Below are 127,382 nucleotides of genomic sequence, written 5' to 3'. Positions count from 1 at the left end.
CACAACGGTTAAGCTCGTCCTGTAGCTTGGCAACTGTCTCAAGCAGACTAGCTTGCTCCTGTGCTCCCTGCAAGTCTCGCTCCTGGTACTCCCATAGAAGGGCCTAGTCCTGATGTCTCCTCTGCTCCAGCTGGGTCACGTACCTGTCCTGCTCCAGTAGGTGGATAGCCGAGATGCGAATGCATCTATCCTCCTCGGCAAGGATAACTCTGCCGGTTGCGAAACTCTGCTCACTAGGGGTAAGGCTAAGGTTGAGGGCCTAGGGAAGTAGATGGAACTCTGTCGTCTTCAGGTGCTCATAGTGGTCCCTCATCACTCTGCGAAGTGCCTTGTGTGAGATAGCTTGCAGTCCCTCCTCGACTGTGTCCTCTATAGTTAACTCGGTGAAAGCTGGGACAAAAGGTAAGGTAGTGCTAGCTGGGAACTCGACTGAGGTGACAATCGGTCCTTCGATTCCTCCTTCCTGAGCTGGCTTCCCAGTGCAGGTGACCTTGACAAGCTTGTCGGGGACTCCTAATGTGATGAGAACTCAGCAGAGGGTTTGTGCAAAACCCCCGTGCTCACGTAGGTTGAAGGTAAGCTTGGCGTGGTCTAGAGGTAGCGGTCCTAGAGGCGGCCAGTCGACGTTCGTTGCCATCTGCATGTTTTAAGGAACAGGTGTTAGCAGGTCAATAATAGATAAGCCTTGCATAAAAGTAAATGCAAGGTCGGTATATAACCGAAAGAAGGGTTGTTCTCGTCCTATTCTATCGTCCATTTCTGAGGGTTTCGTCCTATGGTCAAGTATGGCTCTGATACCAACTGAAATGACCTGATTTCCGTGAAGGGAAATCCATAGAGTCAAAATGTAATAAGACCGTTGTAGATCATATTACCCAAATTCCAGTCAAATATCACATCCATACAACGTAATTTCAGAGTACAAATAGTGCGGAATTACATAAATTATTACATCGCCGCATTGGTGGAATCAAAAGTAGCATTCATTCAGAACAGCTTGAAGATAAGATCGCCAAACTCGAGCATAGGAACGAACCCCTCAACTATCAAACTCCTCGGAGCTATACTCCTCAGCAGAACCTGTGTGCCAAAATTTATTAGTACGATTTGTACTGGCCACTCCCACCCTATGAGCATTGCTTTGTGGAAATTGGATGCAAGTTGGATATATTCAAAAGGAACCTATAAGGCTGGGGTTTCCTATGTTTTAGCATATCAAGTATATAATAATAGTTGGTCAAGTTTTAACACCATTCCCACACACATTCCACCCCCTTTCCGTCTAGAGCCAGGTTTCGATCCTGGGATCGAAATACCACCATCTCCACACCATCACTATACCATCACTCAGTCGATAGGCTAACTCCCTCTCGGCACTGTCTCAAGGCCCGTAGCCCCTGGCTACGATCGACACTCTCTCACGGGGGAAGAAGAGAAGGACTCATCTCACTATCTAGTTTAAGCGAAACCCAGAAAAGGTCCATAGCCGACAGGTCGGCTCATGTATCGATCGATCAACCATACACTCTACAGAGATTTTACATAACCACAAGATCTGCCTTCTTCGCTGACCATCGTCAACTGGGCTGATTCCGGCCGCTTGCTAGCCTAGGATAATGCCACTCTACCATTCAGCCCTGGTACACCCCAAGTCTAGTCTGGGGTGGCTAAAACTGTGAGTCATGGGCCGGGTCCACAAGGTCTCCATGAAGTCTCGGAAGGGTGTGGGGGAATCCTCTGAGCCCCATACCTCCTTACACTGTCCGCTATCAACCTAGCAGTAGTGGCAATATCCTACCAAGTAGTCCAGCCGTCCCACACCATATAGGGCGAGTGGTACGTAAGGCTTCCCGGTGAATCTGAGTACTAGTAAGTCCTTAAGGATGACCAAGCCAGAATGTCTTCATCAGGGTTTCCATTTACCGTGCCACCACAGCACCTCCACCCCGGGCTCCTCCCATCATAGGTTCACACCTAGGGCCACCTCATATACCATTTACCCACCACAGGTATCCATTCTAGGGGTGCCCAGGTAGCACCCCATGGCAAGACTTGCCCTAGGCTCATTGTATACTCCAACTTGGTCGACACAACCCTCACCCTCCACATACCCAAGTCACACACGTAGCACTCTCTCCATAGTCCAGATAACACCAGTTTCCACCACGCATTAATATAGTATAAGCATAGAAGTATAAGCAATGAAATATAGCAGTAAGCGTGTGTCTAGCCTAATAGCAGGGTATGCAGGGGTAAGGTTGCGTCAAGGTAAAGGCCACCAAGTAAGCATACTACCATGCAAGTCCTATCATATTATGATTATAACAGAAAAGTAAAGCAATAGCAGTTCTATATTAGCCATGCGTAATAGGTGCTACAAAATTGGGTGGAATGTGGCACCTTCAGTGTAGTTGTCTCCGTACTCCTCACGGTACTCATGATCCTCGTCCGTCTGGTTCTCCTCTGAGTCTGCATACGATCGAATTATAGTTACATTAGCGACGTCTATAGAATAGCACAAAGAAGCAATAAAAATTCAAAAGAGCCAAATGCACTCAAACATGGGTTCATTGCATAAAGCTCGATTTTAGATGAATTTTGGTCCTGGTTTCATATTTTTCTGAGGTCGTATGAATTAGTTATGAATTTCTAAAGTTTTAATCATTTCTGAAATTGGGGAAAAGACTGATTAATTCAGGGCTGACACGTGTCACGCTGTGACTGGTCCACATGGCATGCTAACGTTAGCATGACATCAGCATGACATCATCATCTCAGCTCCGAGCTGACAAGTGGGGGGTCCTGCTGACGTCAGCATGACATCATCAACGTCATCGTTTCCGACATGTGGGGCCAGAGGCTCTTGGGTCACTGACTTGTGGGTCCGGTCAAAGTCAACGCCAAGTCAACGTGTGAGTCAACAGTCAACGGATCATAGTCACTGATAGGTGGGGCCAGGGTTGCTGACGTCAGCAGCTGACGTCACCGTGACGTCATCATGACATCACCTCGGCTGTGTTTGTTACTGATAGGTGGGACCCGCGTGACGTCGTGGTGACATCAGCATGACGTCACCTACTGACAAGTGGGTCTAGAGTCTCTGTGTCACTGACATGTGGGGCCAGTCTATCGGTCAACGTTGACCGGTCAACGGTCAACACGGATTGGGTCAAACTGGGCCAGTTAGGCCTGGATATGGGCTGGGCTTTGGCCCACCATGTGGCATGCTGTGGCGCTACCATGTCATAGCCAAGGGCCTCCACTGGGCTTCATCCATAGCTCGGCCCACACTGCGTGGTTCACGGTGGACTCGTGTTCACGGTCCATGGACCGTAGGCTAGGTCTTCGGTGGACCAAGTCCACCCTTCTTCCCACTGGCCTAGTCCATGTGCACCGGGTGCAGGCGTGTGTGGCCAGCGAGGAAGGATTCCTCTGCTTCCTCCCCCGGCATGCTCCCGCCGGTGGTGAGCTCATCGGTGAGCTCCCACAGCGGCGCTGGCGTTCAATTGAGGTGGGGAAAAACTTCACCAGGCCTCGGTGTGTATGGTGGTGGGGTCAAGGTGGTGGCCAGGGCTTCCCAGGGCATTGGACACGGTGGTCGGCGGCTCGGTCGTGGCGGTGCTCGCCGGTGGGGCATCTCGGGGCTGTTCCAGGGGCCCTGGTGCCCCGTTTCCTTTTAGACGGCTAGCGGGGGATAGGGTATAGCATCGACGATGACCATAGGGTGCACGGCGGAGCTTCGGCCGGTGGTCTAGTGCTCGTGGCCAAGGTGCTGCGGCCGGCTAACGGGGTCTCGGTCTACGTGGCTATCCTCCGGGCGTCATGGTGGTGCTACGGCTACTTCCTAGTCTGGTGAGGTGGCCGAGTGCACAAGTGGTGGCTGCACCATGACAGCGGTGTCGTGAGCGCGGCGTGCGCGTGCTCTGCTACGACGTCTAAGGGCTAGGAGGAGGTCTCAGCAAAAGGACTCACCATGTGGTGCTGGCGGCGTTCAGTGGTGGTGCGGTGGCGAGGCGCATCGTCAGGGTAGGCGCTTAGGGCGGCGCCAGGGCTCCGTTGATCGTCGTCTCAGAGCTCCCTGCTCGCCTCCCTCTTCTGAACTTCCTTCTCGGCCCTCTTCTCTCGGTGCGGTGCGGGCAGTTGGGCCACCGAGCGGCGGCGTCGTGGGCTAAGGAATCCCTAGGGTGCTCTGGCGTTGCTTTATAGCCCCGAGGTCTGAGCTCCACCCATGGCAGACGGGGTGGATGGCTGACGATGCGTCGAGGGCATCGGACGGTATCACGGGCGTGGGTGGTTAGCGCGGAGGTTGCGTGGGCGTGGCGCCAAGGGAGCAGGGCCAGGTGATTCGCATGACCCCGGGCCCGTGCCTGTCACCTTGGTCGGGATTCGGTCGGGAGGGGATGCCGGCGTGGGGAGGAAGAAGGTACTGTGGCGAGGGGTGGCTGACACGTGGGGTCAGGTTGGTAGCGACAGCAGGCGAAGCAGGAAGACGTGCGGGCATGAGCAGCGTGCTGGGCTAGCTTGTTGGGCCAGCCGTTCGGTCGCGTGTGTTGGGCCGGCCTGCATGCGAAGCAGGGCTGGCTTGCGGGCCGAGCAGGCCGAGCCGCTGCGAGGCCCTCTTCTTTTCTTTCTTTTTTTTTGTTTTATTTTTCCTTCTTCTTTATTTAGAGTTTGAATTCAAATTTGGTTTAGAATTTGAATTCAAAATTGGTGTACCTTATTCATTGGAGTTTTAGATATGAGGCCCACAACACTCTTTTATATATATATTAGGAACTTTTATTTAGCTATTTTGTATAACAAAAATAGGTGTAGTTTTGTTATATAAAAATAGAAATAGTTTTCTCTTTAAGCATTTATTCTTTGGTTTGATTAATAATTACTTTATGGTTTATTTCTTTAAAGAAGTTGTTAAGCATTACATAAAGCAAATGGAAATCCAAATCACCATTTGGAATTAACAATGTATGCTACATTTTATTTGTCAGTATTTAAATAAACATAATTAACAAATGACATGCCATGCCCATGAAATTGTTTAGTTGGGTTACAACTAATGCAACACCTATGGTTGGCTCCTACAGATGTCACTCAATATTGCATGGGGTAACAACAAAAATTTTTGTAGTTGTGATTTTTGGTGTGTGGATTTTTGGGTTGTTACAGAAATAGATGTAAGAAATGGGGTAAGCTCCCAAAAACCATGCGATTAAGACACTTACTCGGATAATTCTATGTCAAAGGGATCTCATAAGGAGGGTCTGCCATAGAAACATGAGTCTGACAACCATTTCCAACTACCGCATTAGGGGCAGATTGAGCATCGGGAACCATAGGTGCACTCTGCACATGCAGATAAGGTTCCAGAATGGGAGGGTCAATGTGTGCCTAATGATCCATTGCTGGGGTAAACCCATGGGGGATGAGATCAACTAATACCCGTCACACAACCACGTCCAAACATTACAGCTGGCTCTTCATAGCCGATCTCACATAGTTCTCCCACTGATCCGCGCAACCAATTAAGATCATTTGCCTGAACACGTTGGGAGGATAACCTAGGTGCAGTACACCATCAACTGCAATGCCATCATCTCTAAGGCAATGTAGCTCCTCCTGAGCCCTTGCAACCATCTCACTAAATGAAGGCCTATTATTGAATAGCATAGGCACGCTTTGCATGTCAACAAACTCAACATATCTATATCGATCGCTTTCAACGGTGCCTCCATGATATATGGTAACTAGGTTGTCCATCTAGTTCAAACACGTAACGAAACACATGTTATTTAGTCTAAATTAGACGATAGATAGTACCTAACAAGTACTTTCTAACTACAAACTAAGTAAATAAGATAATAACTACGTATATATATATACAATATACTCACTAAATAGCTAGATCATACGTAGTTAACTAAATATGTAACTACATATCTAAGTAGCTATCTAACTATATCTATGTACCTATGTATCTATATTTTTATCTATCGACATATATATCTCACTAGATCACTAACTAAATCAACTACCTGAGTCATCACATTAACTAGTAAATAACAAATGTCAACTAAGTAGGTACATTGCATATTCATAATTTTTACCTTTCCAATGACTGATCTGCGGACGTCGACGGAGTCACAGCGGACGAAGGGCGTGGGTCAGGCCGACGATCCGGGCCGGCGGTGGCACGGCCGGTCGCTGCAGGTGGTGGGGTCGGCGGTGGCACGGCCAACGACAGCGGTGGCGCGCGGCAGGCGCGGGATGTTCGGGGCTCCGCGAGGCGAGTCCGACTCGACGGGTGCGGGAGGCACGGCGACCATGGCCGAGGGCGGTGGTGGAGGGCGGCAAGGCGGGGCGAGGCCGGCGGTGGAGGGCGGCAAGGCGAGCCGCGGCCGAGGCCAGCGGTGGAGGCCAAGGCGAGGCTAAGGCCTACAACGGCGGTGTGGGGCGGAGGAGGGCCGCTGGCCACAGCGCGGCACGAGGGGAGGGGTGCGGCGCGGGGCGGGGCGGCCGTGGGGCTCGAGGCGCGCAAGCGGGGGTGGTGGCGTGGCGCGGCGCAGACACGGCGCGAGCGAGGGCGGCCGGTGGAGGCAAGGGCGCGGGCGGCGGTGGCGGTGGAGCTTGGCTATGCTAGGGCGAGAGAGGGAGAGGGAGAGGGAGAGAGGAAGTGAGGCGTGGGGCCCATAGGTATTAAAGGCTCGGCGCTAGTCACTCTGGCACCGAGCTCGGCACCAAGATCTACGGCGCCGAGCTCGACGCCAAGATCTACGGCGCCGAGCTCAACGCCAAGATCTGCGGCACCGAGCTCGGCGCCAGAGTGACTGACGCCAAGCTCACTGCCATGTCATCTGCCGTGCCCAGGAGCTCAGCGCTAGAGACGCTGGCGCCGAGACGTGTTAGCTCGGCACCATCACCAATGGCGCCGAGATAAGGGTCAATTTTCTGAATTCTTTCCGCCAGGGGTCTATTTGTGAGAAACTTTCAAAAAAGGGTTAAAATGTAAAAAAATTGGTCCTATCGGTCAGTTGCTCCTTCCTACGCGTGTAGTCTAGACGATCATGTTTGGAGAGGGGCGGGCGATGTGTGATGTGTTAACGGTGGGGCGATCGATGCTCTTAGAAAAAAAAACAAGACTGATAAAGAACATGGACCTAGATTGCTTAGTGACATGTTAAACTTTTACGGATTGAGATATATAGGGGAATTGTATTTTTTTAGAGAATTGTTTTTTTAGGGGAGCACTGATTTTATTTATTCAGTAGGATAAGAATTAAGAGAGAAACATTTAACAGGGATAAAAATCTAGATTTATTTAGGTGTATGCTTGTTAAAAAGTATTATTTAGGTGTATGCTTGTTAAAAAATATTTATAAATTTATAACTAAGTTATACATGATCTAATGAGTATGAAACTTTTACTACAGTTCAAGCATACAATAATTAGCCTACCATAAAAATTTCACCACAATTGAACTATAGAAACTGCAGCTATGAATTAATTACAGAAAAGCATAGATCTAAAGCTACAACAAAAAAAGTGTACTAAAATATATCATATTATATATTCACTGTGTAGATCTACTCATGTGGAGTCCAACAAAATTAGATTTTTCATTTTATGAATTTTTCGTGATTTACTATGATTTTTTAAAGATTCAGCCGAAATAAATAAAAATGAAAAGGATAAAACCGTCTTTAAAAACCGCTTATAACTGGTCTGGAGGTAAAACGAATGGTTTTAAAAGTTCAGGAGGTGGTTTATTCGGTTTTAAAGTTCAGGGAGGAAAAATATATTTTCGCAAAAATTGAGGGATTGTAACGTGGACTTATTCCAAGACAGAAGACAAGAGTACTAGAGGCCCAAGCCATAATGTCGATTGGGTCAGACTAGAATAGAACTGGGCCCAAATCTATAATAAAACAGAGGACGAACGGGCAAATTCAGAAAAGCCTTGCTGCAAAAGACACACACTCCATCGCACCGAAGCACTTTGTGTCTGCCTTCATTATTCAGAGATTTGGTACACACATATATCGTGTTGCGTTGTGCTCAAACAAGTGCAGTAAACAAGCGCCGGATCCAAGAACAGCATCTGGAATCTTTCTTTACCTTTCGAATCCCGAGTTCAAGCTCGCGCACCCGATTGTGCCACGTAACCTGCTAACGCGCTAACCGTTCGATCAGCCATCCGTGCAAGATGGACCGTCCGATGTGGGTTCGTCTAGCCTGTCGCCCATCAACCCGCAAGCCGGACACTCGCGAACCCTGGACGAGTTCCTCTTCCCCCGACCTCGCAAGCCGCCGTCGGGCTTTGCCTTCTGCGTCGCTTGGGGAGGAGAAGCAGCGGCCCCAGCCGACCCTCGATCTCCAGCACACTCCTCTCCAAGTCCAGCTAACCGTAGCGCGGCGGTTATTGGCGTCGGACCTGGCCCCTGACGACGCGGCCTTGGCGATAATGGCCACGACCGGGACAGAGGCCATGGCAACGGCTACAGTTGTCCCCGGCGAAGCGCCCCCGGGCGGTATCGGCGGTCGAGATCCGCGCCAAGTTTGCACAACACGCCGCCGCCGTTGTGCGCATCAACAAATTCAGCTTCAGCTGCTGCCCGGCCTCAGTCCTCGCGATTGGCAGGGCCTCAGTCCTCGCGATTGGCAGGGCCTCATCCTCACACAGCCCGACGCCTTCTACTTCCACGGCCTCCAGCAGGGCTTCCTCCACTCGTGCGTCGCCGTCGCTGAGGGCCCGAGGCTTGCGGTGGTGGCCCATAGCCCATACTCGGCTACAACAACCGCAAAGGCTCAGCTTGAGCCAAGCTTGTCTTTCTTCGTCAGATTCGCTTGCCTTGTGGAATGGCATGGTCGTGGCCACTCTTGCATGCTGACGGTGTCAATGTCTAGGCCGCATAAAAAGTCAAGACTTGCAGATGAATTGGTGTCAATAAATAGTCCAGACAAGATAAATCACGGGACAACATCAAGGTAACCACCATTGCTACATGCCTGTATATGTATTCATGCACACAATCTACTCGATTGAATGCTTCAGAGGTTCATTTTCTAAAATATGGCAATTTATAATTCATCAAACTTCTCTGTTCCATGTCTTATGATTAATTTGATATTCTTCTGTTAAGAAACCACTTTCAATTCTATAGATTTCCACGTGACTTTTATGCTTCATTTACAAGTGCTAACATGTTGTTCATAACTTGCATCCTTCCCTTTCCTTGGTTATGTTGACTTTGGTGTAGTGTACATGCAAGAACTCTATTACTGTGTAAGTAGACAGTGAATTGATAGGTTTCATATGTATAACTACAATCTTACCTGTGTTATGATATTCTAAGCTCTAACAAGAATAAGAAGTGGACAATTTCTCAAAAGCGCATGCTGTGCAAATTTAAAATGGGTTCTCTACTACTTTACCATCCAGTATTAAGTTCAACTGATCTCTAAACTTATTTTCCTTTCCAAAGATTTAATTTCTATTTCGAAAAATTTGAAAAACTGTAATCTAAACCCCCCTACGCACAAGTGTGACACACAGCTGTTCTGTCACACACAGCTGTTCTGTCACTTTTACATTCTTCAAAATTACTATGTTATCGCAATACAATATGGTGCAAAGGCTGATCTAATTTCTAAAAATGTTACCTTACATTTTAAATTCCTATTCTTAAAAATTTATAGTAACATAATCTTTGCTTTTAAAAAATTCTGAAATATAGAATGAGGCTAATCTAATTTGTGAAAATGTTATCTTGCACTTTAAATTTTATTCCAAAAAAATTATAGTACCATAATCTTAGCTTTCCAAAATTTGAAATTCTGTTATTCTTTTTTGGACTACCATATCTTTATTTTCATACAGCCGGCAGCCGTGATGTCCTGATTTCATAATAATAAGATAGTGGATAAATCTGATATAGCAGGGTGAACTGGTTTACCAAGTATCAAATTAAACCAAAGTTCCGCTAGGCGCTCGCCTAGGCGCGCCTAGGCGCGATTAAGCGCGAATCGACGGCCCTCCGCGTAGACTAGGGTGTAGTCGCAGTCCTAGGCGGGAGCAACGACTAGGCGGCGTAAATCGGCGCCTCGGCGGCGATTCCGCGGCGCGCAGGCGCGCAAGGCGGCGCGTAGGCGGACGACCTGCTCACGGGCGAAATTTTTGGCCGCCGCGGAAGCGCGCGCTCGCTTATGGCGTCTGGCGCGGGAAAGGATGCGCGCGGGAAGGAGAAGAGGGAAAAGGTCCGCTCCCGCTCGATTCTTGCCTTCCAGGTCGCAGATAGCCGCTCGGCCACTCCCGCTCGTCCTCTCCTCCTGCGACGGCGCGCCGGAGGGAAGCTCCACCCGCCGGCCCCGTCGGTCGCCCTGCTCCCCGCGACCCTGCCTGGAGGCTTGTCCCGGCCGGCCTTTTCTGCCCCGCCTGGAACCTGCTGCCCCGCCTGGAAGCTGCCGCCGGTCTCCTCACCCAGCCGACAGCCTCATCCCTAAGCGGCGCAGCGCAGCACCAAGGTCAGGCCCCTCCCCTGCTCCTCTCCTCCATGTCCTCTGTTTTGAATGCATCCCCTGCTTCTCTCCTCTGATTTGAATGCCTGTGATTCTGTGAATGTGAATGGATGAGTTGATCTGATTTTGCCTGCTGTGAATGCCCATTGTCTAAATGTAACAGAGGGTGCACTAGGTGAGGGAGAAAATAGTGAGTCAGCGAATCTCCTGAAAAGGAATTCGGATGATGTTGGATGGGAGTATGGTGTTCTTGTTGATCCTAACAACAAGGACAAGGTGAAGTGCAAGCTTTGTAAGAAGGAGATGAGGGGAGGGATTTATAGGTTGAAGCAGCATTTGGCTCATGAGGGAAAGAATGTGAAGAAATGCACGGCTACAACAGTGCAGGCCATGGAGGCTAAACAGAAGTGCAAGAAAGCACTAGATGAGGCAAAAAGGAAGAGGGAGGAGAAGACTGTTCGTGAGCTAGAACTTAGAGAGGAAGTTAATGTATCTAGGGTTGGAGAGTCAGATGAAGTCACTTGTGTTGGAAGTTCAGAGCCTCACAAATTAGGACCCATGGACAAATGGACACGTGCTATTGATCCTAAAGCTACCAAGACCGATTCTTTGAAGCAACATCAGCTGAACAAGGAACTTTGGAAAGAAAGAACACATGAGGTGCATAAGTATATTGCAAGATGGGCCTATACACATGGTAAATTGCTAGTATACTATTCTGTACTTACATTACATGATCACTAATTCATTAGATGTTATTCCTGATCACTAATTAGGCTTTTTTTAACATTGGCAGCAATACCTTTCAATGCATGTGACAATGATGAGTTTAAGCAAATGTGTGAAGCAATTGGTCAGTTTGGTCCAGGACTTGTACCTCCATGTCAAGATTCACTTCGAGAGAGATTGTTGGAAGAAGAATATGAAAGAACCAAGAGTCTGCTGCAGGAACGTGAAGCCGAGAAGATCAAAAATGGATGCTCTATTATGACCGATGCTTGGTCAGATAGGAAGAGGAGAAGCATAATGAATCTGTGCACCAATTGTGCTGATGGAACCACCTTCATCAGCTCTAAAGAGATGTCAGATGTGTCACACACAAGTGAGGTCATCTTTGAACTTGTGGACAAAGCAATTGAAGAGATTGGTCCAGAAAATGTGGTGCAAGTAGTGACTGACAATGCCTCTAACAACATGGGAGCAAAGAAGCTATTGCTTGAGAAGAGACCACACATATTTTGGACCTCTTGTGCAACTCACACAATCAACCTTATGCTCCAAGGAATTGGCAACATGGCTCGGTTCAAGAAAGTGATTGACTAAGCAAAGGCATTTACCATATTTGTCTATGGCCACACAAGGACATTGGAGTGCTTGAGATACTTCACAGAGGGGAAAGAGGTAGTGAGGCCAGGAGTGACTAGGTTTGCTTCAAACTTTCTCACTTTGAACAGCATGCAAGAGAAGAAGGATCAGTTAAGGAAGATGGTGGTTCATAGTAGGTGGGACTCATTGAAGGATGTGAAATCAAAGAAAGGAAAAGAGGCCACAGCAACTATATTGAGTCCAACCTTTTGGAAGGATGTGAAGCTAACATTGACTATTTTTGAGCCATTGGTCAAAGTTCTCCGTTTGGTTGATGGGGATGTGAGGCCATCCATGGGTTTCGTTTATGGAGAACTACTAAAGGCAAAGAAAGAGATCAAAGAGGCCTTTGGAAATTTTGAGGCTCGGTTCAAGGATGTACTAGCTGTTATTGACAAGAAGATGAATAGAAGACTTGATTCTCCATTGCATTTGACAACTTATTTGCTGAATCCACACTATAGCTATAGTAATCCATCAATCTTTGATCAGCCCAAAATATCAGAAGGGTTTATAGCTTGTGTTGAGAAATTTTATTATCATGATGAGGACATGCAACATCAGGCTGCCAACATTGAACTAAAGAAGTTTCAGAATAGAGAAGGACCATTTAACAAGAAGCTTGCAAGGACTTTTGAGAACTTTGATTACAACCCAGGTAGAGGTACTTCCTATCATTCTATTACATGGTTGTTTGTTGTGTGCTGTTTTCTAAACTAACAGAGGTGTTTTTCAATTATTTCAGCATCATGGTGGCGGCTGTATGGATATGAAACACCGGCTTTACAGAAGATGGCTACAAGGATCTTATCTTTGACATCAAGCTCTTCTGGTTGTGAAAGAAATTGGAGTGGGTTTGAAGGGGTTAGTACCTATCTATTATGAACATTTCAGCAGCCTTATAATTAAATTGCACAGCTGAGAATGCTCTTATTTTTAATTTGTAGATCCACACTAAGAAGAGAAATAGGCTTACTACAACCCGCCTTAACAAGTTGGTCTATATTCAATTCAATTCCAAGCTGCTTAATAAGAGAGAAAAGATCAAGTCAAAGAAAACCACTGATGTTCTCCTGTCTAGTGATACAACTGAAGCTCAAGGTTTTCTCCAAGAGGATGGAGATGATTGTGCATTAGTTCACTTTAGAGATGAGGAGGATGAAGACGAGATGGAAGGTACAGGGATACCTTGGTCTGTTATTGGAGAGGCAGTGGGAGCAGAAGAACAACTTGAGCGGCGTAGAAGTGCAAGAGTGAGGCAGCTGTATGAAGGAGAAGATTTTGAGTCTGAAGAAGAAGAAGAGTTTGATGAAGATGAGGATGATTATGTGCTATCTGATTGAAGAAGAAATATGATCTAGTAGTGAAGCCTTTTGTGATTTGTGGTCTTATGAACTGTAGTTGTGTGACTGTCTGTGTGTGTCTCTGTCTTCTTTTGTGATCTGTGAGAACTGAACTAAGAACTATGTGCTTATGTTGTCCTTTATTTATAAATTGTGTTGTGCACTTGTATTGCTGTCCTATCCACTTGTATTGTAATTACCAGCTACTGATATGGTGTGCTTATGGATGGGAGGTTGCTGAAATCAATCAGATAAGTGACAACTTAGTGTTTTCTATTTTTTTTATGAACAACTTGCTGTCTATTGACTACTTAATACTGACCGGCTGTCAAAATGTGTTATAGGAGCTTGGAACATGCAAGAATAAGTCACCGAGGAATCAGGTATGTCTACTGGCCCTCTTCTTATATTTACTGTAACCTATGTATTCAGCATTATTGCTATATATAGTTATATACATAATACATATATAAGTTATGGCTATATTGCCAAAACGCCTAGGAAAACGCCTAGGAACGCCTAGGCGCGATTAATCCCGAGTAGGCTCTAGGCTGAGGGTCAGCGCCTAGATTCCGCCCAGCGCCTAGCGAAACTTTGAATTAAACTTAAGAAATAAGATTAATTTCCGACTTAGCTCTTGGTAGTTTGCTTTGCGGGGCTACTGATGCCTTTTAATGATGAAAATCCTCACTGATCGTTTTATCAGAAGCAACAAGAAGAAGATGAACAGATCCTATCTTCATTAGAGAGGCATCTTTCCATCACATAATTTATACAAAATTAATTTCTTTTATATATCATTGATAAATCACCTTTTTTTTAAGAAAGTACCAACAAGTCATGCTATGAAAACACATGATAGAAACTATCCCTAAAGTGCACATACACCTGCACCTTTATGGGAAATTTTGGATCTTCCTTAAGTACTATTGCTCAGATTTGTTTCTCAAATGTTTTTTTCTGCTGGAAATTCAACACCTCATCACAACATGTAGCTCTCAACTCTCTACTCATGACAATCATTTTAGGTGCCAATCTGAGCAGATGCTCCAACTCCCTTGGAGTGAGATAAGTCATATATCATTGTTTTATCAGAAATATAAGGATTTAGAACCAACATGGGACATATGTACAAATTTTTACATTTTATTTAATGATGCAGTTCTGTAGTTTCAAATCTCATTATATTTTTGAATTTATTGATCCGATCCTTTGTCAAAGATATTAGCCCAAAGCATTACATTTACCAAAGTAAAGCATAAGCAACTGAGCCAATAATTTAGGTTGCTCTGTTTCTTGGACTTGCCATGGTTTTAGTTTATAATTATAACTTTATACTATGCTTACAATGCAGGTTACAACTCATTTCACCTATATTCTAAGGCAGTACTTAACAACTCCTCTGGCGTGCCAAGGCCATGTGCGCAGCTCGTGGGTTGCATGACCAAGGCTCCCCCTTGCAGCATGACCATCGTAGCTAGCTCTCCTTGCAAAGCTCTTGCGAGATATGCTGCTCTACAAGCAATAAAGCTTTTCTAACCACACCAGGAGTTCCACGGGTCCAGCCTTGCAATTGTATAGGTTGATGGTCCTGTAAGACAATGAAGGGAACATATTCTGACCCTGAAATTAATTCACTTCAAGAAGAAGCGCTTCTTGTGTTTTTTTTTTTCTATAGATTTCAGTTGGCTTATTTTTATTTTAATAAAGTTGAGCAACACTAATAGAAGAAAAACCTAAAGGTTTGTGTTGATTATATAAAAAAAATTCTATCGTACGTACATGCTACAATGCTCCTTGGCTTTTAGATAAAAAATCTTGATAGATGAATTACACAGTATTGTCTTTGTCCTCTATAACCTTATATGTAGCTCAAATTCACTTGGTCATCTCAGAATTTTTTTCAATTCCAATTCCAATAGTGGAATAACAATAATACAAAAGTATGTTTAACCTTTCTTTGTTATGTTATATACTTGCTTAGTTTACATTGGAATTGGGCATTGCTACATCATTTTTTAAGTTTATTAAGAAGCTGAAAGTCAAAACTCTGATATGAATGATATTTTGGACAACCGTAAATATTACAAAGAAGAACTTGCCTTCTGCATATCAATTTTAGACATTCCTTTGCATTACACAAAATTAGTGTTTTGCCCCTGAGTCTGGATACTACCTATGCTTCAATATTGATACTATTTACGATGAGCATGATAGCTTCAGATGCATAACATGGTACTGAAATCATTTCCACTAAAGAGAGATTGTATTGATACATGGCAGTGACTAGGACGTCGGTTGCTGAATTTTCTGTAACATGTTGTGTGTTCATCTCTGAACCTGCACTGTACGAGCATCTTTCTATTCATGTCTTGGAGCTCCAAGTCTCTCAGTTTCCTACAAAATCGTTCTCATATAGAAATACGAAACTATTATACGTTTAGATTACTGATCATTAGTGATATACCCACGCCAGGTGCATAAATGTGCAAATACCAAATAGTGGTATACATTGCAACATCTTTAGTGGTATACCTATGCCAGGTACATAAATGTGCAAATGCCAAATAGTGGTATATATTACAACTTCTAGATGGTGCGGCAAAGTCGCGCCTTCGTTTCTAGTTCTGGATCGGACCATGCATATGAGTCCATCTCCCTGACCTCGATCGAGACCTGAACTAAACGGACAACTCGCTGCTTGAACTATATGTAGGCTGAAAACATCATCACCACAAAGGTGCGAATGCGAAGTGCGAACACACGTACATGTACATATATACATATATGATATGTATGCAATATAATCTCTGGACTGGGACGACGACGGCGGCATGTTGTGGTCGGATCGGATCAGCTCACAAATATGACCGACGGGTCGCAGCAGCACTCGTCTATGAGGCAGCAGCAGCACAGAGCAGCGAGACTGCATGTGTCCAAGAGAAAAATGAAAGAAAGCAATCTTAGTACAGAATTATTCAGATTTATTTTTCTTCAGCTCGTTATATTACTGATGATGGTTTCGTTTTTACGAAAAAAAATACCCTTTCCCTTCACTACTTCTAAAATTTCCTAGTACTATCGTCGAGCTGATGAGGAGCTTGTCTAACGGTAGTAGCTAACTAGGCCAGCAAGTAGATCGTGTCCATGCATGCATGGCTGCTTACCATCCTTCAAGGAAGCTCGGCTCCCTCCTCGGCGGCGGAGCTGCGTACTGGTACTGCGGCGGCGCCATCACCGGCGGTCCATTGTTGTAGTACCCTCCTGCGTTCCGAGGAGCAGGAGCATAGCGAAGCAATTAATAAGTCCAACAACAACAAGATACGTGTGCATGTAAATGGGTAGTATACTAGTCTAATCCGTTGTCTTCTTCATCCCTACGACACTTACCCTGGGGCGGTGGGTACGAGTACCCGTACCTGCGGTCGCTCATGCTGACGGGCGACGGCCTCCTGCTCAGAGTTGAGAGCTTCCGACGATGGCTGTGTGATGTACCGGTGGAAGAGAAGAGCAGGGGTCCGGGAATATAAATACCGCAACAATAATGAAGTGCACAATTTCTTGCATTGGGAGCATCTGGTACTATATGCTGCGAATTGCATCTCGAGGCACTTGAAGAGTCCAAAGCATTCTCAGTGCGTGCGCCGGTGTCAGCAGATCGACCGCCGAACAACACACACGCAAGGGTTAAGAATAAAGCTTCGTCAGAGCTTTTAATCCGTTGTCCTTTTGTCTGAAATCTCCTTTAGCCCGTTTTGCGCCTTTTTCTGCTACAACCTTTTCTTTTCTTCGTAGATAGAGATTCCTGTCTTTAACATTCAAGTTCTCTTTGTGTCGTCTGTTGCAGTTATCACTCACATACTAGTTTGCAGCACAAGTGTGGTTGTGTGAACGCTTCTCGGTCCTCTTTGTGTCTTCTTGAGGGAAGATATGCGGTAGCACCATTCGCCGGGACCAGGCCGGGCGGTTACCGAACGAGACAAGAATAACCTGGGCGCCGGTGATGGGTGGGGACCAGCGCGCAGAATCTGCACCATCGCGTGATCCCGCGAACACGAGCGTTGCCGTCACCGGTTTGACCTCGTCTTCCGAATGGAGCATCGATCAGCTGGAGATGGATGGATTCTTATTTCTTTCACACACGGCAGGTCCATCATATATACCAGATCACCATTCTCGAGAGCTTTCGGCGGCTTAGCTGCCCATTTGTCCTGCTTTTCGGTGAGCAGCAAGCAAACGTGGTTAACTCGGAGAACACCATGGCAATATTTGGAGAGAAAGAGAACATATAGCAGCGGTTACTATGGATGTTAACATGCAAGAAGAGGCTGGCACCTTCAGGCAAGTGTCCAATACTGCCTCTCTCAGCCTTGGTGGTGCCTGTTTCAGGAATTATGTGCAGCGGTTACAAGGATGCCAGCAGAGGAGGGACGACACTTTGGATTGTCATCTAGAAGGTCGGCCCTTTTTCGGTCCTGTTTAGCGTACATAGCTACACATGGATTTTATGGAGCCGTGTGTTGTTACTTTAAAACATATGGAGCTCGAGGCATGTTAAAACATTTAGACAAGAGAGTAAATAACACTCACCTTATATAACAACTATATATACATATGGGTACAGATTGATCCAACAATTTATAATCTATTGAAATTGGTGCAACAAATTGACAAATTCATGTGTGTATAGTCCAATACTGCCATGTATTTATCCATATTGGACAACCATGCAACATCTACCGCTCTGCTAAAAGTGCAAACCATGCAATGCATCTATTTGATTCACACTACGGGAACATGGTCTTTGCCTAGTGTAACTTTCTTTGCCGAGGGCTAAAAATCGGGCACTCGGCAAAGAGCTATTTTGACGAATGCCGCACTCGGCAAAGATATACACTCGATAAATAAGGCTTTGCCGAGTGTCAGGCACTCGGCAAAGCCAGACACTCGTCAAAGGCCCTTTTTGCCGAGTGTCAGGCACTCGGCAAACTTTGGCGCTCGGCAAAAAACGGCGTCAGGTAACGGCCGCCGCCTGTCGTCCAGGTTTGCCGAGTGCCAGCGGGTAGGCACTCGGCAAACCACTTCTTTGCCGAGTGCCAGACCCTGACACTCGGCAAAGGAGGCCAGTTTGCCGAGTGCCAGATCGGGGCACTCGGCAAAGATTTTTTCTTTTTTTAAAAAATCTAAACCCTAAACCGCACTCCATCGTATTTAAAAAAAAAACAAAATTACCACTTTGCCGAGTGCCGGGCAGAGAGGCACTCGGCAAACATTTTTTTAAAAAAATTGGCACGCTCTTTGCCGAGTGTCCCCACGAACACTCGGCAAAGGGAACACTTTGCCGAGTGCCTACCATCTGGCACTCGGCAAAGAGCATATTTGCCGAGTGTCAAAAGATGACACTCGGCAAACCATTTTTTTTGTATTTTGACCTATAAACTTTTTCTGTAGTCCTCTTACAGTACTTAGTACTCCATGTCGAAATTTGGTACATTTCTCGAACTGTTTACTATATTTATTTAATTTATTTTATTTACTTGAAATTTTTTGGAAAATGCACATTTGAACTGCACGTGCATCGAATAATGGAATTTAATGATTCAAAAAATGATATTCATGGTATTGAGTGTAGTGTGAGGCCGTATCCAGGAACGGACCCAAAATTTTGAACATCTTGTTCACGAAACATGACCACAAACTTGCGGACGAATTGTTTTTAAATTCTATAAAATGCAAACGAAGTCCGGAAATCATGAAACTTGTCGAGATGTCATGATATCGTATGTGGAGGATGTGATAAAAATTTGAGAAGGTTTGATGCAAGTTATCATGTACGATGCTTACAAACCAGGACATCTCCACATGTGAACCAGGACACCATATCTGATATCACATGTGGAGATGTCCTGGTTTGTAAGCATCGTACATGATAACTTGCATCAAACCTTTTCAAATTTTTATCACATCCTCCACATACGATATCATGACATCTCGACAAGTTTCATGATTTTTGGACTTCGTTTGCATTTTATAGAATTTTAAAAACAATTCGTCCGCAAGTTCGTGGTCATGTTTCGTGAACAAGATGTTTGAAATTTCGGGTCCGTTCCTGGATACGGCCTCACACTACACTCAATACCATGAATATCATTTTTTGAATCATTAAATTCCATTATTCGATGCACGTGCAGTTCAAATTTGCATTTTTCGAAAAAATTCAAGTAAATGAAATAAATTAAATAAATATAGTAAACAGTTCGGGAAATGTACCAAATTTCGACATAGAGTACCAAGTACTGTAAGAGGACTACAGAAAAAGTTTGGAGGTCAAAATACAAAAAAAATTGGTTTGCCGAGTGTCATCTTTTGACACTCGGCAAATATGCTCTTTGCCGAGTGCCAAATGGTAGGCACTCGGCAAAGTGTTCCCTTTGCCGAGTGTTCGTGGGGACACTCGGCAAAGAGCGTGCCAATTTTTTTAAATGTTTGCCGAGTGCCTCTCTGCCCGGCACTCGGCAAAGTGGTAATTTTGCTTTTTTAAATACGATGGAGTGCGGTTTAGGGTTTAGATTAAAAAAAAGGAAAAAAATCTTTGCCGAGTGCCTCGATCTGGCACTCGGCAAACCAGCCTCCTTTGCCGAGTGCGAGATCGGGGCACTCGGCAAAGAGCCCGTCCATTAAACAAAACCGGCAGCCAGGCACTTAGAAAAAAAGGCCCTGCCCCCGCGCCCGCCAGCGACTGCGACGCCGCCGACTCCGCACGCCGCAGCCCCTCCCGGCGCCGACCCCCACCCCCGGCCGCCCCTCCCCGCGCCGCCCCCGCCCCCGGCCGCCCCTCCCCGCGCCTGCCCCCACCCCCGGCCGCCCCTCTTCGCGCCGCCCCCGCCCCCAGCCGCCCCTCCCCACGCCGCCCCCCACCCCCGATAGCCCCCGGCCGCACCCTGCCCGCGGCCGCACCAACACCGGCCCTGCAGCCGGCAGCGCCCTGCCCCCGGCCTTGCCGGCCCTACCCCCGGCCGCGCCCCATGGACCGCGCGCCCCGACGCCGCCCGTGCCCGACCATGTTCCCGACTCCGGTGACCCCGACCGCGACCCTGACGCCGCCCGCCCCTACCCCCGGTGCCCGTCAAGTATGCCTTCTCTCTTATTGTTATCGTGGTAGTGATAGTTGTAGTAGTATTAGTTATAGTAGTAGTGCTAGTGGTAGTAGTAGTAGAACTAGTGGTAGTAGTAGTAGAAGTAGTGGTAGTAGTAGTAGAACTAGTGGTAGTAGTAGTAGCAATAGTTGTAGTAGTAGTAGTAGAACTAGTGGTAGTAGTAGTAGTAGCAATAGTGGAAGTAGTAGTAGAAGTAGTGGTACTACTTGGATATATTCTTCTGCATGGATTGATATCCAAACTACATGGCTTCTCTTGAGACATATGTGATTATCGGCCATCGTGCCGTTGTTTTTTGTAGGTTTTGGAAACCTCACCGTGCAGGGGAGGTTCTGTCGATTTTTTTTAAATGACAGTATTTTGTTCCATTTTTGTAGAGAAGAGCCCGTTGGAGCCGAGACGGAGTTCCCGTCGCCATGCTGGTCTGCCTGCACCGTGTCGCCTTGCCACTGCACCGACCCGCCATGGCCCCGCTAGCCTGACTCCACCGCCACCCTAGGTATAACCCCTCTTTCCGTATCATGGTCGTAGATCGCGTAACCCAGTTAGGCGTCTCCCGTTCAAAAGAGATACGGTTGGAGGTATGCAAATCTTTGCATATCTATGACCGTATCTGTTTTGGATTGTCCACGTTTTTTGGACAGCCCGTGGATGCGTAGATGGGTTAGTTTCCATGGTCTGCTCCGGTCCGAGACAGAGTTTCGGCATCACCTCCCTGTTGTTCTCCGGATACGCACTCTTGTTTGGCAGGACGTGTATCTGGAGAATAGCGGGGAGGTGCTGTCGAAATTCTGTCTCAGATAGGAGTAGAGCATGGAAACTAACCTCATCCATGCATCCGCGGGTGGGATTAGGACCTATCCTCACCTATTAGACAGTAGGAACACCATGTAGATGCAATTGATGGTTACATTACTCGTTGATTCATATGTTAGAGGATGGATGACCGTCAGTGGATGTACACGAGCTGGAGAAGTCAGAGTGATTACACCACGGAATGGATGAACAAGACTGATGCTTTCTTGAACAGTGCATTTGGCAAGGTTGCTAAAGGACATTACCTAGTTTTGTGTCCCTACAGCAAATGTGGAAACAGGAGAAGGGTAAACAAGGTGGAAATGGGTAAACATCTTGTGAAGAATGAATTTACGTCGGACTACACCCGGTGGGTCCACCATGGTGAAGCCTATCGTATGAGAGAGGTGGTGGTGAGACCACGGGTGGAGGCTTTTGATGCTGATGCGGGGGTAGCAGACATGTTAGATGACTTTCACCATGGCTAGTTCGATGATGGATGTGAGAAGGAGGAGATGGAGGCAGCCGCATAGGCGTTCTACGACATGATGGACTCAGCACAGAAACCCGTTCACGATCGGTCAACGGTGTCTCAACTGGATGCCATTGGACGCTTAATGGGGTTGAAGTCTGAGTTAAACTTGAGTCGAGAAGGCTTCGATAAGATGTTGGCCGTGATTGACACCCTGCTTCCGAAGGGCCACATTCTGCCAAAGAGCATGTACAAGTCACAGAAACTCCTTCGTGCACTTAAGATGCCGTATAAGCAGATACATGCTTGTCCTAAGGGATGCATCCTATTTAGGAAAGAACACGAGCATGCAAAGTTCTGTCCAAAGTGTAAATCCTCCAGGTACCTGGAGGTAGACTCTGATGATGGCCAGAAGAGGCAACTTATGATCCCCGTGAAAATCCTATGGTACCTTCCGTTCCTACTGAGGATCCAACGACTATACATGACCGAGGAATCCACAAAACAGATGACATGGCACAAAAATGGCAAACGGTACAATCCTAACAAGATGGTACATCCATTCGATGGTGTAGCTTGGATCCGCTTTAATGACAAACATCGTGACAAAGCAAATGAGGCTCATAATGTACGTGTCGCGCTGGCAATAGATGGGTTCAATCCTTATGGAATGATGGCTGCCCCATACACATGTTGGCCCGTCTTCGTTATCCCCCTGAATCTCCCCCCCGGTGTCTCCTTTCAACGACATAACGTATTCTTGTCGTTGATAATTCCTGGACACCCAGGGAGTAATATGGGTGTGTTCATGGAGCCCGTGTTTGATGAATTGGTCCGTGCTTAGGACGAAGGGGTATGGACATACGACCGAGCTACAAAGACAACCTTCAAAATGCACGTTTGGTACCACTACTCCCTGCATGACTTCCTGGCGTATGGGATATTCTGCGCCTGGTGTGTTCACGGGAAGTTCCCATGCCCAATATGCAAGGAAGGTGTTAGGTTCATTTGGTTACAGAAGGGTGGCAAGTATTCGTCATTCAACAGACATCGTCAATTCCTACCTCTTGACCATCCATTCAGACAAGACATCAAGAACTTTACAAAAGGTGTCGTAGTGTCAGACCCTGCATCGCGGATGATGACTGGTGTCGAGGTTCATGCTTAGATAGATGCTCTCATGGCCAATCAAGAAGGTGGTTTTGTGGGATATGGTGAGCAACATATGTGGACTCATAAGTCGGGCTTGATGAGGCTCCCCTATTTTGATGACCTTCTTCTGCCACATAACATTGATGTAATGTACACTGAAAAGAATCTCGTCGAGGCACTTTGGGCAACACTCATGGACACTGAAAAGTCTAAGGACAACCCTAAGGCTAGAGTGGACCTGGCAACATTATGCGATAGACCAAATCAAGAGAAGCAGCCTCCTAGAGGTGGCAAGAATTGGAGAAGGCCTCAGGCCAATTTCGTCTTGACCAGCAAACAAAGGAGGGAAGTACTTGAATGGATCTAGACGCTAATGTTCCCTGAAGGGTATGCAGCGAATCTAAAGAGGGGAGTGAACTTATCTACTCTGCGAGTCAACGGGATGAAGAGTCATGACTACCACATATGGATTGGGCGGCTTCTTCCAGCGATGGTTAGAGGCTATGTCCCTGAGTATGTCTGGCTAGTGCTGGCAGAGTTGAGCTATTTCTTGCGCCAGCTTTGTGCCAAGGAGCTATCTCGGACCGTCATTGATGACTTGGAAAAAGGGGCACCTGTGTTGCTCTATAAGTTGGAGAAGATCTTTCCACCCGGCTTCTTCTTGTCGATGCAGCATTTGATTGTGCACCTCCCGTATGAGGCACAAATGGGGGGGGGCGTGCAGGCCCGTTGGTGCTATCAGATCGAGAGATGTCTAAAGACTCTTCGCAAAAAATGTAGAAATAAAGCCAAAATTGAGGCTTCCATTGCAGAGGCATACATTCTAGAGGAGGTGTCAAACTTCACAGAAAAATACTACACTGAGAACCTTCCTAGCGTGCATAGTCTACCCTCTCGTTATAATGCTGGCAAAAATGAATCGAACCTTAGCCTTTTCCAAGGGCAACTCGGAAGCGCAAGTGCATCGACCACTAAGCACTTGAGTATTGAAGAGTGGTGCAGTATCATGCTATATGTGTTGACCAACCTTGTTGAGGTGCAGCCGTATGTGAGGTAAGTTCTCAACGAACTTGTTTCAGTATGCCGTCACTATTCTGCATCCAACTCCCTTGTTTCTCGTTGGTACAGGGAATTTCTTCGTGAATCCTGGCATCAATCAAGGGATCCTACCCCGTAGGAAAATGATACCCTTCTTTCACAGGGTGCGGGACTAGGGAGGCCCGGTTTCATTTCTTGGTTCAAAAATATGGTACTGTCCAATTTAGCTCGTACTTAGTTCAACATTCCAAGTTGCTCGTATGTTTGAATAATATAACGATCTATCTTGCTTGAGCTTGCAGGCCCAAACCGATGCGTCTATAAGTGATGAGTTGAGACAGGTTGCAAACGGCTGTGCCTTAAGGGTTAGGTCATTTACCAGTTATGACGTGAATGGATATAGCTTTCACACAGCAAGCTACGAGCTGAGTCGGCCTAATAAAAAACCACAAATAGTGGAGTTTTTACGCCCGGCACTGATGACCTCGACTATTATGGAAGAATTGAAGAAATATATGAACTTTCATTTTATGGTGCCAAACCTTTTTATCTTGTCATATTCAAATGCCATTGGTTTGATACTCGAGTAACGAGACGGACCCCTAATCTTGGGCTAGTCGAAATTCGATAGGATTCCGTCTATCCAGGAGACGATGTCTATATTGTGGCTCAACAGGCCACGCAGGTTTATTATACGTCATACGCGTGCCAAACCAAAGGGCATCTTAAGGGTTGGGATATCATGCATAAGGTCTCGCCACACGGTAAACTACATGTTCCAAATGATGAAGATTACAACTTCAACCCACACACATATGACGGAGAGTTCTTTCAAGAAGAGGGGCTAGAAGGGAGGTTTGAGATAGACTTAACCGAAGCCATCGGAATGGAACTAGACAATGAAAGGGTTGATGACGAGGACGCTGGAGATGAGGTGCAAAATGTGAAGGACTTCGAAATGCTTGAGCGATTACGTTTAGGCAATGACAATGAAGACAACATTCCTCCTTTGGATAGTGTTGATTATTTGGGCAATGACAATGTTGATAGTGATGACGAGACCTATGATCCAGCTAATCCCAATCATGAAGATTATTTCTAATACATGTAATACTATGTTTTTGTAATTATGTTTTGTTTATTTTGCATCTATTTCTATTTCTAATTACGTCTTGTTTATTCTTTTTAATTGCAGGTGATTGAACAAAGATGGCGGGCCGAAGCGACCGTCACAGGGACATGTCCTCGCTTTACCAAACACGACGCACTGTAGATGCCGCTCCAGGTGAGGGGCCATCGGACAGGAGGAGGAGGAGGAGCAGCGGCCATAGGAGGCAGCCGTCGCCGCCTCCTACCACATAGCGTGAGGAGGACGAGGAGGAGGCGAGGTCTGGGGACGATGACGAGCTGGTTTGGCAGACGGACGAGGAGGAGGGGGCGCACGAGGGGGAGGGGACGCATGAGGAGGATGGTACGGGTTCCGCTTCCTCTGGTTTGTCCAACGTCTACTTGCGAGGTCCGGCGAGCCTCCCTCCGGTTCCGCTTCCTCACCAACGCCCAATGATTCGCCCCGAAGGGCAAAAGTAAGTAACTTTAGATTTAATCACCACCACTTCATATGATATATTGAAAATCGATAGAGAAACTAATAATTTTTCTTAATTACTTGTGCAGGAACTGGACGGCTGTGTCGGGTGGTGGTCATGGACGCCTGGTCAATGGCGTCCTTGGTCTTCTGTGCAGGCAACACTATCCTGGCCTGGTTGACTACGCTAGCAGGAGGGAGCCGGCCTAGACGTTTGACCACTATGCCGCCGCCCCCGATGTGGGTTACCCCAACAAGGCGGAGCGGGTGAAGGCGGAGTTTTGGGTAAGTCTCCCTCGCACTACACTGCTCAATACATCACATTCATTGGACTTTTCTTGAAATAATGAATGGATACATCGCGTTTGTATGCGGACTTATTTCAGATGCGAGGAGGGATCTAAGGCCAGGGCAGATTTGGTGGCTACCAAAGCCTGTAAAAAACTCGTCACCGACATGCATCACAAGACACGCATCCAGAGCATCATAACCTACTACGGGTCAAAACTTGGAGAGAAGGTCAGCAAAGAAGAAGCAAGAAAGATGACGCTAACCCGGGACCAGTACCTTGAGGTAGATAAAGAACATTAATATTGATTCGTTTTGAGATTAAGTTGGTTTAATTTGATCTTTTTATATGTCAAATACTTGATGATGTGTAGATGTGTCCCTGGTGGTGCTCCTCGTATCCTGAGTGCTGGGCGATGATCGTGGACAAGTGGTTCACGCCCGTGTGGGCCAAGACGCACGAAGCTGCCCGGGATCGGCGTTTGTAGATGCAAGGTCCAGCACACCATCAAGGCAACCGCAACCTCGCCGGATACAAACAATTATGGGTACGCGAATTCATTTATCTATTCTGACGCTCAATTATGCCTGATTTCTAATCATCTTGCTGTCTTTCTCATAGTCGGAGGCACATGGTGGTTAGCAATGCTCCGACTTCCAGGCATGGTGTATGTCCCACAAGGGCAAGGCGACGTCCGCCGTCTCCTACAACCCGGAGGACCCGCCTAAGGCATACACCAACCCGAGCGTTCACACCCGCATCAGTGAATACATGTCGGCGGCAAGGTCGGTCCATGGGCCACAATACGACCCGAGCACCCAGGACTTTGATGTAGAGATCGTCATGAGGGTGGGTGGAGGCAAGAAGCATGGGCGGTACTGGCTTGGTGACGGCGTCATCGACTCGACCTCTACTCCCTCTCTCTCCCAGATCCAAGCACGGAGCACGAGTGAAGGCCCGGCCATACGGCCACGGCGAAGCGCTTCACAGCAACGGGTCGACGCACTCGAGGTTATTCCTGTTCTACTCGTCGTAGATTAATCTTTACACACCTTAATTAGCTTTGTATTACTGAAATATTGGAGTGAAATATTGCAGGCCCGGCTGGAAGAAGAAGCAAGGCAACGTCAGGACCTGGCGGCCCAGCTGCAATCCGAGTGGGCCACGCGAGAGGCCCAGGCACAGAGGATGGCGGAAATGATGCAGTTCATGCAGACTCTTGGGCAACATACGGGTCTAGCTGTGCCACCTAGGCTGTTCGCTCCACCTCCGACTCCTGCAGTTGTAGCTACTCCTGTGAGTTTTCGCTTGTGCTTTGCTTGTATGACCTAGATTAGCTATCCAAGTAATCTTGTCTAACACATGCAATGTCTTCTCCTTTGTGCAGCCTCAGTCGGAGGGTTCAAATAATCCAGCTCATGCGCCTCCGACTAATCCAACTTTTCCTTCACCAGGCACTCAGTTTTCACCTTTCTGATGAGTAGCATTAGTTGTATTTGCATTTGTTGTTCACTTCGTGATGGATTTCTGATATACTTGTCATGTACTAGTGGTATATTTGGATAACTGTGATATATGCGATAGATGTTTGGATTGATGTATGTGGTATATGTGATGAATGTGATATATGCGATGAATGCGATAAATATGTGATGCATGTTTGGATGGATGTGATAGATATGTGATAATTTGTGTTTGTGGTGATGGAATGTAAAAAATGAAAAAAACACTTTTTTTGGTCAGTTTGTCGAGTGCAATAGTCACTGCACTCGGCAAAGCTGGAAAAATGTAGCAACCCGTTCCCAGCTTTGCCGAGTGCCATGACCATAGCGCTCGGCAAAGATTTTTTTTTTAAAATAAAAACTTTGCCAAGTGCCACCGTCCGGCGCTCGGCAAAGAAATTTTTAAACAAAAAAAATAAAAAACTTTGCCGAGTGCCATCTCGGACGGCGCTCGGCAAAGAAATTTAAAAAAAAATAAAAACTTTGCCGAGTGCCATCCTAGGCGGCGCTCGGCAAAGAAAGAATTTTAAAAAAATTAAAAACAAAAAAACTTTGCCGAGTGCCGTCCGGGTTGGCACTCGGCAAAGCCGCCGTCACCGTTTTCTGGACCGTTTTCTTTGCCGAGGGCTGGCTCGGCACTCGGCAAAAGCTTTGCCGAGTGCCCGACAAATGGCTCTCGGCAAAGGCTGCTTTGCCGGCCATTTTTTTTTTCCGAGTGGCCATTGCCGAGTACGGCACTCGGCAAAGCCTTTGCTTGTATTTAGGGCTTTGCCGAGTGCTGCAGGCACTCGGCAAAGTGCCTGAATCCAGTAGTGTCAGCATCTCTACGTTATGACTTGTTTGGTTGTCTGCTCTGATCTTCTCAGCCAGGCCAACACGAACATCAAAGCACCTTCAGCAAGGCTTCAAGAAACGTAGATTGAGTGCGTTTCTCACGAGCCATGATGGTATGGGATTTGCTGGAGTGCTGCAGGCACTTGGCAAAGCGCCTGAATCCAGTAGTGTCAGCATCTCTTCGTTATGACTTGTTTGGTTGTCTGCTCTGATCTTCTCAGCCAGGCCAACACGAACATCAAAGCACCTTCAGCAAGGCTTCAAGAAACGTAGATTGAGTGCGTTTCTCACGAGCCATGATGGTACGGGACTCAAAGCACCGCGTGTGCTTCGCTGCTCACTCTGGGACATACAACATCTTTTGTTTTATTATTGCTGTTTGGTTGTGTGCAAGCTCAAGATCTTATGCTTAATTAGGATCTTGTTAGTCTAACACATGACAATTAATCACGTTGTATCAAAAACAATTAATCTCGTAATTACTTGAGATGATGTCGATGTCCTATGGGGCTGCTGAAGTCTACATGCCTGATCGAGGCAATAGACATGCGTCGGAATTGGTGAAGAGAGTGGGCGACAAGGCATCGGCGAAGAAGATGCCAACAACACAATGGAGACCGGCGGCAAACCTCTGAGCTTCGATGCTACATCTGTGCTTTCCTAGATCTGTAGTCTTGTGTATCTTTGGTAGATGGGGCGTAACCTCTTCTTATGCATGGTGTAGCTTGGGTTAAGACCTGGTGTTGATTAGGCAGTTGAACTCGGTCTGGGCAAGTCGTGGCCGTTAGGCCCTTATCACTCGGTCCTCTAACCGAGCCTTAGATCACTTGTATTATCTCCCTTTTGATCGAAAGGTTTAGTTCTTTTGATATTATTAGTTCCACTCTCACAATAAAACAATATATCAAAAGATAAAAAATCACAACGGTCAGTTAAGTATTATTGGACCTAGCATCTATGTCAAGAATGAAGGACCTATTTGGACTTTATGGAAACTAAAGTGTTGTCTAAAGTTTAAATAACCTCAAAAAAATATCATAATTAGGGAACTATGTATTTTTTTTTCTTGTTCTAGCAGTTCTCCAATATATCTTCTACTTTTTTTTTTGGTCATCAATATTTGTCTCGTTTCCACTTGAATAAATGGGATTTACACCCTTAATACATCGTTCCAACTATCACTTTTCATCCTCTTACTCCTATATTATACTCCTGTGGAACCCATCTTTGGAGCAAATATATTGGGTACTGCTGTGGTAACTCCCCCATATTCATAAAAATAATATTGGAATACATCAATACATATATGTTATGGATATTATTAGAAACTGCTGGAAATGTTCTCATGTAATCTACTCCTAATCTATAAACATAGTCTAAATTTGAAGTAAAATCATCGCGTTTGATAATGATATTTGGGTGACACCAGCTAGAGATGACAAGGGACCCAGGCTCCCTTCGCTTCGCTGAAAAAACAAGGCAAAACACTGTTTTCGGCTGATTTGTTGTGAGAGAAAAATACTGTTCCGGCTGAAAAAACAAGCTGAAAAAGATGGATTATAAGAGAAACGAACAGAGCCTAGTCGTCGCTCGGTTGGTGTGCGCTCCCGGAGCAGAGGCCACCGGTCGCGCGTTTAAGTCCTGCTCGAAGCGTGATTTTTATACTGGAGTTTCCCCCCAAAATAAATGTCTACAGCCTAATTAGTTCATGATTTGACAATGTGGTGCTACACTAAACATGTGCTAATGATGGATTAATTATGCTTAATAAATTCGTCTCGCGGATTACTGATGACTTCTGTAATTTATTTTATTATTACTATCCGAACACTCTTATTTGATACCACGATGTTATCCTCGACGTGACATACTGACTCCCTGGATTTAAACACCACCAATGTCACGGAGGTGCGAGTGTGAAGCCAAGGTTTTGTAGAGCGAGAATCCTTTTTTTTCCTCTTCCGCCTCCGCTCCCATCTACATCGCCGCCTCCGTCCCTGTCCTTATCGAGAAAATTGCATATTTGAGACTCTAATCGTCGTGTTTCACAGTTTTAGGACTTCAATCATCGACTTCGTAAAAATAACCCTCCAAAGGTTGGACTCTTGATTTTCATGACATTATGTGTATTTTTTTTCTTTTGTGGCATATATACATGTATTTGGCACCGTACGTACCTGGTAAGGGAAGTCCGAGCCGGCCGACATTTTGTAACCGCCCGACGTTGAGAAGCCCTGACCCTTTGTCTGTTCGTATCGCCGTCGCCCGACGCCGCGACGTTTCTCCCAACCGTGATCCCGACACCACGGCCATGGAGGGTCAGGCTCCCGACGCCACGGTCATGGAGGACCAGCCTCCCGACGCCATGGCCGGCCCTTCGCTTCCCCTGGCCGTGGCCGCCGAAGGCCAGGCAGCGGCTGCAAAGCGGCTAGCCACGCGCGCCCGAGACGACCTGGCCACGACGGACGCCCGAGGCCTGCCCGCGCCGATCGCTCAAGGGCTGGCAGCGGCCGTTGACGACGTGGCCGTGCCTGAGGGCTCCATAGATGACGAAGCTCCACCGCCGGCCACTGCTATGTCCAGAAATTTTAGCAAAAAATCCAGGCGGCAGCGACGAGCCAGGCAGCTCAGGCGGCAAGGACGGCGGTGGCCAGCCTGCCTGCCTGCAAGGTATGCTTCCAGAAGTAAATGTTAGCTTGGTGGCAGGTACTTGGTAGACACATCACCACTGACACTTTGACACTATCAAAGTCGCTTTTTATGGAATCTGAATCTGTAATTTAAGAAAAGATTGTGAATGCATCTCCATACCTTACTACTGTAATGAAGCTACCACTTATTTTCACCCACTGCATTTTGTGGATTAATCATTCATTAAGCATTCAGAGGAGAGGAAACCATTGATTAAACACTTCACCATGTTTCTATCTGTGGCAACTTCAACAACAACAACAACAATGTAATCTTTTACTAGTCCCAAGTAAGTTGGGCTAGGCTAGAGATGAAACCCATAGGAAAGAGCATAAACCATAGCAACTTCAGTAAAACAGTTTAATTATCAAGTGACGCTGTTTGTTCAAGGTTGACTGTTTACTTGGAAGCCAAATGTATATGGCTGATCAGTCTCAAGAAAATTAGCTACCATGTGTTAGTTCTTGATGCACCTTACAATTTTACTATTTTTATGGAAATAAGCTTGCAGTATACTCAACATTTCAGGTGATGGTGAAGTATTTACTTGGGGCAGAGGTACACATGGCCAACTTGGTCATGGGAACTTGGACAACATCCCTCATCCGAAGTTGGTTAAGTTCCTTGAAAATCATACTATAACCTGTGTGTCTGCTGGATGGAACCATTCTGGATTCGCTACAGGTCTCCAGATTCTAAAACTACTCATTTCTTACTGTGTTCGTTTTTATATAGAATCTTTTTTGTGTTTGAAATGTTCTATATGAAATTTATGTATTATATATTCATGTGTTCGTTTTTTTAATGAATAGTTCAATATTTCTTTGGTATTACCACTGTTTATTTGAAAAATGAACAATTGCTGATGAGCTTTACTGTGATGTTTCTAGTTCTTATTTTCAGATTCTGGGCAACTCTTCATGTGTGGAGATGGCTCATTTGGACAACTTGGCACTGGTGATAACCTCTCAAGGAACTTTCCTTTTGAAGTGGCATACTTTAATGCAAGGCATATTGAGAAGCTTGCTTTTGGTATGCACCATTCTCTTGTACTACTGAAAGGTAAGTAAAACCATGGGCCCAGTTGTTATGGTGAAAATCAACTACGTAGTTCTTTTTAAGAAACTGCATGTTCACAGACCCCAGCAATGTACTTTCTTACCTTCTAGAAACACTCATTCAGCATTTCCTCAAATCCATGATAATACCCTAGATCTACACTGTTTCAATCACAATGCATAATCTAGAGTTCTATTGTTCTTGAGAGTTGAGAGAAATTATTCCCAACCCCACATTGGTATTATCTTTCACGTTACATTAGATCGGAGGAAGTGGAAGCTCTTTGGCGTCCATTGGGAGGTACACTACCTTCTATGTCTGTCGTCCCTCCTTGCGAATAAAAGATCTCAATGAGTTCATCAAGGTGGAAGTGAGCTAATGCTATGCCTGCCAAAGGCCACATAAAGCGGTGGCATGAATCAGTGCTGTTAGTTGTTCTTTTCATGCATCACAGGAAACGATGCATATGGAGGAGGTGTTAGAGTTGTTAGATCATCACAACTGTAGGATCAATGATTCACCTTTCTGCACTGGTGATGCACATTTGGGAGATGCTGTAGGTGTTTGTTGTTCACAACTGTAGGATCGGAGCTTCACCTTTTTGGTTTCTGCGCTAGTGAGTAGTGATGTAAATGCAGGAGATGCTGTAGGTGCCCCCGATCTAAAAGATGATGTGTTAGCATTTCCAGGATCTTACTCTATTCGGCCTATGAGAAACTAAGAACTGAAGTACTGAACCATCTCTCCTGCTTGGTACATTGAAATACGGAGTACATAACAAAATCCATATGCTTTACCAACAGATGACACTGTACTTCTCTTCTCAGACAATTCAGTGTATGGATTTGGCTCCGCAAGACGAGGACAAGTTGGTAAATGTGTTTCTAGGAACCAAAAAACATATAATGTTCCTAGACTGATTGATGGTTTTCCAAATTGTAAGATAGTAAATATATATGCCAATGGTGATCACAGTGCTATGACAAAAGGGTACTGCAGAAGCTAAAAGACAAGTTTTATAGGATGACGATTAGACCTGTTATGTTGTATGGTGCAGAATGTTGGCCTACGAAAAGCGACATGTTCAACAGATAAGTGTCGTGGAAATGCGTATGTTGCGTTGGATTTGCGGTCATACGAGAAGGGATCGAGTTCGGAACGATGATATACGTGATAGATTAGGGGTAGCACCAATTGAAGAAAAGCTTGTCCAACACCGGTTGAGATGGTTTGAACATGTCCAACGGAGACCTCCAGAGGCACCGGTGCGTAGTGGAATCCTAAACCAGGATAGTAACATGAAGAGAGGCAGAGGAAGACCGAAGTTGATTTGGGTAGAGGCAATAAAAGGAGACTTGAAAGGATGGAATATACCCAAAGACTTAGCTTTAGATAGGAGTGCTTGGGAAACAGCTATTCACGTGCCTGAACCTTGATTGCTTCTGCTGGGTTTCAACTCTAGCCTATCCTAACTTGTTTGGGACTTAAAGGCTTTGTTGTTGTTGTTGATGGTGGTGGTGATCACAGTGCTGCATTGGATGGTAAGCTTTGTAGTTCTGTAGTTGTTGACTGTCATCTTCTCTTCAGTCTTGGACCATAATCCCCCTTCCATTTGATGTGACGAATCTGGTCATCTGTACATCTGGGGAAGAGCATTAATTGGAGAAGATGACGATGACGAACCATGGAGAATTTTACCCTCAACAAGTGTTTCTCAAGTGGCACTAGGATGGCACCATGCATTAGTTTTATCTGGTGCGTGTGTTTCATTAGAACTATACTTTCTGGATAATAAGCTCTCACATTTATTGCCACCTTGTATCACAGCTGGAGAATTGTACAGACTTGGTGTTTACCGCCACCAGAAATGTGATCCCCCTGGGTTAGGAAATGTATCGGGGCAGCAATCGAACACAAGGGCAACAAGCAGTTCTCGTGATCGTTCATCTTCTTTGTCAATGCTGGAGACGGTTCCATTTATTGATGGAGAACAGGTGGTGCAAATAGCAAGTGGAACTGAGCATTCTGCTTTGGTAACAGGTAAAAGTTTCTTCCAAAGGCTTGAAGATGCACATAATAAAAGAAAGAAAGAAATTCACAATGAAACCGAGTAATCCGATCTTTCTTATATTTTGTTGTCAGATAAAGGAACAGTCTTCACCTGGGGCTGGGGAGAGCATGGACAACTTGGTTTGGGCGACACTTCGGATCATGTGGCTCCTCAGAGAGTAGATATAGGTGACAATGGGCAGCGCATGTCTGGTTCACTTGCCGTCCACTGTGGGAGTAGATTTACCATTGCGGTGAATCGCCCTAGTGGCTGGCTATTTTGTAATGTACGTACCAAATTCTTCTTGCCACACAGCAGCGAAGAATAAACAGCAGACAGCACTTTGTTGTGATGCCATGAAGATAATGGTTGAATTGTTTGTGCAAATATTTTTGGCGCCTCTGGTTTTGAGCTACACATTTGACTCTGCCATTAGAGGTGGTGCTGAGAGAGCCTGGGAGAAAAATAAGAGTACAATATCGTTCGGTGGCTATTCATCATTGCACAGAACCATATTCTGGGGTTGCCTACAAAATAAATAACACAGTAGTGACGCATCTGGTTCTCGTTTGTAAACAAAACGATATTCCTGGATGCCACCTTCAAAAAGGTCAAGCTGATGAGCGCTGGCCTTGCGAGTGAAGACAACACGGCAGGTGGCAGCAACAGCACCTTTCTTCAGAAGAATCCGGCCGTACACAACGCTGGTAGACGCTAATCGGCTGGCTATACAGGAAGATACACGACTCTTGTGGAACCAAACGGCTCATTTCAACTAAAACATGCATATTCTGGCCATGTCTTAGCTCACGCAGGCTGTAGTTGGTAATAATAGTCTAATCGAGAGGAAACAAAGAGTGTGTCAGGGAGTTTTAACGTTGAAGGAAAGGATACAACAAGTCCTTGATCTCGTGGCGGTAACTGGTAAGCATCAGTACGATTTGGTCAGAAAATATGAATGCAGACGCCACCCAAATGGGGCGCCTGGCGCCTGCTGCCTTGGGATATTCCGGTTGGATGTTCCTCCGGCGATCTCGACGTCGATGATTGGGACGGGCGGGCCAATGAAACCGTGGGCCAATTTCGCCTGATTTTGGCTGGTCTTTTCACGGCAGCATTTGCCCGGATATTCTGGTGTATAGCTGAATGTTCTTAAAATATTCGGACCTGGTCTCTCTTCTTATCAGGTTTAGACCCTTTGGAATGATGATTTTTTTTATCGTTTTCTATATTGTTTCTATGAAAATGAACTAATTCCTATAAAATTCATATATGATTTTCATGAAATTTCTACTCCCTCTACTCCAAATTATAAGTCCCTTGGACTTTTTTGGTACATAGAATTTGCTATGTATCATAGACATATATTATATCTAGACTAGATGCATAGCAAAATGGATATACCATAAAAAGTTAAAATAATTTATAATTTGGAACGGAGAGTCGGCTCCATTTGAAAATGGCTTTCAATGGCTCTGGCTCCTCGAACTCCTGTACTGTTCATCAAAAAAATCTTTTTTCTCTCACTTCACCAAATAAACCAGGAACCGATAAAAAAAATCAGTATTTTTGGTTCTCTTTTTAGCCTCTGTAGCATGGTGCCGGGTTGACGATCAGAGGAAATTTCTGTCTTTCTTATGTTGCGGCTTTTGAACCTAGTGACATTTGATGGGTACCCTGTTTACCATGGGATGTGAATGGCTGAGACTTCTTCTAAGATTTGGTGCTCCTACCTCGCAATTGTTCCCGTCTGCCTCTCCACTCCAGCCTTAGTTTAGTAAGCACTAATTAATCTTACTGAAACTCCAAGTAGAACTGTAGTGCAAAGGAAATACTCCATCGCTGAGGCTCCAAAAAAATAAAAAGAATTTCTCATACACAAATTTGTAATAGCAATTACAGAAGACGAGCTCGTGACTAGAAAATGTCCTGCACAATGTCCTTGACTCATGGTCCTCTACTGTGCAACGGTCACGTGGGGATGTTTTCATCGGCCGTACTTGTATTTTCCTCTCATCCTAATAAGCATCTCATGGTCCTCTATAATGTGTGCAACCCATACAGCACAACTTTCACTAATTATCTTGTACTCTCTCTAATAAAGAAAATGTAAAATTTTCAAATTTTGGATGTCATATATTTTTTTTAAAAAACCTTAGTTTTTAGCGCGTACAAATCTACCTCAAACAATCTCTGTACTATTCCTTTTTTCCCTAAAATTTATGACAATACTCTCTCCCTCCATCAATATAAAATATATTTAGTAACATAAAAGTCTTCTAGAGTAGATTTTGACTCTTATTTCTGTTACTATTACTATGCATTATCAATGGCTGAAAACTTAATACCATCTACAGTCATTGAATACACATTTTTTATGCAATTTTTGTACGCTAAACATGTGTACAATTTAATCAATTACTGGTCAAAACTTGCGAAGTTTGAATTTTTTTTCTACAGAGTATGCGCTACATTGATGGGCGAATGGTTATGGCAGTGCAATGATTGATTACATTACAGAGCAAGATGCTCTTTTTTTAAGAAAAAAGGAAGAAATGTGTGGGAAAGATTGATTACACTACAGAGCAAGCATTTGCCACCTTACAATGTGACAGACAAATTCGCAAGTAAAAAGTGACAGAATATCTCACTAACAAAATCTAGGCTGAATGATAATCTTTTCTACAGCTGTAGTTAGAAAGGTCAAAAGGACAAGACAATAGCGAAAAATTATCAATGAATTCAAATATACTATTAGGCTATTCTCGACCTCACAATTTCGAAGAATCTAGCCAAGAACACTTTTTTTTTTGTGAATTATCTAGCCAAGAACACTTTAATGTGTACTTCGATGCTCCATATGTATACAGTACACTGTCAAACAGACCTAAAGTTTTTTTTTTCTCTGTTTTTCAATATAGAACTGGAAAGAAATGGCGAGAGCAATCTCCTTATTACGCACCCCTTCGGGCTTCGGGCTTCGGCTGCTCGGCAGTTCGCTCTCCCCCTCCCTCACAAAGGTTCAAGACGTCTGATGAGGTTCCAGTCCTGAGTAGTGTAATAAATGTCCAAGAAACAAACATTCCCTTTCGAGCCATAATAGTCTGTTCTTTCCGCGGAAAGCAAAGGGGGTGACGGTGAGGGGATGGCGAGGCGCAATGATGGCTGGGGCGACGGCGACAAGATCAAGATTGGTGTCTGCGTCATGGAGAAAAAGGTCAGCGGTTGGACTCTGGCGAAACTAATGATTTGATGCTTGCGTTTCTTCTTGCTGATTTGATTGATTTTCCCTGTGGAAACTTTGTAGGTGTCGTGTTCTCCCATGGAACAGATTCTTGAGAGGCTGCGCGCGTTCGGCGAGTTCGAGGTATGGCTCAGAAATGTGTTAACCCGGCGGATTATCCTTTGCGTCCGTTCCTTTTCTTACTGATTACTTGTTTGTGTTTTTTTTTAAATAAACAAAGGCAGATACAGTTTACCAAATGATATGAAATAAGAAGCCGTAATTATACAATCTGCGATTTTGCTTCCACTTTCCTTTACATGCTATATAGAAGGTCGATTTCTGGAAGTTACATTGTTCGATCCCGTGAAACTTAAACTCTGCCATTTTGTGACATCATGAATATGCTACCAGCCTACCATGGCATGGTCCTTGGTTTCCTTGTGTTAATACAATATAAATCCCATCCAATTCATAATCTCTGTATTCTTTACCCCTTTTTTCCCTGAAGAAGCTGGACAGTTCAGTTTATACTTTAACTTTATACTGCTGAAGGTACATATGCCAGGTCTAGTTCCCTTTATTCTTCTGGCCCTGTTGGTGTTCAAATGTCTGAATCCTGAAACTATTTTGCAAGCAACTTCAATAACTATTTGTATTATACTGAATATCAAGAGGTTAAAATAATATGTTTGTGCTTTGTGGGTGCAGATTATCATTTTTGGTGACAAAATGATTCTTGAAGATCCCATTGAAAGGTATGTTAGATAAGTGTGAAGAGTAAATCTTTTAAGAAGTCTGGTTGTAAATTTTCTGTGCATTGGTGAAAATTAAGTAGTGAATTGTGCAGACAAAAATTTACTTGAAGTATGAGGTTAGGATAAATACCATTAACTAATGGTACCACTCTAGCATGACCATCTAATCATTAAGCAAGTAATTGATACTATCTGTCCCACTGTTCAAAATACTTGGTTTTTTTTTACTTAGGTGTATAACCCCATCACCCATGAGCTTTGCAGAAGTCTCGGCTTTCCAGTGAGGATTTATTCTGTGTTTCTGGATAAATCTTATCTCACATTAATTATGTGATGTCCTTTAGTCATCATATATCTGTTAGTTATGTTTGTGTTGAGTTGTAGGTCAACATTTTATTTGGTGACACCATCCTAAGTTCAAGTTGGTACTAATTCATTATACTAACTGTTACTGTTTTTTTTTGGCAGTTGGCCTATATGTGATTGTCTAATCGCCTTTTACTCGTCCGGGTATCCACTAGAAAAGGCAGAGAAATATGCAGCTTTACGAAGGTTAAATACCTCCCCAGATTCAAGCAAAGCACTTGTAAAGTGTTGGATTTAAATATGTACTGCCTCCATTCTAAATTGTAAGCCGTTTTGGCTTTTCTAGATATATAACTTTTGCCATGCACCTAGATATACGCTATGTTGAGATACATAGTAAAAAATATTTATCTAAAAAAGCAAAAATGACCTACAATTTGGAACGGAGGGAGTATTAGATATTGGGAGTATTAGATATTTGATCCATGTGTGGCTTACATATGGAATTATGGATTTACTAGTCTTAGTCTTATTCCAAATACACTTTCTTTTAGTCTGCAAGATCTACATCAATCAATTTTCTCTTAATCTGTTACAGTTACCTCGAATGCACCCTTGATTAATAGTTCAGTCTAAACCAACTCTCCTAGTAATAATATTTTTGGAATCCTATCATCATGACATTTATTTTCCTAGACATGAGTTCCTCTATGCCCTTTCCCATGACTGAAGAAATGAAACAGAACTTCAGAAGCTATATTTTCTTAATATATTCCTTTTGCTTCTTGCTTGGACAAAAATGCAAGTGACAAATACATTTGATTGCAAGCAAGGGGGCTCATGTTACCCCGAGGAGTTTTAAGGTTCCATGAAGTAACTTAGATATTATTCTTTAGGCCCTTTTTGGTGAACGAGTTGGCCCCACAATACCTCCTTCATGACCGCAGCAAAGTATATCAGGTATTAACATTACTAATTCCTTGGTCGTCAAATGAGTTTCTGTTGTCTCTATTAGATGCTTTTAAGCTGGATTACTTCCCTTTCTCTATTTTTTTTGAGGGGGTGCTAATATAAACTAAATAGGGAACAAACAAATTTTCGTTCTTAGTTTTTAAAATAAGAGAATATAAACCAAAAAGAACCAAAAAGACGGCAGTAATATTATGCGTGGACGTCTCCTGTTTAACCTTAACACTCTGAATTTACCCTTTTTCTGAATCTCTTTCTCTCCCAAAAAAGAGTAGGACCAACGTAAGAGGAAGTAGCCTTTTTTTCAATAAGAAGAAAATAGGCACCCAATTCAAGATGAAGAGGACTTGAATCTACGTGGTTGGGCCCATGACCACACCTCCCTCTCACCCAGTTGAGGCTAGGCTCTGCATTTGGCCTTATGATAAAATAACTGTTACTCGCTAGCTGATATTCTAGGTAGGTTTCATGGGAATAGATGATTTATAATCCAATTGTACTTACAGAAAGGTTTTCTTCTGAAACCAACAGAAAAGTCTGATGAACTCTAGTTTGGAAAGGTTCTATTGTCTTGTAATATAGTCCAAACATACATTATCTTGTTCCAAAATGTTGATTTTTCTTTTCTATTTCTCTTTTTGCCATTTAGCAACTTAAGTTGTATGGGGTTCCTGTTCCAACCTATGCTGTTGTCAGAAGAGAGTACCCTAATCAAGAATTAAGCTACTTTGTTGAGGAAGATGATTTTATTGAGATCCATGGGAAGCGGTTTTGCAAGCCTTTCGTGGAGAAACCCATTGATGGTAACAGCTCATAATTTGATAAGTTTTATAATGTCCTTCTCTTGCTCTATTTCTTGTTGACTCTTCTCTGTGTTGGGTCTAATAATGTCAGCTGTCATTTTTGTTTGGCCCAATACATTTATGCCCAAAGGGATGGAAAAAGTGGTACTCTAGCTGAGAAGACTAAGCTTGACTTCATGACAGGATGCTATATTTGAGCTTACTACTTGAGAAAGGGAAATAAATCCATCCATATAACACTCTAACTCACCAACCACTCAATAATTTTCTGTATATGAACAGTACACAGCTAAACATGTGATAATGCACCAGGGCCCAACACAGGTCTATTGGTCTAAGGCTTTTTGTCCAGTAATAGGTTATTAAAATTCTGTAAGGTTTCTCATTAACATGGCACCTGGACCTTGCAGTGCTATGGATCTAACATAAGATTATCAGGTATTTTCAAGACATGTTTTGACTCCTGAAGCATGCTGAAGACTCTTTTCCTTCCTTTTTTTCACTTTATAAAGACACATGCCTCTCTTGGGCCTTGTACAACCTAGTTTTCCTTTCTTCTACATGATATATGTAACTAGATACCACAGTAGGGGCTGTTTTTTTCCCCCTAAAACAAATGCTGAAGCCTTGACTGTCATGTGGGGCCGCACATACGCAAGGACACGCCGTGCCCGCGACATGAGGAGAGCCGCAGAGCGCGCGCGAGACCAGGCGGCAGGCGCGAGCGAGGCAAACTCCGAACCGGAAAGTGGCTAGAAGGCAAGAAGATCAGATTGTATCCCTTAATTATAGGAGTCTATTGTTAGCTTTGTTACTGCCGCATGGCTATATTACTCGTGTAAACCTGAACCGTGGAGGTCAAGCAAGTTATTATTCATCTAATCTCTCTCTTCTACCTCCAACTAAGCCTAGCCGGCCGAGGGGCAAAACCTCAGCCCTAGACGACGACGGCAAGAGACTACGAGCTCCGTAGTCGAGGGCCACCTACCCTAGGACACGACGCCCTATGATGGGAAGTCCGATCCGCTGATCTTCATCAATCGTTGTGAATCCTACTTCCATCAGCAGCGAATCATGGAGGAGAAGGTATGGATGGCCTCCTACAATCTGGAGGAGGGCGCACAGCTGTGGTACATGCAGGTCCAGACCGACGAGGGGACCCCCTCCTGGCGCCGATTCACCGATCTGCTGAATCTGCGCTACGGGCCGCCATTGCGGTCTGCCCCCCTCTTCGAGTTGGCCGATTGCCGGCGCACGAGCACCGTCGCGGAATATCAAGACCGGTTTTAGGCGCTCTTGGCCCACGCTGGCCCTCTCGATGAAGCCCAGTGGGTCCAACTGTTCACCGGCGGCCTCCTTCCGCCGCTCAGCATGGACGTCCGGATCCAGAACCCGCAAACCCTTGCGGCCGCCATGAGTCTCGCTAGGCAGATGGAGCTGCGGGAACAGTACACGGCGCCCCCGACCAAGGCCGCCACTCGGCCTCTCCTGCTGGCACCGCCACCGCGGCTAGCCCTGCCGGCACCGTCGGGCGCCAAGCCGGCCACGCCAGCCACCATCACCGTGGAGGGCTGCCAGATCAAACGCCTTACTCAGGCGGAGCAGGAGGAGCGACGTCACCTGAGCCTCTGCTACAATTGTGACGAGAAGTTCACCGGGGGCCACAACCGGGTGTGCAAGCACCTCTTTCTCCTTGATGTCATCGTGGAAGATGACGAGGCCGAATCAGCGGAGGCTACCGGGGATGACACCACGGCCGATGAGACGCCCCAATTCTCCCTGCACGCCATCGCTGGTGTGGCCTTCAGCGACACAATGCAGATCCGGGTCGCCCTAGGCGACGCGACTCTCACCGCCCTCCTCGACTCAGGTTCCACACACAACTTCATCTCTGAGGACGCCGCTCTCCGCTCCGGGCTGCCTATCCAACACCGCCCGCGCATCACGGCTATGGTGGCCAATGGCGAACGTGTCGCGTGCGTGGGCGTTCTCCGACACGCCCCGCTGGCCATCCACGGCGACACGTTCTACGTCGATCTCTTCGTCATGCCGCTCGCGGGCTACGATGTGGTGCTGGGCACTCAGTGGCTCGCTACCTTGGGGCCGATTGTGTGGGATTTCAGCGCCCGCACGATGTCCTTCAGACGCCACGCCCGCGCAGTGTGCTGGCACGCACTCGCCGGTCCGGCGGCTCCTGCCCTGAACGCAACAGCGGCCAGCAGCTCTCTGTTGGAGGAACTTCTGGACACCTTCTCCGATGTCTTCGCCGAGCCTCACGGACTCCCTCCCCCGCGCAGCTGCGACCACAGCATCACCTTGGTGCCGGGGGCGCAGCCCGTGGCGGTCCGGCCGTACCGCTATCCGGCCCTGCACAAGGACGAATTGGAACGCTAGTGTGCCGTGATGATTGACCAAGGGCTCATCCGCCGGAGCTCGTCCGCGTTCTCTTCTCCAGTCCTCCTCGTCAAGAAGGCCGACGGGTCTTGGAGATTCTGCGTCGACTACCGCGCTTTGAACGCCATCACCGTCAAAGACGCGTTTCCCATTCCCGTCATCGACGAGCTTCTGGATGAGCTCCATGGCGCAAAGTTCTTTACTAAGCTCGATTTGCGATCGGGCTATCATCAGGTCCGCATGACGCCGAATGACATCGCCAAGACCGCGTTCTGCACCCACGACGGCCTTTACGAGTTTTTGGTGATGCCGTTCGGGCTATGCAATGCCCCGGCGACATTCCAGGCGCTTATGAACGACGTGCTGCGACCCTTCCTCCGTCGGTTTGTGCTCGTATTTTTTGACGACATTCTAATCTACAGCACATCCTGGGCGGATCATCTCCGGCATCTCCGCGTCGTCCTCGCCATGCTTCGCCAACATCGCCTCTTCGTCAAGCGTTCAAAGTGCACTTTTGGCGTCGGCTCCGTTTCCTACCTCGGCCATGTCATCTCCGAGGCAGGCGTGGCCATGGATCCGGCCAAGGTCCAGGCGATCCACGACTGGCCCCAGCCCCGTTCGGCCCGCGCCGTGCGTGGTTTCCTCGGTCTGGCGGGGTACTACCGCAAATTCGTCCTCGACTACGGCGCCATCGCTGCCCCTCTCACTGCCCTCCTGAAGAAAGAGGGGTTCAGCTGGAACGACGCCGCCGCAGCGGCCTTCACCGCGCTCAAGGCGGCGGTCACGTCGGCCCCTGTGCTGGCTCTTCCCGACTTCACCAAGCCGTTCGTCGTCGAGTGTGATGCGTCTACGCATGGGTTCGGTGCGGTGTTGCTCCAAGACAAGCACCCGATCGCCTACTTCAGCCGCCCCGTCGCGCCACGACATCGCTCCCTGGCCGCCTACGAGCGGGAGCTCATCGGCCTCGTTCGCGCCGTTCGGCATTGGCGCCCGTACTGGGGACGTCGCTTCCTGGTTCGCACCGACCACTTCAGCCTCAAGTACCTCCTCGACCAACCTCCTCGACCAACGGCTCGCGACCATTCCACAGCACCACTAGGTCGGCAAGTTGCTCGGCTTCGACTTCACTGTCGATTACAAGCCGGGAGCGACGAACACGGTGGCTGACGCGCTCTCACGTCGCGACACCGCCGAGGGCACGGTCTTGGCCATATCAGCACCTCGCTTCGACTTCATCAGCCGGCTACGTCAAGCGCAGACCACCGATCCCGCCCTCGTCGCTATCCAGGAGGAGGTTCGCGCGGGCACCCGCGCCTCGCCGTGGGCCGTGCTCGACGGTATGGTTATGTTTGATGGTCGCCTGTACATTCCACCGGCGTCGCCATTGTTGCAGGAGATCTTGGCGGCCACTCACAATGATGGCCATGAAGGCGTCTAGCGCACCATGCACCGACTCCGCCGCGACTTCCACTTCCCCAACCTGAGGCGCCTGGTGCAGGACTTTGTTCGCGCTTGTGCCACCTGTCAGCGCTACAAGTCCGAGCACCTGCAGCCGGCTGGACTCCTTCTGCCGCTCCCAGTGCCGACGGCGGTCTGGACGGACATCGGCCTCGACTTCATCGAAGCACTACCGCGCGTCAAGGGCAAGTCGGTTATCCTCTCGGTGGTCGACCGCTTCAGCAAGTACTGCCACTTCATCCCCTTATCGCACTCGTACACCGCCGAGTCCGTTGCGCAAGCTTTCTTCGCCGACATCGATCGCCTACATGGTGTGCCGCAGTCGATGGTGTCCGACCGCGACCCGGTCTTCACTTCGGCGTTCTGGCGTGAGCTCATGCGCCTCATGGGGGCCAAGCTGCACATGACGTTGGCGTTCCACCCCCAGTCCGATGGCCAGACGGAGGCGGCCAACCGCGTCATCGTGATGTACCTGCGCTGCTTCACCGGCGACCGCCCACGTCAGTGGCTCCGCTGGCTTCCTTGGGCCGAGTATGTCTACAATACGGCGTACCAGTCTTCGCTCCGGGAGACGCCATTTCGTGTGGTTTACGGCCGCGACCCGCCTACCATTCGCTCTTATGAGCCGGGTGACACGCGCGTGGCTGCAGTTGCTCAGAACATGGAAGACCGCGACGCCTTCCTCGCTGATGTGCGCTACCGGCTCGAGCAGGCGCAACAAGTCCAGAAGCGGCACTACGACAGGTTCCACCGCCCTGTCTCCTATTAGGTCGGCGATTGGGTCCTGCTCCACATCCGCCAACGACCGGCGGCGTCCATTCCCCAGGTGACCACCGGGAAGCTCAAGGCGCGCTTCTTCGGGCCTTACCGCATCACCGAGCTGATCAACGACGTCGCGGTGCGCTTGGCGCTTCCCCCACGCGCTAGGCTACACGACGTTTTCCACGCCGGGCTACTCAAGAAGTTCATTGGGCCGCCTCCAGAGGCGCCTCCTCCGCTACCGGCCATCCACCACGGCGCCATCGTTCCGGAACCTGATCGAGTCGTGCGGGCTCGCTTGGCGCGCGGCGTTCGCCAGGTGCTCGTCCACTGGAAGGGCCAGTCTGCGGCTTCGTCTACCTAGGAGGATCTTGACGTCTTCCGCGACAAATACCCGGCATTTCAGCTCGAGGACGAGCTGATCCTTGAGGGGGGGGGGGGGGAGAGATGTCATGTGGGGCCGCACATACGCAAGGACACGCCGTGCCCGCGACGTGAGGAGAGCCGCAGAGCGCGCGCGAGACCAGGCGGCAGGCGCGAGCGAGGCAAACTCCGAACCAGAAAGTGGCTAGAAGGCAAGAAGATCAGATTGTATCCCTTAATTATAGGAGTCTATTGTTAGCTTTGTTACTGCCGCATGGCTATATTACTCGTGTAAACCTGAACCGTGGAGGTCAAGCAAGTTATTATTCATCTAATCTCTCTCTCTTCTACCTCCAACTAAGCCTAGCCGGCCGAGGGGCAAAACCTCAGCCCTAGACGACGACGGCAAGAGACTACGAGCTCCGTAGTCGAGGGCCACTTACCCTAGGACACGACGCCCTTGACATTGACACTTTGCTTCCAGAGTCCAGACATTATGCGCAAACTTTGGGTTTAATACAAATTATGATAGACAGTTGTTTTAACACCCCCCGCCCCTACCTCTTTTTACATTTTTATTCTTTGTTTTTGTGGCTATTGTTGGCCTTCATCTCTAGCCTATCCCAACTTGCTTGAGTCTAAAACTCTTTCTTGTTGTCACGTATCAAATATTGCAGACAGTTTTTTTTTTCTGAAGTGTGTTTATGTTCATTGTTTTTCTTCAACTCTTACTTTTCTTTACTGTGAAAACTTACCTCATTAACTCCACAATTATTCTGTATTGATTCTTTATTTGTATTTTTCTGTTTGCAAGCTAATGAGCATTGATGCATGCAAAATTAGTCAAGTAATATCCAACACCTATGTCGTATTGTATCTTTGTAAAATAACAGAATAAACATGTTTCTGCTGCTTACAATTGTTGTTGTATGAAGGTGATGACCATAACATAATGATATACTATCCTAGCTTAGCTGGTGGAGGAATGAAAGAACTGTTTCGTAAGGTGAGGATTTATTACCTTCAAGTTCAAGTTGATACCATAGCTATGATTGAATGTGGCCACCTGTTATGGTATTCAATATTTCTGTTAACATTTTCACTCATCATAATTTTCTTCTGTTAAAGAAGTTATAGACAATATAAGCTAAAATAGACTATCAGGCAATCTGCTTTATGTTCTGACATTTTGCTTATTCTTATCCATTTTTGTTATCGAGCTGATGCCATCAAGCTTTCTCACTAGTCACTAACTTAAGTTCAAGAGTGTTACAGTGAACTAGCATCTTTGATGTTTGTTCAGTACTTCAGTGTAGTAAACTGCTAGATAAATGATACAGAATAAGCTCCAACAATACATACTATGTGGTTATTTTGTTCAAGTGTTCCTATGGTTACTTTTTTGATATAAACAAGTTCATGTCTGTTATTCATACAACAATAACAACAACAACAAAGCCTTTAAGTCCCAAACAAGTTGGGGTAGGCTAGAGTTGAAACCCAGCAGAAGCAATTAAGGTTCAGGCACATGAATAGCTGTTTTCCAAGCACTCCTATCTAAGGCTAAGTCTTTGGGTATATTCCATCTTTTCAAGTCTCCTTTTATTGCTTCTACCCAAGTCCACTTCGGTCTTCCTCTGCCTCTCTTCACGTTACTATCCTGGCTTAGGATTCCACTACGCACCGGTGCCTCTGGAGGTCTCTGTTGGACATGTCTAAACCATCTCAACCGGTGTTGGACAAGCTTTTCTTCAATTGGTGCTACCCCTAATCTATCACGTATATCATCGTTCCGAACTCGATCCCTTCTTGTATGACCGCAAATCCAACGCAACATACGCATTTCCACGACACTCGGTTGTTGAACATGTCGTCTTTTCGTAGGCCAACATTCTGCACCATACAACATAGCAGGTCTAATCGTCGTCCTATAAAACTTGTCTTTTAGCTTCTGTGGTATCCTTTTGTCACATAGGACACCAGATGCTTGGCGCCACTTCATCCACCCTGTTTTGATTCTATGGCTAACATCTTCATCAATATCCCCGTCTCTCTGTAGCATTGATCCTAAATATCGAAAGGTATCCTTCTTAAGCACTACTTGACCTTCCAAACTAATATCTTCCTCCTTCCGAGTAGTAGTGCCGAAGTCACATCTCATATACTCAGTTTTAGTTCTACTGAGTCTAAAACCTTTGGACTCTAAAGTCTCCCGCCATAACTCCAGTTTCTGATTCACTCCTGTCCGACTTTCATCAACTAGTACTACATTGTCCGCGAAAAGCATACACCAAGGGATGTCCCCTTGTATGTCTTTTGTGACCTCATCCATCACTAAGGCAAACAGATAAGGACTCAAAGTTGACCCTTGATGTAGTCCTATCCTAATCGGAAAGTCATCCGTGTCTCCATCACTTGTTCGAACACTAGTCACAACATTGTTGTACATGTCCTTAATGAGCCCGACGTACTTCGTTGGGACTTTATGTTTGTCCAAAGCCCACCACATAACATTCCTTGGTATTTTATCATAAGCCTTCTCCAAGTCAATAAAAACCATGTGTAGGTCATTCTTCTTCTCCCTATACCGCTCCATAACTTGTCTTATTAAGAAAATGGCTTCCATGGTTGACCTTCCGGGTATGAAACCAAATTGGTTCATAGAGACCCGCATTATTGCTCTCAAGCGATGCCCGATAACTCTCTTCCATAGCTTCATAGTATGGCTCATCAACTTAATTCCACGGTAATTAGTACAACTTTGAATATCCCATTTATTCTTGTACATCGGTACCAATATACTTCTCCTACACTCGTCAGGCATCTTGTTCGATCGAAAAATATGGTTGAGCAGCTTTGTTAGCCATACTATAGCTATGTCCCCGAGGCATCTCCACACCTCGATTGGGATACTATCCGGTCCCATCGCCTTACCTCCTTTCATCCTTTTCAACGCCTCTCTGAGCTCAGATTCTTGCATTCTCCGCACAAAGCGCCTATTGGTGTTATCAAAAGAGTCATCCAACTGAAATGTTGTGTTCGTATTCTCACCATTGAACAATTTGTCAAAATACTCTTGCCATCGATGTTGGATCTCATCCTCCACCAAGAGATGCTCCCTTTCATCCTTAATGCACTTAACTTGGTAGAAGTCCTCTGTCTTTCTCTCACGAACCCTAGCCATTTTATAAATGTCCTTCTCTCCTTCCTTCGTATTCAAATGTTGGTAAAGATCCTCGTACGCTCTACCCTTTGCCACACTTACAGCTCGCTTTGCAGTCTTCTTTGCCACCTTGTACTTCTCTATGTTGTCCACGCTACTGTCATGGTACAAGCGTCTATAGCATTCTTTCTTCTCCTTAATAGCTCTTTGGACTTTCTCATTCCACCACCAAGTATCTTTAGCCTCGTCTCCACTTCCTTTGGTTACTCCACACACCTCTGAGGCCACCTTCCGAATGTTGGTTGCCATCTTCTTCCACATGTTGTTTATGTCCTCTTCTTCCTTCCAAGAGCCCTCTTTGATAACCCTTTCCCTGAATACCTCTGACGTCTCCCCTTTCAGTTTCCACCACTTTGTTCTTTCAATCTTGCTTGTTTATCCCTACAGGCACGCACCTGAAAACGAAAGTCTGCCACCAAAAGCTTTTGTTGAGAAACAATACACTCCCCTAGTATCACCTTGCAACCCAAGCATGCTCGTTTGTCCTTTCTTCTTGCAATGACAAAGTCAATCTGGCTAGAGTGTTGTCCGCTACTGAAGGTCAATATATGAGATTCTCTCTTTCTAAAGAAAGTGTTGGCTATCATCAGGTCAAAAGCTACTGCGAAGTCCAGAACTTCCTCCCCCTCCTGATTCCTACTACCATACCCAAAACCTCCATGAACTGCCTCGAAACCTGCGCTTGTAGTAACTACATGCCCATTAAGATCTCCTACTATAAAAAGCTTCTCACTACTAGGTACAGCTCTAATCAGGCCATCTAAGTTTTCCCAGAACTGTCTCTTAGCACTCTCGTCGATGCCTACTTGGAGGGCATACGCACTAATTACGTTAAGACCATATCACTAACGACAAACTTGATTAAGATAATCCTATCTCCTTGCGTTCTCACTCCCACCACACCATTCTTGAGGCTCTTATCAATCAAAACTCCTACTCCATTTATATTCGCGACTGTCCCTGTGTACCAAAGCTTGAAACCTGTATTGTCCACCTCCTTCGCCTTCTGACCCTTCCATTTAGTCTCTTGAACGCATAATATATTTACACGTCTCCTAGTCGCGGTATCAACTAATTCTCTTAACTTACCTGTAAGTGACCCTACATTTCAACTACCTAAACGGATCCTAGTTGGTTCGACTAGCTTCCTTACGCTTCGCACCCATCGACTCAGATGTGAAGACCCTTGCTTATTTTTCACTACACCCGGGCGCCGATGTAGCGCGCCACTAAGGAAGCGACGACCCGATCCTTGCTCACTTACCATGCCCAGATCGCGACACGGCGCTTCACCAAGGGGGTGCCGACCCAGCCCTTGCCCATTTAACACCATACCCGGGTTACGATATGGCACGTCGCTAAGAGGGTTACGCCCCAACGGTTTTCTTTCGGGCTTCTCATGTCTGTTATTCATCTTATCATAAATGTGTATTTCAAAATTCCTCCAAAATACACTAACCTGACAAAATTCTTCCTATGAATACATAGGTTGGTAATCGATCTAGTGAGTTTTATCCATATGTGAGGAAGGTGAGGCGAGATGGATCTTACATTTACGAGGAGTTCATGCCTACAGGAGGGACAGATGTCAAGGTGGCAAACCTTGCTAACTTATTATTTCATATCTTTCTTTATTTAGAGTAGTCCTCTCCTACTGTCATCCTCAAAAGGAAGTGCTGAGCATGGTATTTGACATTCGTTGTAGGTTTATACAGTTGGGCCTGTATATGCACATGCTGAAGCACGGAAGTCTCCAGTTGTGGATGGGGTTGTCATGAGGAATTCTGATGGAAAAGAGGTACTGTTCCTTACCTTGTTGGGACAGGATTCGTCTCATTCTATACATTAAACCTCTGTTTATAACATGCTGACTGAAACTCAAACCCTTTTTATGTAGAAAAGGGTGTGTGTTTCCCATATGCACAAGTAGCACTGTTGCATTATAATATTTGTCTTGCTTGAAGGTGCGCTATCCTGTTCTATTAACCCCTTCTGAGAAACAAATCGCAAGGAGCATTTGCCAAGCCTTCAGACAAGCGGTAAATTAAACCCCTTTCTACCAAACTACACTAAGTAAACAACATGATTGCTTTTTGTTGCTTTGGTAGATTTAATTTGCAATCAATGATATATCTAAGTTAACAGAGAACAGATTAGGAACAGGATGTTTACTAGAAACTGGTGGGGGACCTGGAAATTTTGTTAAAAATCCTAATAAAATAATGGCAAATTTTGCTCATGGACACCATTCAATCTTGTAATTTGCTGATGTACACCGCCAACTCCGAAATTTGCCCAGAGCCATTATGAAATTGTGTTTCTTTGCCGCTGGACACCGCGGCCATCAAAATATTCATTTCCACATTCTGGGAGAGAGACAAAGGGCAGTGAATAGACCATATTGCCCCTACGGTTGTCCTCCTCCTCTTGAATTTTCCAATTTCTTTCTGCAGGTGTGCGGCTTTGATCTTCTAAGGTGCGACTTGGGAGAGGCAACATCCTATGTATGTGATGTCAATGGCTGGAGTTTCGTGAAAAGTTCATACAAGTAAGCATTCTGTCACAACAAATTTTTTAACTTTTTACACTAGGTAAGAGCCTTTGCTATATCTTATTTAGAGGGTGAGTGCTTCCTAATCCAGGTACTATGATGATGCTGCATGCATTCTGAGGAAAATCTTTCTTGATGAGAAAGCTCCACATATTGCATCAACCATTCCTACTAGTCTTCCATGGAAAATCAGTGAGCCAGTCCAACCATCTGATGCTGTGAGATGTCATGAGAGGGGAACTGTTGGAATATCTAGGCCATCAGAAGAGCTGCGCTGTGTCATAGCTGTTATACGCCAGTAAGTATAATAATTAAGAACTTAATCTCCTCAAATCCTATGACCATCAAAATGCTTTCTGATACTATAAAGGCATGCCTACTTCAAATTGTAAGTGGGGATCGCACACCAAAGCAGAAGGTGAAGCTAAAAGTAACTGAAGAAAAGCTTTTGAATTTGATGTTGAAATACAATGGTGGAAAGGCCCATGCAGAGGTGTGGCAGTCCAGTTCATTTTATCTTTCATTCATTCACAGCGTTTGTTCTTTTGCTTGATCTGATCTTTTTATGGTTATTGTTAAGGCTAAGCTTAAAAGCGCTTTGCAGCTGCAAGATCTATTAGATGCAACAAGAATCCTGGTTCCGCGTGCTAGGTATGTTTCTATAGTGTCAATTTCTCATCTCTTATTGTTTATGAACCTTTAGGCAATCATCTTATCAAGACTATGTATATGCTCTTAGTTGATTCCTACCTTCACTGTTTTCCACCCAAGCCATTATGCCATTTGCTCTCATAAATTATTTGGTCTGTGGCAAGTGTAGCTAGGTAATTTTAGGATCCTGTGTGACATTTCATTTGTGATGTACAACTTGGTTTGCGAATTGGATTATTCTGTTGTGCTGCATTATTCCGTGGAATCAGGTACTTTAGGAGTATATCTTCCATATCTTATATATTATTGTTTTGATTTTATCTATAAACTTTAGATCTGGTCGTGAAAGTGATAGTGACGTTGAAGTTGAGCACGCGGAGAAGCTACGCCAAGTTAGAGCTGTCCTTGAAGAGGTAAAATAGTTGCTTCTTGTTTGAGAATACATAGGAGGGCTGTGTATCTTTGTATAGATACAAAATAGAGTCTGGTTACAGTGCGGCGGCTGAAGCACGCACTCGGGTCCAGGATCCGTTACAGCAAACATGTTGGGACTATACTTGGATGCAATACAACCAATGAAAGAATGGAAGGGGGTAAGGGGCTGAGTCTATGTAGAAGTGCCTAACAGCATCCCAAGCGCTTTCGCCCTGGCTGATACCAGAGTGTGGCCTCAGAGTCGGTGACTGCTGCTGCTCATGATTCTTCGTGGTTGAACACACGTGAGTGTGCTTCCAGATTTGCCAAGTGGTCAGCATGAACAAGGACTCAATTCTCTTCTGCCGTATTCCTCCCTTGATGAGGCACCTGTATTGCAGCTCATAAGAATGTGTATCTACTATCTTTTATATTTATGTTCTCTGCAATTTTTCTTTTTTGCATTTTTACATTCTTAAAATGTATAATAAATTATTAATTCTCTGATACATAAATTTCACCATGGACATCAGGGTGGACATTTTTCTGGTATCTATAGGAAGGTACAGCTAAAACCATCAAACTGGGTCCGCGTTCCTAAAGATAACAGAGAAGGGGAGGAGGAGTATCCAGTTGAAGCCCTAATGGTTCTTAAGTATGGTGGTGTTCTAACTCATGCAGGGAGGAAGCAGGTCGAATTTACTTCACCTTTGAGTTTTTTTTATTATTATTTTTTGAAATAATGGTTCAGCACATGCAATGGATGCTGCAACCTCAGGTGTCATTTTATATAATTTCTGGGACATATCTGGGTGCCAAATTTATCAGTTTCACAAGTTACCAAGTTGGTGTTAATGCTCTGTTTCTTATATCCTGATGAGTTGTTGGTTTATTTTGAGTAACTCTTATAATACTCTGTTTCTCTCCCGGATGCTTTTGATTGATTGCACAGGCGGAAGAATTGGGAAGATACTTCAGAAATAATATGTATCCAAGTATGGCCTTCTAAACTTTGGTCAATATTCTACATTAAAGATTCTAATTGTCTATCTTGCCGTTTGTCTCCAAATGACTATTTTGGCTTGAATGATTGGGTTTAGCTGAAATGCATGTCTGAACAGATTAGCATACATTTTGGCATAGTCTTCACTATATCTTCCAATTTAGGTACTTTTCTATTTTACTGACCCCCTTGGCTCTCAATTTGAGGTCAGACTTAACTGAACAAAAGTAAATCTTGCCTGAAAATTTTGTAAAGTCTTTTGATTTAGGTCTGGTAAATTCAGTTCAGCTGCATTACTACAATTGCAGCTGATTCTTGATTTTGGGTTATCAGCCACCAAAACATTTGCCCAAAAATCTAGCTCCTCATCTCTTCGAATTGGTAAGAATGAGGAACAAAACGGTGCAGCAAGAACTAGACCAACTGTCGGTGTTTCGAGTTGCCACCGGCTAGTAAACTTCTAATATTGCGCGTCTGGCCCGGGTGGTGTGCTAAGAGGACACGAGGTTTATACTGGTTCGGACAGAATGTCCGTACGTCCAGTTCGTTACTGCTGCTCGTGTTACTAGCACTGAAAGTTCGTAGTAGGGGTTACAAACGGTCGAGAGAGAGACAGGTCCCAAGTCTCTGGTGAGAGGAGCGAACGGGCGCCGAGGGCTCGGTCGCTTCTCTGCTGTGTGCTTGTGTGTTCTAATCGGTTCGGGGTTCGAGTCCGAATCGGTGTGATGTGTTCCGATGCGATCGATTCGAGTCCGGTCTTTTTCATGGGACGTCCTGCTTTCCCTTTTATAGGCCAAAGGAAAGCACAAGTTACAGTTGAGGGAAAATAGGAGAATGAGAAGGAGAGGAAGTCCTTCAGGATCGCCAGGTCCTTTTCCTTCACGCGAGTCCCGCCGACCCTGTAGACGTCAACAGAGACAGCTCCACGTCGCGGCCATGTCCGTTACTGGCGCCATGCGCAGGCGTCATCTCCCGGTCTTGGCGCTCCACTTCGTCCTGACGGACGTCGTGGTGAGCTGACGCGCCTGTCAGTGCCCGTACGAGGGTTAGGCAGAATAGCACCGGTACGCCCGACGCTGTTCCTGATGTGAATCCCCAGGTATGGCCCGTCACGGCCACGGGTTATATCCGTACAAGGGTTAGGCAGAACAGCACCGGTACGTCCGACGCTGTTCCTGATGTGAATCCCCAGGTATGGCCCGTCACGGCCATGGGTTATATCGGGGCGTGCCGGTCACCTCCCTGGTGTCAGAGATTTGACCCGGGCCCATTCGCTTGGACCTGGAGTGGTTGACGGTGGTATGGGTCTCCGTCGGGCGAGACGGATCCCCTGGCCTCGGGGTCGGGCGAGGCGGAGTCCCCCCCAGAGGCCGGGCGAGGCGGAGCTGAAACCCAAGGGTTGGGCGAGGCGGAGCCCGCGGCCTCGGGGTCGGGCGAGGCGGAACCAGCCCTCAGAGGTTGGGCGAGGCGGAGCCCGCAGCCTCGGTGTTGGGCGTGGCGGAGCCCGCCCCCAGAGGTCGGGCGAAGTGGAGCGTAGACCCAAAGGTCGGGCGAGGCGGAGTCCTCCCCTAGAGGCCGGGCGAGGCGGAGCGCAGACCCAAAGGTCGGGCGAGGCGGAGTCCTCCCCCAGAGGCAGGGCGAGGTGGAGCGCAGACCCAAGGGTCGGGCGAGGCGGAGCCCGCGGCCTCGAGGTCGGGTGAGGGCGCGAGGCGGAGTCCTCCCCCAGAGGCCGGGCGAGGCGGAGCGCAGGGTCGGGCGAGGCGGAGCCCGCGGCCTCGGGGTCGGGCGAGGCGGAGTCCTCCCCCAGAGGCCGGGCGAGGCGGAACCAGCCCTCAGAGGTCGGGCGAGACGGAGCCCGCAGCCTCAAAGGTCGGGCGAGGCGAAGCTTGCGCACCTAGGGGTCTAGCTCCTCCTCTTCGGGTACCCTAGTATTGGTCCCCGACACCAAGATACTTGGATTCGTTCGCTGCGGAATAAAATCACAACAGCCACACAGTTACAAGAATTTGTCTCCCTCTGGATCCGCATTCAGGACGTACGTACAGCTGCAGCCCGATCTGGATGACCAGATTAAATGAAAAGGACTAATGATGGGCAATACACCACTAAATCGGCCTACCGTGCACAGTTCTACGGCACTTACCGCAGGTTCAAAACAGACATCATTTGGCGCGCGTGCGGTGAACAAGTGCAAGCTATTCGCCTGTATCCTCATTCAAAACAAAATTCTAACAGCTGACAACCTTGCAGTCAGAGGATGGCCTCACCAGGATAGCTGCGTCCTATGCAACAGCCCGCTCGAAACAGGACATCACCTTTGTATTACCTGCCCCTTCGCACAGGAAATCTGGAACAGGGTGGCATCTTGGGAAAACTTTGGAAACCTACAACCAGCCCTTCAGGCCAACGCCGACACCTTAGTTGACTGGTGTGAGGCGACCTTGCCCTCAGTCCCCAAAGAGAGGACATGGTAATTCAATGGAATGGCCCTATATATTATGTGGAATCTTTGGAACGAGCGCAATCGGAGAATTTTTTACAACAATTACTCCACAGCTCTTCAGGTAGCTGGGTGAGCCAAAGAGGATCTAGAGCAATATAAAATGGACTTTGGAACTTCACATCCTTAACGATATTGTCTAGTGTTTTTGCCTGATTTGTGTTCTTCCTGTTCTGGAACTTTTGTGCCACTTAGGCTGGGTGGTCCTTTTGGCCTTAGTGTCATCTTGTACATAAAACTTCTTTCCGCTTAATTGATTGGCAGAGCTCCTGCCCTTGCTTAAAAAAAAAAAAAAAAAAAAAAAAACTTCGGTACCCTATTATATCCCTTTCCTTTTTCTCTTTTGTTGATTTGGAATTTTGGATACCATTCTGCTCAGCCTTAATTGAAATTCATTTCCAGTCTTTTGCTATTTATCTATTGCAGGTCCATCTCGATTTCTCTTGAATGCCTAGCAACATTGTCTTTCTCTAGTTAAGTTTGTGAAATTTTTTATAGGTGAAGGGCCAGGATTGCTTCGCCTCCACAGTACATATAGGCATGATCTGAAGATATACAGCTCAGATGAAGGTCGCGTTCAGGTATGTAAATAGTCTCCATTTCTGTTTGTGTAAAAAAAAATTAGACCAACCTAGGAGGATTTAGGTGGCTTTACATTAATATTAATATTGATAAGAAAATACCCAAATTCTCCTCGATGAGGACTAGAACCTAGGTGGTCTAGGCATTCATCCACACCTCCCAAACTGAGCTGGGCTCGACTTCTGTTTCTGTATGATACATCATGTTCCATATCAATCAACATTTTTTTGAAGAATATATCAATCAACGTATTGACAGAGATTTCTAGGAGTCTTAACTGTCATGGAGTAGCTAATTCTGCTTCTGAGTTAAGAATTCAAACTAGTTACCTTCACCGTAGACAATCGACAAATTTATTTATGTCCACATATGTATTATGCCCCAAACTTTATGCTACTATGACAGGATTTGAAAAACGATCCCCAATCGTATGGTCATCATTACCTAGTGGCAAGTTGTACAGTTAGGTGTATGTTTTAATGCATTTATACCTATGTGACATGCCATATTATAATTATTTATTGCATTGGATTTGTGAAGAAGTGATTAGGTTCAAGTAGTTCATTGGTAACTGTACTTTGTAATAAATAGTACTGTATAATTCCGTGGTTGTATCACCTTGAATGTTTTTCCCTAGATCACCTGACGTTGTGACTGTCAAACTAGTATATTAGTGTTACCTTGTTATAAACTGCCAAATGCTTCGTAAAAAGTTTGGTCGTTTCACTGAACCTAATTATAACGAGCATGGCATCCAAAAAAAAAGAACTATGAATCTTGTGTCTGATTGGACATTAGCCATCGCAGAAAGAACTGGTTTCCCGGTCTTTACTGTCTTCCATTATTCTTTTTGTACTCTCAGAGTCTCAGTTCTTTATTGATTGACTACATAATGGTAGTTGTTATACCTTAGATGTCTGCTGCGGCTTTTGCTAAAGGTCTTCTTGATTTGGAGGGGGAGTTGACACCAATCCTGGTCCGTTCCTCTTCTGTAAATCTATATCAGTCAGAGCAAAGCAGGACCATAATTCTCCTGCTTTTACTATCTCCAGGTTTCACTTGTTAGTAAGGACTCGTCTATGCTAGATGGATTTCAGGATGGTACTATTGACATAAATGAAGCAAAGGTATTCTTCATACGCCATTGCAAATACTTAAGAAATTGTTGCTTTCAGTTTTCAAACTTTAGATTAGTTTTCCAAGGGAGTCAAAGTTGCCACTCAAATGTTGTCAACTGTGAATTTGGGGTAAAACATTTATAAGTATGATGCACTCAGTTAATATTTGAAATCAAAAGAAGTGTGGTCCAACAGGAATTGAAGAGTTGAAGACAAGAAAAATGGAGCCATGTATTATGTATCTGTATTCAAGTTTTTTTTTTTTAGAAAACGCAGGAGAGTTGCGCTTCATTGCATTAGAGAGAGAAAAAGGTCCCCATACAACTCCCTTCTCTCATACGGGGACCAAATATGATAGATAGATAAACAGAACAAAAACTAGCCTATGAAACAGAAAAATACATGACCAAAACTTGACCTAGCTGTTTAAATTACACCAGTTAGGCCTAGGTCTTGTAGCTTCTTAGCGCCGGCCAGATACCAAAGGCTGTGTTCGTCTTTGAGGTCTCTCATAATGGAATCGACCGAGGGAGCCATCCCCTCAAACACACAGGCATTTCTATGCTTCCATATCATCCAAGCACCCAAAATTATTAGGGAATTTACCCCCTTCTTGTATTCTTTTTTCACTTTCTTCAAAACCTTGCGCCACCATTCGGCGAAGCTGCGCTCCCGCTGCCTTGGAATGCAATCACCCAGGTTCAGGGGTGCTAAAAGCTTGAACCAAACCTGTCTTGCCACCACACAAGATACTAGCAAGTGTTGTACTGTCTCATCCTCCTGATCACATAGGGGGCATTGCTCAGGATGAGGCAGCCCTCTCTTTTCAAGTCTATCTGCCGTCCAGCACCTATTATGAATTGCCAACCAAAGAAAAACCTTACACTTATTTGGAGCCCAAGTTTTCCAGAGTCTTCTCCAAGGCTCAAAGGTTACTGATCCCTGGAAATAAGCCCAATAAGCAGATTTAGAGGAGTAGCAGCCCCCAGGTTCCAATTTCCAAATGTGTCGATCTTCAAAATCATTTAACTGAAGACCCTGGACACAGTCCCATAGTTGCAGAAACTCCCTGATTCCAATCCAAGACAGACTCCTACGTATTACAGAAACCCATTTATTATTGTCCAAAGCCCCAGCCACTGTTTGTCTTTTACGGACCCTTGGAGATCTGTATTCAAGTTTGAAAAATAATCTAGAATGTGTATGGTTTTGTACATGTTCAATTCATATGCAATCATCTTTTTGAGATATGGATCATGTACAATTTTTTTCTCCTATGTCTCTAAAGATACCTGACTTTTGTAGGCTCAATTGCATGATATCATCATATCTTCTGAAGTTGCAAATTGTAATGAACCTATGGAATTCCCATGGATGGTTGATGGAGCTAGAGTGCCTAAAAATGCTGCTCAGCTTCTCACAGATTTGGTATGGACATTTTTTTCTCATTGAGTTCTTCATAGATTTTCCTAATTCCTCTTGAACTATTATTCTATACTTTAGCATTATGAGTTCCTTACTATATTAAGAACTATTGCAACCCTGCAACCTCTGTGGGTTGCTTTTGCAGTAACTTTCAGTGTCAAAACAACTGTAATGATAATAGGTTTGTACTGTCTTATCAGGCTGAGTTGACAAAAGAAATAACCGCGCAAGTAAAGATGCTTTCTGATGATGAAGATGAGAAAGCTGCCATAGGTGGTGATTCACCAAATCCTCCTTATGATATAGCAACGGCACTGGGGAATGCAGAAATTGATACGGATCGTATTTCTGCTGGATTGCCTTGTGGTAGTGAAAGCTTTCTTTTGATGTTTGCCCGTTGGAAGAAACTAGAGAGGGGTCTCTACAATGAAAGGAAAAAGTATGTCTTCTATCCTTTTGGCATCCTTGTTGAACACTTGATGTTCTCTGAAGGAAGTCCACCTGGTGTAACCACTGTAAAAATTTTCGCTATGATGCAGGCGCTTTGACACTACACAAATTCCTGACATATATGACTCTTGCAAGTAGGTAATCTTACCATCAGATAATGTATATGGGTTTCTCTTTGTAAAAGAGTCGCCTTTTTTCGAGCAACGCATGGGAGCTGCGCGTCATTTCATTAAAATAGAAGAAAGAACAAGGGAGAGGGCATGGAACCAGAAACACCCCAAAACTCCCAATTCACACACCCACACCTAAAAACGAATACAGACCTGCCACGAAAAGAGTCTTTCATACCACACTATGTAGATCTTTGTAGTTATATATTCAGATCCCCGTCCATTTAATGTGTTTTGATAATGAACTTTTGAGATATTATTTCTGTGCCGTTTCCAAAAATACCTGTGATATAAATTTCGGTTGTCATTGAAGCAAATATTGCAAGGAACCACTGTTTTGTTTCCTGATAAAGATCACGTTGAAGTATAAAGGAAAATCATAACTTCTTATATTTGGCATTTGTCAACTTAGTTAATCATTTGTATCATCATCTGAATTCATGTCAACTGAAGTCTTTCAATTTTGCAGTTCTCGTTTATTTATATCATACTCATCTTTATAATGATGTGCTATCTTCCTAATGATAGTTCTTGTATGATAGGTATGACCTTCTTCATAACTCGCATCTCAACCTTACTGGTCTGAGTGATCTCTTCAAAGTTTCTCAGGTGAATCAGGTTTTTATGCTTTTTAAATGTACCACAGATTAAAAAAAGTTAAATCTTGACCGATTTATATCTGTTCAATAAATCGTTGATGTTCTGACGAGGATATATGTTCTTCCATATTATAGGCATACAACTAACAGATTGGGTGCGGTAAATTTTCATGTTATGTAGTACATTTAGCACTACATGAACTCAGTAGATTTCCACTACTAGAAACATGTACCTAACTTATCATGGCTATTCAGTGTAACATGCATAAATTGAATCCTGGACTGTGAATTGAAGCTTGCTCATTCTAATGATCTTAGTCCATTTGTGCCCAATGTATCTAACTGTTTTGTTGTTACTCTTTCGTTCAGTTGCTAGCTGATGGTGTCATTCCAAATGAATATGGAATAAATCCAAAGCAGAAACTCAAAATTGGCTCAAAGGTACTCGCATGTACTACAATTCAGCAGCTAGGGACACTGCTCTTGCATTATGCATGTTCTTTATTCATATTTTGCAGTATTTGTAGCAAGAAAGACAATGGTTTCTGTTTTCTGGACATAATCATATCGCTGTTTCTTCTGTCATTATCTATAGATAGCACGCCGTTTATTGGGGAAGATTCTAATTGACCTGCATAACACAAGACGAGAGGTTACTGCTGCTGCTGCTGAATCTAACACACATAACGATACAACGACAGTGTCATCTGCAAAACTTAAGGAGAGGAGTTACTATGAGGAGGTTAGGAATGAATGTGTTGAAAGATCTAGCTCTAACAAGAAGGCCATTGATCTAGATGACTCCCACGAGGAAACAAAATACTGCTTGGATCCAAAGTAAGTTACTAAGAGATTCAATTTTTTTAGTTGGAAAACATATCAAGTAATTTTGTTGCAGATATGCCAATGTGGTTGATCCTGAGCGACGTGTTCGAACAAGGCTCTATTTTACATCGGTATGATAACTGACTTGCAAACTCTGAACCATATCGTATAATGATTCTTAAAAGGAAATTGTATTCTTTTTCTCATTGCTAGAACTTCTAGCTAAATCGATTTACTTAGGTATGTCTACAGAAGCTCATGTTCATGGGTTTCTTGATGGTTGAAGAGAAAAAACATGTATACTGTCCTGACCCTTTCAGTTTGAACATTTTGAAGCGCCCTGCCCCTATAGATAGAGGAGATGCACCTATGGAGTGTGGCTGGTGTTAGGTTTCATGCACCAACCAAGTGAACCCAAAAGCTTAAGCGATTGGGAAGAGGTGGGCAATCCACTAATACTTCACAACACTCCCACTCACGTGCAACCAGAACAAGGGAGCGGAGGACTTAAAAGATGCTTCTACCAGGACTCAAACCCGAGGCCTCTGACTTTGATACCATGTTAGGTTTCATGCACCAACCAAGTGAACCCAAAAGCTTAAGCGATTGGGAAGAGGTGGGCAATCCACTAATACTTCACAACAGATGGAACTAGAGGAGTCTATCATCTCCTCGCCCTGCCCCCTTTGCAGGTTTAAGTTTCTGTTAGGAAATTTTTCCTGGGTCAGGTCCTATCCCTCTTGGTTTTAGGTGTTTTTTTCTTTCTGTTTTTTTCCTGTTAGGTTCTCCCTTAAAAAAGCTGGCTGTACCTTGGGTTTCTTAAACCCTTTTCTTCTTAATATATTGATACGCAGCTCTCCTCGTTTTCGGTTTTTTTTTTTGAAGCAATTCCACTTGAAAGACGCTTGGTGGTGGAATGAAGATGTGCAAAAGGCTATTAAGGAAAAGAAGGAATTCTATAAGCGCTTGTACCAGGACTGGTGTGCAGACAACATAGAGAAGTACAAGGTGGCAAAAAAGACTGCAAAACGAGCGGTGGGAGAGGCGAAGGGGCGGTCTTACGAGGGTCTTTACCAACGTCTGAATACAAAGGAAGGAGAGAAGGAATATATAGGATGGCTAGGGCTCGTGATAGAAAGACGAGGGACTTCAACCAAGTCAAGTGCATTAAGGATGAGAGGGAGTAGTTCTTGGTGAAGGAGGATGAGATCAGACATAGATGGCAAGAGTATTTTGATAAGCTGTTCAATGGGGAGAATGAGAAGTCCACCATTTGGTTGGACGACTCGTTTGATGACACCAATAGGCGCTTTGTGCGTAGGATCCAAGAGTAGGAGGTTAGAAAAGCTTTGAAAAGGATGAAAGTGGGTAAAGCGATGGGCCCTGATGGTATTCCGATCAAGGTGTGGAGATGTCTCGGGGATTTAGCTATAGTATGGCTAACGAAGATGTTCAACAATATCTATCGATCGAACAAGATGCCTGAGGAGTGGAGAAGAAGCATATTGGTACAAATCTACAAGAACAAGGGAGACATCCAAAGTTGCACTAATTATAGGGGAATTAAGTTGATGAGCCACACGATGAAGCTGTGGGAGAGAGTTATCGAGCATCGACTGCGAGGAACGACGCGGGTATCTACGAACCAATTCGGTTTCATGCCTGGAAGGTCAACCATAGAAGCAATTGTCTTAATAAGACAAGTTATGGAGCGGCTCAGGGAGCAGAAGAAGGACCTACACATGGTTTTCATTGACTTGGAGAAGGCTTATGACAAGATACCAAGGAATGTTATGTGGTGAGCATTGGACAAACATAAAGTCCCAACAAAGTATGTTACCCTCATCAAGGACATGTACAACAATGCCATGACTAGTGTCCGAACAAATGATAGTAACACAGATTACTTCTCGATTAAAATAGGACCTCATCAAGGATTAGCCTTGCCCGTATCTCTTTGCCTTGGTAATGGATGAAGTGACAAGGGACATTCAAGAGGATATCTCTTGGTGTATGTTTTTTTGCAGACGATGTAGTGCTCGTTGATGAAAGCCAGGCAAGAGTAAATAGGAAACTGAAGCTGTGGCGGCAGACCCCTGAGTCCAAAGGTTTTAGAGTAAGTCGAACTAAAACAGAATATGTGAGATGCGACTTTGGCAACGCTACACATGAGGAGGGAGAGGTGAGTTTGGAAGGTCATGTGGTGCCTAAGAAAGATACCTTCCGCTATCTAGAATCGATGCTACAGAAGGATGGAGATATTGATGCGGACGTTTGCCATAGGATCAAAGCAGGGTGGATGAAGTGGCGCCAAGCATCTGGCATTCTATGTTACAAGCGGTACCAAAAAAGCTTAAAGGCAAGTTTTATTGAACGGCGATTAGACCCGCTATATTGTATGGAGCAGAATGTTGGCCTACGAAAAGACGACATGTCCAACAACCGAGTGTCGCGGAAATGCGTATGTTGCGCTAGATTTGTGGTCACACAAGGATGACCGAGTTCGGAACGATGATATACGTGATCGTCTAGAGGTAGCACCAATTGAAGAAAAGCTTGTCCAACATCGGTTGAGGTGGTTTGGCCATGTCCAAAGGAGAAAGGAGACCTTCAGAGGCACCAGTGCATTGTGGAGGCCTAAGTCGAGATATCAATGTGAGGAGAGGTAGAGGAAGACCAAAGCTGACATGCGCGCGGGGGGGGCAATAAAAAGAGATTTGAAGGGTTGGGATATACCTAGAGATCTTTGTTTGGATAGAAGTGCTTGGAAAGCAGCTATTGACGTGCCTGAACCGTGACTAAGGGCTCATGTTGGGTTTCAACTCTAGCCTACCCCAACTTGCTTGGGACTAAAATGCTTTGTTGTTGTTGTTGTTCTTAATATTTTAGTGCTAATATGTAATTCCTATTCCTTTTCCTTTTCGTAGGCTTGTTTTTTGTAATATGTACCTTTTACTTTCAATAAAAGTGCTGTAGGGGTGCAAGCCCCTCTAGTTTTCCTCAAAAAAATATTTTAGTGCTAATCAAATATTACACATGTATTTCTTGTGAACAATTTTCATGACTCGTTCATATTGTAGTGCTACTTAAATATACAATTTCCCCGACGAATTGCTGAAAAAAAAGTGTCTTTCTAAAACATTATATGGTAGAGATACTTTATTTGGTGGCATTTGTTAGCAGTGATGGATAAGTCTCTGTGTAGGTCTTTGTGGGGCTGCAGCAGCATGGTGGTCTTGCTCCCCATCAAGGACAGCATCCTTGACTGGAGAACAGCATCTTAGCATGTAGGACTAGTATCTAGGACAGCATCTAGGACAACATCTTAGACTAGCATCTTGGCATATGCTTGGCTGGCTAGCAGCCTATAAAAATGTATCCCCAACCCCTCCGGTTGGCATGGCATTTGTGTGAGAAATAAACCAAAAAATTGCCCCAACTCCTAGTGTCATTCTCTCGATGAGAGTAAAAATTCTGCTACTACCAAGAGTAAGAATTCAGCGACTAACAACTAGTATCAGAGCCGTACTATCCTGTAGCCTTAGCATCTCCTGCTCATCTCCTTTCCCAGTCGCGCAACAGCCCCAGCTGGGAGCAGCAGCAGCTCCAGCCGCTCCTGCTCACCCCTCTCCCTCTGAAGCAGCCCTCTTCCCACGTAGCAGCCCCCCGGTAGCGCGTCATGTCCGCAGGGCAGTCTCAACGCTCGGTCGCCTCGAGCACGCGGCGTCGACAGGAGGCCGAACTTGCCGCTGCAGAGGAACGCGAGCGAGCGGCGGCAGAGACCGCGGCGGCGGCGGCAAGGGCGTCGAGGCTGGCAGCGGCGGAGCTAGCAGCAGCCAGAGCGGAGGCGGAAGCAGCGGCAGCGGCGGATGCAGCGCGTGCGGCCGCAGCAGAGGTCGAGGCTCTGCACGGCAACATCAGCAGCTCCGTTTCTGCTGACGACAGCGCCGACGCGGACCTTGAGCTGCTGGGGAGGGAGGCAGCACGAGCGCGGGCGGCGCAGTGGGTAGCCGCGCACGCCCACGAGCGCGGCGGCAGCCCAAACAGGCGCGGACGCGCCGGCGGCGCTCCTGGAGGAGGCGTGCACAGCGATGGCGCTCCTGGAGGAGGCACGCACGGCGATGGCGCTCCTGGAGGAGGCGCGCACAGCGGTGGCGCTCCTGGAGGAGGCGTGCACGGCAACGGTGGCGGACGGGTCGATGGAGAGCGCGGCCGTCACAGGCAGCGTGGCTCTCTCTCCCCGGATCGGTACCGTGGTTACCACGGGCTCCAGGCTGTTGTCAGGGACGTCGGCCCCGGCAGTGGGTGGCCTACCCTCACTAAGACCAACTACGTTGAGTGGGCTGCGGTGATGAGGGTAAAGCTCCAGGTGCGGCACATGTGGGAGGCAGTCCGGTACGGCGATGTCGACTACGACCAGGATCGACGGGCGCTGGATGCCCTCATCGCTGCAGTCCTGCCCGAGATGCAGTTCTCACTTACCAACAAGCGGACTGCCCAGGAGGCTTGGGACGCCATCGCTGCGGCACGCATCGGCAGCGACCGCGCCCGCAAGTCCACACTGCAGGCACTTCGCAAGGAGTGGGAGAACCTGGCCTTCAAGCCAGGTGAGGACGTTGATGACTTTGCTCTCCGTCTCAACACTGTTGCAGAAGATGGTGCAGTTCGGCGATGACACCTACGGCGAGGAGAGAGCTGTCGAAAAGCTCTTCCGCTGCGTCCCCGAGAAGTACAAGCAAATGGCTCGCTCGATCGAGTCCCTGCTGGATCTCTCCACGATGTCGATCGAGGAGGCGATAGGTCGCCTCAAGGTCATCGACAGCGATGAGCCACAGTCTCTCTCGGGGCCCATCACCACTGGCGGGAAGCTCCTTCTCACTAGGGAGCAGTGGGCTGCCTGCCAAGGTGACCGGAAGAAGGGGGAGCCTTCTTCCGCGACAGGCGGCCGCAAGCGTGGCAAGCCGCGCAAGGCGCGCAGAGACGCCCAGGCCGGGGCGCGAGGACGTGCCGAGGGTGACGCCCGCGGAGGCGCCCAGGGCGGCGCCGCCGGCAAGCACAAGCTGGCACGAGACGACACCTGCCGCAACTGCGGCCAGCTTGGCCATTGGGCCAAGGACTGTCGACAGCCACGACGCGGCCAGGCCCACGTCGCACAGGCGGAGGAGGAGCTGGCTCTGTTCATGGCACATGCAAGCATCGAGCTACCTCCAGCGGCACCGGCCGCAGCGGCTCTCCACCTTGACGAGCCAAAAGCACACGCCCTCCTCGGCGACGGCTCCGGCAACGACAAGACTGACGGCTGGTGCCTCGACACCGGTGCCACCCATCACATGACCGGTCGACGGGAGTTCTTCACTGAGCTTGACTCTAGCGTCCGAGGCTCCGTCAAGTTTGGGGATGGCCTCCGGCATAGAGATCAAGGGCGTCGGCTTCGTCATCTTCACCGCCGTGTCCTGGTGAGCACAGGCTGCTCACCGGAGTCTACTACATCCCCGCGTTGAGGAACTCCATCATCAGCTTGGGACAGCTGGATGAGAACGGTTCGCGCGTGGTGGTTGAGGATGGAGTCATGAGGATTTGGGATCGCCGTCGTCGCCTTCTTGCCAAGGTATCCAGAAGCAGCAAATCGACTCTACGTCCTTAACGTGCAGGTGGCACAACCCCTCTGTCTCGCTGCTCGTCGGGACGACGAGGCGTGGCAGTGGCACGAGCGTTTCGGGCACCTTCACTTCGAGGCCCTGAAGCGGCTCAGTGCCACGGAGATGGTGCGAGGCCTGCCGTGCCTCGACCATGTGGAGCAGCTCTGCGACGTCTGCGTGTTGACGAAGCAGAGGCGACTCCCCTTTCTCCAGCGGGCGAGCTTTCGAGCCAAGGAGAGGCTCGAGCTTGTGCACGGGGACTTGTGTGGCCCGGTGACACCGGCCACACCGGGAGGACGACGCTACTTCCTACTGCTCGTCGACGACTTCTCCCGCTACATGTGGGTGATGGTCCTCGGCAGCAAGGGAGAGGCTGCGGACGCCATCAGGCGCGCGCAGGCTGCTGCGGAGGCGGAGTGCGGCCGCAAGCTACGCGTGCTGCGCACCGACAACGGCGGCGAATTCACGGCGGCTGAATTCGCGTCGTACTGCGCTGATGAGGGCATTCAGTGCCACTACTCCGCGCCGTACAGCCCGCAGCAGAACGGCGTCATCGAGCGGCGCAACCAGACGGTTGTGGGGATGGCTCGGGCCCTCTCAAGCAGAGGGGGATGCCGGCTGTCTTCTGGGGAGAGGCGGTGGTGTCGGCCGTCTACATCCTCAACCGCTCGCCTACCAAGGCGCTCGACGGCAGGACGTCGTACGAGGCTTGGCATGGGCGCAAGCCGGCGGTCTCCCACTTGCGGGTCTTCGGTTGCCTCGCGTTCGCCAAGGAGCTTGGCCACATCAGCAAGCTCGACGACAGGAGCACTCCGGGAGTGTTCATCGGCTACGCGGAGGGCTCGAAGGCCTACCGCATCCTCGACCCGAAGACACAGCATGTGCGCACGGCGCGCAACGTTGTGTTCAACGAAGGGCGAGGATGGGCGTGGGACAAGGCGGTGGACGACGGCTCGGCTCCGACGTACGACGACTTCACTATTGAGTATGTCCACTTCGAGGGAGCTGGGGGAGTAGGCAGCTCTTCTTCGACGAGCGCGTCTACCCCAGTCCCCGAGTCTCCACCGACCCCGACGCCTGCTACTCCGACAGCACCACACTCTCCAGCCAGGACCTCGGTTGCGATGAGTTCTTCGCCGGCTCCACCACAGCCGGCACCAGCACCGACAGGCACCTCTCCGGGCATGTCTACTCCAACACCAGCTCGTGTTGAGCACAGCCCGGTTGAGCTCGCTACTCCGCTCTCTCACGACGAGGAGCGCATCGACGCGTACCACGACGGCGAGCCGTCGTGGTACCGTACGATGGAGAACCTTTTCGGCGACCAGCCGGTGCCAGGACTGGTGCCTCACGACCTGGATGCGCAGTTGCACCTTGCGTGTGACGACGGCGAGCCTCGGTCGTTTGCAGAGGCCGAGAGACACGTGGCATGGCGCGCCGCGATGCAATTGGAGATGGATGCGGTTGAGAAGAACCGCACCTGGGAGCTTGCTGACCTTCCTCGTGGTCACCGCGCGATCACCCTTAAGTGGGTGTACAAGCTGAAGAGGGATGAAGCCGGCGCCATCGTCAAGCACAAGGCTTGCTTGGTGGCACGAGGTTTCGTGCAGCAGGAGGGGGTCGACTTCGACGACGCCTTTGCTCCCGTGGCACGGATGGAGTCCGTGCGACTCCTGCTTGCGCTAGCTGCCCAGGAGGGCTGGCGTGTTCATCACATGGACGTCAAGTCGGCGTTCCTTAACGGCGACTTGAAGGAGGAGGTCTACATGCACCAGCCGCCGGGATTTGCGATCCCCGGCAAGGAGGGCAAGGTGCTCCGCCTGTGCAAGGCCCACTATGGCTTGCGGCAGGCACCGAGGGCGTGGAATGCCAAGTTGGATTCCACGCTAAAGGGGATGGGCTTCGAGCAAAGCCCGCACGAGGCGGCCATCTACCGACGGGGCAGTGGAGGAAATGCTCTGCTGGTGGGTGTCTACGTCGACGACTTAGTGATCACCGGCACCAAGGATGCAGAGGTGGCGGCATTCAAGGAAGAGATGAAGGCCACCTTCTAGATGAGTGACCTGGGGCCTCTCTCCTTCTACCTGGGAATCGAGGTGCACCAGGATGACTCCGGAATCACGCTTCGACAGACCACCTACGCCAAGCGCGTCGTTGAGCTAGCTGGGCTCACCGACTGCAACCCAGCTCTCACTCCGATGGAGGAGAGGCTGAAGCTGAGCCGCGACAGCACGACGGAGGAGGTGGACGCTACGCAGTACCGGCATCTTGTGGGGAGCCTTCGCTACCTCGCCCACACACGGCCGGACTTGGCATTCTCCGTCGGCTACGTTAGTCGGTTCATGCAGCGACCGACGACCGAGCACCAACAGGCTGTGAAGAGGATCATCCGCTACGTTGCGGGGACTCTCGACCACGGCCTCTACTACCCTAGGTGCCCTGGGGCGGCACACTTCGTCAAGTACAGCGACAGCGACCACGCTGGCGACAGCGACACCAGCAAGAGCACGAGCGGGATCCTTTTCCTCCTCGGCAAGTGCCTCGTTAGCTGGCAGTCGGTCAAGCAGCAGGTGGTGGCCCTGTCCAGCTGCGAGGCCGAGTACATAGCGGCCTCCACCGCTTCGACTCAGGCGCTCTGGCTTGCTCGACTGCTTGGTGATCTCCTCGGCAGAGACACTAGAGCGGTGGAGCTCAGGATGGACAGCAAGTCCGCTCTGGCCCTGGCCAAGAACCCCGTTTTCCATGAACGGAGTAAGCACATCCGAGTGAGGTACCACTTCATCCGAGGCTGTTTGGAGGAAGGGAGCATCAAGGCAAGCTACATCAACACCAAGGACCAGCTTGCGGACCTGCTTACCAAGCCTCTTGGGAGAATCAAGTTCCTTGAGCTCTGCTCCAGGATCGGGATGGTTCAACTTTCCCACAAGACGACGCACAAGACTTAGGAGGAGAATGATAAATAAGTCTCTGTGTAGGTCTTTGTGGGGCTGCAGCAGCATGGTAGTCTTGCTGCCCATCAAGGACAGCATCCTTGACTGAAAGACAGCATCTTAGCATCTAGGACTAGCATCTAGGACAGCATCTTGGACAGCATCTTGGCATATGCTTGGCTGGCTAGCAACCTATAAATATGTATCCCCAACCCCTCAGGTTGGCATGGCATTTGTGTGAGAAATAAACCAAAAAATTGCCCAAACTCCTAGTGTCATCCTCTCTCGATGAGAGTAAGAATTCTGCTACTACCAAGAGTAAGAATTCAGCGACTAACAAGCAGGAATCACGCATGCACTCTCTAATGAACATATACTGTTTTATCCCCCTCATAAGTGGAACTCAGGATTTATCACTCTCTAATGAACATATAATGTTTTATTTGCTGAAAAAAAAGTGTCTTGTCTTTGCTGTCATTATTCCTTCATATAATGTTTTATCCCCCTCATAAGTGGAACTCAGGATTTTGTTCTTGGCAGGAATCACACATGCACTCTCTAATGAACATACTTCGCTATTGCAATTTAGACGAATCTCTGAATGGAGAAGAGAGTCTTGTTTGCAGAAGTTCTCTAGATCTGCTATTTAAAACACGTGAACTCGACTACATGAGTTACATTGTGTTGCGTATGTTTGAAAATACAGAGGTATTGGTTTTCCTAGTCATATGCCAGTTTCATATTTGTATTGTTACCCTTTTTTATATTTATATGAGTACTCCTTCCATTTGTTTTTATTGGCTGCATTTTGGCTGTCTAAAACCATGCTTTAACCAACAATTAGTCTAATAATATGTGAATAATATGCCACAAAATTACTACAATTGGCTTTGTATTTAAAAGCACCTTCTAATTATTTTGATTTTATGACTTCTAATAAAATAGTATATAAAGATTTGATAGTCAAAGATCCTTTTTAAACTACACCCACTAAAAACGATTGGCATATCTCTGTGAATGTGACCCTTTCACCCTAAGATACCCTCAGAAACTGATACTGATTAAATCACATAAACAGTCTACTTATACCTACTCTTCAGTTCAGTGACGTCTCTGCATGCCTAACAATCAGTTGCACCAATAACCAACATACTAATGGACAAGAATATAACACCTACTACTTAGCTGCTTGTAATGCTTCTAGAATTTCCATAGTAACTGTGAAATGAATACTATTTTTTATCCCATCTGATAATTTTAAGTCTTCTCCTACCATAGTATTCCTGACTAATAGTTTAAAAAATTTAAACTACTAGAAAACATGGCAGGCACATCTAACATTAAATAATGTGATTCTTTTGTCAATGGAACATCCATCTCAGGTACCTTTGGAACACCCAAAGAGATTTCGTATAGAGATGACATTTAGTCGTGGTGCAGATATAAGTTCCTTGGAGGTAATATTTATTCGTTTCAAATGCTTGGAAGGTGTTCGTTTCAATATTTCTAATGACTTACATGAATATATTTTTCGCATACATCATGATCACACTATTCTTATGTATCGATGTAGAGTGGAGGCAAAGAATCTTTGCTGCCTGATGATCACACAATGCCGATTATGGAGCCTGAGAGATTGCAGGAAGTTGGATCATATATCACCTTAGACAAATTTGATAAAATGGCTCGCCCATTTGCAATGCCAGCTGAAGATTTTCCTCCAGCTGCTCCTTCTCAACCTTTGCCCGTCCGGTTCTGCAAGGATATCGAATTACAAGCAGGAAAACTGGTAATCTCTAGACCTATTACACTGAACACTACCATCAGTGGACAAAAGCTTTTTTGTATTTTCCTTTGGCCTTTGTTCTGGTTGCTTTGTATTGATGTGGGAAACTGGGTGTGAGTTAGGGTATGAGTAGTAGGGTTGTTACAGGTCTGGAAACTAGAACCAGCTTGGGTCCGTTCGGTTACCAGGGAACCGCTCCCTGGAACGGTTCCTGGCCGGATTACCTGTTTAATTTACATAGCGTATGAGCAGCTGGAATGAATCCTGGGCCAAATTTTGCCTAACCAAACGGGCCCTTAGGCATTTCTTTCAGGACCAGTATTAGCCCCGTAGGTTCACCCACTAGACCTCACACTCTCAAAGTATCTTATATACCTACATACTTGTGTTTTCTTCTAGTTTAAACACCAAACATCAAATTTGGAAAAAGGAATATTTCAGTCTTGAAAATTCAGGAGTAAACCAGTCAGTTTCTAGAGAGAAACCTGGCTAGTTCTGGTTCTTGTGCTATCATCAGTACCTTCATACCATGGCATGTTGTTCTTTAGCCTCATATAAGCCACCAAGGAGTAGGAAGATTATAACAGCCGTGATTTTCCATCTACTACCATTTGGAACAGTCTGATTCTGTGTTGCAGAACCTCCAATTTAGCTTGGGACATCCAGCTATTAGTAATAAGCTTTCTTCTACTTCTGTGAACAATCAATCAGGTAGAAATTATTAGTGCAATACTATTTACTTCTGTCAATCAGCCAATCAACCAATCTTATTAACAGTTAACACCACCCATGAACAATCTATCAAACAGATACTACTGCAAGGCTGTTTTCCTCTTCAAACAGCTGACACAATTCGATTGTCTTGTTTTGACCAAAAATTTGTATTGTTTTTTTTTTATTTCTATCTCACCATTTGACGATTTATACTACATTGATTCTCCATTTTTTTCTTTTTAACTTCTTTCAAAATTTGCAGCAGCATAAGTCAGACATGCTGAGTGGTATTTTGAAAAGGAAGACAAAAAAGCTTCAGGAATAGCATGCAACTGCGCAGCTGAGCTTCAGTTTGGCTGAGTCGTCGAATGGCTTAATGAGAGACACTCAAATGGTTTACCAACAGACGACAAAGTCCTTCAAATGGTTTACCAACGAACGGGAGTTTTACTGAGCACTCTCCACATCGATGGCTAGGTTTGCAGACACCATCGCACAGGAAGAATCACGAGCAGATAGCTTTTTCAGTATTTACAATATTGTATAAATAATAGGCCCATGTGTTCAGGGTGCTACAGGTGGCTTTTTCAGGATCTGTAACTCTTATAAAGTAAAACCCCACTAGCAATTCTCTTGACATGCAAGGTGTCCACCTCAGTAGTCCACTATCATTTGAAATTAAAGTTCACTAGCACACGCAATTATGATATCCACGTCAGCGAGACACATCATTCACTAACATATATTTAGTTGTCCACATCAGTATGGCACGCTACCCATTAACATTAGTTTACAATAGTTAATCTCTTCCTAAGAATTGTATAAATAGTTAAATTTCATTCCAAATCAGTTGCCCGCAGCAACGCTGGGGGGTTCTTCTAGTTTACAGGAACGTTGAATCCAAGGCCATGTGTGGGTGTGTTTGTTTGGGGACTCGTCTCCCCTTACACTCATGTACATTCTTTTTTAATAAAATGATGTGTAATTCTCCTAAGTGTTCGAGAAAAAAAAAATATAACAGTGGTAATTCAAAGGAGCATAAATGGAAACAGTCACCATGCTTTGAATCATTTTAATTTCATCTAACCTCTTTTTTCTGTTTTTCTAAGCTTTTAAAATGTTGAATGACAGAATGCCTACACGACTATGGTTATCCAGTTTTATTCTTCACCGGTTCACTCCTCCGTCCACTCTAGCCAACTCTAGCAGGAGCTAGAGCTGACCCTCCCAAATAGGGCCTAAAACTTCAGAATTTGGTGGCACTTTTTGTTGCATCTTAATTCTGCATTGTAACATGAACCACAAAGGCACATGGAAACTCCATGTTTCCACGAAAGCTCTTCATGAATGGTAACATTGAAGAGAGGAAAGAGTTGTTCACTAGGAGTAAACGCAACATTGTGGCCTAGATTAATTAAGATTACAGAGGCTCACGTGCGCAGCTCTCATGTTCCTAATAGGTTGTACAAATACGACAACACTGGTTTGTCCCTCGGAAAACTACTTTACTAATAGAAATCTAGAACAGATCATCATAGGCGACAACGCAGCTCTCAAGCTCTCAAGTTCCTAATAGAAATCTAGAACAGATCATCATAGGCGACTATTTCTCGCGCCTTGTAAGTCGCTCCAGAAGCTGCTTTGGAGCTCAGCATGGCTGAATTATCAGTCACGTTCTTCACAGTTGCATCGTGCGACGATCGCCCTGCGGATTCAGCAGCCCTTATTGAGTTATGGGGTGCCTCACTGGCCTGTACAACTAAAACCTGTATCGCATGAAAGGAAAAACAATGTTACCCCAAGGTAAACGTGTGTATAGTTTGGAGAATTTGAGATTGAACACCGACTAGTCATAGATATTGAGATGGGAAATGTGACTTGTGAGCAACCATAACGCAAATACTTCAGCCCACCAAGCATAATTATATTTCTGAAGCTTTTGAAGTTATATTACTTAACAAATTTCTACTCCTACATGACACTACCGATGTGCTTGACATGAATTGGGACAATGAACTTAGCAATAATCTTTTCTTCTTCAATGTGGTGTTTCGACCCCAATTCAGGTCTGCTGTCGTGTGTACAATCGAGGAAAAATAATTGCGCTACTACCATATAATCGAACAACGTTGCATCATAATTCAGGAAACCTAGCTTATTTATTAGGGACAAAATAAAGTCATCTATTGCCTTCATTACCTTCTTGGATCCGATGGCGATGCCGCCACTGGGGTCGAGGGACGCGGCAATGGCGGCCACGGCGGCCGCACCGAACCGGAAGGTGACGTACCCGGTGGCCGTTGAGGCGTCGACGCGGGCCCGCGCGATGGGGCCGTACGCCTCCAGCCGTGACTTGAGCTCCAGCACGCCGCAGCCGGGCGGCAGCCCGGCCACCATCACCGAAGATGGCTGGGGAGCAGCAGGCGCCGGAGTCGGAACGGGCTCAGGGTAGTCGTCTGACTCTATCTCCGGCGCGCCTCCGCGGCGGCGCTTCGGCGGCGGGCCTGGGCTCGTGCGCCCGCGCTTGCCCCGGCGGCGCCGTGTCATGGCCGTGTGAGTCAGTACTCAGAGACTGACTCCAACGATACAACCCATACCCAAAATAGGTCATTCACAGTGATTTGGGTACCCAAAATACGCTCCAACGGATAACCCAAATAGACGACGCATTTTGCGTTCAGGGCAAACCGAAACGCAAATAAGCGTCTCGACGCAGAGACGACGCAAATCGGTGCCGCTCGCGGTGGGGACGGAAGCGGCTCGCGCGGCGCCCCCTCCCGGCGCTGCTCTGGGTCTCGGCGGCGCTGCTGCTCCATGGCTGCGCGGGGCAGCAAGCGGAGGAGGACGGCGCGGACGCCCCGGCCGCGGCCGCAGCGACGGCCCCCATGGAGGAGAAGGAGCGCAGGCCCTGTACGCCGCCGTCAAGAGCTTCGTCGGCAAGGGGTGGAACGGCTCCAGGCCCCCATGGAGGAGAAGGAGCGCAGGGCCCTGTACGCCGCCATCGAGAGCTTCGTCGGCAAGGGGTGGAACGGCTCCGGGCTCTCCTACCATTGCCATCGAGAGCATATGTTCATCTTCATCGTGTTCTTCAGATGCATGAGAGAAGCTTTTCTCTTTGTTTGTTTTTTTGGCTTTGCCCGTCCTCGTCGCATGCCCTTTCTCGGTGCTCCCTGCTTGCCTGCTTTGAGCTCCAATCCAAAACCGTCCGCGCGAAGGGGCCGCGCGCCTCGCCGGATCTCGCGCCGGAGCTCGTAGCTCGGTGGCCGGCCGCGGGGAAGACGAAGACGGAGGAGCAAGCGGCACCGGAGCGTCACCGGACGGAGGAAACTGGGTTCGCTGTTGGAGAGGGAAGATTTTGGGTGTGTAACCATTTCCCTGTACATGACCTCAAATCCTGCAAATAGGTCTCGGTCTGCGTTCTATCGTTGGAGACACTCGGTCGCACAGATGAGGCTGCTGGGAGCCTGGGATTCGGGAGTACGAAAGACCCAATTTGCGCATTCGGTAATACCGAACCGATCTTCAGTTCTACAGAAATTCGGTCGGTCGAAAATAGGGATGGATCGGTTCCTTAAAAAACATCGGTACTCACGAAATTCGGTTTCGATACTTTTGTACCGAACTGATCACGTAGATATGTAACAGCAGGTTCAAAAGCTAATTTTGACATGATTTCATAGAGAATAATAGTGCAAAATAAATATACATATAAAAGTCCACAAGACTATAAGAGTGAGTATCACAAATACATAATATAATAGTCTACAATAGTACAATCAATAATATAACAACACTTAAACTCAGAACATTTCAGGTAATTCAGTAAATTTGGTTCCCTGAATTTCGGTTCCTGGGAATTAGGAACCGAATAGGGTACCGAAAAATTCGGTTTCGGTATTTTCAGTTCGGTTCTCGGTATTTTTTACCCAGGGCTAGGAAAGACAGCGGAATTCGGGGCAGGTACAGCTGGATGCGCTGAGATTCGTGCGCAAGACCGGCAAATCAATGGATACAAGAAATACAACTGCAAATTGTAGCTGAAATTTTTGTTCTCATTGTTTCTTCTAATGATATTTTCTGTTATAATATCCCTCCTTTTTACCTTTTTATTTTGCTTTGTTTGGATTTGGAGAATTCAGAGAGTGTTCGCTTGCCTACCTTGAGAATGAATGCAACAATAAACAAATTGGCGGGGACAACACCGTACAAACTGTTTTTTCTTCTTTTTCAATGCCTACTTTTATCTTTCAGGAATGGTCAAGAAACCTCAATGATGCCGTCCGAATCATGCTCATACTTACTAGGATGAACATACAAGTAGTATCTTAACTACAGTTCAATACAGTCGCAAATGAGATTGCTTTCTTCAATGCAACAATAGGGGCTGCTGCTGCAGGGCAAGCAAATGAGCAGTACAAAAGATGAGCTCGAAATGAAGAGCTCCTGCTACTAGCAGCGGCCCCTTTAGTCATTGATGAACTACAGAGGGGCTCTGAAACAAAGGAACCTCTGCAGCCACTCGCGGTCCTCCAGGGTCTGATTGTCAACTATCTTCGACGACGCTTCCTTTTACTCAGAAATGGAAATGCTCTGATTCAGAGGGTATTTTCTTTTTGCCACAGCATTTGCTGCTGCTGAACCTCCCCTATTTCAGGTCAGATTAGGAGAGCCAACATGTGCGGCACTGGTTCTATTTGAATTGGCTCCTAGAAGGCCCTCGAGTTGCTTTCAGTGTTGTCCCTGTGAATCTGCTCCCATCCAAATTTCTGACTGCAGCTTTCACGGGTTTATATGCAAATGTGCTCAGATCAGGAGGGCTGTCTGCAATTCTCGTAGCTGTGCCTGCATATTTGCTCTGATCAGGATAGCAGACAGTGGGTGCCACGGATGTGTATGCAAACGTTCCAAGATCAGCAGGGCCATCAGTAGTGTCTGTAGCTTTACCTGTGGTTTTGCCTTGATCAGAAGCAGCAGTTTTCATAGGCCTATAAGCAAATGTGCTAATATCAGGGGGGCTGGCAGCACTTTCCTTATCATCACTTGTATATCTGCTTTTTGAAGGGGGCCCTAGACCTGTTTTCTTTGCTGTGCGTCTGAATGTGCCTTGTTCTGGAGCTTTGAGAATAGATCTGCAGCAGAAATAACCATGGCATAAAAAATAAATACTTATTCATAACAAGACTTTACTGTCTCCAGTAAGTAAACCAATCATACTTAATAACTTCCTTAGAAGTTTTAAATCTCTGAAAAAAGGTTCTAGAGCTGCATACCTCACAGAAAGTGTGTTCTTCACATCCTTTAAAGGAGCACGAAGGCCACTGGCACGGGGACCAGGGTATCTGAAAGATGATACCAATGCAGCAAACTTATCCATTGATTTTTCTGCAATTCCACTGTATGTATTCACATGGGAAACATTGCATCCAAATCTTCTTTCAGTTCTTATATTTGTATCATCAGGATCATCTGTATCTTGACCTGCAGAAGTTTCTTAGATCAAGACAAATGAATCAATATAGTTTGATACATAAAAAATATATCACAATACAGGAAGAAACTACATGGAAGATCAAGAAGGCACCTAAGACTGTTACAGGATATGATGCACCAAGGTTGCATCTCTAACTTATTGGACTTTATCAACTAGAAGAAAAGATAGATAGTTACCTTCATCAACGACTGGTGGACTATCGTCAGAATGAATCGGTTGTAAAGTTTCCTGCATAAACAGCATATTTAGGACCAGCTATATACTGTGATGAGGTGCTAGTTGTTATATCATGATTCAAAAGAAGAAAAATACATCTTCGAAATTTTGGATGCCAGAAAGCTTTCTTCTCTTCAACATGCCAGATTTCCTCAGTTGATCTCCAGAAAGATTACCAGTACCAACATCATAGTCATCATCTAACTGGTCTTCTTGATCTGTGCAAATTCTCTTATTTACCGTTTTGAAGTATGAACTCCTTGCGGTAATGTCATTATTTTTAGAGGCCACAATGCTTTCAGTATAATGTTGAACTGGTAAAGATGGTCCCATGTTATGGGGAAGTAAAAATGGCTCTGATGTCCAGGGCAAATTTCCTAGAAAAAGAGAATACACACACAAGCTAAGAATCAATGACAAGATTGTTTTGATTTTGTATAACCAAATGATACAGATCATGGTTTGCAGATTGAATCATGAATCAACTATGCAAATCAGAAGTATTACCCACTAAGCAAGGACTTGTAGGTATTGTATTTTCGTTGCCGTAATCAGCCTCGACCTGAATGGCACAAACAAGCTTTGAGGGTGATAGAAATGTGGCTACTACATGAGTTAATGAACAGGACAGCATTGGATATGTCTAGATGATGAAGTGATGGGAAGTACCAAATACCTTTCTGTCTTTAATGCTTGTATCCTTGTAAGGAGGATCACTACCACCATCAAGTGAACTGCACTGAGGTGATTTATTGGCTGAATCATCGAGGGGGTACTCACAGCTGAAACGCTCAGAGCTACACTGAGAGCTAACACTGATTGGGTCATTTTGAGGAGGTTCAGAGCTTAAATGCTCAGAACTACATTGAGAAGCTTGGATGTGATCTGTTGGCAACATAGTATCTTCAACTGAATCAGGGGTACCAGAGCCTTGAGTTTGAGGGCTAGGCAAAGATTCATTCAATATTTGTTGCTTATGTGTTACTTTAGGCGCCCTGAATTTCCGTTTTGCCTCAAGGGATGCTAAGCCTTAGAAAAAGTCAAGGGTAACCCAACAGGAACAGGCAGTTGATTATTGTTTACAAGTCTTCAAATAAAGCAATGAACCAAATCACAAAGTTGGTGTGAATATTATGCCACTAAAAATTTACAGATTATGTCAACAGCCCTGCCTGCTAAAATACCGAGGGAAAATATAAGCTGTTATTAAATAATCTAAGATATGTCTAGGAACACAAAACTTTAATACTGAGCTCAAGGCACTTATATTATTGTGATTTTTTTATATAATATGTTGATAGGAGTTCAGTATTAGTAAGCAAATTTGATTCATGTGACGTATTCATGACTGAAATTGCAATATGTTGAGAGGATACAGAAATAGTTGGTCAATATATTTTTCTGCACAGGCAATTCTAGCTTCTTCCTCCCATTTGAAGGTGCAATAGGCTCTCTGGTTGGACAAACCTTATGAACAGCAGGTGCACTGCACTCTGGTTTGATCTGCAAGAAAGCAATCAAGAAAAAAAGGCTACAAGTAAATATTGGTATTTCACATGTCCTGACAACTAAGTTCATGTCAGTAGTATACAGTAAGAAGTGACACAAAAAGTGTATGTACTGCAACAACCCAAAAAAAAATGAAACTGTGACCATCTATGGTCCATATACACTCCCTAACAAAATACTCTTGCATCTCCATAAACCCTCCTGGTTGGTTCATCCATATTTTCATGTAGTTATGTTGTGCTTTCCTGTGTAAATTTGTTTGTCTTAAAGTGCACACATTTCATATGTAGTGTGCAATGAAATTAGATTTGTGCTTGAAGAGAGAGAGATAATATGATAGAAAGTGGGGGGGAGAGCATAAAGTTCACATAAATGTGGATCAGTCCAAATTCTTTCCGAAAGGAGATAGGATACCTCAAATGGTTCCTTTGTGAGTGGATCAATGTTCCCTAGAGCAATGCCTTTGGCAATATTCTGCGGTAACCATGTAAAAGAATAATTAAGGAAAAGCTCTAATTCATGAGTTTCTTCGAGTTTGAACTTTTTTTGAATTATTAAGAAAAGCTAGCAAGGCAATGCCCCTAGCTTATTTCTAAACTTAACTGCAATGGTCATTAGACAGAGTGGCCTACTAAATTCAGGAAACAGCTTCACAACATCTAGAACAGTGGATAATCTCATATGAAAGAGCTTTAACATCTAAATATAAGCTTGGCAAAGGATATGGGCCCAAAAATTCCAAATCTTCAATGAGGTCATGAGGCACACTTGACAAATGAATAATATCTTCTGTAGCAGGATCATAGACCCTTTGGAACTTAAATGCCCAGATTGCCTTCTTGAAGTCTTCTTCATATTGAGGTGGAACAGAAACAGCACCATACCTCAGGTGCTTGATCACCTGCAGTTATACATGTCGCTGAAACTCCCTTCACCATCTGTTAAGTTCTAACAAGGCACAATGGTAGCATGTGCAACAGACACACAGAAGATAGGGTTTACCTTCTCGTGACACTTTAGCTTTTGGATGAGTGCATGAGCTCGTTTCACGCCCATTCCTGGCAATGAGGGGAGATAGTCACAGCCACTTAAAATACACATCTCGAGTAACATTTGTCTTGTGAATCCATTAAAGTCAAGGTCTCTATTTCGCTCTAGTCGTGTAATCTGAAATTCAACACCTTGCCCAAATTTGTCCATTTTGAAAATAATCTGCACATTAAAGAAAAGGTGTACATTATTAAAGGGCATATAACAAGCTATGAAAGGAAATCTAGCTGAGTATGGGAGGATTATGAAAGATGTAGCGCAGGCCGCAGGGCAAAGGGTTGTAATAGTGTACTTACTCTAGAACAACCAAATGGTATCAAATCTGAATCCTCAGTGATCACAGCATCAACAAGTTTATTAACAGATAAGAATGTCATTTGCGCATCTGCTTCATAAGGTGCAACAATATAATCAACCTTTTCTTTCTTCAGTACCTGCATTGCATATTTTAAGAAGCATTTAAACAAGTCTGTTAGAAATATTTTAACTAGGTGTAACTGTTAGGTGTTAACATTACAAGGAATTTTAACTGTACCTCAATCAGTTCAGAAGCAATTCTAGGTGTAATGTCAACAGCTTTCTGATAGCACTCAAAAGCAGCACGTGAGTTCCCAGAAGCCTCATGTTCCCTGGCACGCTCAAGGTTTTCCTTTCTTGACCTGAAGGATGACATTTTTAGCAGGTAACTTACAAAACATGAGAAAGTGCATCAGGATAGCAAAGCAGAGTTTAAGGCCTAACAGATCCACTTAAGATAGTGTAAGAGTAATGTAAATGTTCATTGGCAGTTGAAACATGTTGGCTCTTTCTGAAACCCAAACTAGAGCATACCTTGACCGCTTCGTCTCTTGATAGCTCTTTATTGGCAGAAGGCCTCCATCAAATACAAGAATTGGTTTGACACCAAAATGCCGCAACATGTTAACCCGATGCATGCAATATTCGATATGCCTGGTTCAATTTCAAGGGGAAAAGCATGACATGTGAGGTTATGGTAAACCCCAAACATGTTAAAAGAATTGGTGCTTAAACTATATGATCCACTATTTCATCTAAGACTTCTTAGATCTCATCGAAGAGTTCTGATATTAAGATATCTATAGGCCACAGCTGTACCATAATATCTGCTAGTTAACAGAGGTAGGGGGCAGCTGTGACGTTAGCGTTTGCAGATACTTCTTCTGTACATAGAACGTTTTGGGCTAACTTTTCCCAGATTGAAACATTGTGTTATTGTAACAAAGCAGCACCAGATGGAAGCCAAGAGCCACACATCCCTCCATCCAACATAAACAAGCTCGAAACCTTGGCACCAAGGCAGACGATAAGTTCAGTAAATTGGTCGACGATATGACCAAATAAAATGCAATACATTTCTATTACACGATGCCTGAGGCAATGCAAACAATAAATCTCCCCTCACAAACGGGCAAAATCTTGAAGAATTGTAAGCAAAACACTCCTTTCTCCACCCGAAAAGTGTTTCGCCAATCCGGACCCGAACAACAGAATCAAACCAAGAAAACCCCTGCCCTCACGAAGCAATCGTTCCCAGGACTGCCACGACGTCAAAGGGCTCAGGTGTGAAATCAATCGGAAAGAACCACGTTTCATCGATTCGCACATCATGTGAACCGCGGCCGGCGGAACGGCTCAAGAAACCCTACAGTATCGGAGCGGGAATTGGTCCAAGAAATGGGGCGGCGGAAGGGGGACCTGGTGGTGGGGATGCCCTTGCAGAGGCGGTCGCCGCAGGATAGAGCGCCCTTGTGGAGCCAGGAGTACGTGTCAACAGCCACCGTCTGGCCCCGCAGCTCCTCCGCGCTAATGGGCGACATGATTGACTTCAACTGCGGCAGCAGCCCCTGGATCCCCATTATCGCCGCCGCCGCTGCCCCCTCCCCTTCGCCTCTCTCTCTCTCTCTCTCTCTCTCTCTCTCTCTCTCTCTCTCCCTCCCTCCCTCCCTCCCTCTCTGATCCCAGTCCGGAGTCCGCTGAGATGGTGGAACCCAGGAATGTGGAGGGATTTTTGTGGGTTTTCTAGGAAGGAGAGGAGAGCGCGGGAAGCAGAAATGCCGAAATGAGAAGGGAGGGGGCATTACATTTTAGTGTAAAGAAAACGCCGCGCCTTTTCGTCTTTTCAGCACGAGAATGCAAGCCACATCGACATTGGGTTCGTGATAAATCCGGATCTTGTTTCCTATCCATTACTAAAATTCTAAGGTTGATGCAATATTTGAAGTTTGTAAATATTCTATAAAATATATTTTATAATATTTTTATTTGATCTTATAGATATTACATTTTTCTATAAAATCAGTCAAAATTAAGATAGTTTAATTTATAGTTGTTCTAGTAATGATTTATTTTAGGACGAAGAGAGTAAAATAATCCCTCCATTTCTAAAAGGACCAATTCTCGTTTTTTAAAAGTCAAACATTTTTAATTTGATTAAAACTATAAAAATGTTAAATGCCAAATAAGTATTATTTAATTAATTATAAAATATATTTTCATAATACACCTATTTAGAGTCATAAATATTATTAATAGTTTTTAAATTTAGTTATTAAAATTTAAAATGTTTGACTCAATATAAACTCAAGATTGCATCTTTTAGAGACAGAGATAGCGAAATACTTAAACAGATGTCGTTATTCCAAAATAATAATAATAAACTTTCTCAACTCAGTGAAAATGGCCAATTACTTGATCAAATTGTTCAAATTGCCAACCTTTTGGCGATCAGTCAACATGAGTCGGTTGTCCTCTCACTACCGTCTTCTTTCAAATAACCAATTATTTGACTAAATTGTTCAGATTACCACCTTTTGGCAATCAGTAAATAGGAACCAACGGTTCTCTCTACCGTGTTCTTTCGAGCTACCCTTTTTACTTAATCGAACCATTACAATGTAGTGGACATCGTTTGAATCCTTTTTGTCTTAGATGCCAAGCTTCCAGCTTTGACAACTTCGTACCATTTAAGAAGCCGGTCTTTACTTTACATCCATTTGATGGAATTCTAAATCACATGCCATCAGTGCTAAAATAATTCTCAAGAAATCCTTCTCACAAACCAGAGAAAAAGTCTATGTATAGTCAACACCATCTTTCTGAGTAAAAACTTTGGCAACAAGCTAGTTTGGCTTGTATATTTCAAGATTGCCTTTTTGAGTCATGATTGGTCTTAAAGACCCATTCATGCTTGATTTGTTTTGAACCTTGAGGCAATTCAACTAATTCGTAGACATTGTTGATGTCATCCATCCATTTAACTCCTCTTTCATGGCATCAAACCACTTTTGAAAATTTTCAAAATACGTCGTTTGCTTAGATGAGATAGAATCATTTTCCATACTCAAGTCATGCTTAAGTGAATAAACCACGTAGTCATCTGAAATTACAGGTCTTCTCTGCCTTTCAGACCGTCGTACTATGTTTTATTGTGGTTTTCACTTTAACTTGCAATACACATTAGTGTTGCTAGGCTGTGATACAACTATGCTAAGAGTATTATAGGATTTAACTTCATCACTATCCACTTTCGTGGATTCTCATTCCCATTGATCTCACCATTCTCAATGAACCGAGCATTTCCTGTCTCAAGAATTCGCAAACTATGGTTAGGATAGCCAATGAAGTAACCATGATGGTCCTTGCATCAAGCTTATTTTCATGCGGGTTGTATAATCTCACTAATGGTCCTTGCGTCAAGCTTCTTTCCATATGGATTGTATAATCTCGCTTCTGCTAGATAACCCCCAATATACATGTGTCTTAAGCTAGGTTTCCTTGGTATCCATAGTTCATAAGGAGTCCTAGAAGTTGCCTCACTAGGAACTCTATTTAGCAAGATACATTACAGTTCTTAATGCATGCATCCACACAAATAAAGGTAAATCATAATAACTTAACATAATGAGTATTTTGTTTTGCTTCTTTCTTAGCTAACTATAGCTTGGTGTATCTTTTTTTTTTCTTCCAAAAAACAGTAGTTTGGATCTGTGAACACAGCCCCACCGTATCTGTTTTCTGCTATCTTGGCCTGACTTCACCACTGATCGTGACACCCAGCAGGATCCAGTTGCTAAGCTAACAGGCAGCTTTTACTTCATGATCTGTCGTTCCCTCTGTTTTGAGTAACAATAGCATCCAAATTTTATGGCAGATTAAATTTGAGAGCACGACCAAGCAGAGACGAAAGAAGAAGGGGCTCTGCAATTTGAGATAAAGGATGCCGTACTACATGAACAATAGACCTTTCATTTTCTGTATGTACAGTAAGAATGCTCAAGTCGTGGCAACTCTTCGTGCATACGACTAACAGACTACGCGCAGCAGGGACGACCACGTCTCTCAGCTCTGAATACACCAACGCAATAATAAAGAATCAAATCATGATGTCAGTTAGCTCGCCTGCTATCTACGTGAGCCGCTGCCGAAAATGAGCATATGAACAAGCATGGTGACGATCCCAGCTGGTATCAAGCTCTCGTATGATGCACGCCGTGCGGAGCCATTCACGTCGAACTGCCCAGTGTTCACGTACTGGTTCTTCCCTGATGATGTGGTGACATTCACCGACATTGAACCTGCCAAGAGATAGTGTCAGTCACAAAGAAATGGGGCCAATAGTGTTAGCCACAAGGAAATGAAGAACTAAGGAACAGCCAGATTGGTTAAGAAGAATCAGGGCTTACAATCGTAGTCCGCCCAGCCCATGCGCATGTTCGCCAAGTCATACACGAATATCTTATCCTTTAAAACAAGATCTGAGACAAGAGGGACCACATAGTTAACACCAAACAGAAAACAGTCAGGCTTCAGAGAGGTGTTACATATATATAGCACCGGTGAGAAAACAATGAGACTCCACAGAGGTATTATGTGCTTGGGCATTTATGCACATAAATAGTATTTGGCTATCAGTGTGACGGTCAAACTTATATCCTAGACCTTAATGCTTGTGCTTGATTTATTTCATAAAATCGTATCATTTAACAGCAGCCTGAAATCTTATAGCTAGATGCGCAATCTAAATTGGTTAACTGTGTCCAGAGTTAGACTGGCTAACCTCCGAGTATAGTTATTTCTTGGCCCTGGTTCCTTTGCCAACCAATGCACCACAATACATTGTTGTCCTGCAACCATGATTGACATGATATTATAGCATTTGACACAGCCTCTCCAAGAAACAATTAACCCAGATATACAACGACTTACAACAGAACCCTGCTGCAAAAGATAGTTCTCTGGCTTCACCGACATCGCAACACCACCCATAAAATAAAGGGTTATGGTTGGAAACGATGAGTCAACACTGCCAAATGGTAAGAACATTTATAAGGAACCCAGGACCTCAAAGGACAACAGCAGTTAATTTGGTTCCAGAAAGAAAGTAAACCTGCTGGAAGTGATAAAACATTGGCTTCCTTTGCTGACTAGAGAACGTACAGATGGAGAGACTGCAGCAGCTATCTGCAGGTATGAATACAGACGGTTACAACACAGAATTAGTAAGAAATGTAGACTCACCATATATGGCCATTATAAGGAAAAGATTGTGTACCATATGAAACTCACCGCACTAACAAATGGATCGTAGGCTCCATCTGCAAGGTATGCCAATGTTGTTCCTGAATCCACGATTGTTCCTTGTGTATTTGATGTTGTAAACAAGGAGGAATCAATGGACAGCTTTTGACCATTGACAGAAATGCTTTCCAGATTCAAGTTGTAATGAGGCCTATATTTCATTTCAAATATTGGCATACGCAGCGGTTAGTATCAGGAATACATGAGCATGAGGCTCCAGAACTACACTAGACCACTAGTTTAAAGTGGTCTCCGATTGTTTATATATTATTTTTATCTTTTTACATTTTTACACTTGAAGGGCGGGCCTGGTACAAGCGGTAGAGTCTTACCGCCTGTGACCGGAAGGTCCTGGGTTCGAGTCGCGGTCTCCTCGCATTGCACAGGCGAGGGTAAGGCTTGCCACTAACACCCTTCCCCAGACCCCGCACAAAGCGGGAGCTCTCTACACTGGGTACACCCTTTATAGAAGAGGCGCGGCTAGTTTGTTGGGCCACTTCCTTGTCGATAATTATACACTTTTGGTTGCAATGAATCGGCGTAGGAACTAGAAAGCACTTGAGCCAGGCTCAGGCATGTAGTTTGGGTCATCTTAATCCAATGATGTCAGAAAAAAAAAATAAAGGTAAGAAAGAGGTATGACCCAGTTACCAATTTGTTGTCAACTGAACTATCTCTTGTGTGGATGATTAGTGGATAGTGAGTTCAAGGCACAGCTTTAAGTACTTATGTTATGTGGGCTTCTGTCCTTGATACTTGATAAGCAAAGTGGCCAAAATGTCAGCCCTGAACACTTCAGAAGGCTCATTTGCATCTGTAGTCACTGCTATTTATGTCATGGGATGAAATCAATCCTAAGACCCTGCAAGTGCAAGTGCTTCTCTTTACTACATATTTTAGTAACTTTACTAACATAATTCTTCTCTTTTTTCATATAAAGTGCAAGTGCTTCAGGAAGGGGAAGAGGAAGGAGGGGAAGAGGAGCAACTTCTGGGAGGCTTGCTACTTTGTTAGGTTTCGATGCTTGATATGTAGCTCACTACTAGTTGCCTAGAGAACTCACTAGTAGCTCCTACTTTTGCTTGACATGTCATTTAGACCTATATATTAGTGTTTGACATGTCATTTGGACCTGTATGTTGGCTTCTATTATGGTACTATGATGACATGTTACATGGATCTGGTTTATATGTACTAGTTGTGTGATATTAAATTGTGTTTATGTGGATTGTCAGCTCAAATGTTGTCGAATTTTTCTAAAAAATTCTGTATAAAAAATGTCAACTTGTTGTATGAAAATAGGGGTAAAAACACAACTAACATAATAAAATAGGGGTAAAAACGCATGGGCAAAGTTGTCCTTTTGTCCAAAAGTTAACACCGTTAAAGGGACTTCACAGACCAGGGGTAAAGTCTTCCTTCGTTTAAAAATCGCAGGGGTAAAATCACAAAGTTAAAAAAACGAGGGCAAAATCACAAATGCGCTTCAAAACAGGGGTAGAAACAGTAGAATGGCTACTGAAACATAAGATAGCATGCAGATTTGTGAAATTTTACGCCCAAAGTAATTTCAGGGGAAGAAACTTACTGTGATGGAACAAGTGGAGTATACACTAATCCTGGCTCCACAATTTCACCAAGCACAAGAATGCCACCACCATTATCTGAACCTTTCAGGCAATGAGAGAACACCTTAGGGGACACCCCAAGAGAGTTCAGTTGTGAAACTACAGACAGTTGATGCTGTCCGAACCCAAAAATTCCATCAACTGCCCTATCTGCCTTTGTCAGGTCTCCTGACTGTGAGTTGCTACATCTGCTTGGAAGAAATTGAAACATTCATGAGCTCATAAATAATATTCTACTGAAAATCTTGGTAGAAAAAAAAATCAGAGTTAGGATAATGAGTCAATAAAATTGCAATCGAGCGACATAGCTAGACTTGAAGCTGACTAATGACTAACAGAACAAGAAAATATTTTCAACTTCAGTGGCAACTTGAGTAAAATAACATCAGGTACTTTCAATTATTTAAAATGATATAGGACTCCAAGGAAACTGTACCCGAAAACAATAGAGGCAGACGAATTGGCGGTCTGCTCATTTCCCATGACAGTTTCGAAAAACATCGTGTCAGACACATAGTACCCTGATGTGCCACTCCCATCACCATAGGTGAAAGTGTACCCACAAGGGCTGCTTGGGGAATCTGAGGTTTGGCAGATTGCTTCCCCTGTTTGGAGGGCAGCTGTACATCTATCATCAGAGCATGTTATTCTGGATGATGTTGATGAAGAGTCAGGGCTGAAGGACTCTAGCTGGATCTGAGGAACAAAAATAGTAACCATTCGATCAGAAGTAGTTCCCTGACTAACAAGTAACAATAGGTGAAAATTTATGCATTTGTTAAAATTCAAAAATAAGAAGCTGGCCTCACATTGAGTCCACTTGATGTTGGGCAGCCAGTGCAAGGACTGCAAGTTACCCACAATATATCACTCCCAGTGTCAATCTGGACGAAAAATTCCTTTGCCGGGTTTCCTAATTTCACCCGGGTAAAATAAAGCCTGCAAACTCAAATTCAAACTTTATTACCAGACAAATAGGTTACTAGACCATGTTAAATAAAAGACAGAAGAAAAATGTATCCCTGTTATATCAAATACCAACAAGCCCAGTTGCAGAATGAAAATTAGAATGAATTGGTGAAATGATAATACTACAGTTCGCTGATCAATCACCAGCACAGCAGTATGTGTTGGGTAACAGATTGAGATGTGTATCCTAACCAAATTGAGGATAGAAAGGAATAGCATGCTTGTGTGACAATCGTGGATCGCAACATTCAATGATGACTTCAATAAGGTGTTATCTACTATTTGAACTAAAGTCAGGAATTTACTATTAGGGGAGTGGTCTAAACATATGCACACCACAAACATTGCCAAAAATACATGCAAGAAAATAAATTTACTACTCCTAAATCTTGTAGATGGAAACCACCGAGCGCTAGCCGTCTATGTCACTATGATTAATGGCTACCTATACACTGCAAACAACCCTGTTTCTACAGCTTGCTCGATTTTGCTCCACAAACTTCTTCCTACTCTGAAACTCTGAAATTGATCGTTCAAGAAACAGGATAGAAACGTAACAGAAGGGAGAAATCCTAAGTTGCCGTCTTAGGAAATCTATTTGTTTCCCGACGAAGGATTTGACCCTAGGCAAAAGCAAAGGAGGGAAAATGAACTAAAGTAAGGATTGCCTTGAACGGACTCTAGACTCTGGAACCGATTCTACAAAGCTAGAAAGTCATCACAACGCAATGAGTCCTCTCCGTACAGGATTTCACTAACAAGTGAATCAATTAGGATGAGGCTACTCAGTAAGAACCGGAATGACACGAGTAGAGCAATGAGGCACCACGCAAGATCTCATTTTTAACATAGCTGCATGATTGGAATGAAACGAACGAATCTACGGACTGAAGCGAAACTTAACTAAACTCGCAAAAAAAACATCCACAAACAACAAGAAGAAAGAAAAAAAATAACTCAACGAATTTGGTAGAATGCACGCGAAATCCACCAGAAAAAAGCCACCGAGTTAACAGCATAAACAATCGAATCAGCATCGGCCATTCATCAACTGGGAAAAGGAATGGACACAAGCAGCCTAGCCGACGAACTGCATGTTGGCTCACCGCCCGAACCAACAAAAAAAAACGAAAGAGGCTCGAATTTCCCACGCTTCCACGAATCGCAAACAGCCGACCCAATCCCAACCGAACCTAAACCACCACCAGACAATAGAGAGGAAAAGCGGAGGCAGCAGCTCACCCACCCGACCATGTACGGGTTGGCGGAGCCCTCGACGGGGAAGTCCACCACGCCGGCTACGGCCCCGAGCAGCCCCCTCCTCGAAACACGGTGCCGCGCGGCGTCCCGCCGCCTGAGTTCCTCCAGGGCCACCCCCTTGCGCGGCACCGCGCGCTCCAGCCGCAGCGCCGCCGGTAACGGCGCTGCCGACTCCGCCGCGATCGCGGCCGCAGCCGCCACGAGAAGAAGCGCCGCCACCGCCACCGCCACCTCCGGCGGCCTCATCGGGGGAGCCAGCCGCAGCGGGCGCCGGGCAGGAGGGGGGGCCGGTCCCCGACACCAGCCAGACGCGGGGAGCAGGAGCGAGCGCGTCTTGGCGCGGCGGCTGCTCGTGTGGCCGTAGCAAAAATTTGGGGCGGCTCCTTTTCGCGGCGAGCCCCTCGGAAGAGACGCTAATTCTACGGCGCAGAGTATATAACACCTCCCCGAGGCCCGAATTTGTAAAGGAGTTGGGAGTTGAGAGGGGTAAGTGTGAAAGGGAGGGGAAAGGATTACGCGTGGGCTGCTGTGTACGCGCCCGGCGCCTCTCTCCCTCCATTCGGCTTCGTTCCGCCACTTTATAGTTGTGGACTCCTTTTCTTCGTCTTTGGCATGGCCGCTCCCTGTTCTGGTCGCCTTTCTTTGCTGCCTTTGACCAAAGTGATGGGTTTGGTTTTGTTCTCAATAATACTCCGATTTATTCAAAAGAGGGCTGCTAAATGATGAAATCATGGATTGGAAAATCGATCCATCTTTTTAAGATCGAATTATTTATTTGGATATATGATAGGAATGTATATTGTATATACAATAATATGCATCGTATCAAAGTTCAATATCTTTGCTAAATAGTAAACTTGCATATTTACTGGAAACTTTTGCAATCCTGTCATTGACACATCGATCCACTCTCCAATATAAAAAGAACATGGAGCCACCTATGTCCAGGGCGGTGGCATTGAAAGGGTTTCGGATAATATCAATGTCAGTGAGGATTCTTTTTATAAAGAGTTAACCTAGGTGTCCATCGTTATCCCAACAGAAATAAAAGAATTATAAACATGAACAGCCTTTGTTTATTGTCATTTGGAATCTACTTATGAAGCCTAGAGTAAAATGCTCTATAACATTATTTTTTCTCCATCGATGTTGACTTCTAGAGTTTCCAACAACATGTTCAACTATCGTGAGCTCATAAAATAGAAAGCGCGTAGAAAATTTTAGCGAGGTTTTTTTTTCTCCTTATAACTGCATATTGATGGTGACACCCCCCTTGATTGAAAAGGAAAGGAAAGAAACAATAATGCACTACTATTAAGTATCAACTGATCAACACTACGACAACAGAAAATTTTAGTTTCTATGACCACAGTATATGCTAACCTGTTAAAGGACTTTGAGCCAATCATCTCTCAAGCTACCGTGAAAAGCAACCTTGAATTTGAATTGTTCTTTAGCGTAGAAATTAGGGAGAGGAAAAGAAGTTGAACTAGCTCGGTTAGTCGAGGGTGTGGATGTATGCTCAGATCATCTAGATTTACAACAAACGTGCACAACTGGGGGAGAAACTTCTGAAATGATCGATCTGGACATGTTCGTGTACCCATTGATCAATCTAGAAAGAAACCTTGCTATCAGAAAAAATGACTTGAGCATCTTTCCTTCTTCCTCTCCCCTGACGGGGCAGGTAGAAGAAGAAATCTTCTTCCAGGTGGCTTCGCATGGCATGCCTGCCTGTGCCGTTGCTAGGAAGTTGCTGCCCTGGTCTGGACGCAAGTGGTTGGTTGGTTTGGTTTGGTTCAGCCGTTGAGGCAACCAGGCTGAAACACTGGAACGACGGCAAGTTATTCCAGCCATGCGTTCTGCGCCTGTTCGCTTGATCATTTATGCTACTTATAAACCGGATGACGATGTTTTGTTGTGAGCGAAAAATATTGTATCATGCCTGATAAGCACAACTGATATGATCAAGCGAACAAGGTGATCGAAACAGCTCGCAGCAGCAGCAAGCCTCAGCCGTCACAAGAAATGGTGAGGGTGTTTGGATCCTAGTTTTTAAGAATCTGACTTCATTTATTAATCTGTGGGTAAAAAAAAATTGGCAAAAGTTGGCTATTAACAGCTTCCTAGTTTTTAAGATTCTAACAAAAACTGACAGCAAAAACGGATCTATTTAGATCTCACCTATTTTTCAAAAGCCAGATTCTTAAAACTAGCAAAAATGGAGGATCCAAGCAAGCCTTAGAGGAGGTACTAAGTTATCACACGATACTATTATTATATACCCATTTTGTAAGTAGGTTCTCTTGTGCAGGGCATCCATCCATAGCCGCATAACTCCTTGTTTTTAGACAAAGAAAACTTCATTAATAAAGCCCTGGCCTCTCCAAAAGCAATTGATGCCTTGTGAAGCGGTGAGATAAAAAAAAGATAGATAGATAATGTCGCGATCACACTTTATTGCTCATCACTTTTAGAAGCATCACACTAGCATTCTCTCGAGAAGGCTAATTAATCCAAGGAGTAGTTTGGACCCCGGCGAGAGAGGAAAAGAATGATGTCATCTCTTAACAAATTGGCCGCATGGCGACTATATATGCAATTCTTTTGTATATATATAAATGTGTCAGCAAACGTAATCAAACTATAAACCCGCTACTGCTACTCAAAAGTTTTTTAATTAGCCTACAAAAAGGGAAGAAAAAGCTTATGCTCGTGGCATACCCCTAACACTCAACGGCGACTAACACTCAAAATATAGCCCATAGATTAAGATCCTTAGCGAACCTATAAGCTTATACATATCTACACCTAACTTGTAAACTTAAAAGTTGCAACCTTTCACCTGCATGCTTCTGTTCTTTTGGGTCTTGGAAAAGATCTCACGCTCCCCTATCTTTTTCTATCGATAACAACAACATCACTCCCTCTACTACCACTAAGGGTGATCGCAATGGATTAATTTCTATAGCATTAAACAAAATATTGATGTGATATTGGAATTAAGTAGAAGAGAGAGAAAATGGATATTTATATAAGAAATTATGTCTATATAGAAACCATCAAAAAAAATCAGGAGTCATTTGACATGGCTCTTCAGTGCTCTGACTCCAAGGTCATTGTAGCCAGCATTATAGCAGTGAGCCATAGTGATGCTTATTTATTAGCTAAAAAGTTTTCTTGAGAGAACGTGAATTTGAAACATTGGTACGAAAATTTTCTTCAGCGAATCTGAATTTGAAATATTTCTACAAAAATCTACTAAATGCAAGTTTCTCTGGGTGCGTGTCCTCTGCGGTGGTGTTCATGGTGGAACGCAGTGAGGGTGTTCGAGGAATTGCCAACTCCAATCTCATGGTATTAGTCCAACCAAACACGGAATACTATATGGATGATACCACTCTATATTTAACCAAACAGATGTATAAACCATGCAATAGAGTAACGTAGGCAAACCAAACTACAATAAATTACATTCATTTATGCAAGAATAGCTACATGACCCTTAATGCAATGCAATTTCTATGGCAACATCCGATCACACCCTATGTGTCCGTGGTGCTTAACCACGAGGCCGGCCCCCCTTTGTGTTGCAACACCACCACGCCGCCGCAAGTGAGAATGTGAGATGACGGACACTCGTGGTCCTGAGGACCCCACGCGGCGTCGGAGACAAGTCGTCGGCCGTACTCGCTGGATCAGGAGGCTTTTATCCGTGTACCCTTAAAAAATATGTCACACTCTTGCGTACCCCTCAAAAGTTGGTCGTCACCTACATGCCCTCGCTCGAACTTTTCTTTTCTCTCACGCCATTCCGTCGGCATTTGCTCCTAACGGTGGGTAACGGCTGTGGAAAATGACTCAGTTGCCCTTGGGCTTGTATGGGCGTCTGAACTTTTTCGTTTCCCCTGTGCCATTGCCAGGCCAATTGGCTTTGGCGCCAGAGACGCCGTTGTTGGCGCCAAAGGACAGGGATTTGGCGCCAAAGAGCCTGCCCTTCTCCTCCTATATATTGGCGCCAAAGGCCAGGGAGTTGCCACTCTCTTGAGCCCTCTCTCTTTGACAGCCATGTCACAAGGTAGCAGCAGCTATGGTGGTGCGCCAAGGCGGCGTGTGCTTTGCCCGAACTGCAATGTGCTCGCCAATCGCTTCATCTCGACGACCAGGGCCAACCCCAACCGGGCCTTTCACAAGTGCCCTTATTTCGCGGTTTGTGCTTCTCTCTTTGGTCAACATTGTTTGTCTTTCCCTCTTTGCTCAGTCTCTATGTTGAATTTCAGATTGGAGGATGTCAGTATTATCAGTGGGAGGATGAGATGGGGGAGACAGCTACACCAATCCAAGCAGTTCCACTGCAGGCAGTGGCAGCACCTGGTGGTTTTCCCACAGCTCCTCCTCTGGCCATCTTGCAGGAAGGTTCCCAGGCAGCTGTAGTTGAAGGCCATGCACCAATGGACAAGAGGGTGCAGCAGCAGCTTAGGAGGATTGAAAAACTTGTGTATTTGTGCTTGGTGCTTGCTTTGTATGCTATTTTCAAGAAGTAGGCTGCTGTTGTGTGTGTGTGTGAGTTTGCATGGATGTATGGATCAATCAATGCATGAATGAATAGATGGATGAATGAATGCTTCTCATGGTTCATAACAACATTAAGACAAAGAAACTAACAGTTCACTCATCCATCACATAACTGGTAGCATAAAGTGTTTCATCACCAACAGCATATGGTGTTTGATCACATCACTTACAGTTTACACATAGAAACTAAATTACTAGAGTTTGTTCACATCACTAACATGAACCATCAATTCAGACAAGGTTTTTCATGACAGCCCCAAAAGAACATCAAAGTACCAAAAGATCATGCGTCAGGGCCAAAAAAAGAACATCACAGCACCAATAGAACATCACTAGAGTTTCTTACTACAGCTTCTTTGGTGTCAACTTCTTCTTCACTGTTCCCTTCTTTCTTCTTGGTGTGCATTGTGGATCCACAGGCTCAAGTGGGAGGTCATCAACTGGCTGGCTAGGCTGGGTGTCCACTGTAATGGAGTCCTCATTGAAAGGAACCAGATGCACAGATAAGAGTGGGACTGGATCATTTGAACCAGTTCCAGACCTGACAGTCAACAGTATGCATTAGATTTCCACCTGGTTGAAATGAAAAGGATAAGGCAAAGAACAGGTACCTTGTAGACACACTAGTAGGAGCTGAGGTTGAACTAGTGGTGGCTGGTGCTGCACCCTTGTGTTTCTGTGAGGAGGTTGAAGAAGAGGATGACTTCCTCTTCCCTTTGTTATGGATGGCATTTGCCACTGCCTCATTGAATGGGAACTGCATCTGGGATGGCTGGGCCACCACAAGACTCCTCTCTGTGTTGCTTGCTGCAGCCTTCTTCAACCTCTTCTTTGGTGTGCCCCTATAAAGGAAAATAGATTAGCTTCTGTGTATGCAAAGCTATGTACATGCAAAGGTAGCTATATGCATAGGACAACAGATTACCTTGCTGCCTCCATTGCAGCTATGTCTTCTGGGTTCCCATTCTTACAAGTGTACCAGTGATGGCCCAACTGATGACAGTGATGGCCCAACTGATGACAGATGGCCTCCATTGCAGCATGCAGTCTCCATGGGCATCCCTTATTCCTCAGAGAACAGTGCACCGTATACCTCCCTGTATCACTCTTGTCAATTTCATAGTTGAACTCATGTTTAACAGCATGACTAGCTAAAGCAATCTTAAAAGAAGCCATATCTGGGTAGATAGTTCCCACTGTCATAGGAGGGTCATCTTTGTCATATTCAACATCAGGAAATTGAAATTGCTCAGGCTCCCTATCAGCAACTTCCTCATCAGAGGATTCATCTATTTCTACTTCCTCATCTTCCTCGTCACTGGTTTCATCATCAGAACCTGACTCAGCACACTCCTCATCCCTATCAACAACTTCCTCATTAGAGGATTCATCTATTTCTTCTTCCCTTTCTTTACTCTCCCCCTGGCTCTGAGAACTGGTAGGAGGAGGTGGAGGGTGGTTGGGACCAAGATCAATATACAAGCCTTCATCATCAATCCCCATATGCTCATTCATTGGATTTGGGTTAGCCAGGAACTCAGGTTGGCTTGGTTTGGGTGGCTTAGACTTGGATGTTTGCCTTGGTTTGGGTGACTGAGACTTGGATGGCTGCCTTGCTTTGGGTGGCTGAGACATAGATGGCTGGCTTGGTTCTGCTATGCTTGGAGAAACAATTGAAGGAGTGAATGGGGGCTCAACAGATTTCCTTGGGCTACCAGACTCCCAATCAGGAAGCACAAGCTGAGTACCAGGACTATGATATGCAACAGTCAACAAGCATGTTCTGGTTGCCCTATTTTTTTCAAACATTGCTAGCATCTCTTGGTCATTGCGCACAGGTATGTGAACTTTACTATGCATGCACCAGTAAAACAATGTGGCTACATCACCATAGCTAGGAGGATACTTGTCAACCAAATCTTCCATAAGCCCAGTTAACAAAGTTCTGTCTGCATCCACCACTTCATTCACAGAAACCACTTTGCACGACAATTGGGACCAACAATCTGCATTTCTAGGTTATAACTATTGTTTGGGTCCATCCTACAGATGAACAAGGAGCACGTAATCAATAAACCCTAAACATGATTCGGTAGCGCAATACACTAATGCAATCAACATCAATACAAGGAGGGGCGAAGTCAAGGAGGGAGGAGGAGCGGTACTCACCCTTCCCGGAACCAATCCGGCCTCTCGCCGGGTCCGTTCTACGGCATGCCTGCTCCGCCCGACCGTCTTGCTCCATGGGGCTAGGATTTCGAGGGTGGGCCGCCAACACCGACTGCCGCCGTCTCCAGATCTACCGCCGTTAGGGTTCGCCGCCACGTCCTCCCGCGCTCGGGTGAGAGAGTGAGGAACGAGAATGGGGAGAGATTGAGAGAGAGGCTCGGGTGAGACTGAAGGAGATGCGGCCCAATATGTCAGTGACCCAGAGGGCAAGGAGGATATTTTTCTAGCCCGGTCCCACATGTCAGAGCCGCCAAACGGCCAAAACCTAACAGAATGCCGACGGAATGGCGTGAGGGAAAAGAAAAGTTCGAGCGAGGGCATGTAGGTGACGACCAACTTTTGAGGGATACGCAGGAGTGTGGCATCTTTTTTAAGGGTACACAGGTAAAAGCCTCTTGGATCAAAGCCGAATCGTCTCGGAAATTCCAGAGATGGAGCGGCGACCACGTGCGGCTGGCCGCCTAGCCTAGCTGGATGTTCTTGTTCTATTCCTTGGATTGGATGGCGGCTTCGATGGGACGCAACAACATGAGCGCGGATCGAAAGAGGACAGAGAAGAGAGCAGCCACGGTTCGGGTTTCTTCTGCTCCCCGTGCGCGACTATGCGAGCCGTGTTTTCACCCATACTGCTCTCCGCGATTCAACGCATCCGAGAGCTGCTGACTGCTGCTACGTCTTATATAGATGCACGTGCTGGATCGGAGTGGAATTAAACTAGGTTCTATTTTAATCCACTCTAATATACGTGGATTGAAGTGCATATATATATGTATCTAAATAAGACCTGAGTAGATCTCTAGTATGCCGTTGATATCTCATTTCACATGTGTTAGAGTTGATTGAAGTAGAATTAAACTAGGTTCCATTCTAATTCACTCCAATACATATAAATTAAAGTGGATACACATACATATAAATAAGACCTGAGTAGATCTCTAGTATGTCGTTGATCGATATACAATATATTGTATATACAAGTATAACAAAAAATGGACATGGCGAGCTGATAGTGCCAACCTATGAATCATGCTCGTGCATACATGAGCGATGATGTATGCACATATATATGGTATTGCTGCTCTACAAACAGTATGTTCGTTTGTTGGTTTTAGTCAGAGCTTATCAGCTAGCCAACAGTATTTTTCTCTCACAACAAATCAGCATCAGCCGAGCTTATCAGCCGAGAAATCAACCAGCGAAGATGCCGAAAGTCAATGACTCTTGTCGTGGTTGGTTCAATGCCACGGTATGTATATGTAAGTACTCGCTCCGTTCCAAATAAGTCATTCCAGCTTTCTTGAGAGTCAGCATCTCAAAATTGATTAAAAATAAAAAAATATAAAGATTTATAACATTAAATAGGTATAATATAAAAAATTTAATTAATAAAAAAATCTAATGATACTTATTTAGCATCGTAAAATGGTATTGTTTTACGATAGTGCTAGCGTCCGGACGTCCAGACGGACGCCCGCGCCTGCACTCCGTCTCCCCCCGCACGGTTGCACCCCGTGCCCGCCTACGCGGGGCCCATGCCGCCCAACTACATATGGGGAGTCCCTGCTCGTGCTCCCTTCGCTTCTCACATGCATGCACACGGCCAGCAGCTGCAGCAGGTGGCTATGCCAGCATCCAGAAGAGGGGAAGGGGGCGGATGCCCATCCAATGCCCGACGGAGGAGGAGGAGACATCGAGGCAAAGGTGAGGCTGCAAAAAAAGCAAAGACAGAAAATACAACACCTGATCTACTTTTAAAATATCCGGATGCAACATACGTCTGAAGGCATATGAAACACATGAAACATGCTTGTGAAACACTAGCTACAACATCATATCTACTTTTAAAATATCCGGATGCAACATTTGCAACATACGTTTGAAGACATATGAAACACATGAAACATTCTTGTGAAACACTAGCTGCAATATCAGATCTACTTTTTGAAATATCCAGATGAAACACTTGTAACATACGTACGAAACAGCTAAAACACTCGAAACATGCGTATGAAACACTTGCAAAAAACACCTAAAAACACTTCATATGTGTGAAAACATACACAACATCTAGATAAAATACTTACAAACATAGTATGGAAAACGAGATGAAACATTTATAATGTACACTTGAAACATACTTGTATAACCACTGCAAGATGTGCAATATTCCGATCTACTTTTGCAATATCTAGATGAAACATCTGAAACACTTGAAACATATTCTTGCAACATGGGCTTTACTTGGATGAATGGAGGCACGCCGACGCGGAGATCGACGGCGGCGCATGGACCTCGTTGTGCGACAACGGCATGGGCAACTCACCGGTGCGCACAGTGTCACACGAATCTCGTTCCCCTCGCCTGCTTGCTGGAGTATCCGTCGTGGAGGCTCGCCGGCTCGGTGGAGGCGGCGGCTCGCCAGCTCGGTGGAGGCGGTCGCGGCGAGCGGGCCGGCCATGGCGAGGAGGCAGCGTGGGGAGGCAGAGTAGAAGAGGCCGCAAGGGATGTGGTGCGCCGCAGCTATCACACCCAATTTTAAGAACAAAAGAGGATGTATAAAAGTCTTATGTGTACCCCAGGAACGGTCGCACACATAAGTGGACAAATTGTGAATTGTACCAACACAATGTTTATTACATAGCGAATAAATATTCAACACATAGTCTCAAACATAAATATAATATCCAACAAGGACGTCAACTGGTTGACACCAAGCCTAATACTCATCACGGTAATCTTCAATCCAATCTTGATATGTTACCCATCCGGGATTTTCCAATATAAAAGATAAAGCAAGGCATAAGTATATGTCGTACTTAACAAGATAACTAAGGGTTCATGAGTCTCAAATAGCTGACACTGGTTTACTGCGGTTAGCATTTAAGTCATCATCAAGTTTAGCATTTATTAACATCAAGGTAGCAATGATCCCATGACACAATGATCCAATGTAATCGAATAACGAATAGCAATAGAGTATCATAAATAAACGATTATCATGTTTCAATTAAGACTTGTATATTCCCTCAGTTTTCCGGGCCGCCCGTATCCGTGGGCACGGCTGTTATAACAGTTTTACACTCTGCAGAGGTTGTACACTTTCACTGTGAGCCATGTTGTTCAAATGTATGGGTTAATTACATCCAAACACCGAACACCATATAAAGCCACCTAAGAGCTTGTCTAACCCGCCAGGGCCGCAGGGTCATCGGATATAGGAACCCCCCTTCCAAAAATATAAAAGGTCGCTTCCATAGCTAGGCTCAACAGGACAGAGGTTGTCCTATACCCAACTCGCAGACCTCTAACCAGCTAGAAAAGGGTTTCTTAAGCGACTAGAGCCAGCGCCATGTAGCCCTCACAGCTGTATGGGTTGTCCCAGCTTTTGCCAAAGGATAAGTCCTTTTAGTCATCTTTGAATGTATTGCTTATTCCATTAATCAATTCACATGATCATTGTCATTGCTTAGCACTAGCATAAATACTACCCATGCATATATCCCAAGGTTTTCAAGGTAACTGAGTATTCAATCTCTAGGAAATCCTACCATAGGTAGCAAGGAAGACACATGCATATGTATTTTAGTGAGCATCATGAATAGGACAACAAGGAAGGTCCTTAGCTATACTTGCCTTGATCAAAGTTCTCCAGAAAGTCTTGCTGGTCTTGCTGGTCGTAGAAGTTCTCTTGATCACCAACGAAAACCTCACCGTCTGAACTCGATCAACAACACCAAGCAGCAACATACAATCATCCGAGCAATCATACACGAAGCAAACAAAGAGATATAATTAGAACAATACACCACCAACAAGAAAACAGTTTGAAAAGTGTATAAAAACATTCTACTCGTCACTACGATCACATAGACGCGAAATTCACCGAAATCGGATCTAAAACGAGCAAGATATGGATTTTCCATGTTTTCCTATAGACTATTAATGTACTAAACATGAACTCGAAATTTAAAAACCATAACTGAACTAACAAGGACACTAACACGTAGATTACGAAAGAGTTAAATGCACCACAGGCCCCTGAACTTGTAAGCGTGTGTCACATAGGTCCTTGAACTTGGAAAATGCATTTCTGGCCCCCTAAACTTGTTAAGTGGTACACATAGGCCCCTGAACTTTGAAAATGCATTTATGGCCCCCTAAACTTGTCAAGTGGTACACCACAGGCCCCTGAACAGTAACTTTTGTTATTTTTCCAAAACTTTTTTAGAAATCCATTTGCAACGCTCCGTATACACAGTCATATATATATATATATATATATATATATATATATATATATATATATATATATATATATATATATATATATATACGGTACAGAGCAGCAGGGCATCCATCAGGCGATATGATGCAGTAGGGTGAGACAGGAATGTAGTAGCCAGTAGGTTTGGCATTGAACGTGTAACTGCATGCTCGGCGTGTATGCCTTGGTACAGCGGCGCCTGACTGGCTCGCTCTCTTGTGCCTGACTGCCTCTGCCTGCTGCTGCCTCCCTCCATGGACGGAGAGACACAGGGAGAGAGAGAGACAGATAGACAGACCTACGCAGCTGTGCCACTGCTGCTGCCGGCGTCTGGCCGATGCTGTTGGTGTTGTTGGCGTGAGGAAGAAGAGAACCGGTGCTGCTGCAGTGCGCGCATGGCGTGGCGCATGCGACCCAGGCTGAGGCCGGCCGGCCGGGTGACCGGGTCAGGTCAGCCACGCACATGCATGCATGTCCATATAAGTCACCATGCGCACACCTACATATATGTCGTCGTAGCACGTAGTACACCTCACACACATCAGCACATGCATGCATGCATTGTACGTACCAGTGACCGACCACTCATGCCAACGCCGCAGCAGCAACAGCAGCTCCGTCGACCCGGCCGGCCTCACCCTGCTGCATCATATCGCCTGATGGATGCCCTGCTGCTCTATACCGTATATATATATATATGACTGTGTATACGGAGCGTTGCAAATGGATTTCTAAAAAAGTTTTGGAAAAATAGCAAAAGTTACTGTTCAGGGGCCTGTGGTGTACCACTTGACAAGTTTAGGGGGCCAGAAATGCATTTTCAAAGTTCAGGGGCCTATGTGTACCACTTAACAAGTTTAGGGGGTCAGAAATGCATTTTCCAAGTTCAGGGACCTATGTGACACACGCTTACAAGTTCAGGGGCCTGTGGTGCATTTAACTCATTACGAACCCAACGCAAGTTGAACGAATCAAATCGGAGTTAAAATGAGCATTTTATAAGCATTTGAAATCAGTGGCAAAACTGTAATTAGATGGAACTTCAATTTGAATCTGTAAATTGGAAAATACGTTTTCCAGAGATGAAAGCGTAAACCAGGGAATACGCTTTGGATTGCGGGTTTGAATCACAGAGAGTTCAGGGGCTCTTAAGCAAAAAGGCCAACCGAAGGGGTATCAGCCGTCTGAGGCCGTTGGATCAAATCTGGACGGTCCAGATTAGACCGAGAGGGTGAGGGGCGGCGCTGCCGGCCGGAGAAGAAGGGGGAGACGGCGGCCGACATGAACGGCGGCGACCGAGCTCGTCGGAGTTGGTGATTTAGGCGATTCCGGTCACCTCGGAACACGAGACCGGTACCAACCAAAAGCGGAGATCGAGGGGACCTCACCTGGCAAGAAGATGGAGACCGAGGGAACCCGAGGCGAGCGTGCGGCTTCAACGGCGGCAATGGTGTCCCTGCAAAGGTCATCGACGCGCTGTGAGCAACCGGGTGCAAGAAAAAGAGAATGGAGAGGACACGCGGCCTCGCAGATGCAACGCGAAGCCCGTCTGCTGGCTTACGACGGCGGTGAAGCGATGCAGCGGCGGAATCGACAGCGCTGCGGCGTCTAGGGTTCGCGGCGGCGCTGGAGCTCGGGAACAAGGCGCTGGTGCTTGGTTTGTTGCGGGGGCGTGCGAACGCGAACGTGCGCGCTATTTATGGACGCGCGGACGTGCGGGTTGCACCAGGACGCGCGAGGAAACACGTGGCTTGGTCGGTGCCATGCCCGACCCGAGTCCGGTTCGAGGAGGAAGAAAGCGACGCTGACGTGTGGGCCCGGTTCGTCAGCGAGACAGAGAGGAGAAAGGAGGGCTGCTGCTGCTGTGGGCTGCCGTGAGCTGGGCCGGCCGTCTCGGCCCAAGAAGGAAGGGAAGGGCGGCTGCTGCGCTGGGCCTGGAGGAAGGAAATGGCCAAGCGGCCGAGCGGGCTGAAACCAGGGAAGGATAGGCCTCGCGGCCAGAACAGAGAAGAAGGGATTTCCATTTTTTTTCTTTTTATTTCCAGAATTTTCAAATGGATTTTCAAAAGGGATTTGAATTCCTTTTCACATGCAACAAAAACCAGTCCATCACAAATAAAATATGCTCCAGCATGAGTGCATCAACATGTCTCTAGCCTTAGGATAAATTTTAATTTCACAAAAATTATTTATTTAACTAGATTTGCATGCTCACAAAATCACTAATAAATCAAATTCACTTATTTCAAAGTGATGCAAATTTTTGGGTGTTACAGCAGCGGGGGTGCGGTGCTGCGGGGACCGGCGGTGGCGAGGCGGAGTGGGGTGGGCAGATGGGCACGGTGACGCAAGGAGAAAACGGCGCAGCGAGCATCGGGGCACACGGACAGGACGAGCGGATAAGGGGGGTGTTCGGCTGGTCACTTTTGAAACTTATTTCGACTGATTTCGGCTGATTCAATAGTATTATGTGAGAGAGAATAAACGGAAACAAGCTGAAAGTAGTACAACCGAACACCCCCTGGTCTCTGGGCAAGCGGCGCGTGCAGGAGTGAGCGGAGGGAGACGTCCGTATGTCCGAAGATCTTAATTATATCATTATTGGTTATTTTATTATATAAGTTTGATTAAACTTGAGATGTTTTGAATCTTTGGATGAATTATAATTTGGAACGAGGAGTACGCCTTTAATCTACGCCCCTCGAGACCGGACCTCACCTCGATTATCAGACTCTCAGATATGACCAGGAGAACGGCCCGGCAGCTGCCGACATTTTAATTTGCAGGTGCCAGCCTTGCTGGCCGAGTGATATTTATGTACATATATGATCGACACGAATTGGTCGGATATTATGACGTAGACTAATCGATGTGTTGTAAAGCAATATTTCTTCTTCAGGAATTCCCAAAAAAGTGTTTCTTCTCCGAGACATATACGGAGTATACACGATGTTTTCTTCAATACCATACATATACGTACGTAACGTACCTACCCATATGGTACACTTTTGACTTTGTGCACGGGCACGGCGCTTGTCCGTCCACTCAACCCGTTGCTCGGGTGTCCAGCAGTCTCTCTCGAGCTTGAACGAATGAACGGGTTTGGTTGTTCGCGGTTCGCCCTCTGCGCGCGCTGTGTCTGTGTGGGTCCATGTGGATCATCACTCACATACGCATCACGAAAAGCGGGGAAGCTTCCTAATCCAGCCCGAAGCTTCCTAATCCAGCCCGAAGCTTGATTGGAACCTTGTCGGTGTGCTTGCTTGCTTGAACATTGTTTCATCCACCGGCTTTCAAAATAGTGATAATAAAAAAAACTCATCCACCGAGCGCAACGGCTTTGGGTGTCGGTGTGCTTGCTTGCTTGAACATTGTTTCACAGAGATAGAGCCACGTCGTATAATATGTTGGATACTTGGATGAAAATTGAAACAAAATTGAGTGGATCAGTGGATGTAGTGATCCTAGAATAGTGATTAGTTGCTTGCAGTGCATGAGCAGATTCAGTGACCCTACACTCAATGCCCGTGTGAAAATGATGTGCGTGCATGAGCTTGTATGTTGGAGTATGAGAGTATGAGTGTATTAGGCCCATGAGGCCCATGTATGACTAATATACATTGCTACCCTTCTAGGGTTAGCCCAATGATGAATCCACATAATTCTAGCATGGTATCAGACTAGGTTTTCCTCCCTCCCCTTCTCCAACCAGCCGCCAGGCGCCGCCGGCCGGCCTCTTGCCGCCGCCATGGCTGGCCGCCCTCCCCCTCCCTCCCCAACCTACTTCCACGTTTTCCCCTCCCTTCCCTACCCGTCGTGGGCCCAGCGCGCGGGCGCCGGCCTCCTTGCCGCGGACACGGATGGCCCGGCCGCCGCCGCTGTCGCTGCGGGCGTGGGCGCGGGTGCCGGCGCGGGCGAGCATTGTACATTGACACTTCCCCTGAGCCCAGGCCTAGCAGTGTTTTGCTTGGGACGCTGTGCATCCAACCAGTGAAAGCATCCAACAGGCCAGGATAATAGTCGCTTTACACCCAATAGGCCATACATACAGGCGTCGGTGGATACATACAGCCAAACAGCCAGGATAGGGGAGATACGGGGAACCAATCACAGCCTTAGCCAGCCAAATTTTCCATGGTCCTGCTTAGATGCTTGTTTTGCTATAATTTCTGCCCTCTAATTAGGCACCTATAAAATCAGCAACTGTACCTAATAACAACTTCAAACCCCACATGTAGACAATTACAGAAGACTATGGCAATCAGCATAATGCTGAGTGGACATGAACGCATGATACAGACTTTATTATTCCTATATTTCCAGTGTACACATTTTGCAAATTTGCCTACATGATAAAACCACAACCTCAGCAGTTCCAGCACTGTTCCGGTGAAAAAAATCAGCCAACTCGCCGAGACAAAGATAAGAAAGAAAGAAAGAATGGGCCTCCAAAATTCTTTTCACAACTTCAAGTGCCGCGTATCCACAACATGACTCCATGAGTCCCCAAACTGAGCTAGTATCAGCGGCGAGTTGCACTTGTTCTGTCCTATGTACCAAGTCAAATGCAGGAAACACACTGAAACCAAATTTGATTTCCCTAACCACTCATTCAACCAGTGGGCAGCCGATATAGAATAAATCCCATCTTTTCCATCATAATTTCCTGAGCTTCTCCATGACACTGTCTAGTCATGATAAGATGTGAAGAGGCATGGCAGGACATGCCAAGCAACGCTGGACCAGCAATGTGGCATCATTCTGTAAGCAACAGATTTCCAAAGGCATATTACACCTGACAACAGTTCTCTTGTTCTCTTGATGACACGTGAGTTTCCATATGGCGTGTAGTAAGGGGTAAAGATCAAGGATCATGGTGCCATTACTATGAATCATATCGAGCTCCAGATGTGAAAGAAGAGAAAAACCCAGCTGCTGGTCCAGGGAGGATGTCACTTAGCTTACCAACCTGCCCGTCAGAGAGCATGGACCCCCATCTTGATGTGTTCTCCCCAAATTTGCTCCCCACCTGACAAATGACATGAAGATATTTTGATGAATATTTGAATTCACTTGAAAGATACAACAATTATAGGTTGCATCAATAAGTTTTGTAAAAGGGAATAGACAGAAAACATGTGAAAAGATAAACCTCTTGATTTGTCTTTCGTACAAAGAAAGAAAAAAGTCTTCTAATTTCCACAGATCTAGGGACTAAATGAAAAAATAGAAGTAGAAAACAAGACATTGTTGGCTCAAAAATGAAAAAAAATGTGCTAGCAACAGTCACAAGATATCAACACAAGATATGAATCAGTCAGTGCTCATAAATTTTCACTGTTTCCAGGGCTAATTCTGCAAGTATCTCATACCATGCTAATGGAAAATTTCCTCAACCAAGCAGAATGAATTTTGATGGATAAATTAATAAGTTATACAGAACGTGAGGATCTTTTTTTACTTGTTTAGGCTAGAATTGAAGTTAACAATCAATTAACTTGTAGTCAGTTACTCACCTGGGTAACAAATGACTTAAGCAATGGAGCAGCACCGACAAGACTTGCATTATCACCAAACTCTGGTGTAGTAGACCTATCTCCATTTGAATAGGATTTCCAAGGATTTTTAGATGTGGAGTCACTAGATGGCGACTGTAGTGACGATTTGTGTGATCTTGATGATATAGCTGGGGCACTGTAGGCAAGAAGACAAAAAAAGGAAGAGATCAGAATCTTAAAAAAAAGAGAGTATATTCTCCACAAGCCACCTGAAAATCCCCAAAAGAAAATCAGAACACCAACATAGGTTGCTAAATGGAACAAAAAAGCAAATCAAAGATAAGAATGATATTACACAAGTCTCCTAAATGTCGAACGAGCACACTAAAAAAATACATTTTCTTTATTGTCCATTAACTGTTCATCTCGACATTTACTACTACTTAGTCATCCATACAGTACACCAGAATAGAGTATAGTGTCTTATCCAAAGTTACAAGTCATAATATCACTTGTAAGGATTCAACACTGAAGCTGTAATATACTAATATTAACTCACTAATGTAAGCTCCTCACATTTAGCAGATGACCTTTTTGCAGAATGCTATGAAGTTGCCCATTATATGTTCCAGAATTATGGCATAGAAATACATCAGGTTTTACAAGCATCCATGGATATCTTGTCAACAAATGTTGTCAAGCACAAAATTTCCATATCATAACTATATCTGCTGATTGCAATGGTAGGTACGCTGCTGACAGGTTGGTTTGAGCACAAAACTAAGTTTAAAACACCTTTCAAAATCACTTAATGGGACATGCACTTGGCAATATATAAATCCATAGTTAGTTATTTACACGACACAGATCATTTACCTGATTGGTAGGTACTTGAATCTTGGAACCTGAGAGCACCTCATGATATTTGAATCTGTATTTGATTTCGTTGGTAATTTTTGTGCAATACCAGTGTACATGTGATTCAGTTGGACCAAAAAACCAAAAAGAACAACATAACGCTTGTAAGATTGCTTCTCATTCTCCCACAGGTAAGGTTCATACCTATTTAAAGACACAGCTTTCAGTTGGGAGGAATGTAAAGCAGAGTCTGTAGTTAATTTGTTACATATTTTAATAACATGACAGGAAACAATTTAAATTGGAAAAAATCTTACGTGGCCCAGTCTATAGGATCCAATCTCTGTGAGAGCCTGTTGACTAACTTGTTTATAGGCTCTATGACAGCTGAGTCTGCCTGTGATTGTGACTGTTTTCTCCTGAAGGAAGTCTTGGTGACGGTGCTTGGCAAAGAATTTGTCTGCATTTCAGTAGTGTTGGTGGAAGAACTTTTACCTCCTGATAGGACATCACCAATGAAACACAAGTCTAGCAGTATTTGCAGAATTCCTTTCTCTGAAACCGGAGAATTCCCAGATTCAACAGATGAAAGAAAATTTTCATAAATATTGATGACCTGCATATATTTAAGTAAAAGTTGGATCAATGGATCACATTTCTTGAAAGACATACTGACAGGCTCGTATGGAATCATCATCAGTACAGGTTTGAGACAACTTTGATAAAACAGGCAGCAACTAGGTCATGTAAAAAACAATGTCAACTGGAATATTCATGGAGCTGAAGCACCCAAGCATGAAGCATTAGTCCATATTGTCTAGATGAAGCACTAGTTCCAGTCTGAAGACACCTAAATCGAAGACTGGTTACTATTTTTAGAAACAAATAAATCTTTCTTAAGTTGCAATAGTTTGACTGAGAATCTATTCCCATGCTGGAGAAATATGAATTAGACTTTCCCAACACTAAACAGGACAGGCCAAAAAAAAATTCCATCAGATGTGTCAGTGTTATTATCATTATGATGTCAAATATCTCCAACATTCTCCATGCTGAGTCCATGGATAAAGAAACCACAAAGAAGCTATTTGTGGTTTGTGCAGATCCAAGAAACAGCTTAATTACAAAAGAAAAAAAACAAAGAATCAACTCTTGGATTCTTGGCTAGAGGTTCATACAAAATAAAATACTTCGATTTTGAGTCCAACGCATCATGACTGTGAACTTGTAACAGGGACATACCTTCTGCAGTAGCTCCCATGCAAAATTATGCAAAATAATCCTGTCCAGGATGTGCCCTCCAACCTTATGAATCTCCAAGCATGCTTGATAAAGAAAGGATATGACGTACAATGAAGGCATCGATGGAAGAGCTATTTGCATCTCCAAGGGACCCTCAGTTGTTTCCTCTTGTTTAATTACTGTGACTTCCCAGCCCTAACAATGCAACCAAACCACACAACTAAAGCAATTAGAATTCTGTATCGACAAAAAAAATGAAATAATATTTGTTTGGTACACTAAATAGCTTGAAAGCTCTGGGTAAAATAGTAAAATTTAGTGCTTGGATTAGGCCAGCTTATATCAGTGATGCTAAGTGTCTGATTACTGATAAGCAGGCACCTAGGCAGGGTAGGCGGCAATTGCACTATGCGCGAGGGTGAAACCAAGCACCTAGTCCCTGCCTCCTTTTAAATATTTTTTCTAGCTCCAATCAATTCAGGATTTCAGGTGTACCTTTAAATTCACTCTCGGTAATCTTATGAGGCATCATGTCCAAAGTTAGTGTTCTTCATCAGGCCTCAAGAAGTACAATGTATACCTACCCACGATTTTCCTTAATTCACCTAGTCTCTCTAGGTAAGGTACAAACACATATTGCCCTCAATGTGTTCAGAGATGGTCCCATATGCTATATTATTATACATGTGAATCTACTTAAATTTTCCAAACCAAATAAAATGCAGTCATGTAATTCAAAAACTACACCTTATTATACACTAAAAGATATCGGAACTGCAAGTGGGTTCAAAGGCATACCCTCAAAGGAGTTGAAGAGGATAGTGAATCATCCTTGTTGAGATCATATGAAAGAATGTGAGATAATTCAGTGGACACCCATGCTATCCATACATTATGAGCCATGATGCAAAGTGACTGCAGGGTCTTATTGAGTTCATCAAGTCTAGGATTGGATCTATCATCAGCGCCAAACAAAGATACTGCAGCAGCAATAGTTTGTCTTCTCGGGCTATCCGAGAATTGCCTTCCAGGACTCTTGGGACTGTCAAATGTGCGCCTTCTGGGTGTAAAAGATACCAAAGAATCAAAAGATGCCCTTGAATGTCTTGGTGTAGGTGATGATAACCTGCCAAATGCTGCGCCACCCGCCTCCTTTACCCACTCCCTTGGGGAACCTAGTATCAGGGGTACATGACTTGAATGGTATCTCAGCGCAAACAAGAGACGACCAATGAAGAGAGACCTCTCTGCTATAATAGAAGCTGCAGGTATGTCGTTACCCTCCTTTTTGGTTCCCAACAAAGCAGAGAGCTTTCTGAGCTCAGCTTCTAATTCTTTCAGTACTCCCGAGATGGTCCTGTAGCATTTCTCCTGGAGGTATGGCACCAATTCCTTCAGCCTTGGGGCTGAATTATGTGACTCCACAAAACTTAACAGATCGTCCAGGATATTCTTGCATTTACTGTCAATTGCACTCCTGATCCGACTAACTTCTGGCCCAAAATACGATGTTAGGCAGCTATGAAAATCATTTTCATCAGCAATTGGTTTCAAGTGTGCCAAAACTCCGCCTTTCTTGGTCTTAGACTCTGAGAACCAGAAACCACCGCCCTTTGAAGATTTCCGCAGGTATGCTAGGAAATCTCCAGCATCCTTTGGATCAGCATTGTCACCAATAGCCTGAACTGATTCCTTCACGTTAACACTAGCACCCAATCTATCAAGCTCTGAATGCACAATGTCCTTCATCCGCCGCACAAATGCTTCCTCCATCCAATCCTCAAAAATATCCTTGCCATCCTTCAAGATCAACCCACGGATCTGATCCCACGGGGACTCAATATCTGACCCAAAGACGCTCTTCAGCCACTGCTCCAAACTTCCCTCCAATCCGTCCCTCCCATCTAGTGCATCACGTACAAGCCTTTGCACTGATCCAAGCAGCTCCCCACTCCCAATGGCATCAACCAACTTTTGCTCACCAGCAATCACACCAAAAATTTCAGTACAATATTCCTTGAGCCAATCCGTACAGGCCCCAGCAATGGCATCTGGCTCAAGCAGCACCATTGTAGCCTCAAGCTGGTTCATGTGCTCCTTCCACAGCCGTGCTTCATCATCAGGGTCCGGAATGCCACCGAACAACTGCTCAGGCGGGGTCTTCTCAAGCACCGTCTTGAAGAACAACGGCATATCACTGAGTGCAGGCACAAACAACTGTCCAACGTGGCCAAGCGTGATCCGCACGATCCTCGCGATATCGCACAGCACAGAGGTGTAGGATGACAGATCCGAGGCGAGCCCAACTAGGGCGTGGGAGATCCAAGCGCGGCGCGAGGTGAGGAAGAGGAGGAGCGCCTGTGCCGGGGCAAGCGACGGGGCGTCGATGGCGGCCACGGCCGCAAGCGCGTCAGCGTGAGCCGCTACAGGGAGGCGGCGGTCGGCGAGGCGCTCGCGCGCGCGCTGGGCGATCTGCGGCCGGAACGCCTCCACGAGCTGCGCCTGGTGCGCGAGGAGTGGGAACCGCGCGGCGGCCGCGGCGTCGCGGGAGAGCCGCCCGTGCACGACCTGAGCCCGCAGGTACCGCCCCGCCGCCTCCAGGAGCAGGCCCTCGTCGAGCCGGCCCCAGATGTGCTCCGGCGTGTCAACCAGGTACTTGGCGCGCGCGGCGAGCGCGTACAGCCTCGCGCGCCCTCCAGCAGACGGGGACGGCGAGGCGGCGCTTAAGGCGGGAGAGGGTTCAGCGGGCGGCGAGAGCGACGAGAGGGAGCCGGAGATGCGGGCGAGGTTGTCGGATATGGCATCGGAGGACTGCTTGATGAGGAGGATGGAGTCCGCGGAGTCGAGCAGGTCGCGGTAGCTGCGCCCGACGAGCTGCCGGAGCTCCTCCTCCTTGCCGGAGATCTCGCGTCGGGTGGCGCCCTCAGCCGCGCGAATCTCCGGGATGCGCTTGGTGCGGAACAGATCCTCGGCGTCGGCGGCGCCGCCGCCTCCGGGAACGGCCGCCGCAGGCATCGCGGCCCCGCTTGCCTTCGAGTGCGCGGCGAGATCCAAGAGAGGATCGGGAGGGAGGGAGGGGTGGGGGAGAGACTGACTAGTGAAGAGGCACGTTCGTTTGAGTTAGCAGGACGCGGTGGAAGGAGGGTGTTTGGTGGGGCCGATAGAGAGCGTGGGCCTGGTGAACCGGGAGCTCGGAACCTCGTGGATCTGTGTATGTAGGGCAGTGGTGGGACGGTTTGCCAGTGGTGGAGAAAGCGGCCGATTTGGTGGGCCGTTAGACTGTCTCCAACGACACACGCAAAACGCGACCCAAACACAAGATATATCGTGCACAGTATTTTTACGTCCCAAACTTACGATCCAACGGAGGACGCATTCAAGCCAGCTATTTTGCGTAGCAGCGGTGTCGGAAGGCAAAAAAACGTCGTTGAGAACGACGACGCAAAACACACAGAGAGAGAGAGGGAGGAGTGACCGCCGGGGCCCGGCACAGGGGCGAGGCCGATGGAGGTCGGTGGAGGCGCGGCTACCGTCGTGGAGTCCGGATCCGCGCTGCACGACGGGCTCCCCGATGGGCTCTCCGCCGATGAGCAGAAAGAGAGCCGCTGCGCGCCTGCTGCCGCGCGAGCGACTCCGCGCCGGCGTCCGCGCGAGCGACTGCGCGCCTGCTGCCGCACGAGCGACTCCGCGCCGGCGTCTGCGCGAGCGACTGCGCGCCTGCTGCCGCGCGAGCGACTCTGCTCCGGCGGCCGCGCGAGCAGCTCCGCGCCGGTGGCTAGGCGAGCCAGGGTGAGGCAGCCGCGGCGCACGCGTGGGCGGTGGTGCGGGCGACCGCGCTGGAGCTCCGCACGACGGGCGGTGCGCATGGCGGGCGGCCACGCTGGAGGTCCGCAAGGCGCGGGCGGCGCGCATGGCGTGCGACAGCGCCGGACGGCCGCGATGGAGGTCCGCGCGCCTCCCGGCTCGGCTCCCTTCCCTGCTCGTCTCAGGCACGCCGCGACGGGAGCTCTCTAGCGAGTTGGCCGCGGCCGCGTAGCGCACAGGATCTAGCGGAAGGAGGAAGAAATCAATTCGTCTCGGCGCTCGGCGGCTCGAGAGGAGGAAGGGAAGAGGCGGCGGGGCTCGCGAGAGGAGGAGGAAGGGAAGAGGACGCTCTGTTGCGCCCGACGATTGGAGAGGGGAGTTTATGGGTCACGGATATTTTCACTGTGCACGACCTAAACCGGAGAATGCGTCTTGTTTTTTGGTTGGATCCGTTGGAGACAGTCTTAGTTTTAGGATTTTTGAGTTGAATGCTATACCATAGTAAAGCACTCTTTGGAACTAAGAATTTCCCCTTGTTTTTTATGTTTTCTTATAAAATAAATTCATTTTCTATAAAATTTTATATGATTTTTATAAAACTTCTGTGTTCCAAAAGAATTAAGAAAAAGCTGCAAACCTAGAAGTGATTCGGCGTTAGTACAGCAATGGGTCCAAAGTTCAAACTCCGATGTGTTGGTCATAGTCACAGGAGCGGTATTCTAATGCAACATTTCAATCGGTTGTGCAAGTGCATCTAAATTAATGATGAATTTTGCAGACTGAACGGCATGTGGTATGTGCAGTCTTCAGTAGAGCGTGAATTTCTCTATGAAAGAAACAAGACCACTAAGAGTGTAATAAGCGTATAAAGCTATCTAAACAATGTTGAAATGCTGAATATGTAGTACTTGATGAGGAGTCGTACTCAAGTTAATGCTCTACACTCCATGTAGCATCATGTGAGGCAATTCCAAAGCCCAAAACTCCAAATCCACGTCCCTAGGAAAGATTGACTTCAATGTACGATTTGCTTCAACGGTAAGGATCGTGAGCATCGGACTTTGGCGTTTTATTATTTGGAGGTAATCTTATTTCTGAATTTTTATGCATATACAAGTAGTATCCTTTGTCTCTTTCAGACAATGATATTATGTATATCAATTATGACTTTATAAAACTTATTAATTGCTTATAGATTTGTTAAATACGTTAGTTTCTTAATCAGTTGTCGATAATTCACCAAAAACCTACCTAGGAGGGACAAGATGTATTTTTAGGTCATGCCCCTTACAAAAATAATGGACCCGTGTACATGACTAAATGTCATTTTGGTGACCTATATCTACATATAGGCAAATCACACTAACTATTCAATCTCCGCATGCAAACTATTAATGTATTATCCCCACTAAGTACCACATCCTCTCACTATATAACTGACACACCATCTTCCACTAAATATCATTATTGTTTTTAATCTATATTTATCAACATAGAAAGCATACCAATATCATACTATTTGTCTGGAGATCTATCACATTCTCCTATAATTTAATCAAATATTATATTAGCTTTTTGTTAGATTCTTTCATTAGCTTGTCTAAGCTTTGCTAGCCTATCTCATACATGTAATGACACGACAACTTTATCTCTTACACAGTCTCACTGCAACATGTGAGTTATTCTTCTAATTTAGGTAACGATCCAATTACTAGGACAAACATATATGTGCCAAGTTGTGTACGAGTTCTAGTAGGTCATAAGGCCCTCTGCAGTGTATAGCTTAAGTAGTGCCAAAAGAAGAGAGAAAATCTAAGCACCGCTCTATACACTGCAGCAGCCGACGTCAGTGCCTGAAATTTCTGGAGCGGATCAGGTAGTTGCTCCGCTGCCTACTTCTACCTTGTGAATTAAATAATCAAAGCTTGATGCTTTTACCTAGTACTCCGTACATCAGATGGATTGATGTAGTATTTTATATGGATGCTTTTTTCGTTTGCGGGACCAAGAGCGATGCTAGCACACTGTGGCTTGACGATGCTAGTTCCGATGAGCCTACGTGTATCGAAAAAAATTGCAGGCACTACTAGTATGCTGTGTAGGGCCTAACGATGCGAGGAGACATGTGGCAAAGACGGTGAAGAAACAGAGTCAAAATGAAGAAATCAACAAATTAAAGGAAAGACTTCGTGATACGGTTAGACCTGCACATGGAAAAAAAACACGTGTTGGACAAAGCGCCTATAGCGTTCGGCCATCACTTCTGTGGTGTATATTATTGTTCAATTGAATAGGCCAAACTGTCTAGTGTTCGAAGTGACAGAGAGCCAGACAAATGGAGAATGACCGTGCAGATCAATGAGAGAAAGAAATAAGAGAAATAATGTGGAGTTGAACTAAGAGGATGGTTCAACCAAGGATAAAAATAGAGGGCCAGACAAACTACAATACCATCCGACCAACACTTTGTGTTGCGGCATGGTGCAAATGCACAGATCGAACGGTCTGTCGAGAAGGAGAAGAGCACCGATGACGTCAACAAGGTACAATGGCTAATTTTAATGGTAATAACTGATTGGATAATCCGGCAATGAATTTTTCTATGTGCGCATATCCATCCAACCAATTGATTTATTATGAGAGGTGAGGAGCCATATAAGGGGACCAGAAGAGACTTGTAGCGGTGCTGAACCTTACGTGCTGTTTGGTTGCATTATGTAAAGGATAACGCAAACGGTAACAGAAATGCTATACCACGTCCATATTTTTTTTGAGCAATCTGACACACGATTTTGAGGCCGTCTGATCTTCTCGTCTGATCTGTGATCGCGCCACCGCTGCGGCCTCGCTGCGCCGTGCCCGCGCCACTGCAGCCTCGCCGTGCCGTGCCCTCGCCACCGCTGCTCCCATGCCAGCGCTATCGCTGTGCCCGCGCCGCCACGATTTGTTGCTTGTGATTTGTGCCGACACAACCGCGATTTGTCCTTGTCCTTTCATAGAAAAAAAATGTGTGTTGTGATTTGTGATTTGTTGTTGCTTGTGATTTGTGCCGACATAGCCACGGCCAAGGGCGGGGTGCCTGACGGCGGCGGGGGTCAGTTGTGCAGTGCGTCTAAGGTTGGAGGCTGGAGTGAGAAAAATACTGGAGACCGTTGGATCTTCATCCTACGGTTAAAAAAATCATGTGTTAAAACTACATAAAACACATGGTTATGCAGTAGACAGAGGAAGACGCCGTAATGGAAACAGATTAAACCATTACAGACTTTGTTTGGTTTCTGACCGTAAACGTAATGGAATCTTTTATTATCAAAGCAGGGAGGTTTGGCCGCCTCTCAGGCTGGCCACGTCGCCCCGAAATCCCCCAACCGTCCGATTCTGCGATCGACCGTCCAGTTATTATCAAAGCAGGGAGGTTTGGCCGCCTCTCAGGCTGGCCACGTCGCCCCGAAATCCCCCAACCGTCCGATTCTGCGATCGACCGTCCAGATTGGCTACGCCTAGCCGCTCGCTACAGTCACCGCCCCCGCGACGAAAAGCGCCCCGTCTCTCCCCGACCCCGACGGCCTCGTCCTCTCCGCTCTCTCTCTCGCTCTCCCTCCCTCGCTACCGGCTCGCGGAGCGGCTCAGGCGACGGCGCGGGACGACCTCGCCGGTGGCCCCCCATCCGCGCGGCGGAGACCTCCCTCCTCCTTCTCCTCCTCCTCCTCCTCCAGCACCACCACCACCACGCCGCTTCCTCCCCGCGACGCGACGCGGCGGGTCGCGCGGCCTAGGGTTTCAGCCCTCCGTCGTCGGTCGTCCCCACGGCCGCGCGGCCACCCAGTGGACGCCCTGACGCCCCGGAGGCCTCTCGCGGCAGAGAAACCTCCGTGGTGGCCGTGCATGACGACGGGGAGGTCACGTCGACAACCTCGGCGGTGGATCTGGAGCGGCCGCTCGCGAGGCCCCTACCGGCGGCCGATCTGAGGCTGGACCACGCCGTCGACCTCCCGCAGCCAACGGAGGCGGTGGATCTGCGGCGAGCAGCCGGATCCAGCGCGGGATGCAGCTCCTTCGACCTCGCCTCGCACCCGGACCTCAAACTCGCCCGCCGCATCGGGAGCGGCCCGCCTGGGCCCTCCGCGGGCTCCTCAATGCCTCCTCCAGTCGGGGAGCCTGCGCTACTTTCGTCGGCCAAAACCTAGGTATGGACCAAACCCTAAACAGCAGCGTGCGCTCTCTCCCCTTCTCCCTCCCCTTCCCTAAACTCCCTCTCCTCGCTACGGGGATCGTGCCCCCCCCTCGTGCCTGCAGCGACCAAGGTCGCCCAGTGTCCATCGTCTCCTGTTGTTCTCCTATGTAGAACTGATATCCTTACCTGTACATTGATGGTTAACTGTTTCATTCATGCCATCTACTGAGGCTTGGGGATTGTGCGATGATGATTCTTTAAAGACTGAGACAATAGAATTGTGTAGTGATGATTATATAACTATTTCATTCGTTCATGGATCTTGCTATTTTCGGTGCCTTGGTGGTTACTTGCACATTTTTACCCGTTTGTTAGTCAGTATACATCCATTGTCAATAATGTCTTTGCTTCATATGATTGATCGGTTGTCCTATTACTGAGCACACACCCCATTGCCAATGATGTATTACCAGTTGGCCTTACTAACAAGCCATGTATTACTTGCTGAACTACGGTTTCAGGGTCATTTTTTCCTTAAATTCCTAGGCCATACCTATGTATTGCCTTCGGTCTGTAATTCATATTCTATGGTTCCCACAAAAAAGGGTTGCTTACCTCTCTCATTTTTTTGGGGGATTGTAGACTGCTTTGCTCCATTTCATGATTAGTTGAGTATGCAGTTTAGGGGCTACGCACAGAAACAGTCTGGTATTCCCTAGCTCGTACGTTGATGATTAATTGTTTCATTCATGCCATCTACTGAGGCTTGGGGATTGTGCGATGATGGTTCGTTAAAGACCGCGACAATGGAATTGTGCAGTGATGATTATATAATTATTTCATTCTTCCATGAAACTTGCTATTTGCGATGCCTTTGTGGTGACTGTGTAGTTATATTACTTGTACATTTTATCCATTTGTTACTCAGTTTACATCCATTGTCAATGATGTCTTTGCTTCGTACGATTTATCGGTTGTTCTATTACTGAGCACACACCCCATTGCCAATGATGTATTACCAGTTCGGCTTACTAGGAAGGCAATATATTACTTGGTGAACTGCAATATCAGCCTCATTTTTTCCTTAAAATGCCTAGGCCATAGCTATGTATCTAGACAGTGTGTGTCTAGGTGCATAGCAAAAACAATGTATATCTACAAAAGCCAAAACATCTTATAGTTTGGAATGGATGGGGTAGTAGACTTGAAGGAATGAGGGTGCCTCACAATCTGATACATATCAAATGATGAACAAGTGGTTGTTGCTATAGCACACCTGTTTACATGAATCCTCATTTTTTTTTGGTAGTATTGTATACCAGCCAGTCAGTCATTCTTTCTAACCAAACACCCCACAGTCCTATGTATAACAAATTTACTGGAGTCATACCACTTGCAATCTTTTATGAATCCACTGAAATAGCATTAGAACATACAGGTCATTTAGTACAAGAGAAATACAATTTTTGATGATACAGGTCAGTCAGTACAAAAGAGTATCTTTGCAACAGAGATGATGTGCCTTCATTGTTGTTTTTTTTCAGGAATTTTACCATGCTTATTTTTGTAGTAGATTAACCGGTTTTCCAAGCCTTTTTCCTTCTGAAACAAGACAGAAAGGTAGTTTGCTCTGTATCTAGGTACCACGATCTTGTGGATTATGAAACTATTATATTTATTTTAACAAGAGATTAAACGATCGGTATAAATGAAGAGGGTAGGATGTTAAGATCTGAAAATAGTTAATTAGTTGCTTCTATATGGATTTACAATATTCAGCCAGCTTCACATGCCTCACCAAATTTCACAGGTTGGCTATTTTTATTCCAGAATAGTTTTTTCACAAAGCTGTTGTACCTAGACTTAACACTAAATATATGGCTGATGGCTTAAATGCAGAATTCATGGGTGTAGGCCACGAAGACGCAAATACACGGGTAAGGTAAATGCCATTTCCTTACTTCTTCCAATTTCTAATCTCTATGTGACTCTAGAGGGGGAAAAAACATGCTTCATGCTCAGTGTAAAATTTTTTTCCTTTAATTCCTAGGCCATACCTATGCATTGTCTTCGGTCTGTGATTCATATTCTATGGTTCCCACAAAAAAGGGTACCGTTGCTTACCTCTCTCTCATTTTTTTGGGGGGTTGTACACTGCTTTGCTCCATTTCATGATTAGTTGAGTATGCAGTTTAGGGGCTACGCACAGAAACAGTCTGCTATTCCCTAGGTCGTACGTTGATGATTAATTGTTTCATTCATGCCATCTACTGAGACTTGGGGATTGTGCGATGATGGTTCTTTAAAGACTGAGACAATGGAATTTTGCAGTGATGATTATATAATTATTTCGTTCTTCCATGAGACTTGCTATTTGCGGTGCCTTTGTGGTGACTGTCGTTATATTACTTGCACGTTTCTTTCAGTTGTTACTCAGTTTACATCCATTGTCAATGATGTCTTTGCTTCATACGATTTATCGGTTGTTCTATTACTGAGCACACACCCCATTGCCAATGATGTATTAGCGGTTCGGCTTACTAGGAAGACAATTTATTACTAGATGAACTGCAATATCAGGGTCGTTTTTTCCTTAAAATGCCTAGGCCATAACTATGTATCTAGACAGTGTGTCTAACTGCATAGCAAAAAAAAATGTATATCAAGAAATTCCAAAACATCTTATAATTTGGAATGGATGGGGTAGTAGAGTTGAACGAATGAAGGTGCCTCACAATCTGATACATATCAGCTGATGAACAAGTGGTTGTTGCTTGAGTACACCTGTTTACATGAATCCTCGTTTTTTTGCCTAGTATTGTATACCAGCCAGTCAGTCATTATGTGTACCCAAACACCCTAAGGTCCTATGTATAACAAATTTACTGGACTCATACCACTTGCAAACCTTTATGAATCCACTGAAATTGCATTAGAATATACAGGTCATTTACTACAAGAGAAATAACATTTTAGGTGATACAAGTCAGTCAGTACAGAAGAGTATCTTTGCAACAGAGATGATGTGCCTTTATTGTTGGTTTTTTTCAGGGATTTTAACATGCTTAGTTTTGTAGTAGATTACCCAGCTTTGCAAGCATCTTTCCTTCTGAAACAGGACAAAAAGGTAGTTTACGCTGTATCTAGGTAGCACGATCTTGTGGATTATGAAGGTGTTATATTTCTTTTAACAAGAGATTAAACATTCTGTATAAATGAAGAGGGTACGATGTTAACATCTGGAAATAGATAATTAGTTGCGTCTATATGGATTTACAATATTCAGCCAAGCTCACATGCCTCGTCGAATTTCACAGGTTGGCTATTTTTATTCAAAAAATGTTTTTTCACAAAGCTGTTGTACCTAGACTTAACACTAAATCTATGCCTGATGGCTTAAATGCAGAATTCATGGGTGTAGGCCATGAAGACGCAAATACACGGGTAAGGTAAATGCCATTTACTTCTTCCAGTTTCTAATCTCTATATGACTCTAGACGGAAAAAAAAATGCTTCATGGTCAGTGTAAAAACAGAAGCTTTAGAATATTTCTCATGCAGTGTAAAGACCTGAAATAGTTTATTGCATTGGCTCCTATGTTTTTGCTACGAAATGTCATCTACCACATCAATCATTTCATATTTACAATTCTGAATACTATTACCATGTTAAGTAAAAAAAATAGCTCTAATCGTTCAGCTCTTGTGCATAACATAGCTACAGTACACTCCTGATATTGTTTCCGTTCAAATATTAAACATCTTTTTTACCTGCGTCTTAACCAGTTGGTTTGCCGGCGCGCGCGATGGCGCGCGTGATGGACTAGTTAGACATACAACGAGATCAAGACCAAGGGCTTGTCTTCAAGCTCCGCGCGTAGCGCTGCATCTGCTTCCAGAAGTTCCGAACAGCAAGACCAAGACCAAACTTGCGCAGCTCCTTACAGTTCTCCGGACGGCTGAGAGGCATGATCGACGGCGACAAGGCCGAGGCGGCGATTGCAGGTGACCCGCGGTGCTCGTCTAGCTCGAGGAGGCCTTCATGGCATCCTGGCGACGGCATCGGATTCTTAGACATCGCCCTCCGATCCTATATGGGGTATTCCTGCGCAGCGGAGCAGATCACCACGCAGACAGTCCTCGATGAGATGAGAAGCCCTGACTCACGACGTGGGTGGCGCGCTTCTGTGAACACCGTAGCTAGTTGCATCTGGACGAAATTGCAGAAGGCAGAGGAAGGGAGGTGGCGCAGGTCCGGCTCACGCTAGGACGTGAAGAGGCAGTAGGGATAGGCGGCGGCGCGGCGACGGCATTGGGCACGAACTGGATGACGATGTCGAAGCCTCGAGCCCTCGAGGGGAAGACAGACGGACGAACGGATTACGCTCGGGTTTGGGCGGTATCAGATTTCTATTAGCCCGTATCAGTTTACGGCGTGATGTGTTTCCTGTGGACGTAAAACAAACACAATCTAACGTTATCAACTGCCGCTGTAATCAGATACCGTTACAAAAGATCTAACCAAACACTATCTTAGGTGCGGTTTGGTTTAGGAACGGTAACGCAACAGAAAGCAGTGCTAGCGGTAACAAAGTAACAAATCATTGACTTTGTTTGGTTTCTTCTGCACTGTAACGTAAATGGAGTCAGAAACTGCTCGGCGGCAAGTTGTCCGACCAGTGCGAGAGCTCCCAGCAGTCTGGCGCTGAGCAAGAAACACAAGCCCATAGAACTGAAGACCATGACCAGCGCCACCACCGCACAGCCAGCCTTGGGTTGAGATGCATCTGCGTCCGCGCTGCTACCGCCCTAAGCCCATCAGCCGGTGTAGATCTGTCCTTGGAGATGAACGTGGCAGTAGTCTCGCCGCCGCCGTCCTTGCCAGGTGCATGGGCTTCCTCTGCGCGCTCGCCTGTGGCGACGAGTCTGGGTGGAGGAGGGACGGACTGCGGAAGACTGGGTGGAGGAGAGACGACTGCGGCGATATTGACGAGTCGCCATGAAAAGCCTCGCCGAGATGATAGAAAACGCCGAGTCAAAGACGATGGATGCGGGGTGTCGTGCTGGGCTATCCGGGTCCTGTGCGGCCGTGCTATCCGATTACAGAAGGTTGGGAGGCGTATCCGATTTGTATACTACGGTATCTGATTACAGGGGATCTGATTGCGGTTGAAGCTGAAACAAACAGAACTTAACGCAAACGGTTAACAGCGTAAATGGATTACGTTACATAGGACCGAACCAAACGCTATGTTAGTGGCTTGCAATACTTGCCTTATTTGTACAAGCCTTTGTGGCAAGCTTAACGTGGTGACCGAAGAAGACATTTTCTCGTTGCATGATCCATAAAACACCCCGAAGGCCTGTTCACACACGACATCTTTCAAGGAGCCATCATGCCAAGAACAACACGTGTCTAACTACCCTGCAAGCACATATCGCTTGATTGATTTGTCATTGCATCCATCATGACAATAACTAGTACGAACATGCGCGCATCGCTGCACGGGCCGAGGAAGCAGCGCCGCGCCAACAATAATGGTTGAAACAGTAACAAGAAAGCACAATGGTTGAAAGCAACGCTAACAATATCAAACCGTGTATAAACAATGTCAAATAGTGAAAGAGCGGTACATGAATGTTGAATAGTGAGTAAACAATGTCAAATAGTGAATCAGTAGTGTCTGATGGCCTGAGCGGCCTCGGATTTATTTGTGTTTTATAATATTATTCATGATTCATGATTTGTTGCAACCTAACCACGTGAATTGTGTAGCCACATGTAAACAACTAGTATTATGCAATCTCTCCAAAGGTACTAACCTAAGAGGTATGTCCTCCTTATATAGCATTATAAATATATCAAAGGTTCATGACAACAAGTGGTAAAAATAAAGACAATAAGAGGACTACGAGCAACTCCTACAATTTAGCTAAAAATATGTAGCTAGGGAAGCTATTTCTTCAAAACTCTCTTGTATTTGGGTCGATGAACCCCCTAGTTTCATTTTAGAGAGTATGATAAATGATGTAACCATGTTTGCAAATCAATAAAGTGCACCACATGGCATTCCCTAAAAAAAAGCTAAATCTCTTGATTTAGCCATCATGTAAAATAGAAAAGTCCCCCAAAAAGATGAGTGCTACAGCTGCCTGGCTAAACATGGTCCTTTTCTATATTTAAATGTGTCACATCATCCTGACGGTTGGTCCTTGGCAGCTCGCAATATACGTCCGGCGCCAGGTCTGCTCGCAAAGTCGCAACGCACAGCTACCCCTTGGTGACGCACCACTTGGTACGGTTCTCCCCTGCCTGGCCGCTCGGTGCGACAGCGGTGCCGAGCAGTAGTCGACGGCGGCGAGCACTTCACGCGTTCAGGATTTGTTAGGTCAACCCATCGTATGTTTCCGATCACACCCCGATCACACCTGCCTCAGCTTTGCCTTAGAGCCGTAGGTGTGTAATGTGGATTCTGAAGCTGAGTTCAATCTACTGAATGAAGTGGTGGATTCATCATCTTCGGATGATGATGATGATGAATTATATATTGCTGCCGCCCACATAGTAGCAACGGATATTGGCAATGAACCACGTCATCGTGGTTCCGTTGAGGGACATCGTGTATTAAATCGTGACAGACAATCAGGGAACGTGAGACTTTGTCAAGACTATTTTTTAGATGATCCTACCTATGGGCCAAACTATTTCAGGCGCAGGTTCGTATGTACCTCGTATTTCTTTTCAATTATACCTTGTATATGCGTTCGATTTTCGCCAAATTAATTTGTTTTCTTGCATAGATTTCGAATGAGGCGTCATGTGTTTGTCCGTATAATAAATGTTGTCAAGCAGCATGACGACTATTTTGTACAAAAAGAGGAATGCAACTAGTACCCTAGGACTATCTTGTTTGCAGAAGGTTGTGGCGGCATTTCGGATGATAGCTTATGGAGTAGCGGCTGATGCTACGGATGACTATGTTCGTATTGGTGAGAGTACTGCTCTATAGAGTTTGAGGAAGTTTGTCGAAGCTGTTGTTCAGATATTTGGGCATGATTACATGAGAATGCCTAATGTACATGATGCTGCTAGAGAGTTTCAACTGAAAAAACTGAAGAATAAAACTCTACTATTGATAGCAAATTAGACCGACACTTGAACAAGTTTAAGAAAACTCTGACCTCAATTGGATGATCACAGAGAATAGGCTAACATACTGTTCACAGAAAAAAAATACTAAACTTACTGAAATACATAAACTCTAGTTCAATAAATAAATTTGTAATATGCACAATCACCTACCTTCACTTTACTGCAACTAGTTGAATTGTACTATCTAAAAGTAGCAAGAATGCTTTCATGATTCAGAGCTCACCAAATCTGAGCTATTTACATAACATAATTGCCAAGAATGCTTTTATTCACAAGTACTCGCAATAGATAGCTATTCACAAATTGCATCAGAGCTCACATGTACATTTTGAGTTGGCCTGATTATTAAAAAAATAGATCTAGCTATTTAAATCTCACCGGAATACATGCCTGACAAGGGGGCTGATGCAGCGGGGGCAGCATTGGGAGGAAGAACTCCACGCCACAACCCAGGTACCCCTGCACTTTGCAACCAAGGCAACGACGACAACTGCTCCAACTAAGAAGAAGCAGCGTGGGATGGGAAGAAAAAGAGGAGCACGACAAGGGGGCGCACGTGGGAGCGGGAGAGGCTGGCGCGCGGAGAAGGAAATCGAGCACGAGAGAGACGAAGCCCGCACGCGGGATTCCATTGGCGCCACGGATAGCAAGCGAGTCTCACTGGGGAAAATTGACCAGCGATGACTGCAAGATGGCCAGCGGTGAAAAATAGAAGACGGGGTATAAAGGTTGTTGGACAACTTTTTTGGGCCACAATAGCTACAATAGCCTTCACGGATGCATTTAGCCCACCTGTAGGAGATGCTTGAGACCGTGTTTGACATGGCTTTGTGTAACACCCCTGATGATACGAGCTTTCTTAGCACCAAGATTTAGGTCCAAGAAGGATTAGCCTAACAAGTTTCTGGGTTTTAAAAAATTATAACGCACGTGAGGCGAAAAACAATTTCTGTGAACAAGGATCAAACATAACTTGTATTTAGCACTTAAATAAAAATTGAAGTACAAGTTTAGTAGATGGAAATGCAACTTTAACTTTTAGAAAATAGATGTTGTTAACTAGTGTTTTGGGAGCTCAAAAATTAAATTTGACGTTAAGATAAGCTCCTTTCGTTAAGTCGGCAAACACTTGAACTATTGTGTAAAATACCATTTTGGCGAATTATATTGAGCAAAATAGTTAAATGGTGCTTAAAATTTTTGCTCCTATGGGTTAGTATAAGGTATGGACTATTGCATGAAATACTTGTTGGTAGCAATTAATATGGTTTAGGCCTTTTAAAAATTGTAACAAAAGTGTTAATGGCTGTTAGTTTGATATGAACCCTAACTTTTCTAAGTATGGCAAAAGTAGTAAGACAATGCTATCTTGACATTTCAATTCTAGCTAAAATGTTTAAACACTAGCTGCATGTTTTGGTATTGTTTATTGCATCGAAGTGAGTACTTTAGCATGGTGAAGTCCACAGATGAGTTGAAGTTGTCGTGGCATCGCAGAAATTGCCCTAACTTTGTTAGAACGCGTTGTCAATCTTGTTTCGGGCTTCGGTCGTGAACTGGTGTTCAGCGCGATGAGCTCCTATTGGCACCTCTCCATCTCCCTCGATGCTCACTATCCGGCCATGCTCGTTGCTCGGACGAGAAGCACTTAGTGGCTACTAGAATCTTGAACTCTTGTTTTAATCTCAATTCGGCTCTAAGCGATTGGTTTTGACGCTTCAAAATTGGTGCTTCACACGTGGTTCGGCCGTTCGAACCCGGGGACACAGTCACCGCGTCCGGTGTCGCACTGTCATGGGCTACCTGCACCACTGCCGGCCACTGCTACCACGCGCTACACCGCGCGTTGGCTGTTGTACTATGTGGCTGAGACCGTTGTCCCGCTGACCAGCCCTGTGGCGTCGGCTGCCCATCGGGCCAGGCGCGTCCGCAGCCGCTCTCCGCCGTGCATGGGTGAAAGGTCCTAATGGCTAGAGGGGGTGAATAGCCTAATAAAAATTTCTATAATAATACTTAACACAATGGTTAGATAATTATGAAGCGAAGCAAGTGTTGCGCTAGCCTACTCAAAATGCAAGCCACCTACCATAATTCTAGTTTAGATAATATCTAATCACACAATAGCTATGACACTACCCTATGTTAGTGTGCTCTCAAAGGCTAACTAAAGAGCCATACCAACCAAGCAAGCAAGCTCTCACAACTAGCTACACTAAAGAGCTTGACAACTAGTTTACGGTAATGTAAAGCGAGTGATCAAGAAGGTTATACCACCATATAGATGAGGGAACCAGTCAATCAAAAGGATGAATAACAATGAAGACCAATGACCTTGGAATCAATGATGAACACAATGATTTTTACCGAGGTTTACTTGCTTGCCGGCAAGCTAGTCCTTATTGTGGCGATTCACTCACTTGGAGGTTCACGCGCTAATTGGCTTCACACGCCAAACCCTTAATAGGGTGCCGCACAACCAACACAAGATGAGGATCACACAAGCCACAAGCAATCCACTAGAGTACCTTTTGGCTCTCCGCCGGGGAAAGATCAAGAACCCCTCACAAGCACCACGATCAGAGCCAGAGATAATCACCACCCTCCGCTCGATGATCCTCACTGCTCCAAGTCGTCTAGGTGGCAGCAACCACCAAGAGTAACAAGTGAATTCCGCAGCGAAACACGAACACCAAGTGCCTCTAGATACAAACACTCAAGCAATGCACTTGGATTCTCTCCCAATCTCACAAAGATGATGAATCAATGATGGAGATGAGTGGGAGGGCTTTGGCTAAGCTCACAAGGTTGCTATGTCAATGAAAATGGCCAAAGGTGTGAGCTTCAACCGGCCATGGGGCTTAAATAGAAGCCCCCACGAAATAGAGCTATTGTACCCCTTCACTGGGCACAACGCGGGGTGACCGGACGCTCCGGTCCGATTGACCGGACGTTGGCCCTCAGCGTCTGCTCACGTGATTACATGCCACGTGTCCCCTGCTTCAAATACTGATCGTCAGATTTCAACGGTCATTAGCTGACCAGACACTACGCACAAACTGACTGGACGCTCAGCCTCCAGCGTCCAGTCGTTTCAAGTAAGGTTCTAGAAATGATTTTCTTTGACCGGACGCGTCCGATCATGCTTGACCGGACCCTGACAGCGTCCGGTCACACAGTGACTTTCCTCAGCGCTGTCCGACAACAGGACCGGACGCTGGACCTCAGTGTCTGGTCAGTCCAAGACCCAGCGTCCGGTCATTTGACCGATGCTAGCGTCTTTGCTGCCACACTTGACCGAACGTGCCGGTCCCTCTGAGACCAGCGTCCGGTCACATAGTGACCAACAAGACTAACTCCTTTTCACCTCTAACTTCTTCACCCTTGCTCAAATGTGCCAACCACCAAGTGTATTATATTGTGCACATGTGTTAGCATATTTTCACAAACATTTTCAAGGGTGTTAGCATTCCACTAGATCCTAAATGCATATGCAATGAGTTAGAGCATCTAGTTGCACTTTAATAACCACATTTCGATATGAATTTCACCCCTCTTAATAGTACGGCTATCAAACCTAAATGTGATCACACTCTCTAAGTGTCTTGATCACCAAAACAAAATAGCTCCTATGGTTTATACCTTTGCCTTGTGCTTTTTGTTTTTTTTCTATTTCTTCTTTCCAAGTCCAAGCACTTGATCATCATCATCATCATCATGCTATGATCTTCATTTGCTTCACCACTTGAAATGTGCTACCTATCTCATGATCACTTGATAAACTAGGTTAGCACTTAGGGTTTCATCAATTCACCAAAACTAAACTAGAGCATTTAGTGGGAAGCTGCCGACTATGGCACTGTCCAAGCACACCTTCAGGGCTACGCCTTGTCCTCTTGTTGTTTTGGTTACTGCAGCGCTTGCCCTCAGCCGCACACCCACCTACTGAGCCCGAGCTCAACGTCGTACGTAGTTTATTGCATCGCGACATCGTGCTACTCTGTGCGCGTGGCCGCACGTGGGCACACCTTCAATGGCTCTGTCCAAGCGCTAACCGACGCGCCGCCTATCCTTAGCTCGAGCGGTCATATCCCCACACTGTCATGCCTCATCGGGTCATGGCTGGGCCATCTCTGCCAGGGCCGCTTCCCGCGATGTGGCGGTGGCTATGGAAGCTATTTCTACGATGCCACGACAACTAGGCTCTAAGCGCAAATATATACTAGCTAGGGAAGCTATTTCTTCAAAACTCTCTTGTATTTGGGTCAATGAACCCCCTAGTTTTATTTTAGAGAGTATGATAAATGATGTAACCATGTTTGCAAATCAATAAAGTGCACCACATGGCATTCCCTAAAAAAATGCTAAATCTCTTGATTTAGCTATCATGTAAAATAGAAAAGTCCCTCA

At 45.7% G+C, this 127,382-nt stretch overlaps 6 protein-coding genes, 1 long non-coding RNA gene and 1 pseudogene across 13 annotated transcripts; 3 read left to right on the top strand and 5 right to left on the bottom strand.

Moving 5' to 3' along the window:
- Positions 1–10,677: 10,677 nt before the first annotated feature.
- LOC136456651 (putative transcriptional regulator tpeD) lies at positions 10,678–13,384 on the top strand (annotated as a pseudogene).
- Positions 13,385–15,724: 2,340 nt separating this feature from the next.
- LOC136459144 (uncharacterized) lies at positions 15,725–16,750 on the bottom strand. The gene is made up of 3 exons (XR_010760146.1): positions 16,612–16,750; positions 16,389–16,485; positions 15,725–16,147 (listed from the first exon to the last, which is right to left on the bottom strand). It is a non-coding gene; the product is annotated as an uncharacterized lncRNA (long non-coding RNA).
- A 14,496-nt stretch (positions 16,751–31,246) lies between these two features.
- Positions 31,247–35,001, top strand: LOC136461056 (ultraviolet-B receptor UVR8-like). Its single transcript, XM_066460521.1, has 8 exons — positions 31,247–31,420; positions 31,627–31,798; positions 32,623–32,775; positions 33,410–33,550; positions 33,623–33,835; positions 33,938–34,131; positions 34,652–34,702; positions 34,810–35,001. The coding sequence occupies exons 2-8, from the start codon at positions 31,657–31,659 to the stop codon at positions 34,999–35,001; spliced, it is 1,086 nt and encodes a 361-aa protein (XP_066316618.1). The 5' UTR covers positions 31,247–31,420; positions 31,627–31,656.
- Positions 35,002–36,825: 1,824 nt separating this feature from the next.
- LOC136456656 (inositol hexakisphosphate and diphosphoinositol-pentakisphosphate kinase VIP1-like) lies at positions 36,826–72,116 on the top strand. Of its 4 annotated transcripts, none has more exons than XM_066456582.1 (31): positions 36,826–37,062; positions 37,153–37,212; positions 37,780–37,826; positions 38,295–38,378; positions 39,029–39,092; positions 39,751–39,904; positions 45,814–45,884; positions 49,590–49,694; positions 49,807–49,899; positions 50,066–50,140; positions 50,555–50,649; positions 50,744–50,950; positions 51,046–51,145; positions 51,257–51,303; positions 51,638–51,716; positions 52,251–52,409; positions 52,670–52,712; positions 55,719–55,801; positions 56,716–56,778; positions 56,855–56,929; positions 58,226–58,348; positions 58,546–58,784; positions 58,885–58,929; positions 59,508–59,574; positions 59,934–60,005; positions 60,160–60,401; positions 60,463–60,520; positions 69,499–69,666; positions 70,341–70,415; positions 70,532–70,747; positions 71,721–72,116. In XM_066456582.1, the coding sequence occupies exons 1-31, from the start codon at positions 36,991–36,993 to the stop codon at positions 71,781–71,783; spliced, it is 3,144 nt and encodes a 1,047-aa protein (XP_066312679.1). In that variant the 5' UTR covers positions 36,826–36,990; the 3' UTR covers positions 71,784–72,116. The 4 variants fall into 4 exon arrangements, with proteins under 4 accessions (XP_066312679.1, XP_066312678.1, XP_066312677.1 ...); XM_066456581.1 differs by having other exon boundaries at positions 51,233–51,303; positions 71,724–72,116; XM_066456580.1 differs by having other exon boundaries at positions 51,233–51,303.
- Positions 72,117–72,789: 673 nt separating this feature from the next.
- Positions 72,790–74,992, bottom strand: LOC136456660 (uncharacterized protein At1g27050-like). Its single transcript, XM_066456590.1, has 2 exons — positions 73,658–74,992; positions 72,790–73,224 (listed from the first exon to the last, which is right to left on the bottom strand). Exons 1-2 carry the CDS (start codon positions 74,003–74,005, stop codon positions 73,039–73,041), a joined length of 534 nt encoding a protein of 177 aa, XP_066312687.1. The 5' UTR covers positions 74,006–74,992; the 3' UTR covers positions 72,790–73,038.
- A 729-nt stretch (positions 74,993–75,721) lies between these two features.
- On the bottom strand, positions 75,722–81,605 carry LOC136456657 (exonuclease 1-like). Of its 3 annotated transcripts, XM_066456586.1 has the most exons (15): positions 81,441–81,605; positions 80,556–80,675; positions 80,260–80,383; positions 80,021–80,158; positions 79,677–79,886; positions 79,401–79,575; positions 79,089–79,162; positions 78,542–78,668; positions 77,842–78,194; positions 77,673–77,727; positions 77,262–77,542; positions 77,126–77,177; positions 76,729–76,948; positions 76,403–76,587; positions 75,722–76,300 (listed from the first exon to the last, which is right to left on the bottom strand). In XM_066456586.1, the coding sequence occupies exons 1-15, from the start codon at positions 81,599–81,601 to the stop codon at positions 76,149–76,151; spliced, it is 2,427 nt and encodes an 808-aa protein (XP_066312683.1). In that variant the 5' UTR covers positions 81,602–81,605; the 3' UTR covers positions 75,722–76,148. The 3 variants fall into 3 exon arrangements, with proteins under 3 accessions (XP_066312683.1, XP_066312681.1, XP_066312682.1); XM_066456584.1 differs by having other exon boundaries at positions 75,722–76,587; XM_066456585.1 differs by having other exon boundaries at positions 75,722–76,587; positions 76,729–76,936.
- A 2,365-nt stretch (positions 81,606–83,970) lies between these two features.
- LOC136456658 (aspartic proteinase 36-like) lies at positions 83,971–89,718 on the bottom strand. 2 transcript variants are annotated; one of them, XM_066456587.1, is made up of 10 exons: positions 89,166–89,718; positions 87,760–87,889; positions 87,387–87,646; positions 86,911–87,138; positions 85,311–85,473; positions 85,132–85,205; positions 84,951–85,047; positions 84,802–84,868; positions 84,428–84,499; positions 83,971–84,319 (listed from the first exon to the last, which is right to left on the bottom strand). In XM_066456587.1, the coding sequence occupies exons 1-10, from the start codon at positions 89,423–89,425 to the stop codon at positions 84,147–84,149; spliced, it is 1,524 nt and encodes a 507-aa protein (XP_066312684.1). In that variant the 5' UTR covers positions 89,426–89,718; the 3' UTR covers positions 83,971–84,146. The 2 variants fall into 2 exon arrangements, with proteins under 2 accessions (XP_066312684.1, XP_066312685.1); XM_066456588.1 differs by having other exon boundaries at positions 84,954–85,047.
- A 14,808-nt stretch (positions 89,719–104,526) lies between these two features.
- On the bottom strand, positions 104,527–110,929 carry LOC136456650 (conserved oligomeric Golgi complex subunit 1-like). The gene is made up of 6 exons (XM_066456574.1): positions 108,644–110,929; positions 107,846–108,040; positions 106,921–107,219; positions 106,622–106,807; positions 105,764–105,941; positions 104,527–105,276 (listed from the first exon to the last, which is right to left on the bottom strand). The coding sequence occupies exons 1-6, from the start codon at positions 110,858–110,860 to the stop codon at positions 105,133–105,135; spliced, it is 3,219 nt and encodes a 1,072-aa protein (XP_066312671.1). The 5' UTR covers positions 110,861–110,929; the 3' UTR covers positions 104,527–105,132.
- Between the last annotated feature and the right edge of the window lie 16,453 nt (positions 110,930–127,382).

The sequence above is a fragment of the Miscanthus floridulus genome, chromosome 6, assembly GCF_019320115.1.
Source record: "Miscanthus floridulus cultivar M001 chromosome 6, ASM1932011v1, whole genome shotgun sequence".
In the NCBI taxonomy this organism is placed as follows: Eukaryota; Viridiplantae; Streptophyta; class Magnoliopsida; order Poales; family Poaceae; genus Miscanthus; species Miscanthus floridulus.
The sequence above is the reverse complement of the archived record's forward strand: the minus strand, read 5'-3'. Positions and strand labels throughout refer to the sequence as shown.

Excerpts from the sequence above, each read along its gene's own strand:
- LOC136461056 (XM_066460521.1), top strand. The coding sequence starts at position 31,657 with ATGTGTGGAGATGGCTCATTTGGACAACTTGGCACTGGTGATAACCTC. Across the intron at positions 31,799-32,622 it reads TTCTCTTGTACTACTGAAAG|ACAATTCAGTGTATGGATTT; the intron begins GTAAGTAAAACC and ends TTCTCTTCTCAG. Across the intron at positions 34,703-34,809 it reads TAATCGAGAGGAAACAAAGA|ACGCCACCCAAATGGGGCGC; the intron begins GTGTGTCAGGGA and ends ATATGAATGCAG.
- LOC136456656 (XM_066456580.1), top strand. The coding sequence starts at position 36,991 with ATGGCGAGGCGCAATGATGGCTGGGGCGACGGCGACAAGATCAAGATT. Across the intron at positions 49,695-49,806 it reads CAGGAGGGACAGATGTCAAG|GTTTATACAGTTGGGCCTGT; the intron begins GTGGCAAACCTT and ends CATTCGTTGTAG. Across the intron at positions 49,900-50,065 it reads GGAATTCTGATGGAAAAGAG|GTGCGCTATCCTGTTCTATT; the intron begins GTACTGTTCCTT and ends TCTTGCTTGAAG.
- LOC136456660 (XM_066456590.1), bottom strand. The coding sequence starts at position 74,005 with ATGACACGGCGCCGCCGGGGCAAGCGCGGGCGCACGAGCCCAGGCCCG. Across the intron at positions 73,225-73,657 it reads TCGCCATCGGATCCAAGAAG|GTTTTAGTTGTACAGGCCAG; the intron begins GTAATGAAGGCA and ends CATGCGATACAG.
- LOC136456657 (XM_066456584.1), bottom strand. The coding sequence starts at position 81,601 with ATGGGGATCCAGGGGCTGCTGCCGCAGTTGAAGTCAATCATGTCGCCC. Across the intron at positions 80,384-80,555 it reads CAAGAGACGAAGCGGTCAAG|GTCAAGAAAGGAAAACCTTG; the intron begins GTATGCTCTAGT and ends GTCATCCTTCAG. Across the intron at positions 79,163-79,400 it reads AGATTTGGAATTTTTGGGCC|CATGGTTACCGCAGAATATT; the intron begins CATATCCTTTGC and ends ATTATTCTTTTA.
- LOC136456658 (XM_066456587.1), bottom strand. The coding sequence starts at position 89,425 with ATGAGGCCGCCGGAGGTGGCGGTGGCGGTGGCGGCGCTTCTTCTCGTG. Across the intron at positions 87,647-87,759 it reads CAACATCAAGTGGACTCAAT|ATCCAGCTAGAGTCCTTCAG; the intron begins GTGAGGCCAGCT and ends TTTGTTCCTCAG. Across the intron at positions 87,139-87,386 it reads TCTGCCTCTATTGTTTTCGG|ATGTAGCAACTCACAGTCAG; the intron begins GTACAGTTTCCT and ends TCTTCCAAGCAG.
- LOC136456650 (XM_066456574.1), bottom strand. The coding sequence starts at position 110,860 with ATGCCTGCGGCGGCCGTTCCCGGAGGCGGCGGCGCCGCCGACGCCGAG. Across the intron at positions 107,220-107,845 it reads CATGGGAGCTACTGCAGAAG|GTCATCAATATTTATGAAAA; the intron begins GTATGTCCCTGT and ends AAATATATGCAG. Across the intron at positions 106,808-106,920 it reads GATCCTATAGACTGGGCCAC|GTATGAACCTTACCTGTGGG; the intron begins GTAAGATTTTTT and ends GTCTTTAAATAG.